The 144179-nt window shown below is 36.6% G+C and overlaps 6 protein-coding genes and 1 pseudogene across 6 annotated transcripts; 5 read left to right on the forward strand and 2 right to left on the reverse strand.

The window, feature by feature from the left end:
* Nucleotides 1-25407: 25407 nt before the first annotated feature.
* Nucleotides 25408-26338, reverse strand: LOC113909780 (olfactory receptor 4K14-like). Its single transcript, XM_027571329.2, is given in 2 exon segments — nt 25408-25681; nt 25683-26338. Coding segments are annotated over 2 exon segments (930 nt in total).
* A 22578-nt stretch (nt 26339-48916) lies between these two features.
* On the reverse strand, nt 48917-49858 carry LOC113909893 (olfactory receptor 4K13). Its single transcript, XM_027571536.2, has one exon. It carries the CDS (start codon nt 49853-49855, stop codon nt 48917-48919), a length of 939 nt encoding a protein of 312 aa, XP_027427337.2. The 5' UTR covers nt 49856-49858.
* A 16598-nt stretch (nt 49859-66456) lies between these two features.
* Nucleotides 66457-69482, forward strand: LOC113909765 (olfactory receptor 4K13-like). The gene is made up of 2 exons (XM_027571297.1): nt 66457-67367; nt 69461-69482. The coding sequence occupies exons 1-2, from the start codon at nt 66457-66459 to the stop codon at nt 69480-69482; spliced, it is 933 nt and encodes a 310-aa protein (XP_027427098.1).
* Nucleotides 69483-81043: 11561 nt separating this feature from the next.
* LOC113910088 lies at nt 81044-81885 on the forward strand (annotated as a pseudogene).
* Nucleotides 81886-108114: 26229 nt separating this feature from the next.
* Nucleotides 108115-109041, forward strand: LOC113910021 (olfactory receptor 4N5). Its single transcript, XM_035728192.1, has one exon. It carries the CDS (start codon nt 108115-108117, stop codon nt 109039-109041), a length of 927 nt encoding a protein of 308 aa, XP_035584085.1.
* Nucleotides 109042-117959: 8918 nt separating this feature from the next.
* LOC113909223 (olfactory receptor 4K13-like) lies at nt 117960-118901 on the forward strand. Its single transcript, XM_027570328.2, has one exon. It carries the CDS (start codon nt 117960-117962, stop codon nt 118899-118901), a length of 942 nt encoding a protein of 313 aa, XP_027426129.2.
* A 6960-nt stretch (nt 118902-125861) lies between these two features.
* On the forward strand, nt 125862-126800 carry LOC113909599 (olfactory receptor 4L1-like). The gene has a single exon (XM_027570947.1). It carries the CDS (start codon nt 125862-125864, stop codon nt 126798-126800), a length of 939 nt encoding a protein of 312 aa, XP_027426748.1.
* The last annotated feature ends 17379 nt before the right edge of the window (nt 126801-144179 follow it).

The following is a 144179-nucleotide window of genomic DNA, read 5'->3' on the forward strand; positions in this document are numbered from 1 at the left end:
AACAAAAATTTTTACCCAGTAGTGGAATTACTGGGTCACATGGTAATTCTATTTTTAATTTTTTGAGGAACCTCCACACTGTTCTCTCCAGTTACTGCACAATCTGCATTCCTACCAACAGTGCATGAGGGCTCCTTTTCTTCTACATCTTCATCAACACATGTTATTTCTTGTCTTTTGATTTTAGCCATTCTGACAGGTGTTAGGTGATATCTCATTGTGGTTTTGATCTGCATTTCCCCCAATGATGAGTGATTTTGAGCATTTTTTCATGTCACGGCTGTCCACCTGTATGTATTCTTTGGAAAAATGGTCCTCTGCCCATTTTTAATGGGATTATTTGTTGTTATTGTTGTTGTTTTGGTATTGAATTCAGTTCTTTATATTTTGGTAATTAACCCCTTATCAGATATATCATTCACAAATATCTTCTCCCATTGAGTAGCTTACCTTTTTTGTTTTGTTGATGGTTTCCTTCACTGTACAAAACCTTTTTGTTTTTGATGTAGTCCTACTAGTTTAATTTTGCTTTTGTTTCCCTTGCTTTGGAGACATATCTAGAAAAATTTTATAGTCAATGTCAAAGAAATTACTGCCTATGTTCTATTCTGGGATTTTTATGGTTTCAGGTCTCACATTTAGGTCTTTAATCCATTCTGAGTGTATTTTTGTGTATGGTGTGAGAAAGCGGTCTCATTTCATCCTTCTGCATGAAGCTCTTCAGTTTTCCCAGTACCATTTGTTGAAAAGATGGTCTTTTTCCCATTATGCATTATTGCCTCCTTTGTCCTAGATTAATTGACCATAAATGTGTGGGTTTTTTATTTCTGGACTCTTTATTATGTTCCATTGGTTTATGTGTCTATTTTTGTGCAAGTTCTATACTGTTTTGATTACTACACCTTTATGGTATGCCTTGAAATCTGGGATTGTGATAGGTCCAGCTTTGCTCTTTACTCTCCAAAATTGCTTTGGTGATTCAGGGTCTTTCCAGGTTACTCAAAGAAAACAAAACACTAATTTGAAAATATATACACACCCATATACTTATTGCAGCATTATTTACAATAGACAAGATATAGAAGCAACCTAAATATGTCCATCCATGGATGAATGGATAATGAAGATGTAGAGGGTGGGTGTGTGTGACACACACAATGGAATATTAGTCAGCGATAAAATAGAATGAGATTTTGTCATTTTCAACAACATGGATGTATCTAGAGGGTATAATGCTAAGTGAAGTGAGTCAGACAAAGACCAATACCACATTTCACTCATATGTGGGATTTAAAAAACGAAAGAAAGGTCAAAAAAGCAGGCTTTTAAATTCAGAAAACAGGTGGTTACCAGAGGGAGGATGGGTGGAAGATGGGTGAAATAGATAAAGAGAATTAAGAGTACACATATCCTGATGAGCAATGAGTAATGCATACAATTATAGAATTATTATATTGTAAACCTGAAACCAACACAACACTGTATGTTAATTATATTTCAATAGTAAAAATATTTCTAATGCATGTTGACCGTATTGTTGTTTATAATGAAATCAAAATGATCCCTAAAATTTCATTCTCTTAACAAAACAAAGATTTATTCTTCATTCCTACCAAACTACAAATATGGGTGCAGATCAGCAGTTGGTCTCTGCTCCATCTCTACTTGGGATTCTATTATTACTAGGGTAGGGAAAAGGCATGTGGAGAATCTCACACTACCTCTTGAATTTCCACCTACTACGCTGACCAATTCAATTATACCAATAAGTTCAATAATTTGAATAAAATTTCCTGAACATCACAACTATTCAAGGCAATAAGCTGAGATCTATTAAAAATATTAAATCTATTCTTAAAACCATTCCCACAAAGAAAATTCACATTAGTGAATTATTCAAACACATAAGGAGGAAACTCTACATGTGAAAAATGGAAAACAAATTTTAAGTATTTTCATGCCACCAGCTTGTCTTTAATTCCAAAATATGACAATGAGGTTATAATAAAATTAATTTCACCTATGAACATGAAAGTAATAATCCTTAATAAAATATTAGCAAAATGAATCTAACTTGTATTATTCCAGGTATGAAAGGCTGGTTTGATATTCAAAAATTAATTTATGTAATTAGCCATGTTTATATACTGATAGATGTAGTAAAACATCTGATAAAATTCAACACCAATTCCTTAAAAAATTGTAAACTACCAACATAGACTCTTATACTAGGAAATGTTTAATCTGATAAAGAGTATTTACACAAAATAAGTATTTAATTAAAATAAATACAGTGTTCACTTTTGAAATATTAAAAACTTGACAATGGAAAATCCATAAGAATGCTGGGTATTACCACTTTAACTGAACACAGTTTTCGAGAATCAGATGGTATAACGAGGCAAGAAAAAGAAATAAAATGGAATAAGAATTGGAAGGGAAAAAAACTAAATATTCACTATTCACAGATGACACAATGTATGTATAAGGGGAATTCAAAGGAATCTACAAAAACTCAAATTAATAAATCAGTTTAATACAATCACTGGATACAAAGTAAGTATTTTATTGTAAAATCAAATGTAGACTCCTGGATCTAAAACAAGATGGAATAAATGTGCTTTTCTGTATTCCATCCACTAAAAGCTGGTTTTTTAAAAAATATAACCAAACCAATAAAGTTTTAGCTAGACTAAGAAAATAAGACTCAAAATAAGAAATGAAAGCAGAGATATTACAATGGATACCAAAGAGGGAGGAGCAAGATGGCAGAGGAGTAGGAGACCTAAATTTCGTCTGGTCCCAAGAATTCAGCTAGATTGGGATCAAACCATTCTGAATACCTACCAACTCAACAGAAGATTGAAGAAAACAGTAACAGCAACTCTCTGAACAGAAAAGTGACCACTTTCTGGAAGGTAGGACGTGCGGAGAAGTGAATCTGAGGCAATATTTGTGAAGACAGAAGGCAGGGAAGGGGGCCTCTGTCAGCCGCTAAGGCAAGTGATAGAGCAGTGGAGCACAAAATCGGAACTTTTGGAAGTCGGCTCTGCTGAGGGACGTTGATCCAGTGGCTGGGGGTAGGGGTGGAACCCTCACTTGGGACAGTGTGGTCTCAGGACACTCGGGGTCAAAGGAAGGCTTGGGATCACAGGAAGACGGTGGGTGCCTCAGTGTGGCAGAGCTCCCAGGTATCGGAGCAGGGAAGCCGGCTGCAGAGACGGAGCTGAGGCATGGGCTTTCCGCTCAGAGTTGCCATAAACCGTGATCCGCGGCACAATTGGGCCACTGCTCTTCCAGCAGGGACCCGACAAGCGGCAGATACAGGGATACTCCCCTTCCTTCCCGGGGAGGAGTGGTGCAGAAGCACACCACAGGGATCTGCTGGGTTGGGAGACTCCACATGGGGTCGTGTGCCAAAGAGAGAAATGCTTGGTCACAGGCCAGGTGAGCACTGAGTGCGGACGGAGACCAGGGAGATGGGAGTGATTGACTGCTTTTCTCTGGGGGTGCACTGAGGAGTGGGGCCCCAAGTTCTCGGATCCTCTGGGGCGGAGACTGGGGGGCCGCCATTTTCCCTCTTGTCCTCCAAAGCTGTACAGAGGGCTTGCAGGGAACAAAAGCTCCCGAGAGCAAACCTGAGATTACTCAGCCGGGACCCACAAGGGCAGGGCAATTCAGCCTCCAGCAAAGACATTTGGGAACCACGGCAACAGGCCCCTCCCCCAGAAGATCAGCACGAACAGTCAGCAAGCCAAGACCAAGTTTACCGTTCAATGAGAATGGCAGAACTCCAGCGCTAGGGGAATACAGCATGGAATTCATGGCTTTTTTCCCAGGATTCTTTAGTCTTTCCAAGTTAATTTTTTTTTAACTTTTTTTTTTGAATTTTTCTTTTTCCCATTTTCAACCAACATCTTATCAATATCTTTTTAAAAAAATCTTTTTTATTTTTCATTTTTAGTCATATTCTATCCCTTCATAGTAGTTAACCTTATTTTTGGTATATATATATATATATATATATATATATATATATATATATATATATATATATATAAGTTGTTCTCTCTTTAAAATTTTGATATGCAGTTTCTTCTAACAGACCAAAATATACCCTAAATCTCTACTGTATGGCTTTGTTCTAGTCTCCTGCCTGATCATATTCTCTTCCTTTTTTTTTTTAATCCTCTTCTTCCTTTTTTTCAACCAACTTCTTATCTTATCAATTCCTTTTATAAAGCCTTTCATAATTTTCACCTTTACAGTCATAGTCCAACCCTTCGTCGTATTTACCCTTATTTTTGTACATATACAAGTTTTTCTTTCTTTAAAGTTTTGGGAGGCACTTCCTTCTAACAGACCAAATTACACCCAAATTCTAGTGTGTGGCAATGATCTATGCACCAGCCTTATTATATCTGATCATATTCTGGTTTTTTGTTTGTTTGTTTTTATCTTTTTTTAATCTTATTTTTTCTTTTTTTTTCTTTCCCTTTCTTTTATCCCAGTTTCAGGTCTCCTCTGATTTGTTTAGTGTATATTTTTCTGGGGACGTTGTCAGCCTGTTAGCATTTTGTTCTCTCATTCATCTATTCTCCTCTGGACAAAACGACAAGACGGAAAAAAAATCACCTCAAAAAAAAAAGAACAAGAGGCAGTACCGACTGCCAGGGACCTAATCAACACAGACATTAGTAAGATGTCAGAACTAGAGTTCAGACTGACAATTTTTAAGATACTAGCTGGCCTTGAAAAAAGCATGGAAGATATTAGAGAAACCCTTACTGGAGGAATAAAAGAACTAAAATCTAACCAAGTTGAAATCAAAAAGGCTATTAATGAGGTGTGATCAAAAACTGAGGCTCTAACTGCTAGGATAAATGAGGCAGAAGAGAGAATTAGTGATATAGAAGACCAAATGATGGAAAATCAAGAAGCTGAGAAAAGACAGATAACTTCTGGATCACAAGGGCAGAATTCAAGAGATAAGTGATACCATAAGATGAAACAATATTAGAATAATTGAGATCCCAGAAAAAGAAAAAAGAGAGAGAGGGGCAGAAGGTTTATAGGAGCAAATTATAGTAGAGAACTTCAATAATTTGGGGAAGGAAACAGGCATCAAAATCCAGGAGGCACAGAGAACCCCTCTCAAAATCAATATAAATAGGTCAACACTCCAACATCTAATAGTAAAACTTACGAGTTTCAGAGACAAAAGAGAAAATCCTGAAAGCAGCTGGGGAGAAGAGATCTTTAATCTACAATGGTAGAAACATTAGATTGGCAACAGACCTATCCACAGAGACCGGGCAGGCCAAGGACTCATATGATATATTCAGAGCACTAAATGAGAAAAATATGCAGCCAAGAATACTATATCCAGCTAGGCTGTCATTGAAAATAGAGGAGAGACAAAAAGCTTCCAGGAAGAACAAAAACTAAAGGAATTTGCAAACATGAAACCAGCCCTACAAGAAATATTGAAAGGGGTCCTCTAAGCAAAGAGAGAGCCTAAAAGTACCATAGACCAAAAAGGAATAGGAACAATATACAGTAAAAGCCTACAGGCAATACAATGTCACTAAATTCATATCTTTCAATAGTTACCCTTAATGTAAATGGGCTAAATGCCCCAAATAAAAGACACAGGTATCAGAATGGATAAAAAAAAAGAAGACCCATCGATATTCTGTCTGCAAGAGACAAATTTTACTCCCAAAGACACCCCCAGATTGAAAGTGAGGAGGTGGAAAACCATTTACCATGCTAATGGACACCTAAAGAAAGCAGGGGTGGCAATCCTTATAGCAGACAAATTAGATTTTAAACCAAAGACTATTAATAAGAGATGAGGAAGAACATTATATCATATTTAAAGGGTCTATCCAAAAAGAAGATCTAACAATTGGAAATATCTATGCCCCTAACATGGGAGCAGTCAATTATACAAGCCAATTAATAACAAAAGCAAAGAACCACATCGACAACAATACAATAATAGTGGGGGACTTTAACACACCCCTGACTGAAATGGACAGATCATCTAAGCAAAAGACCAATAAGGAAATAAGGGCTTTAAATGACACACTGGACCAAATGGACTTCACAGATATATTCAGAACATTCCATCCCAAACCAACAGATACACATTTTTCTCTAGTGCCTATGGAACATTGTCCAGAACAGATCACATCCTAGCTCACAAATCAGGTCTCAACCGGTACCAAAAGACTGGGATCATTCCCTGCATATTTTCAGACCACAATGCTTTGAAACTAGAACTCAATCACAAGAGGAAAGTCAGAAAGAACTCAAACACATAGAAGCTAAAGAGCATCCTACTAAAGAATGAATAGGTCAATCAGGAAATTAAAGAATTAAAACAAGTCATGGAAACTAATGAAAATGAAAACACAACTGTTCAAAACCTTTGGGAGGCAGCAAAGGCCGTCCTAAGAAGAAAGTAAAGCAATACAAGCCTTTCTCCAGAAACAAGGAAGTTCTCAAATACACAACCTAACTCTACACCTAAAGGAGCTGGACAAAGAACAGCAAATAAAGCCTAAACCCAGCAGGAGAAGAGAAATAATAAAGATCGGAACAGAAATCAATGAAATAGAAACCAAAAGAACAGCAGAACAGATCTATGAAACCTAGGAGCTGGTTCTTTGAAAGAATTAAAAGATTGATAAACCCCTGGCCAGACTTATCAAAAAGAAAAGAAAAATGACCCAAATAAATAAAATTATGAATGAAAGAGAAGAGATCACAACCAACACCAAAGAAATACAAAGAATTATAAGAACATATTATGAGCAACTCTATGCCAGCAAATTAGATAATCTGGAAGAAATGGATGCATTCCTAGAGATGTATCAACTACCGAAACGGAACCAGGAAGAAAGAGAAAACCTGAACAGACCTATAACCACTAAGGATTGAAGCAGTCATCAAAAATCTCCCAAAAAACAAAAGCCCCTGCAGGGCCAGACGGCTTCCAGGGGAATTCTACCAAACATTTAAAGAGGAATTAATACCTATTCTTCTGAAACTTTTCCAAAAACGAGAAATGGAAGGAAAACTTCCAAACTCGTTTTATGAGGTCACCATTACCTTGATCCCAAAACGAAAGACCCCATTAAAAACAAGAATTACATACCAATATCCTTGATGAACATGGATGCAAAAATTCTCACCAAAATACTACCCAAAAGGATTCAACAGTACATTAAGAGGATTATTCAGCACGATCAAGTGGGATTTATCCCTGGGCTGCAAGGTTGGTTCAACATCCACAAATCAGTCAATGTGATACAATACATTAATGAAAGAAAGAACAAGAACTATATGATCCTCTCAACAGATGCAGAAAAAGCATTTGACAAAATACAGCACACTTTCTTGATCAAAACTTTTCAGAGTATAGGGATAGAGGGTACATACCTCAATATCATGAAAGCCACCTATGAAAAACCCACAGTGAATATCATTCTTAATGGGGAAAAGGTGAGAGCTTTCCCCCTAAGGTCAGGAACACGGCAGGGATGTCCACTATCACTACTGCTATTCAACATAGTATTAGATGTCCTAGCCACAGCAATCAGACCACAGAAGGAAATAAAAGGCATCTGAATTGGCAAAGAAGAAGTCCAACTCTCACTCTTTGCAGATATGATACTTTATGTGGAAAACCCAAAAGACTCCACCCCAAAACTGCTAGAACTCATACAGGAATTCAGTAAAGTGGCAGGATATAAAAACAATGCACAGAAATCAGTGGCATTCCTATACACCAACAACAAGAGAGAAGAAAGAGGAATGAAGGAGTCGATCCCATTTACAATTGCACCCAAAACCATAAGATACCTAGGAATAAATCTAACCAAAGAGGCAAAGAATCTGTACTCAGAAAACTATAAAACACTCATGAAAGAAATTGAGGAAGGCCCAAAGAATTGGAGAAACATTCCATGCTCATGGATTGGAAGAACAAATATTGTGAAGATATCAATGCCACCTAGAGGAATTACACATTCAATACAATCCCCATCAAAATACCATCCACTTTTTTCAAAGAAATGGAGCAAACACACCTAAAATTTGTATGGAACCAGAAAAGACCCCGAGTAGCTAGAGGAATGTTGAAAAAGAAAAGCAAAGCTGGCGACATCACAATTCCGGACATCAAGCTCTATTACAAAGCTGTCATCATCAAGACAGTATGGTACTGGCACAAAAGCAGACACGTAGATCAATGGAACAGAATAGAGAGTCCAGAAATGGACCCTCAACTCTATGGTCAACTAATCTTCAACAAAGCAGGAAAGAATGTCCAATGGAAAAAAGACAGTCTCTTCAACAAATGGTGTTGGGAAAATTGGACAGCCACATGCAGAAGAATGAAACTGGACCATTTCCTTACACCACACACAAAAATAGACTCCACATGGTTGAAAGACCTAAACGTGAGACAGGAGTCCATCAAAATCCTAAAAGAGAACACAGGCAGCAACCTCTTCGACCTCAGCCGCAGCAACTTCTTCCTAGAAACATCACCAAAGGCAAGGGAAGCAAGGGCAAAAATGAACTATTGGGATTTCATCAAGATAAAAAGCTTTTGCACAGCAAAGGAAACAGTCCACAAAACCAAAAGACAACCGACAGAATAGGAGAAAATATTTGCAAATGACATATCAGATAAAGGGCTAGTATCCAAAATCTACAAAGAATTTATCAAACTCAACACCCAAAGAACATATGATCCAATCAAGAAATGGGCAGAAGACATGAACAGACATTTTTCCAAAGAAGACATCCAAATAGCCAACAGACACTTGAAAAAGTGCTCAACATCGCTTGGCATCAGGGAAATCCAAATCAAAACCTCAATGAGATACCACCTCACACCAGTCAGAATGGCTAAAATTAACAAGTCAGGAAATGACACATGTTGGAGGGGATGCGAAGAAAGGGGAACCCTCCTACACTGTTGGTGGGAATGCAAGCTGGTGCAGCCACTCTGGAAAACAGTATAGAGGTTCCTCCAAAAGTTGAAAATATAGCTACCGTACAACCCAGCAATTGCGCTACTGGGTATTTACCCCAAAGATACAAATGTAGGGATCCAAAGGGGTTTGTGGACCCCAATGTTTATAGCAGCAATGTCCACAATATCCAAACTATGGAAAGATCCAAGATGTCCATCGACAGATGAATGGATAAAGAAGAGGTCGTATATATATATAATGGAATATTATGCAGCCATCAAAAGGAATGAAATCTTTCCATTTGCAATGACATGGATGGAACTGGAGGGTGTTATGCTGAGGGAAATAAGTCAATCAGAGAAAGAATGTATCATATGACCTCACTGATATGAGTAATTCTTAATCTCAGGAAACAAACTGAGGGTTGCTGGAATGGTGGGGAGTGGGAGGGATGGGGTCGCTGGGTGATAGACATTGGGGAGGGTATGTGCTATGGTGAGCGCTGTGAATTGTGTAAGACTGTTGAATCACAGACCTGTACCTCTGAAACAAATAATACATTATATGTTTAAAAAAAAGAGAGAAGAATATAGCAGGAAGATAAGAATGAAGAGGGGGAAATCGGAGGTGGAGATGAACCGTGAGAGACTATGGACTCTGAGAAACAAAGTGAGGGTTCTAAAGGGGAGCGGGATGGGGCATGGGTTAGCCTGGTGATGAGTATTAAAGAGGGCACATACTGCATGGAGCACTGGGTGTTATACTCAAACAATGAATCATGGAACGCTACATCAAAAACTAATGATGTGCTGTATGGTGATTAATATAACATAATTAAAAAAAATGGATACCAAAGAAACAGAAAGAATCAAAAAGGGTTATTAACAATTATACACCAACAAATTGGATAACCTAGAACAAACGGATAAATTCCTAGAAACGTACAACCTACCAAGACTGAGTCATGAAGTCCAGCACCAGCTGGTGTCACTTCCAAATTCTACTAAACACTAAAAGATAAGTGATACCAATTCTTCTTAAAATTTCCAAAGGGGAAAAAATGAACAGGAAGGAACACTTCCACCCTATTTCACAAGGCCAGAATTCCTTGGTACTATAGCTAAATAAGTACACTGTAAGAAAAGTAGAGTACAGGCCTATATCCCTTAGGATATGCGAAAACTATCAACAAAATCTTAGCAAACCCAACTCAACTCCACATTATAAGGATCATATACCATGAGCAAACAGGACTCAATATAATAAAGGCTATCTATGACAATCCCATAGTTAACATCACACTCAAAAGTGAAAGGTTGAAAGCTTAACATCAAAGATAAGGAACAAGGCAAGAGTGCCCACTCTTGCTACTCCTACTCAACATAGGACTAGAAGGCCTAGCCAGATCAATCAGGCAAGAAAAAGAAAATAAAGGCACCTAAATCAGAAATGTAAAAGTAAAATTGTTTTTGCAAAATATACCATCCTATATTAAAAAAATCCTAAAGACACAAACAAAAAGGTTCTAGAACAAATCAACAAATTCAGAAATATCACAGGATACAAAATCAACACAGATAAATCAGTTGCTTTTCTATACACTAACAACCAAACATCTACAAAAGAAATAAAGAAAACAACCCCATTCACAGTAGCATAAAAGAGCAATATATTACTTAAAAATAAATTAGATCAAAGGAGATAAAAGAGCTAAACACTGAAAACTACAAGACTCTGATGAAAGAAATTGAAAAAGACACAAATGGGAAGACATCTTGTGTTCACAGAATGGAAGGATTAATATTGTTAAAATGTCCATACTATCCAAAGACTTCTAGATATTTAATGTAATTCCTATCAATATTACAAAAGTAAATTTTCAAGAATTGAGAAAACAATCATGGATTTGTGTGAAACCACAGAAGACTGTGAATACCCAGTATTTTTGAAATTCTGAAAAAGAAAAACAACATTGGAGGAATTGTACTTCCTGACTCAAAGTTATAGTAATCAAAACAGGTTATTGGCATAAAAACATATATAGAGGGGGGAAAGATGGCGGAGGAATAGGGGACCCTATTCCTGGGGGACCCTATATCTGGGACCCGGTCCCAGAATTTAGCTGGATATCTACCAGACCATTCTGAACACCCATGAAATCAGCCTGAGATGTAAGAAGATAGATCTGGATCTCTACAAACAGAATATCCCAGGCATTCGGTTTCGAGATACAAAGCGAGGAGCTGTGATTCCATGGGCAGATACTGGAGGATAAATGGCACGGGGAGGGAACCTGGCCATCGGGATCCTACACCCCCGGTGAGCGACAGCTGCCTGCTCTGGACACGGGGCACAGACACACAGACCAGTAGCAGCAGGGAAAGGACTTTAGGGCAGCCCCTGGACTGAAACTGGGAGCAGCAGGGCTGCGCAAGCAAACTGGGGGCGTGGCTGGCGGTTTTAGAAGCACAAAGGGCAGAGACATGCCCCAACCTGGAGGCGAGGACTGAGAACGCTGCTGAGGGGCACACAACCCGGGAGGCTGCATTTATAGCAGCACAGAAAGAAATGGAGATAGTGTGGCCTGGAGAGCTCAGTGAAGAATAGACTGGGATCTCTCTACTCTGAGGCAGAGGATTGGAAACAATCTCTTCTGTTCTGACTCTCGGAAGAGACACGAAAAGCCACCAGGGAAAACCACCAGGGAACAAAAGTCCCCCAAAACCAGTTTTCACTAAGCCCATCATCCCCCACAGGGGCAGGGCAATTCTGCCCAAACAGGGTTGCCTGAGTAACAGGGCAGCAGGCCCCTCCCACAGAAGACAGGCTGGGAGAACATAAGGCCACCTACCCTAAGGTCCCTAGAAAACAGGTGCATCTTGCTTGGGTTGTGGTCGGTAATTTGGACTCTATACATACCCTCAACCACCCATCAACAGAATCACTAGGAGGAGGAATCCACAAAATAGGAAAGACTCAGAGACTATGACTTATGTCACAGATTTACAAATGGATTCAGATATAACCAAGATGTTGGAGATGAAATTCAGGCTACCAATTGTGAAGACAATAGCTAGAATGGATAAATCGATTAATGGCAACATAGAGTCTCTAAGGGCAGAAATGAATGCTGAATTGGCAGAACTTAAAAATGCTATCAATGAGATCCAATCTAATGTAGATAATCTAACAGCTAGGGTAAGCGAGACAGAGGAATGAATTACCGACCTAGAAGACCAATTAATAAATAAAAAGGGAAAAGAGGAGGCCAGGGAAAAACAACTCAGAATCCATGAAAATAGAATCAGAGAAATAAGTGACACCATGAAACGTTCCAATGTCAGAATTATTGGAATCCCCGAGGGAGTGGAGAGAGAGAGAACTAGAAGATATATTTGAGCAAGTCCTGAGAACTTCCCTAATCTGGGGAATGAAAAAAAAATTCGTGTTCTAGATGCAGAGAGGACCCCTCCCAAGATCAAGGAAAACAGGCCAACACCCTGGCAAGTAATAAAACTCACAAATCTTAGAACCAAGGAAACCATCTTAAGGACATTTAGGGGGAAGAGATTCCTTACGTACAGAGGGAGGAACATCAGAATAACGTCAGACCTATCCACAGAGACCTGGCAAGCCAGAAAAGCCTGGCAAGACATATTCAGGGTACTAAATGAGAAGAACATGCAGCCAAGAACACTTTATCTGGCAAGGCTGTCATTTAGAATGGATGGAGAGATGCAAAGCTTCCAAGACCAGCAGAAACTGAAAGAATATGTGACCACTAAGCTGGCCCTGCAAGAAATATTAAGGGGGGGGGTTCTATAAAAGGAGAAAGACCCCAAGAGTGATATGGAACAGAAATTTACAGGATCTATAGAAACAAGATCTTCACAGGCAACATGATGACAATAAATTCATCTTTTAATAATCAATCTCAACGTGAATGGCCTAAATGCTCCCATAAAACAGAACAGTGTTGCAGATTGGATAAAGAAAGGACCCATCCATATGCTGCCTACAAGAGACTCATTTTGAACCTAAAGATACATTCAGACTGAAAGTGAAGGAATGGAGATCCATCTTCCATGTCAATGGGTTTCAAAATAAAGCTGGGGTAGCAATTCTTATATCAGACAAATTAGATTCTAAGCTAAAGACTGTAGTTAGAGACACAGAAGGACACTATGTCATTCTTAAAGGGTCTATCCAACAAGATCTAAAAATTGTAAATATCTATGCCCCCAACATGGGAGCAGCCAACTACATAAGCCAACTGTTAACCAAAATAAAGAGTCATACTGATAACAATACATTAATTGTAGGAGACCTCAATACTCCACTGTCAGCAATAGACAGATCATCTAAGCAGAAAATCAACAAAGAAACAAGAGCTTTGAATGACACACTGGACCAGATGGACCTCATAGATACATACAGAACATTCTACCCTAAAACAACAGAATACTCATTCTTCTCAAGCGCACATTGAACTTTCTCCAGAACAGACCACATACTGGGTCACAAATCAGGTCTCAACCGATACCAAAAGACTGAGATTATTCCCTGCATATTCTCAGACCATAATGCTTTAAAACTGGAACTCAATCACAAGAAAAAATTTGGAAGAAATTCACACACTTGGAAGCTAAAGATCACTCTGTTCAAGAAAGTTTGGGTCAACCAGGAAACCAAAGAAGAACTTAAACAATTCATGGAAACCAATAAGAACGAAAACACATTGGTCCCAAACCTATGGGATACTGCAAAGGCGGTCCGAAGGGAGAAATACATTGCCATCGAAACATCACTCAAAAAAAAAAAAAAATCCTGAATTCACCAACTAACTCTACACCTTAAAGAACTGGAGTAAAAGCAAGAAACAATACCTAAGTCATGCATTAGATGATAAATAATTAAGATCAGAGCAAAGATCAATGATTTAGAAACCAGAAACATAGTAGATCAGATCAACAAAACTAGAAGCTGGTTCTTTGAAAGAATTAATAAGATCGATAAACCACTGGCCAGACTTATCCAAAAGAAAAGAGAAAGGACCCAAATTAATAAAATTATGAATGAAAGGAGAAAGATCATGACTAACACCAAGGAAATACAAACAATTATTAGAAATTATTATCAACAACTATATGCCAATAAGCTGAGCAACTTGGGTGAAATGGATGCCTTCCTGAAAATCTATAAACTCCCAAGATGGAAACAGGAAAAAATTGATAACCTGAATAGGCCAATAACCAGTAATGTGATTGAAGCAGTGATCAAAAATCTCCCCCCCCCCCAAAAAAAAAGATTCCAGGGCATGATGGATTCCCTAGGGAATTCTACCAAACATTCAAAGAAGAAATAATACCTATTCTCCTGAACCTGTTTCAAAAAGTAGAAACTGAAGGAAAGCTTCCAGACTTATTCTATGAGGCCAGCATTACCTTGATCCCCAAATGAGGCAAAGACCCCATCAAAAAGGAGAATTTCAGACTGATATCCCTGATGAATATAGATTCCAAAATCCTCAACAAAATCTTAGCTAATAGGATCCAACAATACATTAAAAGGATCATCCACCACGACCAAGTGTGATTTATATCCAGGATGCAAGAGTGGTTCAACATTCACAAATCAATCAGTGTGATAGAACACATTAATAAGAGGAGAGAGAAGAACCATATGGTCCTCTCACTTGATGCAGAAAAAGCATTTGACAAAATATAGCATCCTTTCCTGATTAAAACTCTTCAGAGTATAGGCATAGAGGGAACATTCCTCAAGTTCATAAAATCCATCTATGAAAAACCCACTGCAAATATCATCCTCAATGGGGAAAAGCTGAGAGCCTTTCCCTTAAGACCAGGAACACGTCAAGGAAGCCCACTCTTCCCACTATCGTTCAACATAATACTAGAAGTCCTAGCAACAGCAATCAGACAACAAAAAGAAATAAAAGGTATTCAAATTGGCAAAGAAGAAGTCAAACTCTCTCTTTCCTAGATGACATGATACTTTATGTGAAAAACCCAAAAGACTCCACCCCCAAATTACTAGAACTCATACAGCAATTCAGTAATGCAGCAGGATACAAAATCAATGCACAGAAATCGGTTGCTTTCTTATATACTAATAATGCAACTGTAAAAAAAGAAATTAGAGAAACGATTCCATTTACAATAGCACCAAAAACCATAAGATACCTCAGAATAAACCTAACCAAAGAGGTAAAGGATCTATTCCCTAGGAACTACAGAACGCTCATGAAAGAAATTGAAGAAGACACAAAAAGATGGAGGAACATTCCATGCTCATGGATCAGAAGAATAAACATTGTTAAAATGTCTATGCTGCCCAGAGCAATCTATACCTTCAATACCATCCTGATCAAAATTCCAATGACATTTTTCAAAGTGCTAGAACAAACAATCCTAAAATTTGTCAGAAAAGATCCAGAATCGCCAAGGAAATGTTGAAAAAGAAAAACAAAGCTGGAGGCATTGCATTGCCCGATTTCAAGCTATATTACAAAGCTGTGATCACCAAGACAGCATGGTACTGGCACAAAAACAGACATATAGACCAATGGAGCAGAACAGAGAGCCCAGATATGGACTCTCAACTCTATGGTCAAATAATCTTCGACAAAGTAGGAAAAAATATCCTATGGAAAAAAGCCAGTCTCTTCAATAAATGGTGCTGGGAAAATTGGACAGCCACATGCAGAAGAATGAAACTCGACCTTCTCTAACACCATACACAAAGATAAACTCAAAATGGATGAAAAACCTCAATGGGAGACAGGAATCCATCAAAATCCTAGAGGAGAACATAGGCAGCAACCTCTTTGACATCAGCCACAGCAACTTCTTTCAAAATACATCTCCAAAAGCTAGTGAAACAAAAGCAAAAATGAACTTTTGGGACTTCATCAAGATAAAAAGCTTCTGCACAGGACAGTCAACAAAACAAAGAGGCAACCCACAGAATGGGAGAAGATATTTGCAAAAGACACTACAGATAAAGGGCTGGTATTCAAGACCTATAAAGAACTTCTCAAGCTCAACACCCAAAAGACAAATAACCCAGTCAAAAAATGGGCAGAAGACATGAACAGACAGTTCTCCGAAGAAGACATACCAATGCCTAACAGATGCACGAAAAAATGTTCATCATAGCCATCACGGAAATTCAAATCAAAACCACACTGAGATACCACCTTACACCAGTTAGAATGGCAAAAATTGACAAGACAAGAAACAACAAATGTTGGAGAGGTTGTGGAGAAAGGGGAACCCTCTCACACTGTTGGTGGGAATGCAAGTTGGTACAGCCACTTTGGAAAACAGTGTGGAGGTGCCTCAGAAAATTAAAAATAGTACTACCCTATGACCCAGCAATTGCACTACTGGGTATTTACCCCAAAGACAGAGATGTAGTGAAAAAAAGGGCCATAAGCACCCCAGTGTTCACAGCAGCAATGTCTGTAATAGCCAAACTGTGGAAAGAGCCAAGATGTCCTTCAACAGATGAGAGGATAAAGAAGACGCAGTCCATATATACAATGGAATATTACTCAGCCATCAGAAAGGATGAATGCCCAACTTTTACATCAACATGGATGGGAATGGAGGAGATTATGCTAAGTGAAATAAGTCAAGCAGAGAAAGTCATTTATCATATGGTTTCACTTATTTGTGGACCACAAGGAACAGCATGGAGGACATTAGGAGAAGGAAGGGAAAAATGAAGTGGGGGAAATTGGAGGGAGAGATGAACCATGAGAGACTTTGGACTCCAAGAAACAAACTGAGGGTTTTGGGGGGGGGGGATGGGTTAGCCCAGTGATGAGTATTAAGGAGGGCACATACTTCATGGAGCACTGAGTGTTATACGAAAACAATGAATCGTGGATCACTACATCAAAAACTAATGATGTATTGCATAGTGACTAACCTAATAAAATAAAATTTAAAAAAACCAGATATATATAGACCAATTGAAAGCCAAGAAATAAACCCTCACATATATAGTTGACTAGTATTTGACAAGAGAGTAAAGAATATTCAATGGGGAATGAACAGTCCCTTCAATAAGTGGTGCTGGAAAACTGGATAACTACTCACAGAAGAATGAAATTAGACCCCTGTCTTACAACACTCACAAAAAATTAACTTGAAATGGATTAAAGACTTAAACATAATGCCTGAATCCATAAAATTCCTAGAAGAAAACATAGGGAAAAATCCCTTGACATTGGTCTTAGCAACAAGTTTTTGGATAGGACACCAAAAGCATAAGCTACAAAAGTAAAAATCAAAATGCAGGACATTATCAAACAGCTTTTGCACAACAAAATGAAAAGGCAACCTACAGGATAGGACAAAATATTTGCAAATCATATATCTGTTAAGAAGTTAATATCCAAGGGGCACTTGGATGGCTCAGTCGGTTAAGCACCTGCCTTCGGCTCAGGTCGTGATCTCTGGTCTTGTCTTTGAGCCGTGCATCGGGCTGCCTGCTCAGCAGGGAATCTGCTTCTCCCTCTCCTTCTGCCATTCCCCTGCTCATGTGCATGCTCTCTCTCTATTTTTCTCTCTCTCCCTCTCAAATAAATAAGATCTTTAAAAAAAAAAGAAGTTAATATCCAAAACATATAAGGAACTCATATAACACAGTAGCAATGAATCCATTAATCAATAAACAATCTAACTTAGAAATAGGCAGAGAAACTGAAAATTCAACTGGCCAACAGGTACCTGAAATGGTTCCCCCATGTCACTAATAATCAGGGAAATGTAAATTAAAATCACAATGAGCTATCACCTCACACATGTTAGAATGATGGTCATCAAAAAGACAAGAGATAAGTATTGGTGACGATATAGAGAAAAGGGAATCCTTGTGCACTGTTGGTGGGAATATGAACTAGTGCAGCCACTAAGGAAAGGAGTAAAAAAATTAAAAATGGAACTACCAAATAATCCAGCAACCCCACTTCTTGATATATATAAAAAACAAATGAAAAAAGGATCTCAAAGAGATACCTGCACGCCCATGTTCTACACAGCATTGTTCACAATGTAGATATTAAACGTTCTAACCACAAAAAAGAATTATGTGATGTGATGAAGGTGTTAACACTATAGTGATAATCATTTTGAAAATTATGTGTATGAAATCAATACATCTTATACCTAAAATTTACACAACACTGTATGTCAACTATATCTCAATAAAGCTGGAAGAAAAAAGAGATACACTGAAGAGTCTACAGATAGATCACAATAAAATTCTAAATATTCAAGTAAGCCCAGGACAGCAGGGAAAAAGAGAGAAGTGAAAAACGAGGAAACAAACAAAATAAAAAATATATGGGGAGACTCAGACTTAACATATCAACATTTCATTAAAAAGTTCAAATTCACCAATTTAAGGAGAGAGGTTGGCAAAAATGGAAAAATGACCCTTTAATGCCATCTATAAGAAACTTAATTCAAACATAATGATACAGTAGTTGAAAATTAATTAGATATACCATGCAAACAACAGAAGAAGCTAGAATAACTGTATTAATATCAGATACTTTCAGAGCAAAAGAAAATTACCAGATATAGGAAAGGACATTACACAGTGAAAAAGGGGACAGTCCAATAAGAAGAGCAATCCTAAATGGTATATATGTGTGTGTGTGTGTGCGTATACATACACCAAACAAGAGAACTGCAAAATATATGACACAAAAACTGACTGGGCTGAAAGGAAAAATAGACAAATTCACAGTTATATTTAGAGACTTTAAAGCCCCTTTTCTCAACAACTGATAGAACTAGACAGAAATTCAGCAGGTATACAGAAGAATTTGACTCTACCACCAACTGACAGAACCTAATCAATGTTTATTGAATACACCATCGAACTACAAGAGAATACACAGCCTTTTCAAATACTCACAAAACAATTACCAAAACAGACTGTATCTTGGGCTATAAAATAACCTCAAAAAATTTTAAAACAATTAAAATTGTACAAAGGTTGTTCTCTAACTATGGTTCACTCAAACTGGAAAGCAAGAACAGAAAGAGAACTGGATATTTCCAAACAGTTGGAAACTAAACAAAATACATTTAAATAATCTATGAGTCACAGCAGGAATTTCAAGTACAATAAAAAATATATTGGACTGGAAAAAAACATAATGGATTGAATGAAGATGAAAATACAAAATATCAAAATTCATGGGACAAAGTTAAATGAACAATGAAAGGGATTTTTGTACCATGAAGTGCTTATATTAGGAAAAAGTAAGTCTCAAATCAATTATATAAGTTCCCACATCAAGAAGCTGGAAAAATAAGAGCAAAATAAACTCAAAGCAAGCAAAAGTACATTATAAGGAGAAGAGCAGGAAACAGAGAAAATCAGAATATAAAAACCTGACTTTTTGGCAAGATCAATAAAATAAATAAATCCCTAGCAAGACTGAGGAAAAAGCCCGGGTGGCTCACTCGGTTAAGTATCTGATTCTTGATTTCAGCTCAGGTCTCGATCTCAGGGTTTTAGGTTCAAGCCCCATTTTTGGCTCCACGCTGAGCATGAAGCCTACTTAAAAAAAAAAAAAATCTATGGTGGAATTTAAGACACAAGAGAGCAAAGGAGGGAAAAAGAGGGGGGGACAAATCAAGAAACACTCTCAAGTGTAACACTCTCTGTTACCAGAGGGGAGGTGGGTGGGGGGATGGGTTAAAAAGGTGATGGGGATTAAGCAGAGTACTTGTGATGAGCACCAGGTGTTGAAGGGAAGTGTTGAATCACCATATTGTACACCTGAAAATATCACACTGTATGTTAACAAACTGTAATTCTCTTAAGATTTTATTTATTTATTTGAGGGGGGGAAAGAGAGTCACAAAATAGGGGGGACAGGCAGAGGGAGAAAGAGCAGCAGACTCCATGCTGAGCTGGGGATCCAACCCAAAACCTGGGATCAGGACCTGAGCTGAAGGCAGATGAAAAACCCACTGAGCCATCCAGGCACCCTAGTAACCGGAATTTAAATAAAAACTTAAAAAAATACAACCTATGGTTCCCTGTGCGCTGACAATGACAAATTCCCTACAAAAGCCCATAGTTCGGGGAAAACTGGTGACTTTGCTCACTCAAGTTTCACTAACAATTCAAGCAGGCATGCTCCTCCAGTCCAGACAACTAAAATCCAGGGATTTCTGCATCTAAAGTGATGGTGCAATAGTCCACATCCATCTTCATGGATCAAGTCAAAGAAAGATGAAGTGCTGGACAGAGATTGCAGGTGAGACAAGAGCCACTTGATAGATCTACAAAATCACAAATACCTATGGGATCTAGTATCTATCAGCATTTACTATAGGACTGGTTCTATGTTAAGCACCCTATGTGTGTGTAGTAATAAGACAAAATACAAAATCCTTGGGAAATCACAGAAAAATTGCTTTAATAAGGGAAGTCTTTCCTAACCATGAGGACTGGACTAAGTTTCCCCCTCCTGCACTCAGATACCATGTTTATCTCTATCATAGACCTGACTTGACAGCATATTTTGTGACCGTTTCCTTGCTTTTATTCCACTACACAGAGAATGTGTGTTCTTAAACACTCTTATGTCCACTACTAGCTCTGTTCATCATGTCATCTGAAATACAGCAGGTGCTTGACATTTATTAATTGAATAAACAAATGTCTAAAGTCTACCAAGTCAAAAATCAGTATTACACCAATAAAAACTAAGGAAATTAATCCTAAGGCAGATAGATTTCCTTTTAAATTCTCTTTTCTTTCTTTCTATTTTTTTTCCCCATGTTACAGGCACCGTGGAAGCACTGCAGAATATAAAAGGGCTATGATGGGCTTCTCCTCCCAAAATAATGCAGGCTCAGATGAAATGGAAGACACTAACAGACTAGCCCCTTCTCTGAGTCTTGTTCTCATGAACTCTCTGGAAGCCCTCAATTTTGGCATTTTCATTAGGACGACCTGTAAAACAGTACTAATCACCCCCTCACTGAAACAACCACAGCTTCTTTTCCCATTTTTGGGACCAGACTGACCACAACTGCTGTCTGACCCACACAACTCTGAAATCACTGCCATGTCCCCGACAGATGGTTGCCCAAGGTTAGGACTCATTCCCTATTTGTATATACTGTGAAAAGATCACCACAATACAGGCCCCAACTACGTGGCCAGGAGGACGGAGGGCTATACCAGAAGCCTATCCAGAGAACACTCAAGATGGCCATTATGTGGGCCCATCAAGCACGTGACTTGCAGCAACATCACACAAAGTGGAGGCACTGCACCAGGAGAACACGTGGGGCATGATCTTCCACAGCGAGACCCTGAACTAAGACGCGATCCGGATCTTCTCCACGACCCAGCGCCTTCTCGACCCCCGCGTGCTGATGGCCCACCTACCTGATGGAGATCCAGTGTCCACAACAAGTGGCTGGTGACAGCTACGGAATCCTTAACCGGAAGCAGGGCATGCCTCACAGGAGTCCCCGCTGGCAAGCACACTCACGTTTGTCAGGAAGGCCTCTCTGCCCTTCAAGGAGTCCACGCCCACCTGCCGTCTCACACAGGCAGCCAGGCTTGCCCCCAGTGTGTTTGCCACCAGTGGCCGATCCTGTCCTGAGGCCCTCTGGACAACACCAGCCGGCCCGGCCAGGTGGCGCAGGAGACATGCAAGCACAGAGGCCCGAAGGCAGGCAAGCCAGCGCTGCACCACCTCCTGACCACTTTGTTGGCGGCTCTCCCAGCAGCCCCCGCGGCCCTGGCCACGACACCCTGCTGCGCCTGCGCATCGCCCACCCCAGGATCCACCACAGCCTGGAACACTTGCATGTTCAGCACGCCTGGGGCGGTGCCCACACAGTGATGCTCCCCCAGACAGGTTTCTGGGGCCCACTCCCTGCCTTAGCTCAACACTGACACTTGATGCTCTTTCTTTTGATGGTTAGTTCAAGATTTCAGAGGCAGCAGAAATGCCCTCCCAGCTGGGCCTTATTTGGCTGGAGGACGGGGGCAGGGGTCGGGATAACCGACACTTTTTTTTTCCCATTTCTTCAGAGGGAAACACAAATGTCCCCGCGAAGGTTTAAAATAAAGGCATTAAGAGGAAAACAGGAAATAGACTCCCATAGAAATGATGTTCATTTATAACAGGATTTAACCTATAAAGACACAATATATTTTCCTTCTTTTTTATTTCAATGTATTCTAGCATGTTTATAAATAAAACTTTTAACCCTCAGATTTTAAGCCTTTTTTTGCTCTCTTCAACAATTTAAGAGAACGGTAAGGTATCATGTTGCTAAAAGCTATTTTGGTATCCACTCTTTGTTTTAATTGAAGTATAATTGACATACACTATTCTATTAGTTTCAGGTATACATCAGAGTGATTCAATATTTTTATACATTATGAAATGATCACCTCAGGAAATCTAGTTACTGTCAACTTACAAAGTTATTACTATATTATTGACAATATTCCCTATGCATCACATCCCTGAATTATTTATGTTATAACTGGAAGTTTGTATCTCTAATACCCTTCAACTACTTTGCCCAGCCCCACCCTCCTCCCATCTGACAACCAAAGGTTTGTTCTCTGTAAGTCTGTTTCTCTTTAGTTTGTTTCCTTTGTTTTTTTAGACTCCACATATAAGTGAAATCATAAGGTATTTTTCTTTCTCTCTCTGACTTAGGTCACTTACCATGATAGCATCTAGGTCCAGCCATTTTGTCTAAAGGGTAACATTTCATTCTTTTATAATGGCTGGTTAATATTCTGTATTATCCATTCATCTCCCCTTAGACACAGGTTACTTCTATATATTGGCTATTGTAAATAATGCTGTAGTGAAAATAGAGTTTTTAAGCTCTTTAATTTTTCACATATGATATAATTGGTCATAAAATTTGACAAGTCCCATGTCTATAAAATCAAAACACAGTATTACTACAGTAGCAAGCAAGAAGATTCCTGAGAAATTTATCCCAAGGAAGTTTTCAATCTGTATTCTTTTAGTGTTTATGAAAATGTATGAGATTACAGTCATAAGAGAAGCCAAAGTACCCAGGAGCATGCTTCTCATTATTGAAAACATTGTCTAAAATTATTGGAAGTTTCATCCGTTACTCAAGTAATCCAATCATTGCCCAATTCTCTCCTTTTGTTTGATGTTTCAGAATCAACATATAAGAAAATTGATTGAATTCTTTGACCATTAGTTTAGTTAATACAAATGTTCCCTCTTGCATATGATTGTCTTTTTAGGATCCAAAGACATTTAAAAACTCAGCATAAGATCTGACTCTGTGGTACGCAAACACACTTCCTAATAGATTACTCCCCAAGGGACAGAATCAACTCAGTAAGATACAATGTAGATGTAGTGTTTATTTAAAGTCTGTGGGTTAGAGAAGTAAAGAATTTCTCAAACTCAACACCCAAAAAACAATCAAGTCAAAAAATGGGCAGAAGACATGAACAGACACTTCTCTGAAGAAGACATACAAATGGCTAACAGACACATGAAAAAATGTTCATCATCATAGCGATCGGGGAATTTCAATTCAAAACCACATTGAGATACCACCTTACACCAGTTAGAATGGCAAAAATGGACAGGGCAAGAAACAACAAATGTTGGAGAGGTTGTGGAGAAAGGGGAACCCTCTTACACTGTTGGTTGGAATGCAAGTTGGTACAGCCACTTTGGAAAACAGTGTGGAGGTTCCTCAAAAAAATTAAAAATAGAGCTACCCTATGACCCAGCAACTGCACTCCTGGCTATTTACCCCAAAGACACAGATGTAGTGAAAAGAAGGGCAATATGCACCGCAATGTTCATAGCAGCAATGTCTACAATAGCCAAACTGTGGAAAGAGCCGAGATGCCCTTCAACAGATGAATAGATAAAGGTGTGGTCCATATATACAATGGAATATTACTCAGCCATCAGAAAGGATGAATACCCAACTTTTACATCAACATGGATGGGACTGGAGGAGATTATGCTAAGTGAAATAAGTCAAGCAGAGAAAGTCAATTATCATATGGTTTCACTTATTTGTGGAACATAAGGAATAGCATGGAGGACATTAGGAGAAGGAAGGGAAAATGAAGAGGGGCAGAAATCAGAGGGAGAGATGAACCATGAGAGACTATGGACTCTGAGAAACAAACTGAGGGTTTTAGAGGGGAAGGGAGTGGGGGGATGGGTTAGCCCGGTGATGGATATTAAGGAGGGCATGTACTGCATGGAGCACTGAGTGTTATATGAAAACAATGAATGGTGGATCACCAGATCAGAAACTAATGATGTATTGTATAGTGACTAACATAACATAATAAAATAAAAAAATAAAATAAAATAATAAAATAAAATAAAAATAAAGTCTGCGGGTTAAAATTTATCAATTTCCTACTCCAATGCATTTTAAATAGTGACTCAATTTACACCATGAAATACTGAGCCATAAAATATTGATTTTCCCTGTGTGAAAATTAACTTCTGTAATTGAATTTCGCTGGCATATATTCATTTTCTCAATAAAAAGTTTAAGCATAATACACATTTCCAAGAAAAAGTATACTTTTTATATCAATAGGATTTTGAAATAGTGTTTGTTTTCCTCCTGTTAGGCTTTCAAAACCAGGAGAATGATTGATAGAGTATTTTATTCTCACACTAGCTTCCTTCTGCTGAATGTCTCATGTCTTGAATGCTTACGAACTGACAGCTCTTGCTGTATTGAACTATGATTAGGAAATTAAAATCACTCTCTATAAATATTGTAGAAAAAACAAAGTAGGAAGAGAAATCTGGTTTAACAAAGACAGAAAGAAAATTGCCAAGTCCATTCCAAAGTGAATGTGTGGGTTGAATATGTATGTACATGTTATGTCTGTTTACATAAAGTTCTATTACATAGTAATTACTATATGATTATACTAATATTACATTACAATGCAGTTATATTATACTTATAAATTACATTTATAATATAAAGTGATATAATAAAATGATAATTATTATAATGTAATATAAATCTTACATTATAAGGTAGTGATACTATAAAGTTATAAAATTTTATTTAAAGTATGAAATTATATAGAATAAAACTATATACATGGTTTTCATTGTAATCCACAACTATTTCTCTGTAATATAACACAAATGCAATAAAAATTATAAGGAATAAAACTATATACATGATTTTTGTTATAATCCACAACTATTTCTCTGCACTATAACACAATACAAATTATATCAATAAAACAGAATGAAATCTTTGAGCAGAGTCCTATTAAAGAAATCATATCCCCTGAATGAGTAAGAACATGTAGGTCTATGGAAAGCTGGAATTCAGTAAGAAGTCACATGTTGGTTACGCAGTTTCTTCATAGCTGTTTTCATCTCTTTATTTCTCAATGTGTAGATAAGGGGGTTCAAAAGTGGAGTAAAAATGGTATAAAACACAGACAGGAGCTTGTCCACAGAGAACCGAATGAAAGGCCGCACGTAAATGAAAATGCAGGGCCCAAAGAAGAGTGTGACTACCATGATGAGTGCAGAGCAAGTAGAGAGTGCTTTGGATACCCCACCAGCAGCACGCTGTTGGACAGTGATGAGGATAACTGTAAGAGACCAAGAAGAGCAGAAAACAGCTCAAGAAGAGCAACCCACTGTCTGAGATCATAAGTATACCTAAGACATAAGTGTCCATGCAGGCAAGCTTGATCACGAGAGGGAGGTCACAGAAGAAGCTGTCCACCTCATTGAGGCCACAGTAAGTTAAATTCACAGTAAAGGTTACTTGACTGATGGAGTGCACAAATCCAGTGACCCATGAAACAAACACCAGCCCCACGCAAGTCTACCGGCTCATCATGGTCATGTAATGCAAAGGTTTGCATATAGCCACATATCTGTCATAGGCCATGGAAACCAGAAGTACCATCTCAGCCACACCAATAAAGTGCAGGAAGAAGATCTGAGCCATACATCCTCCAAAGGAAATGAGCTTTCGATCACTAAGAAAGTCCCTGATCATCTTGGGGGTGGCACACGAGGCTAGCCATATGTCTAAGAAAGATAGATTTCCCAGCAGGAAGTACATAGGAGAGGAGGGCAAGTGGGGTTCAGAAATTACAGTGACCACAATGATGAGGTTACCCAGCATGGTGGCAACATATATCCCAGAGAAAAATATAAAGAAAAAATGCTGGAGTTGTTGTGAAGTGCAGAGTCCATACAACACAAATTCTGACACCAAGGAATAATTCTGCAGCTCCATTATCTCAAGTTTCAGATTGTGTTCTGAATCTATATAAAGAAAAGTGGACATGAAGGGTCTGTCAACTACCAGACATAGGAAAGTGATCACCTAAATTTTATCTGAATATAATTTTAATTTTAAGACATAATATAAAATACAATACAGGGATGATTAAAGCCAAGCCCAACAATAGAGTTTGCTTGTCTCCCGTGTTAAGGCTGCTTAGAATCTTCCTTTTTAATTTTTTTAAATCCACTTTATTAAGATAAAATGTACCTACCTGCCAAAATTCACCCATTTTAAGTGTAAAACACAATGATTTTTAAACAAATTTATGGAGTTATGCAGCCATCTCCACAACGCTTGCTTTGAAATATGGACAATCCAGACTTCTTCAGGGACTTCTCCTGATAGTAGTGGAACTATCTCTTCCTTCCATATTCATTTGCTCATTCACAAGCTCACTCAGTCAGACCATGGCTATGTAACACCAGCAGTTTCCCATTCTCACTTCAGTTAATAAAGCAATCAGGATAAAGGGAAATAAATCAATTAACCCAAGGTTCATACAGTTCCCCCAATCCCACATTTTATTATTGATCTTGTCATCTCTATTAATCAGTTGGGTTTGGGATTAAAAAGCCAATGATCCAATTCATTTGTATATTTATTGTGTATAAACTGACTACTTATGACAAGATTTTAGAATGGCTTCAGTGAAAGAAATATTTTTCAAGACCTCTCAACAAGAACCAGAGCATAAAACCTATGTAATAATTTGGGGGGAAAGGGTAGCTTTCACAGTATACATGAGTACTGATAACTTCAGCAGTTGAGTGAGAATGTAGTTCTGAACTTCCAGAAGAACTGGAATGGGATGGATAGTTCTCACTATCAGTTTATCACGAGAAATGAGGTGGTACCCCAGTCTTCTCACTAAGAGGAAGATATTGTTTAAACGTTTTTATAAAGACATTGAACAGAATTCTTCATGAGTAATTTCACAAAAGATGCAAACTTTCCTTTGTATGAACTTTTATTATGTTGGCCTTCTACAAAATTGAAGACTATAACATGAAATAATACTTTAGTAAGGCTTCTTACAGGGAGCTAAAGTTACATATTCCACATCTGAAATTTCTAATGATGTGAAGATGATACAGTGATAGAATTTAAAATTCTAGAGGAATTCATGGTTATTGTATCTGTTTTATTCCACACAAATAGCACCAGTCTCAACCAGGTTTTTGTAAGGATAACAGGGACTCAGATTCTTTTGATCCTCTTGAAGTTTTCTAAATGGATTATATTAAAAGATTTAATTGCAAGACTTTTTAGAAAAAGGTGCTACCCCTCTTTAGGATGGGATTATATATCTGAAGTTAAACACTGCTGTGGACATGATGGAAATAATCACAATTCAGGATTTCTTCACAAGTTTAGTTAGATGACACTGATATCAGCTAGGAGACATATTACAGACCATAATGACCGTTCTTTATTGATTTGTTTTTGCTCTATGGCCATGAGAATTTTCACATGTAAACCTAAACATAACTTGGTTTCATTTAGTGTTTTCTAGAGATTGTTTCCTAGATATTTCCCAAATGGAAAACTTGGGAAACAAAAATAAAGAAATGTTTAACTTGCTATTGAATTAAAGGTGCTCTGAAATTAGATATTGGTGATGGTTGCACAACTCTGTAAATATACTAAAAACCACTGAATTGTACCCTGGAAATTAGTGGACTTTGTGGTATGTAAATTATGTAACAATAAAACACTTTTGAAAATGGGTGCTAAAAAAAAGTGGAATAAATGAACTTAAATAGGGCTCTGATTTCAGAGAACAATTTATGATTTACAAAGGCATTTTAAAGATTATTAAATGTTAAGTTTATAATCAGAAACAAATGAGGTTGAATTTGTATACCTACAGATGCTACTTAGGAAACAAATACAACAATGACAAAATTTGATTTTAACTGACAAGTTAATATTATTTCCTCCAACAATTTTAATGTAAAAAGTGACGGAATGAATTAGTCTCTGGTTGAATTGTATGTTCAGACACATATTCACTAAATGTCTATCAAAGGCTGTTTACTAACCTGGAGTTAGATGCTCACTGCTATTGCTGTGGATCCCTCAACTTGCATTTCAAATCTACTATGCTTGAATAGAACTTTTGAAAACATACATATTTTACATATTTTTTATTCTGTAGATGATATAATAATCTCTTTCTCTTTCTCCTTCTCCTGGAAAATAATTCCAGAAAAGCATCACTTCAAGAAGCTAGAGAACTTCAGATTTGAGTCTTCTCATATAGATATAAATATCTATATCCTCTGTCCCATCAAATTAAAAACCTCTTAAAGATGGGACTTTGATGGCCAATTACAGGAATGGAGCTTGGGGAATATATTCAAGGGGAAATCTGTGCTAATAAGTCATGTTCATTTCCCCAAGTGACAAAGGACGAAAGATTTAAAGGCATCAGGTTCTAGAAACACAGGTACAGTTATTTTAATAGTTTAAGCAGGATAATATGCACCCTTATCCAGTTAATAGATAATAAAAGTAACAAGTTACATTTTAAAATATATTGAAAATCTGCCAAACTTGCACATTATTTTATGTAACTTTGATCAAGCACAATACTTTGGAGCATCAGATTTGTATGTGCTAAAATCTTTGATTTCTTCAGATTTATATGTTCATGAATAATGAAATCTCCTGGTATCTGGGTTATTCTGCGTACTATTTATAATTGTTACCCCACTTATCTCCCCAAGTCATTTAAGGTTAATTCAGGCTTCTTTTGCTAATAGTTGTATGCTGATTACAAATATCCTAGAATTTTCTGATGAATGATAATCACATTTACAACAATTCACATGACATTCAATTCCATATTAGGTGTATAAGCACAACCCAATTTATAAGGGATTTCACTGACAAGACAGCATCTAAGTATAGTAAAAAGACTCATGTTCTATATTGACTTCAGATAATTGTGTTTCACTTAAAAGGAATCAAAAAACTTTTCTAAGTTTGTTTCTCTTTTGAAAACACACAAATAATAATTGCTGAAGAAAAATTGTAGAAGTAACCTATATGCATCAACGTCATTTGTTTTTGATATACAGTTATTATTTAGGTACAAATATACTATGTAAAGCCAAGAATTGTTGAGAAGCTTCTAACAACAAACAGAGTCAATGTTTGATTTGGAGTTAGGAAAAGATTTCCTAAACATGATGATTAATATTATGTGTCAATTTGGGGGAATGTTGTTGAATGAAATTACCACTGAAATTGATGAACTCTGAGTAAAACAGATTTCCCTCCATGAGGTGGGTGGGCTTTCCCCAATCAGCTGAAGGCCTGAAGAGCAGAAAAAGACCAGCCTTCCCAAGCAAGAAAGAACTCTACGGCAGACTGTCTTTGGATTTCATCTGCACCATCAACCCTCCTGGGACTCCAGCCTTCCAGTCCACATCATAGATTTAGATTCTGAACTTGCCAGCTTCTGAAAAACACATGAGCCATTACTTGTAATAAATCTCTCCCTCTTTCCCTCTCTCTCTCATTCCTTCTCTCTCTGTCTCTTTATCTCTGTCACTGTCTACATCTCTGTCTCTCTCCCCTTCTCTTACCTGAAAACTCTGACCGATACCATAAAAATAAAGTCAGTAATAGAAGAATTCAGAAAGCAAAATATACAAAAATAAGTAAAATTTTTAAAAAATCTTTGTATTTTAGGAAGCATCCCAATAGAATTTAAATCCAACTACAAACTTGTTAACTCTATTTCCCAATCTTGTGACCCCCAAAGTCACTACATAGAGTTGTGTAGACTTTAAATGCTCAAGTCCTATTGGCCAGAGGGTCCATGGGGGCCGACATCCTCTGTGCTCCCACCCAGCCAACAAACAATATATCCTAACCAGGCCTGGGTTTTTCCCTTGGAAGCACTTTTTTTCTAATCCATACAAAGTTCCAGTGTGGTTATTTTAGCCCCGATGACAAAGCCCTAATATCTCCAACATAGAAAAAGTATTTATAAATCAATAAGTGAGAGAAACTTGAAGAGAAAGAAGAGGAAAGAACTTCAGAAAATTATTTTTTAAAAGGAAGAGGACTAATAGGCCAATAAACATTAAAATTGACCTCAATAAACAAAACTTAACAAGGCATACCTTTATTCACATATCAGATTTGGAATAAATACATCAAACTCATGGTCAGGTCTAATGAAAATGGATAATTTCACAATAAAAATAACAATATAAATTTAAATAACACTTGATATCTCTAGTGCTGATCTATGCCAGCACTATGTCAAGTTGATTCTTTCAATTAATAATCACAAAAGCCTTGAGAGAAACACCATCATTACCAGTTTATAAATGGGGAGACTGAGGCCAATGTGTTTGGACACACACACTGTCAGCAGCAGAGTTGATGTTCTAACCCAGGTGTGTGGGCACCAGAATCCATATTCTTAAACTGTGTAAGGCCACCTCCCTCACTGTTAAGAAGAATATAAATCAGTACAATTTTTGGACAGACACTTGGGTAATATAAATCAGGCTCCCTGAAAAATGCTGATAGACCTTCACCTAGTATTTCTATGATAAAAGATGTCTATTATAGAGTTGGATTAATATATCAAAAATATAACAATTTCATTTTGCCACAATACATAAAATGAATTAAAGATCAGTGTGATAGAATATAATAACAAGAAAAATAATATTTTCAATACATATTTCAACATATTAAGAAAAGTTCATGGTGTTTTGTTTTTTAAAAAAAACAAAACAAGTTATACATGTAGTATACATTCCCTGATGCATTGGTGAATGAAACTGACAATTGTCTCCCTCACGGTACTTACATTCTCACAGAAAATGCAGACACATAAACACAAACAAAATGGTAATTTACAATAAGTCTAAGGAAAAATCAAGCAGGGTCAGAGATAGTGGGAATGCCAGAGTTTTCATTTTAAATAGGATGTTAAGAATAGGCCTCATTGAGAAGGTGACTTTTGACCAAAGACTTAAAGGTGGATATGGGAGCATCCATGTGTACATCTGGGGAAAGCAAAACACAGAGAGAACAGCCAGTGCGGAGGCACTTAGGTGGCTCCTGCCTGACAATGTTCAAACAACCCCTGTGACCAAAGTGGAATAAGGTGGAAAGTGGCTGGGATGATAAGCAATTGTGGGTGGTGCATAAATCCTAAAGGGCCTTGTAAGACACTACCAGTACACGGCCTTCTCTTCTGAGTGAAGTGGTGAGTGTGAGTTTTGAGTAGAGGACGGGCATTAGAACGGCTCTACCTGCTCCTGTTGGAAAAGACAAGGATGGAAGCTAGGAGGCTAGATAAGCAGCAAGTTCACTAATTCAGGCCAGCTGTGGTGATGGCTCATTCCACAAATGTATATTGGAAGTGAGAAGTAGTCAGACTCCAGATATATTTTGAAATTGCAGCCAATAGGATTTCCTGAAAATTATTTTTTTCAAGTTTTTATTTAAATTCCAGTTACTTGGAGAGAGTCCCAGATGACAGGGGAGTAGGAGATCTTAATTTCGTCTGGTCTCAGGAATTCAGCTAGATAGCTATCAAACCATCCTGAACACCTGCTAACTCAAATGGAGATGGAAGAAAAGAATAGCGGCAACTCTGCTAATAGAAAAGCAACTACTTTCTGCAAGGTAGGAGGTGTGGAGAAGTGAATCCGAGGTGATTTATGGAAAGATAAGCCACAGGGGGAGGGAGCCTCTGTCAGCCAGCTACCAGCAAGTGATATAGCAATGGAGCACAAAATTGGAACTTTTAGAAGTCTGCTTCAGTGAGGGACGTTGCTCAGGCTCCTAAGCAGGGGTGGAACCCTAGCTGCAACAGTGTGGTCTCAGAATCCTCAGGGTCTCAGGAAGATCAGGGGTGCCTGAGTGCAGCAGAGCTCCTAGGCATTGGACTGAGAAGCCGGCTGCAAAGAGTGAGCCCAGGAGTGGGCTCTCAGATTAGGGTTGCCATAAATCAGGAACCAAGGCACTGCTCTCTGAGTACGGGCCCAACAAGTGGCAGAACTGACTAGAAGCCCCTTCCTCCCCTGGAAGGAGAGTCACAGGAGTGCACCACAGGAATCTGCAGGGTTTAGAGACTCGAAATGGGGTTGTGTGCCTGAGATAGAAATGCTAAGTCACAGACCAGGTGAGCACAGAATGTGGACAGAGACCAGGGAGACAAGAGTGAATGACTGCTTTTCCCTGAGGGTGCACTAAAGAGTGGGGCCCTGAGCTTTCAGTTCTGGGGACAGAGATTGGGAGGCTGCCATTTTCATTTTCATCCTCTAAAGCTGCGCAGAAAACCTTCAGGGAACAAAAGCCACAAGGAACAAACTGGAGCAGATTACTTAGCCCGGCCCCCTGGCAAGGACAGTGCAATTCCGCCTGGGGCAAAGACTCTTGAGAATCACTGCAACAGCCCCCCCCCCCCCGAAGATCAGCAAGAGCATCCAGCCAAGACCAAATTTACAAATCGAGAACTGCCAAACTCCAGGGCCAGGGGAATAATATAGCACATAGAATTCATGGCTCTTTTCCCATGATTCTTTAGTCTTTCAACCTTAACGTTTTAAAATTTTTTTTCTTTCCTTTTTCAACCAATTTCTTATTTTATCAACTCCTTTTTTAAATCTTCCTTATTTTTAATTTTTACACTTATACTCTCTCCCTTCATTGTAATTAATCTTATTTTTGTATATATATAAATTTTTCTTTCTTTACAATTTTGTGATGCAGTTTCTACTTATGGACTGAAATACTCCCCAAATCAAGTGTATGGCTCTGTTTTCTATTCAACTGTCCGATTATATTCTCTTTTTTGTTTTTGTTGTTTTTCATCTATTCTTCCCTGGACAGCATGACAAGATGGAAAACCCCCCTTCAAAAAAGAGAACAAGAGGCAGTACTGACTGCCAGGGACCTAATCAGTATGGATATAAGTAAGATGTTCAGAATAATGAGTATAAGATACTAGCTTATACTCATGTATAGCTGTTCAGAATAATGAGTATAAAGATACTAGCTGGGCTTCTAACTTGGGGAGGGAAACAAGCATCAAAATCCAGGAGGCACAGAGAACCCCCCTCAATATCAATAAAAATAGGTCAACACCCTGACATATAATAGCAAAACTTACAAATCTCAGAGACAAAGAGAAAATCCTGAAAGCAACTGGGGACAAGTGGTTGGTAACCTACAGGGATAGAAACATTAGATTGGCAGCAGACCTATCCACAGAGACCTGGAAGGCCTGTCATGATATATTTAGGGTTCTAAATGAGAAAAATATGCAGTCAAGAATACTTTATACATCTAGGCTGTCATTCAAAATAAGAGGAGAGATAGAAAGCTTCCAGGACAAACGGAAACTAAAAGAATTTGTAATCACTAAATCAACCCTACAAGAAATATTAAAGGGTATCCTGGAAGTGAAGAGAGAACCCAAAAGTAACATAGACCAGAAAGGAACAGAGACAATACACAGAAACAGTGATTTTACAGGCAATACAATGGCACCAAATTCACATCTTTTAAGAGTTACTCTGAACATAAAAGGGCTAAGTGTTCCAATAAAAAAACACAGGGTATCAGATTGGATAAAAAACAAGACCCTTTGATATGCTGTCTACAAGAGACTCATTTTAGACCTAAAGACACCTTCAGACTGAAAGTGAGGGTGTGGAGAGCCATTTATAATGCTAATGGACATCAGAAGAAAGCTGGGATAGCCATCCTTATTTCAGACAAATTAGATTTTAAACCAAAGACTGTAGTAAACTATGAAGAGGGACACTATATCATACTTAAGGGTCTATCCAACAAGAAGATCTAACAATTATAAATATTTATGCTTCTAACTTGGGAGCAGCCAATTATATAAACCAATTAATAAAACTAAAGAAACACATTGATAATAATACAATAATAGTAGGGGACTTTAATACCCGACGGATGCTTAGACTGATCATCTAAGCAGAAGATCAACAACGAAACAGGGCTTTGAATGACACAGTGGACCACATGGACTTCAAAGGCATATAAAGAGCATTCCATCCTAAATCAACAGAATACACATTCTTGAGGGCACATGGAGCATTCTCCAGAAGAGATCACACAGTGGGTCACAAATCAGGTGTCAACCACTACCAAAAGTTTGGGATTATTCCATGCCTATTTTCAGATCATAATGCCTTGAAATTGGAACACAATCACAACAGGAAATTTGGAAGGAACTCAAATACTTGGAGGTTAAAGAGCATCCTAATAAAGAATGAATGGGTCCACCAGGATATTAAAGAAGATTTAAAAAAAATAATGGAAACAATTGAAATTGAAAACATAACTGTTCAAAACATTTGGGATGCAGCAAAGGCAGTCCTAAGAGGGAAGTTCATAGCAATACGAGCCTTTCTCAAGAAACCAGAAAAGTCTCAAATACACAACCTAACCTTACACCCAAGGAGCATTAGAAAGAACAGCAAATAGAGCCTAAGCCAACTAGTAGAAGAGAAATAATAAAGATTAGAGCATAAATCAATGAAATAGAAACCAAAAGAACAGTACAACAGATCAATGAAACTAGAGCTGGTTCTTTAAAAGAATAATAAAATCAATAAACCCCAAGCCAGACTTTTCAAAATGAAAAGAGAAAGGACCCAAATTAATAAAAATCATGAATGAAGAAGGAGAGATCATGACCAACACCAAAGAAATACAAACAATTATAAGAACATATTATGAGCAAATATATGCCAACAAATTAGGCCATCTGGAACAAATGGATGCATTCCTAGAAAAGTATAAATTACCAGAACTGAAACAGGAAGAAATAAAAAACCTGAACAGACCCAAACCAGCAAGGAAATTGAAGCAGTAATCAAAAATCTCCCAACAAACAAGAGCCCAGGGCCAGGTGGCTTCCCAGGGGAATTCTATGAAACATTTAAGAACTACTACCTATTCTTCTGAACCTGTTTCAAGAAAATAGAAATGGAAGGAAAACTTGCAAACTCATTCTATAAGGCCAGCATTACCTTGATCCCAAAGCCAGAACAAGACCCCACAAAAATGGAGAATCACAGACCAATATCCCTGATGAACATGGATGCCAAAATTCTCACCAAGATACTAGCCAATAGGATCCAACAGTACGTTAAAAGGATTATTCACCATGACCAAGTGGGATTTATTCCTGGGCTGCAAGGGTGGTTCAACATTTGCAAATCAATCAACGTGGTACATTACATTAATAAAAGAAAGGGCAAGAAATATATAATCCTCTCAATTGATGCAGAAAAAGCATTTGACAAAGTACAGCAGTACTTTGTCAGTTTTAATTAAAACTTTTAATTAAAAAGTATAGTTTTAATTAAAACTCTCCAAAGTGCAGGGATAGAGGGAACATACCTCAACATCATAAAAGCCATCTATGAAAAGCCCATAGCAAATATCATTTGCTATGATCAGGAACACAACAGGGATGCCCACTCTCACTACTGTTATTCAACATGGTACTAGAAGTCCTAGCCTCAGCAGTCAGACAACAAAAAAGAAATAAAAGGCATTCAACTTGGCAAAAAAGAAGTCAAACTTTCACTCTTCACAGATGACATGATACTTTATGTGGAAAACCCAAAGACTCCACCCCAAAATTGCTAGAACTCAGACAGTAATTTAGTGAAGTGGCAGGATATAAAATCAATGCACAAAAATCAGTTGCATTTCTATACACTGACAATGAGACTGAAGAAAGAGAAATTAAGGAATTGATCCCATTTATAATTGCACCAAAAACCATAAGATATCTAAGAATAAACCTAACCAAAGAAGAAAAGGATCTGTACTCTATTGAATACTCATAAAAGAAATTGAGGAATACACAATGAAATGGAAAAATGTTCCATGATCATGGATTGGAAATACAATTATGGTTAAAATGTCTATGCTACCCAGAGCAATCTACACATTCAATGCAATCCCTATCAAAATACAATCAACATTTTTCACAGACCTGGAACAAACAATCCTAAAATTTGTATGGAAACAGAAAAGACCCCAAATATCCAGAGGAATATTAAAAAAGAAAGTCAAAGTTGGTGGGATCACAATGCCAGACGTTAAGCTCTGTTACAAAGCTGTACTCATCAAGACAGTATGGTACTGGCACAAAAACGGACACATAGATCAATGGAACAGAATAGAGAACCCAGAAATGGACCCTCAACTCTATGGTCAACTAATCTTCAACAAAGCAAGAAAGAATATCCAATAGAAAGGAGACAGTCTTTTCAACGAATGGTGCTGGGAAAATTGGACAGCCATATGTAGTAGAATGAAGTGGACGCTTTTCTTTTTTTTTTTTTTTTTTTTTTTAACTTTTTTTATTGTTATGTTAATCACCATATATTACATCATTAGTTTTTGGTGCAGTGTTCCATGCTTCATTGTTTGTTCATAACACCCAGTGCTCCATGCAGAACGTGCCCTCCTCAATACCCATCACCAGGCTAACCCATCCCCCTACCCCCCTCCCCTCTAGAACCCTCAGTTTGTTTTTCAGAGTCCATCATCTCTCATGGTTCGTCTCCCCCTCTGACATACTCCCCTTTTCTTCCTCTCCTGTTATCTTCTTCTTTTTCTTTTTTCTTAAAATATGTTGCGTTATTTGTTTCAGAAGTACAGAACTGTGATTCAACAGTCTTGCACAATTCACAGCGCTCACCGTAGCACATACCCTCCCCAAGGTCTATCACCCAGCCACCCCATCCCTCCCACCCCCAACCACTCCAGTAACACTCAGTTTGTTTCCTGAGATTAAGAATTCCTCATATCAGTGAGGTCATGTGATACATGTCTTTCTCTGATTGACTTATTTCACTCAGCATAACACCCTCCAGTTCCATCCATGTCGTTGCAAATGGCAAGATCTCATTCCTTTTGATGGTTGCATAATATTCCATTGTGTATATATACCACATCTTCTTTATCCATTCATCTGTCGATGGGCATCTTGGCTCTTTCCACAGTTTGGCTATGGTGGACATTGCTTAAAGCAGGTCATTCTCATTCCTGAGGATGCAATAGTCCTGGACTATGGAATATGAGATGGTACCCATGGCCCAGAGAATGTAAACAAAGCCTTTGCTTTTGGTTATATCAAGACTTACTGGTGGAAAAAAGGTTTGGCTAAAATTAGAATGACTTTTGCAGATAGCTCAAGGAAATAAGTGACTAAAGTCAAGACTGTGGTCTTTGGGCAGAGTCCAGAGGCACGATGGAGTCTGAGATCCAAAGCAAAAGAAATTGAAGCTCAAGTTCCTTCCCTAGGAAAGGACACAGTCTTTGTCTGAAGCCATAAATGCTGATGGGCCATCCACAGGAGACCTTCCTAGAAGTGTTTTATTCTCCCTTGCCATTTTAACATACTTCTTGAAGAGATCAGACACTTGAATAGACCAAACTGAAGTAGACATTATAGGCAAGTTCTGACCTTGGCAGCTGGGCCATGCAGTGTTTTACAAGTACATTGAAGTAAATGCCAAATGCTCTAATGCCAAGGAAATGCAAAGAAGTTTCCTTTGAGTCTAGAAAAGAGGGCTGAAGAAAGTAATCTGTTGCTTTCTAGGAGGCAGGGTATCTTACAGAAGTCTCTGGATGTCTGCCATGGTCGTGCAGAAGGCCTGGAGCTGAGTGTCTTGGTTCAAAGCCCAGCCTCTGGACTCCTATCAGGGGCAGATCCTGGCTGTATACCTGTGGGCAAGATGCTCCTTCTCTCTGTGACCCATTTCCTCATCTTCCAGAAAGTGGTCGCTTCTCTGTTCCGAGAGTTGTCGCTACTCTCCTCTTCGGTCTCCTGTTGAGTTCGTAGGTGTTCAGAATGGTTTGATCCCTATTCAGCTGAATTCCTGCGACCACACGAAATCCAGGTCTCCCACTCCGCCGCCATCTTGCTCCGCCCCCGAAGTGGACGCTTTTCTTACACCATACAGAAAGATAAAGTCAAAATGGAGGAAAAACTAAATGTGAGACAAGAATCTATCTAAATCCTAGAGGAAAACAAAGGCAGCAACCTCTTTGACCTTGGTCGCAGCAAATTCTTGCTAGACACATCTCCAAAGACAAGGGAAACAAAAGCAAAAATGAACCTTTGGGACTTCATCAAGATAAAACCTTCTGCAAAGCAAAGAAAACAGTCAATGAAGGTAAAAGGCAACCTACAGAATGGGAGAAGATATTTACAAATGACATATCAGATAAAGGGCGAGTATCCAAGATCTATAAAAACTTCTCAAACTCAATACCAAAAGAACAAATACTCCAGTCAAGAAATGGGCAGAAGACATGACTAGACATTTCTCAAAAGAAGATAGACAAATGGCCACCAGACACACAAAAAATTATGCAACATCACTTAGCATCAGGGAAATACAAATCAAAACCTCAATGAGATACCACCTTACACCAGTCAGAATGGCTAAAATTAATAAATCAGGAAACAACAAATGTTGACTAGTATGTGGAGAAAGGGGAACCCTTTTACACTGTTGGTGGGTATGCAAGCTAGTGCAGCCACTCTGGAAAACAGTATGGAGGTTCCTCAAGAAGTTAAAAATAGAGCTACTCTATGACCCAACAATTGCACTACTAGGTATTCAGCCCAAAGAAAAGAATGTAGTGATCCAAAAGGGCACCTGCACCCCAATGTTCATAGCAGCAATGTCCACAATAGCCATTGACAGATGAATGGATAAAGAAGATGTGATATATACAATGGAATATTACTCAGCCATCAGAAAGGATGAATTCTTACCATTTACATTGACATGGATGGAACTGGAGGGTATTATGCTGAGCGAAATAAGTCAATTAGAGAAAGACAGTTATCATATGGTTTCACTCATATGTGGAATACAAGAAACAAGGCAGAGGATTATAGGGTAAGGGAGAGAAAACTGAATGGGAAGTCATCAGAGAGGGAAACAAACCATGAGAGACTCTTAACTATAGGAAAAAAACTGAGGGTTGCTGGAGGGGAGAAGGGTAGGGGGATGGGGTAATTAAGTGATGGGCATTAAGGAGGGTACGTGTTGTGATGAGCACTGGGTGTTAAACGCAACTGATTAATTATTGAACTCTACATATGAAAATAATGATGTACTACATGTTGGCTAATAAAAAAAAAGTTTTGTCTGTTGTATTAGTTTCCTAGGGTTACCATAACAAATTACAACAAATGATACAGTTTAAAACTACAAAAATTTATTCTTTCACATTCTGTATGCAGAAGTATGAAATCAAGGTGTCAGCAGGGTATGCTCCCTCAGGAGGCTCTAGGGAAGAATCCTTCCTTGGCTCCTCCAGCTTCTGACAGCCCCAAATGTTTCTTGGTTTTTCCTGCATAACTCTAAACTCTGCCTATCTGTGTCTTCATGTGGCTTTTTCTCTGTGTATCTGTATGTCCTTTTCTGTCTCTTAAGGGCACTCTCACTGCATTTAAGGACCACCCTCATCCAGTCAAATCTCATTTAGATCCTTACCTTAATTAGCACTGCGAATACCCTCACCAAATAAAATCACATTCTGAAGTTTCAAGTAGACATAAATTTTGGGGGACACTATTCTACACACAATGAGGCCAGACACTTGTCTCCTGGGCTGTTTTCGAGGCATAGCAGAGTTATTATTTTATTAATTGCTTTGTTAACTTAGCATCACATTCTGTTTTGTTCCCTACCTAATTATGATTTATGCATCTCTTAACCTCATGCACCATCAATCATTAACTTTGCCTTTTTTACCCCTATTCTCTGTTTACTCACTGATTGTAGAAACACTGATTGTTGCAAGCACTGTTCTTTACACTGCCCCACCCCATCCCCTTCAAGGTTTTAAGAAACCCATTACCCTCCTCTCATGTATTTAAGCTGTTCCTAGGCTCAACAGGGCAAAAAGCTTTGGGAATGATCCTGGGCTTTCTCATTGGGCTGCCCTTCTGATAATAAAGCTGTCTTTGCTTCAGAACCAAGGTCTCAGACACTGGCTTAATGCAAATTGGGTGCACGGACAAGTCTGAGTTCGCTAACAAATTTGGTGAGCTAGCCAGGAGGCTCATGCCTGAGGAAGGCAAGTGTTGGCCACAGGGGTGACTTCGTGGGAATTTTCCACAGTTGCTTGGGTCACCAGTGAATCCAAGGAAATTCCCTTGGCTGCCCTCCAGACCTACCCTGGCCTCTTCTCAAGGCCAAGCCTCAATTAAAGGAACAACTCCTTCCATGAGCTCTGGGAGAACTTCTGTTGTTGAAGGGTGAGTTTGTGTGCATACAATCAGCAACTGCATTTCCTCTCTTAGGAATCTTTCCTAAGAAGACCTTTAAAGACTAATGATGTACTGTAAGAAAATAGTTCTTAACATAAATACATTTTATGCCATTTAATTAAAGGAAGAACATGAACAAATAAAAAAAAGACCTTTAAAGAAGGGCTCTCACATTTTGCAAGATAAAATAGTCATATAACCATCCTGAATTTCTTTTGTTGATGGATCATTTGCTTTTGTTTTTCTCCCATGGCACTCATATTGTTAGTCCTGTCTGTCTTGTCTGTCTGTCTTACCTGTATATAGGAAACACCAATTCAATCTAGAACGTAGCGCTTTGGGTTGCATTATGAAAATCTGGTCTTCTTTTAGTTATGCTTCTATGAACAAAAAGAAAAAATGATATTCTTTTGTAATGTAGCTTGGCCACAATAAAAGTGGAACAGTGTTTTTGCAAAAGTAGCAATACTGTTCCAGAAACAATTCAAAGTCCTTCAACCTCTCTGGGAACAACTTCTCGAAATCATTCCCCATTCCTAAGACTGAAGAAAGAAAAGGGAGGAGAACAGAGGCCTTTTAAAAGTACAAACAGATAGAAAAACACCCTTGCTCAAAATCTAGCCCATAGGGTGCTGGGTAGCTCAGTCGGTTAAGCATCTGACACTTGATCTCAGGTCAGGTCTTGACCTTAAGGTCGTGGGTTCAAGCTCTACATAAAAAAAAAAAAAATCTAGCTCACAATTTCCACAAGGTTATTTATCAAGGATAAATACAAATCTTTACTGTAAAGTCTTTTATTTGTGTCTCCTAATATGGCATTAACTACCTCTGGATGGTATTACTAATGTTAATTATAAAAGAGCCCTATTTAGTTGAAGACAAGCACTTATTAGAATGGAGCATCCTAACACTCAAAGATAGAAACTAATTCAAATGCTTCCCTGGTTCATATAATCTGGGATAATCTCTGTTAAATTAAAGCTTGAGTTTGTTGGTTTAATGAAAATGGACATGTCTTTTGGAGTTATGGTTTTTATGAGTCTTGTTTGAAACATTGCTCTTTCTCTACTATTTGCTCTTCCAGATTTAAGAAAACTTGTTCTCCTAAGAGATCTATGACTTACAGAGATTTGATAAAATATGCCTTTGTGAACAAATTGATTTTTTCTTCCTACCTTGAACATTCCAAAAATCAGAAACTCATAGTCAGTATTCTTTCTTTTATGACAATTATACTTATTTCCATAAATTCAATAAGTTCTGTTCTCCCTGTAACAAAACATTATTGGAAACATTGGTTATTTTATGAAGGCTTTGACTAGAATGCCATATTTGAGAGAGACATGCATAACCTCAGATATGACCAGACAGCTTTAAGGAACTAAGGTTGACTTTATAGTGCCAATGAAGCCCCTTGGAAATGTAAGCCTGGTGGTGTCTTCCTTATGGAGTTCCCAGGAGCCTTACCAGGAGAGTAGAGAATGTTATTTGCTAGTAGATGCAGGAAGCTCAGGATATTTGGGGGACCTTGAGAAGAGAGAAAATAACGCAAGTCTACAGGTATTGCAGACAAATCAAATGGCAAGTATTTGACTTGGCTTCTGGCCTCAAAAGATTATTAGAAGTTCAATCTGATATTCCTTATGAATAGATCTAGCAAAGCAAATTTAAAAGAATCTATGTGGCTGATCACTATTCTTGTTGTGCTTATGTAAGTAATTAGGCCAAGTTTGTTAAAACTGGATTTATTTTTTGTTTCAGAGGTACAGGTCTGTGATTCAACAGTCTCACACAATTCACAGAGCTCACCATAGCCCCCCCCGCAAAAAAACTGGACTTATTTTGCAAACAAATTGGTCTTAATCTAGTACCTTCAATAAAAATGAGGGTAAATTTAGAGAGAAAAATTATATTCCAATAACACAACTTTATGCATGTTAAATTCTAATTCTGATTGTCTTTGCATGTTTGTTGTTTGCCTATACAACTGACTAGATCCTAAATTCTCCCGGTTTCTTCGAATATCTGTCTATGACTCTCCCAGCTAAGGTTTCCCATTTTTCCCCATTCTTTTAACTTGAACAAACCTGGGTTTCATCTACTTGCTCCAAACAATCCTGCCAGGGCATAGGCTTTAGGGCCAACAGAGAAGGTGCTATCCTGTGACCCCAATCAAGATATAAATGCAGGAGGACTCCCCAGACTTCAAAAGTACTGAGAATTTATCCCGGTAGGAATAAAAACAGGAGTACCAGACAAAAGAATCTAAATAAGTTTCAACAAGTTAATCAGATGCGTCAAGAAGACTCCTCATCTTTTCTTGAATGATTCCAACAAGCATATCATCAATATGCTGATATTGATCCTGAAGCACCTGAAAACTTAAAAGTGATAAATATGACTCTTATTAGCAAAGTGCCCCAGATATTCAAAGGAAACTACAAAAAGTAGAGGTAGCTTTAGAGATGGTTACCCGGGCATTGGTAGGGAATGCTTTTAAGTTTTCTACTAAATGGGATCAAGTCCAGAAAACAGAGAAACAAACAAAGAAGTCAAAATAAGACAGCATGCTACTCTGCTAGCTGCTGCCACCTCGGGAAAGTCTCCCAGAGAATAACATTCAAAAGCAAGGTCCAAGCCCCGTGCCCAGACACTCCAGAATATTTCTGAGGGCATGTTTTCCACTTCCACTCCCCTGGCTATCGCTCTTTGCCCCTTATTAGCAGGAAGCAGCCAGAGCAGTCATTATCCCTATTCCCCACGATTGAGGAATTATTAAATAAGAATGGCGATTTGAGGCAGGTCCTTGGTTTCTGGACCTGTTTTGAAAGCATAAGCAGAACTATAGTTGTATTAGTTGCATTATTAACTTGGCTCTATGTTCTGTTTTGTTCCCTACTTAATTGTGGTTTATGCGCCTCTTAACATCATGCATGATCAATCATTAGCTTTGCCTTTTTTACCACTACTCCCTGTTTACCCACTGATTGTAGAAACTTATGGGGGCTGGACAGTAACAACTGTCTTGACATATCTGATCATACCAGGTCCCGATAAAATCACATTGTCCAGAAGAATGTTTACCTCCACATTGTTTCAATGTCCTGTTTCAAGGACACCCCACCAACTTTTCAAGAAACCCATTACCTTCCTCTCATGTATATAAGCTGTGCCTAGGCCCAACAGGGCAAGGCAGCTTTGAGAATGATTCCCTGTCTTCTCCTTGGGCTGCCTTCTCATTAATAAAGCTTTCTTTCCTTCAAAACCAGTGTCTCAGAATTTGACTTACAGCACATTGGGAGCAGGACAAGTTTGAGTTTGGTAAAGACTACACCACTATTTAGACTTTCTGTGGGCAGAAATATAAACCATTTACTATTTTGAGTTTGCCTTTTTTCAATCAACACTATTTATAAATTTCATCCTCTTTATTATATGCCGTCATTTTTAAAATCGAATTCCTTTGAGTGACTCTTAGAGTTGAAAGTTTCTACATCACTCTTCGATTCAAGTATATGAGAGCAATAAATTAGCCTTTGCATTATTTGTCCATGGAGTCAGCATCCCAGCCCTCTGTTATATTTTAAACAATTTCTGGATTTGGAAAGGAGGTAATTTGCAAATGTGTTTCCAGAATTTGGTTAATACTGTTAGAGGTAGCATAGAATTATAAAGATATGCACAGCTTCTAAAAACAGACTAGTTGGAATCTGGTCCTTTCCCCTCTAGCTGTGGAAAGTTAGATATGTTATGAAAGCCTTCTGCCTCCATTTCTTCAGAAAATGGGGATGAAAAGAGCACCTCACTTATAAGACTGAGAAACTCAAAGCCTTCCCTAGACAGTCTAATTATTTACTTAATTAATTTTTCAAATACTGTCTTTTAGATACAGACAGAAGAATTGCTTTTGGCCACTCTCTCTTTAGTAGCCTCAAACAAGTCCTACTTTCCTTTATACACACCAACTATCTGACCAATTATGCTCAAAGTAAAATCATTTGGCAGAACAATTCTGAGCAAAGGGTTCAGCCTTGCAAATTCAAATGATGAGATGTATATATATTTCTAGTTCTTTTTGAAATTTGGAAGGATCATCCATATTTTTAGGGAAGTTAAAGACAACTAAGTCTTGTAAATTTAGGGCAGGCAATACATTTAAAAATCATGAACCACGATTTTGACACACATAATTTCTAGGTACTTGTCTGCCTTGCCTTTTTCAGAATACTCTAACTCCTAATGGTGACTTAATGAGTTGTGATGTCCCCTGGAATTCTAGACTTAGCTGATGGGTACTAGTGGATGGGAAGCCCTTAAAATAACATTAAAATTTGTCCGTGAAAATGGCTATTTTGGGTAATGCTGAGATGGTAATCAGCTTGACTGCCTCTTTGGAAGGTATAGGCTGCATTTCGATTACCTATTGGGGGACTGCAAAGACTCCAGACCATTCTTATAAATCCTCCTTCCTAATTCTTGGTTTTTGTTAAAACATGAAAGAGAAACACAGGAGATTGCAGCCACTAGGTGGCAAGCAAGCTGCTTGTAAACTTCTTCCAGCCTTTGCTTAGTTTTAACACCCAACTTTAGATTTCATTTTCTTAGATTTCTTCTACAGTTATAAAAGATTTACCTCAACCCATTGGAAATGTTCATAATCTTGCCAATGAAATTAGCAAATTTTTCCATGTCAAATAAGCCAAGTGTGATTGGTAGTTGTTATCCTCCCAAATATGTGTCATTTTTATAAAAATGTGTAAAATACTCACCATATTGTAGAAACATATTAAAATCAGTAATTCTCTTTATTAGTGCACAGATGTGTCAGACCTTCTATGACATATATCTATTTTGTTCTTTAGTATCCAGGAAAAATTTCAAAACGGTATTAAGTCCTAGACATGTCATGAGCTAAAATATGAAATAAGATGTTGAAAAATAACAGGAGAACATAAGATTTTCATAGTTGAAACATTATATTCTGAGCCTGAAAAACTGACTAAAAATTTCAGTGAATTACAGTGTTCAGATCAGTGACTAATTTCAAGTAAATATATATATATAAATATATCTCTTTCCTTCATTACAGAAATATCAAAATGTTATGACTAAAAATGACCTCATAAAAATTAAAATAAAATTAAATAATTCATAAGTTTAATAGTTTCAGTATTTAATGAAGAAAGCTATAAAACATTACTGGGGGATCCAAAAGAAGGCCTGAATAAGTGCAGAATTTTAGGTTCTAGGATTAAAAAGACCAATATTGTCAATATCATATTTCTCCCATATCAATGTATAAAATTAATGCATATATAATTACTTAGTATTCATGTTATTTGATAAAAACATTCTAGTTAATATCAATGAATAACTGAACTGGTTTCAAGACAATTTGAGGAAGAATAGCAATGAGGATAATTAATAGACATTAAAATGTAACATAGATTTATAATGATAAACACAACTTGCTATTGAATGAATCTCAAAGGCATTATGCTGAGTGAAAGAAACCATGCTCAAAAGGCTACTTACTCTACACAGCAAAGAAAACAATAAACAAGCTAAAGGGCAACTTGTGAAATGGGAGAGGATATTTGCAAATGACATGACTGTGAAAGAGTTAGTATCCAAAATATATAAAGAACTTATACAATTCAACAATAAAAATCCCCAAATAATCCAATTACAAAAAGGGCAGAATAGAGGCGCCTGGGTGGCTCAGTCGTTAAGTGTCTGCCTTCGGCTCGGGTCATGGTCCCAGGGTCCTGGGATCGAGCCCTGAGTCGGGGAAGCCTGCTTCTCCCTCTCCCACTCCCCCTGCTTGTGTTCCCTCTCTTGCTGTGTCTCTCTCTGTCAAATAAATAAAAATACAATTTAAAAAAAAAGGCAGAATAGACATTTTCCCAAAGAAGACAGCCAGGTGGCAACAGACACATGAAAAGATGCTCAATATCACTCATCATCAGGAGAATGCAAATCAAAACTACAGAGATACCACCTCACACCTGTCGGAATGGCTAAAATTAACAACACAAGAAATAATAGGTGCATGTGAGGATGTAGAGAAAGGGGAATCCTCTTGCACTGTTTGTGGGAATGCAAACTAATGCAGCTACTCTGGAAAACAGTATGGAGGTTCCTCAAATAATCAAAAATAGAACTACCCTATGATCCAGCAATCGCACTACTAGGTATTTACCCAGAGAATACAAAATTACTTAATACACTATTTATATCACCATTATCTACAATAGCCAAATTATGTAAACAGTCCAAGTGTCCATTGACTGTTGAATGGATAGGACGAAGGAGATATATTATATCTTTCTCTCTCTATATATAATGGAATATTATTCAGCCATAAAAAAGAATCAAATGTCACCATTGGCAATGACATGAATGGAGATAGAGAGTATTATGCTAAGCAAAATAAGTCAGTCAGAGAAAGACAAATACCATGATTTCACTCATATGTGGAATTTAAGAAACAAAACAAATGAGCAAAGGGCAAAAAAAGAGAAAGAGAAGCAAACCAAGAAACAGATTATTATCTTATAGAGAACAAACTGATGGTTACTAGGGGGGAGGTGAGGGGGTGGGTTAAATAGTGATAGGGATTGTGGAGGGCACTTGTGGTGGTGAGTACTGGGTGTTATATGGAAGTGCTGAATCACTGTTTTACACCTGGAACTAATACACTGTATGTTAACTAACTGGAATTTAAAGAAAAACTTTTTAAAAAGGTTACTTACTATATGATTTACTTATGTGACAGTCTAGGAAAGGCAAACTAGGTATAAATAACAGATCACTTTTTTCAGGACCAGAAGACAGGAGCGAGAGAGGTGGACCACAAAGGAGCACAGGGGAATTTGAGGGTTGATGAAATTCTCCTATATTCTCATTGTGATAGTTACATGACTCTGCATTTTTCAATACTCACAGAATTCTACACTAAACAGTGATTCTTGGGGTACCCGTGTGGCTCAGTCAGCTAAATGTCCGACTCTTGATTTCAGCTCAGGTCATGATCTCAGGGTCATGAGATAGAGCCTGCATCAGGCTTGCACTGGATGTGGAGCCTGTTAAAGTTTCTCTCTCTCCCTCTCTCTCTCTGCCCCTCCCCATTCACACCTGCACGCACTCTCTCTCCCTCAAAAAAATAAGTAAATAATAAAGAAAGTGATTATTTTCTATTTGTAAACTGTATTTTGAAAATGAAAATAAAAGCTTGATACTGCTACTAAGAATTGATTGCAGACTTTTCAGGAGTATTGATCACCTCTTACGCCCCTGTGGGCTCTGAATCAATTTACCCATGGATTCAGAAAAAAAGGAAGAGACAAATATTAGTGTTATTACTGATAAAGTTGTGTTGGACTTTCAACCATGTAATATAATACTGTCCATGCCACAACATGTTTACAAATTTAGTTCACTCTTTTCATCCAAGGACTATAAGCTTCCTGAAAGCCTGGATATACCTCCTGGCACATTGTGGTCTCACAAAATATGTGAAGCATGGTTGGAGGTGCTGTATCTGGGGCAAAAGAGTAACTAAAAGTTAATACACATCATCTAGGGATCATCTACAAAATGTGTTTTTCTAGCACCAAATAGTACCAGGCACTCAGCTACATGGCTATGTGAGGCATCATCTGTGTGCATTTTCTACATATAGATTCCCAATATTAACTATAACTATAATAGCAGCAGTAATAACTACAAGCATAATAGAAGTAGTAATAATAATTGTGAAGATTAAAAACATGTCAAAATAATAAAAGAAACATATAAAGAAGTTTTGTAGATAAACTAAGTAGATAAAGAGAATTTATTCATTTTTTCAAATTTGCATAAGAAGTAGTGAAGAAAGGATTTAAATGCATGTCTTCCAGACTGTACATGTCATGTGTTTAATCACTGACAGTGACAAGAAAAGGGGTTTGCTCTTTTTTTATTATTATTATGTTATATTAATCACCATACATTACGTCATTAGTTTTTCATGTAGAGTTCCATGATTCATTGTTTGCGTATAACACCCAGTGCTCCATGCAGAACGTGCCCTCTTTAATACAAGGGGTTTGCTCTTTAAAAGTTATACCTACTGGTTCCTTTTACAGAACTTGAAATAGCTTAAATTTCATTCCTTAAAATGTCCACACAAGAGATTATTTCTTCAGAAGCATCATCTACAAAGTGTGTTTTGAATTTATATGTCGAGTCCTTATCTTCTTCATGGCTGCTTTTACTTCTTGATTCCTTACTGTATAAATAATAGGATTTAAGAGAGGAGTGAAAATTGTGTAAAACACAGAGAGAATTTTATAGACAGAATATCTGCTGAAAGGCCATACATAGATAAAGATACATGGGGCAAAGAAGAGAGTCACAACTGTGATGTGTGCTGACAGAGTGGAGAAGGCCTTGGCCAAACCACTGGCAGCACGGTACCTGACTGAGTATATGATGACCGTGTAGGAGACAAGCAAGAGGAGGAAGCAGACCAGGGACAGAAGGCCACTGTCAGCAATGACCAGCAATTGCAGCAGGTAGGTGTCCTTGCAGGCAAGTTTGATCACAAGGGGAAGGTCACAGAAAAAGCTGTCCACCACATTGGGACCACAGAAGGGCAAATTCAACATGAAAGCCATCTGACTAGATGAGTGCACAAATCCAACTGTATAGGAGGATAACAGCAGCCAAATGAGGACTCGTGGACTCATGATGGTCATGTAATGGAGGGGTTTGCATATGGCAACATACCTGTCTATTGCCATGGCTACAAGCAACATCATCTCACTCCCACCTAGGAGGTGCATGAAGAACATCTGAGAATAACATCCCCACCAAGAGATGGTCTTCTGTTTTCGGAGGAAATCCACAATCATCTTAGGGGTAGCAAAAGAAGCCAGGCTCATATCAACACAAGAGAGATTGATAAGCAGAAAATACATTGGTGTATGAAGGCGTGAGTCAAAGATCACGGTGACCAAGACGAGGAGGTTTCCTAACACTATCCCAGCATAGACCATAGAGAATCCTAGGAAGAATAGAATCTGAAGAGTCTGAGATTTGGAAAGTCCCAGCAGAATGAACTCAGACACCACCGAATGGTTTGCCCTTTCCATGTTGTCAACTTTATCCTATCATAATCAAAATGAATGACAGTTGTGGGCAGACAAGTCGTGGTTACAGAAAGGATGGTTCATGTTGGTATTTAATTTTGATACTTAGACTGGGTACCTGAACTTAAAGCACTTCCCACTTTTGGGGGGTGATTTTGTTAGTCATTGATTTCTGAAATGTTCCAGAGTAGTGTACCAAATAGCAAGGAGAATTCAGAATATACATTTCTGAAAGACAAAAATAAAAACAGCACATGAAATCACCATTGTACTGTGAACTTGGAATCCAAAGACCTCAATATGACACCTAGCTGAGCTACTCATTGGGGGCAACATAGGACAAGTATCTCCTTTCCAGGGTTAAGTTTCCTCCTCAGTAAAATAATATTAAAACAATCAAACGACATGATATTGAATGCCTCTTTGTGCTATAAAGATGTTCATAAATATGATAATGATTGTGGTGGGTTCTACATTCACAGAATAATATTGTTTCTTAACCTGGAAATGATAAATGTAGAAAATACAGCAAGGATTCTAAAGACCCATATTTTGAAAGAGATTCTGGTAAAGAACTATTAATTAAACCTTAAATTATGTCTTACTTGTAAGTTTTTGGGTCCTGAGAAATGTATTGCCTCTTCCCTGCTCCATTCTTGCATGAAACCCTCCGAGCTCATGCTAGTATCAGTGATGGTCATTGCACACTTTGTAAGAGTGAAACCATATAATTATATATATGACATATATTATTATATATATTAACCACGTAAAAATTATTCACTCAACATTTAACATCATTCACATCAAACGACTCTTCTAGGATTTTAAGTAGAAAGTACCAAGGGTGCACAGGTCCACAGAGAAATGGAACTGAATTTATTTCATTTTCAGTTGGTATTCATTCATTTACTTGTTGATGGCTATAAAAAGGATTGCTGTTTGGACTGTGCATTTTTATTTATCACAAGCTTCAAAATGACAAAATGAGGTGGCTTGAGGTAACTGATTTATATGGATAATAGAAATACAGTTCTTTCAGTACAGTCATCTAAATTTATGGTATAACTTTCCTATTAGCCCATGCTTATAACAACACTGGTTTTACTGGTTTTGCTCTAAAAAATTATTTTCATCATTAATGGTTTCTCAATTATCTAGAGTCTTATAAATCTCCTTCAGTAAATAAAGTATAGCCTTCCTTTTGTGTCGTTATTTCTCACCAGAATGGAGAAAATACTTCCAGGGGAATGTGCTTCATGTGAATCCTGGGAATAGCCTTGCATCTCCTTATTCTGTAATCCCATCAATTTCCTGCAATTTACGTTCCCAATCATCAGAAACAGAAGGAAGAAGCATCATGATGCTGTACGCTCTGTTTCTCTGAGACACCCCATGGGTACATTTATCCAACAGAGGATGTATTTTTCCCCCATATACACATATCCTCAAGTCAATTTCCTACTCTGAGAACCTTGGATTGATGCAAAGTGCTAAGTCTTATTTTGTATGTAAAGTTATTCCTTTCTGTGTCTAGAAAGGTTATATCTCCTTTCAGTTTTATGGATAATCCTTTAAAGACTCATACTAATGTTTTTTGAAATCTCATTTTTGAAACTGCATTTCAAGAGAACAGGACACATTCTAGCATCTGTAATACTGTATGACTACTCAAATATCTATTGAAGGAGTGAATGAATGAATGAAATATATAATGAATATTCAGGATCTAGATTAAAAACAGTGTTAAAGCAAAATCCATGTAAATTAGGAACTTCAAGCGTATTTTTAACTGTCAAATTGAATGTGAGCATTTTTAAACAGAAACAGAATAACTATTCTAAAAAAATTATTAGAAGTATGTATTTTTCCCTAATTTGCTTTAGAAAAAGATCAAAGTAGCTTATACTAATGGAAAAGAAAACATGCCACACATAGCAGGATGATAACTCTTAACAGTTTGTTTCCTGGATAGCCTTTGAGAAAAGTAATATACACATTAGCACAGTGTGTGTGTGTGGGGGGGATATTAGTATATATTTACATTTATATGCTATTTATTAAGACAACAGTGTTCAATACTATTTAATGAGAGAATGGTGTTCATATGCATAGTTATTTTCCTTGGGTTTGTCAATACAATAAAAATATATTCCTATGAACACATGAAAATCTACAGCATTTTACAACTATATAGAATTCAGTATTGATGATGCACAATGTAATTACCCACAAATACAGTTTTCTTTAAGGAATTGAACATTACTCACAAAATTCTGTTTTCATCCTATTATTGTCTTCTTTAAAAACCTACAATTAAATAACTCCATCATCAATCCCCAAGTTCGCCAAGGCCTTCACAGTCAGCCTCTCAACCACTCTAAATATCCAATACTGTTTTCTAATAGTGCAAAAATACAACTTCTGTTTTGGTAAAAACAAATTCATGGTTTTCTGCATTCCCCATCCATTTTTTCTTATCTCTGCATGTTTTCTTCTTTTTAGGTAGACAAATTCCTCTGTCTATATAACCATATTCTTAGGGACACTTTGAGGCTTCTCTTCTAAATAATAAAACTTTCCCTAGTGCAAAACCCATAACAATTTCCACTATACTTATGGTCTATTTCATGTGCTCTACCATTTACTTATTCTCTAGGTATACCATGTCCATTAGGTATTAATATTCTGAAATTGAAGTAACACTAGAACAAGAGCTAGGCAAATCTGTTCTAATCTGAGTTCTCTCATTTGTAGTGTTGTGATTCTTCTTTCCCCAGATCATTTTTAAGCTCCTTGAAAATAGACAAATTACTCATATTCTCCATAATACATGTTATAAAGGCCATCAATAGAGATGTTGATGAGGTGAGTGAAAACAGATATTTAACAAGAAAAACTTAAGACTTATGTCTCATTAATCAGCCCATTTTGTTGATATTCTCAAAGAGTGATCCCTTGCTTATTTGGGCAGAATGGACAATATTTTTCCCTTTCTTTCAATGGGTTAGCCTTACACAATTTGCTCAATTTTATATAATCTAATCATGAATTAAGAGCTTCAAAAATATTGATGCTATTATTGGACTCTGCTCAACTTCTAGAAATCTTAAATATGTAAAAGTGCTTAACCTGTAGCCTCACACACACTCTTTTCATCACTATTTATAATTAAGAAATATCAAAACTCTCTAAATAGCTAGTTTATTCAGTCCCTGTGTAAAGACCTGCTATGCATCATTATGCAATACACCGACGATATTTATGGGCTAATTTTAATCAATTAAAAGGAAAGGTTAATTGATCTATATAGAACATTTTAAGTGATATATATTAATGAGGCAGGAAAATTTTCATAATATATTGTTAAATAGAAATAACCCAAATATGAAATTATTTACAAAGAATGATTAGACCTATTTTTAAAGAAAAAGAAATGGTGAAAGTGTGCAAAGTCAGAAAAAAGAAGACACTTCAAGAGAACACACTCGAGTAATAAAGACTGAATTGTACTTTTTTCTACTTTTATCTTTCAATTTTCATTATTGTCTATTACTTTAATAATGGAAAAGAGAAATGCTCATAGAATAATGGAGCTAAATGCTATTAGACTTACTACCCTAGACTGAACAAAATCCATTGAAAAGCAAATAGGTTGCTTAAAAAAAAAAACCTGAGAGTTATGGGGACATGTCAAAGGGACACAGGAGCCAACTGAAAGAGCTCCCAAGGGCCAAAGCTGGAACAATTTGAGTAACCAAATAAATAAAGTAGTACTGGATTATAACCAATACTGGATTATAACCCAGAGTGTAAAATAAAAATTCATGAATCTACACTGGTATAAATAAATAATTCAACAAATAAATAAGTGGAGAAGAGAAAATTTTCCCATGCAGAAGAATTCCAAATAAGTTATGTAAATATTTCATTTTCAAGAGGTGAAGCATAGCACCCCACTCCTTAAGTGGTCAGTGTGCATAACGACTTCCTTCCAAAGAGGACAGTATGAGAAGTGAGGGAAAAGGTAACTTGAGAGTGAAGAAACCTGACAAAGACTACCTCAGCCAGGTGATAAAAGTCAACATTAGCAACAGTAATTAGTCTCAACATTATGTATACTTGATAGGATAAAATGGCCCTTACCTCTGTGGACTTCCTCCCCCAAATCTATAACCCCAGTATAATCATTAGGAAACATCGGACACATTCCAATGCAGGGGCATCTTATAAGATACCCAACCAGTAACACTCAAAACCTTGATGGTCATCAAAAATGAAGACAGTCCAGGGGCACCTGGGTGACTCAGGCAGTTAGTGTCTGCCTTCAGCTCAGGTCATGGTCCCAGGGTCCTGGGATCGAGCCCCATGTCAGGCTCTCTGCTCAACAGGGAGCTTGCTTCTCCCTCTCCCTCTGCCTGCCACTGCCCCTGCTTGTGCTCTTTCTCTCTCCCTGTGAAATAAATAAATAAAATTTTTAAAAAAAAGTGAAGACAGTCTGAGAAAGTGTCACAGCCAAGAGGAGCCTAAAGAGACATGAGGACTAAATCTAATGTGCTATCCTGGATAGGATCCTGGAACAGAAAAAGGACATTAGGTAAAAACTAAGGAAATCTGAATAAAGTGTGGACTTTAGTTAATAATAATGCATCAATATCAATTCATTAGTTAGGACAAGTGCACCGCAATAGGGGAAACTGGATGCAAGGAATACGGGAACTCGATATACTAGCTATGAAATTTTTCTGTAAATCTAAAAATAAAGTTTGTTAACAACAACAGAAAAGTAAAAAAAAAAAGAAAAACTTTTTGTAATAATGCACTAATGATATATAACTGTGGAATATATAGGTTTATTGAAAGTCAAAGAATTTTTCTGCTTTTTTTGTTTCTGTTTTGATAGTTCAACTTGCACTGATTTATAATTTTCCTTTAAAACACATTTTCTTTTTTTAAGATTTTATTTATTTATTTGAGAGAGAGAGCAAGAGAGAGAGCATGAATGGGGGAGGGGCAGAGGGAGAGGGATAAATAGGCTCTCGATGAGGAAGGGGCAAGAGAGAAAAGAGAAAAAGTTTATGTTTTCAAAGCCATCAAAAGGAATGAGATCTTGCCATTTGCAACGACGTGGATGGAACTGGAGGGTGTTATGCTGAGTGAAATAAGTCAATCAGAGAAAGACATGTATCACATGACCTCACTGATATGAGGAATTCTTAATCTCAGGAAACAAACTGAGTGTTACTGGAGTGGTTGGGGGTGGGAGGGATGGGGTGGCTGGGTGATAGACATTGGGGAGGGTTTGTGCTACGGTGAGCGCTGTGAATTGTGCAAGACTGTTGAATCACAGATCTGTACTTCTGAAACAAATAACGCAACATATTTTAAGAAAAAAGAAAAAGAAGAAGATAACAGGAGAGGAAGAAAAGGGGAGTATGTCAGAGGGGGAGACGAACCATGAGAGATGATGGACTCTGAAAAACAAACTGAGGGTTCTAGAGGGGAGGGGGGTAGGGGGATGGGTTAGCCTGGTGATGGGTATTGAGGAGGGCACGTTCTGCATGGAGCACTGGGTGTTATGAACAAACAATGAATCATGGAACACTGCACCAAAAACTAATGATGTAATATATGGTGATTAACATAACAATAAAAAAATTAAAAAAAAGTCTTCAAAGCAATCATTTTGATTATCTGACCAGCATCATCGTTTCCCACAGGAACAAAGTTCCTTAGCTTTCTTCTTACTATGAACAATTTTCTGGCTATTCTAAAATGGCTGAGGAGAAAGATATATAAACTTTGAAATCAACATTTTAATTCTAACGTATAGACTCATGTGCAGTTAAACTGAGAATTAGAAGTAGAAATTTATTCACAGGAGATCATATGCATCAAATTATGAAGAGAAAAGACATACTGTGATTGATCTACTAGTTTACAGAGAGCAGTCTGTCCAATTATTTGAGAATATAGGAATGATTTATTCTATTAAAATGTGTTTTTTAAAAAAGTACTTGTAATCTTAAAACAGAAGAACGTGAAATAAAAGCAATTATGGCTTAGGTCAGAATTGCCAAAAATCATGTTCTTGTCCACATGATACTAGTCAATTTAGTTGACTTTTATTTGTCTGCTTGTTGACCAGAATAGGATAAATTGAAGTATTAGGTCTAGTAGGTTTATAAGCACAAGGAATAACATTTCTTTGAAAACAAATGCAAAATTTCATTCAGCCACTTACTTCCTGAGGAGGCACTCTTTGACATGGATTGGAAATATTCTCAAATGTTTATTGGTAATGATGTTGACATCTTGAAGTTTGACATGGAAATTCTTTAGCAGATGGACAGTAAAATCACTTGAAGTGTATCCAAGTGTACTCAATTATTTAATTTGCCCGATGTTGTCACACTTATAATGAGAATATGCTGTTTGTCTGTATGACAACTAGAATGATAATGCCTTCTAGAACTCTCTAATGTTGTCACAGTGTTTAGTTCCTAAAGGGCTTTCAACATTTTATTCTACCTCTGAACAATGGGATTAAAAACCAATATCTAGAAATGGTTCTATATTGTTTTAATGTATGTTAAAGCTTCCCCTATGACTTACCAGTTCTACAGTGTTTCAGAACATTACTTGAGTCAGACACACTGAAACCTAGAGAGCTTCTCTTTCCCAAAAAAATGTCATTTCCCTAAAATAAGGACAAATATGAATATTTTCTCTAAAAAGAGTCATATAGATTGAGAGAGTGGTGATAAAGAAATGACGTATTTTGAGACCTAACAATACCCAACTGATGCTCAAATACCAATGGGAATTATTAAAGATGCCATGTTGTTTTCCCTGAGTTACAACAGAGAAAACTTTTTCTGGTATTGCATACTTACCAAAATTGATATGTTTTACCAAGGAAATATAAAACCACTATCAGGTCTGGAGTGTTCTAATATGAAAACTTACTCAAAGAATATTAAAAAAGGATCATAAACATATACCTACCATTTACTGTATACTAATCTTAGGCCTGGCACTATTGTAAGCATAACTGGGCCTATCAAAACAGAAGATATAAAGATAGAAAGCTGGGGAATTGTAGTCCCACCATTTCCTTATTCCCACCTCCAGTTATAGGAAATGTTTCCTGTGGAGTATCCCCTTGTCTTTCTTCCATATCCAATTGAAAAATACATTTACCCAGTACAACCAGCCAGACCTTCATGCCTCTCCACTCCTGTTTGAAGTAACTTTGAATTGCCTATTTCCATTTTCAATGAGATCACTGCTCCAAGAGTGATAGGACAAGTGATATAGGAGTGCCTGGGTGTCTCAGTCAGTTGAGGGCTGACTCTTGATTTCCTCTCTTGATTGTGGCTCCAGTCATGGTCTCGGATAGTGGGATCGAGCCCTGCTGACTGACTCCACACTCAGAGCAGAAGTCAGATTGAGGTTCTCTCTCTCTCTCCCTATGCTCCTCCCCCAACTCGCAATCTCTCTCTCTCTCTCTCTCTCTCTCTCTCTCTCACTTTCTCTCTCTCAATAGATAAATAAAATCTTAAAAAAATAAAAAAGAAATGTGATATAGCCTTGTAATCTAATGTTTCTTGGGTCCTTTTTGTTGATTAGTAACAGTCAAGTGCCTTTCTTATCAGAGGAATTGCTCCACATGAAATACACTGATAGATTCTCCAATATTATAAGCCTTCCATTGTATTCTTGGTGGCTGCTTCTGTAAGACTATTATGGAACCATGTATCAGAGCCCTTAACTCAGGAGATGAGTGGGTGAGCACTGGAATGTTGCTGGGGCCAACTGCACTGTCCCAGGGAACCCTGACAGGGCTGTGCAAATTGAGAGCATAGCTCCTGGCTGGGTTTGCCAACACTTGCCAAACAAACCCGAATAAACTCATGGCAAGAGAAGCCAAAAACTCAAGAGACAAGGGTTTGGAAAAGAAGGAAAATTTAGTTTGGGTGCCTGTAGTGGGTGAGGTGGCAAGCTCAAGCCTTACAACAGACCTCTCTGACTGCAAAATGGACACCTAGAGTTTTCTAGGAGAGGTTTAGGGGAGTACCTGCAAGAGAGCAGGCAAGGATTGTGTGATCACGGTGCAGGTCGGTATGTGTTTGGCCCCTGATCATGCCAGGGAAGAGGACCTGTGGGGAGTGGTCTTCTAGGCATCCCATTGCTATGAGATAGGGCTTTTTTGGTCTGGAGGTTGGAACGGTTCAGTCATTGTCAATGTCTCAAGGTAGCGCAATAAGAGAGAACTGTTGAGGTCTAGAGTTGAGCAAGAAGGCTTGCTAACAAGAGGATTAGCAAATCCTAGCGCTGAATAGGTGTTAGTTCCATTGAATTCCCATTTTTAGACCACTGGGGCTTCTGGAAGAAGTCCAGTATAATCCATTTGCTGCTTCTGTGCAGGCCCTTGTCTTCAGAAAAATCTGCTTAATATCATCATCAGATGATTTCTCCCTATGGACTCTAAATCCACAGTGTTCAGACTAATGGCTTTAGTGGGTAAGAGAGAAGTATGCCCACCCTTTCTCTGTTTGGATGTTTCCATGTCATTTTATTTCTTTATCCCCAATAGCTGGTTCAGCAATCCCTAAAGCATCTGACAAAAACCTTAACATTCCAAACTCCTACCTCAGTACCACGTCTTTTTTGGGTGGTTTCTACATGACTTGTTTTAATCTTCCTCTAAGTTCCCATAAATGTGTGCATGACTAAATACTTGAAATGAGAGTGGTTTTATTTTCCAGTTACTTACAGCCAATTTACTTGCCTTAAGTTTACTTTATTTAAATTTACTTAAATTATCACATTCTAGTGCCTTTATAGTATTATACCATTTCACAAATAACATACTGAACTTCTCTACCCTCTTATATCTGTACCGTATTGTCATGTCATACTTTTATTTTAACATATTATAAATGTAATAAATTGTCATTACAGCTTCATTTGACATTTCTTTTTTTTTTAAGATTTATTTATTTATTTGAGAGAGCGAGAATGAGAAAGAGAGTACATGAATGGGGGGAGAGTTAAAGGGAGAAGAAGCAGGCTCCTCGCCAAGCAGGGAGCCCGATGCGGGACTTGATCCCGAGACTCCGGATCATGACCCGAGCCGAAGGCAATCGCTTAACCAACTGAGCCACCCAGGCGCCCCTCATTTGACATTTCTGATGGCCATGAAATATTTAATCTTTTATTTGCTCAAAATGTCTTTATTTCACCTTAAAGTTCAAGAAGATAATTTTGGTATAGAATTCTACTTTGAGACGGTGTTTTTCTTTTCATATTTTATAGATAGTGCGCATAGTTTCTGAAAAAAATTCTAGAATTGTTAATTTCTTGTTCTTCTGTTTATAATGTATCTTTTTTCCTCTAAAAGATTTTAAATTTTATAAACTGCTCATTTTCAGCATTTATTGTATGTCTTGAAGTGATTTTCTTTCTTTTTTCCTGATGCATTCAAACCTAATTTTAGTCTGTTAATTTGTACTTTTCATTAGAATGTTTTAAACATTATTTCTTCAAATATTTTTTTCTGTCATCCCTGAATCCAGTACCAGATGTGTTAGATCATTTGATATTTTTTATAGGTCACTGAGGTTCTGTTAATATGTTCCACAATTTTTTTTGGCTTTTGCTTTAGCTTTAGCTTAAATGGTTTCTATTTTCTATCTAGGGATTTTTTGTTTTGATATTCTTTTGTCTTTGAAATGGAATTTCTCAGTTTCTATATTGTATTTTACAGCCCTAAAAATGCCATTTGACTCTTTTTTTAATATCTTTTATTTTTTCTCTCATGTTTATGTTTTCCTATAATTTCCTGATCATTTAAAAAAACCTGTTTTTAGAATCTTTAAAATTCCATCATCTAAGTATTTTTGAATATGGTTTTCTTGGTTATTTTTTTCTCTTAGTTATCTTAACTCTTCTTGCAATTTTTATTAATACTTTAAAATTTTACATTTAAATTTTTATATTTAATATTTATATATTTATGGTTGTATTTATTATTACTCAAATGGGATATATCAGTGGTTCTCAACCAAGAGGTATTAGGTAATATCTGGGGATATTTTGGGGTATCCCATGTGGGAACTACTACTGGCATGTAATGGATAGAGGCTAGGAATGCACCTAAATATCATACAGTGCTCAAGGCAGTCTCCCACAAAAGAGAATCCTCAAGCCTAAAATGTCAATAATGCCAATATTGAGAAACCCTACCAATACACTACGAATATTACATTATTGCATTTTTTGTATATTTTCAAAATAAGAACATTGTTGGAAATATGTATTTCAAATGTCTTCTCTGGTATAAGTCAACTTTTAATTTTCTTTTTTTAAGTTTTTATTTAAATTCCAATTAGTTAATATACAGTGTAATACTAGTTTCAGGTGTACAGTATAGTGATTCAACACTTCCATACAACACCTATTGCTCATCACAACAAGTGCACTCCTTCATACCCATCATCTATTTCACCCATCCCCCCACCCACCTATCCTCTGGTGACTATCAGTTTGTTCTCTATGGTGAAGAGTGTTTCTTGGTTTGCCCCTCTCTCTTGGCAAGTACTCATAAGCTTTGGACACAAAGAGGTAAGTAGATACTTCACAACAGGAAATATTCAAAAAGTTAATAACCATATGAAGAAATATTCTACACCATGAATAATCAGGGAAATAATAATTAAGCCACAAAGAGGATTCCAATGTATCTTAAAAAATTGCTAAAATTAAAAAGGCTTCAGAATACCAAAGTCTTGTTAGGATATAGAACAACCGGAACTCTTTACACTGTGGGTGGAAGTGTAAATCAGTACAATCACATTGCAACTCTTTGGCACTTTCTCAAAGACATGCCTACCCCATGATCCAGTAATCCTACTCCGAAGTATATCTAAGACAAATGAGTGATTATGCCCATTGGAAATACACAAGAATGACTATAGCAGCTCTGGAAATAATACATGAACCCCATTAATAAATATGTTATTTTCTTAAGTGTCTGAGCTACAAATGTATGAAGTAATCAATGGGTGAAGTAATCAATTCAGAGATGACAAAAGCAAAGTATTTTTAGGTATTGTTGACCAAGCTGTTCACTGAAATAATAGCATAATTAGACAAAGTGGTTATATAGGCCATAGGCCATTTGTTGACTTCATAAACACAGGCAGTCCAATGTGAGAAAGAATAAATTAGTCAGCTATTGCTTAACAAAGAAGAGATCAAATAAAGAATGGCAATTTGCTTTCATTTTAACCATGAAGTATTCTGGCACAATGCAGTACCAACAGAGTTTACATATCTAAAAGAAACTAATTATAGAGGAAAATTAGAAAGGTATCAGAGAGATGTGACTCATAGGAACTAGTTATTTTCATTAAATGGTACTCTTCTCTTCACCTTTATCCAGATGATAGGATTAATGAAAGAGATTTTTGTGACCATCAAAGTTTTATAACAAGTTTTCTATTTATCTCATGTTTCTAAATTCTTCTTACTTTGGACTTTGGAAATTTCAAAGTTTTCCACATTTTAAAGAGACACTCAGTTTGTATGTCTGTGTCTGCTCATAGAAACATGGTTATATTATTTGGTTGATAATGCCTTCTTTCTGTCTCTTTTTTTAATGTTCAATTAGCCAACATATAGTACAGCATTAGTTTTTAATGTGGTGTTCAACAATTCATTAGTTGTGTATAACACCCAGTGCTCATTGCAACACCTGCCTTCCTTAATACCCAGTTAATATTGCATCCCCCCCACCCCCCTCCCTTCTGTAACCTTCAGTTTGTTTCCGGGAGTCCAGAGTCTCTCATGATTTGTCTCCCTCTGTGATTTCTTCACATTCAGTTTTCTGTCTCTTTTTTATGGGGAAAAGCTACACACTAATGAGAGATTCTGAATAATCTAGCTTGCCAAATGTATGGCTTTTAATAGCTGAGGGAATTCATTTTTTTCTTTAAGATTTTATTTATTTATTTGACAGAGAGAGAGAGCACAAGCAGGGGGAGTGGCAGGCAGAGGCAGAGGGAGAAGCAGTCTCCCTGCAGAGCAGGGGGAGCCCGATGTGGGACTCGATCCCAGGACCCTGGGATCATGACCTGAGCCGAAGGCAGTCGCTTAACCAACTGAGTCACCCAGGGGATTTCATTTATGAAATCATGAGGGAGTTCATTTATAAGATGCAAGGTTTTCCCAGGGTCATTAACTGACAAATTCCTCATGTTGTTTTCTGCAGTTTCAAAATAAAAGGGAGTTCTCCTTCATTAGAATGGGGACACACAAAAGGAACATGGAAGAAAGTGGGGGCAAGTGAAAAACTCTTAAGTCTCAGTGTCTGAGAGTCACAACTCCCAAAGCAAGAATAAGGTATGGAGAAGAAAAGTTAAAGATTTTTCTATGTTTCCATTTCATTAAATAAATTATTTACTTAAAAAACTTCCAATTTCAAATATAGAACATGTTTAATACATAATATTTGTGATAAATCAAGAAATATAGAAAAATACATACCAGATATATAATTATACCACCCAAAGTAAAGCACTAAAACACTTTGATGTCTGTGACCTCGATGTATATTTTACTGAATTTTCATATATTCAACCATTATTTATATATTTTCTTAAACATTTTGTATTTTACCTAGGCTTATTTTTATATAGGGCTCTTGAAATTTTCAATATCAACTTATAAGGATTTGATATTAAGGACATATATATTTGGCTACTTTTCTCTAGTTCAGCTTTGCCTTTTAGAATTTTGAATATGTTTTTGAGGTAATAGGGAGCTTGCCCATCTTCACTGAATAAAATCTATTAACCTTAATTTCTGTGGCTTCTGCCTTTGTCATGATCCTAAGCCAATTATAAATTGTAATTATAAAATACAACAAAGCATGTTATTCACTAATATATTTCTTTCTATCCTTTATTGCTTGAACTATTATTCATATATTTAAAGTATCTGAATTCATTTTTATTTAAGACTGTGTAGTTTACCAGCCTATTTATTCCCAAGTAACTGCAACTTTATCCTAAACACTGTATTTTTAATATAGGACTCTTCTACTCAAGTCTCAGTTTTCTTACAATTGTTTATTATTCTATTCTTAGGAAGGTAAAGTATCAATCATTTCATTACTCTAGCTTTCTAACACATTTTAAAATCAAAAGATTTGGGACGCCTGGGTGGCTCAGTCATTAAGCATCTGCCTTCCCCTCAGGTCATGATCCCAGGGTCCTGGGATGCAGCCCCTCATCGGGCTCCCTGCTCGGCGGGAAGCCTGCTCCTCCCTCTCCCACTCCCCCTGCTTGTGTTCCTTCTTTCGCTGTGTCTCTCTCTGTCAAGTAAATAAATAAGATCTTTAAAAAAAAATAAAATCAAAAGATTTGTTTCCCTCATTGTTGTTTTCAAGAATTGTCCTGGAAATTCTCAGAGGACACTTTGGAAGGGCTGGTGGGAAAAGAGGGCAGAAGATATCTTCTCGCCTTTTTTAGTGAGTTGCTTTGTCACAAGTGGATATATGACATAGAATGTATTTCCAATCCTGGCTATCTGTAATAGATCGCCAAATCCATAATATCACCTTTAGTGCTGCCACAACTATAATGTTTTAGGAAGTAGATGATAAACCAGCACAAGCTACAAGTTACAATTATTTTTTAGGTTTCTTTACAGCTATATGTAACATAAATGATTTTCTGATTTGAAGTCCCTAAATACCAACTACATTTTGGGGAGCATTTATCCAGGGCTAGAATCTAATTCAACTTTATTAAATTTTACAGAACTTGACTTATAAAAATTGGAATCTGCATTAACCCTATAAGCTAATACACCCAGAGGTAAGCACTCTTGATATATTAATGAATCTATGTTTCTCTGAGATTTGTATGAAATTTGTATGTGGGTACATAATTTTCCATAAAATGTTATAATAATCTCTTTAAAATATAATGGCATTTTAAAATTTAATAATACATCTTAAAAATATCTCCATATGAGCACATATAAGTTTCCATTTTAAATCATTTCATTAAGACAGACTTTGGAGGAGTTTTCCAATTTTTGGTTATTAAAGATAATAGTACCAAGAGCACTTTGACTATATTTATTTGACAAATGTGTTTTACTGTTATTTGTTGCTGTCATCATCAAGTAGAGCTTTTCTGATATTTTCAAATTGGTTTATTTTTAGGTTCTTGAGCCAATATCAAACACTCTTGTTATATAGCTTTATAGGAGGTCTTGATATATTATAGTATAAATCCTCTAGCTTTGTTCTTCAAAATTGCCTTGGCCCACCTTGGCCTTTTGCATTTTGATATACATTTTAGAATAAACTTGATTTCCAAAAGTCACCTTGGATTCACATAGGGAATATGTTGAATATATACATCAATTTAAAGAAAACTGACGTATTCACAATTCATCAACCTAATATATCTCTTCATTTATTAGATGTCTATTTTGATGTCATATTTAAATTATTATGTTGTTTACCTATATATTTAAATCATTAATTAGAGATTTCCTAATATTGAACCATTTTTGCACTCCTACAATAATAGTGGTTAGAATAAGAGCTAAGAAAACACCAAGATTTGTAAGGAAGTGGTTGTGTAAATTTGTACAACCCTTTGTTGAGAATTTGACATTATTAGGTTAGTTGAAAATGACTTAGTAATTCTACTTCTAATTATATAATCTTCAAAAATTCTTTCACATAAACATGTAGCTATACATTAAATGCACCATTTTTTAAAAATTGGAGTATACTTGACACACAATAGTATATTAGTTTCAGATATTCAACACAGTGATTCCACAAATCTATGTCATGCTATGCTTGCCTCAAGTGTAGCTACCATCTGTCACCATTCAACCCTATTACAGTACCATTGACTACAGGCCCTGTATTGTACCTTTTATTCCCCCATGACTTATTCATTCCATAGCTAGAATCTTGTGTCTCTCACTCCCCTTTACCCATTTTGCTCAATCTCCCACCCCTCTCCCCTCTGGCAACCATCAGTGTGTTCTTTTATGTATGGAGTCTAAAAAACAAAACAAATGAATAAAGAAACAAAAAGCAGAATCCGACCTATAATTACAGAAAACAAACTGATGGTTGCACCATTTTTATAATAGCAATTCCTCAGTAAAAATAAAATTTTTTCCTCAGAATTTTGTTATGATAGGATATCATTTATTCATTTTTTATAAGCCACACACAAAATAGTAAGATAAGTGAAATTTTCCTATGCCAGTAGTTTTTATTTTATTTAAAATTGTGCAAATGATAGATAATACAAATATTTATTAATTCTAAATAATAGTATGAATATTTCAATTATTTTATTCTTATATTCTCCAAATTCTTAAAACATTTCAAAATATTTTAAAACTACATTGTATCTATTTCTATGAATGAGGTCTTCAGTCAGATATAAACTCGTGGTTTTTTTCCAATTTTTTCATTTTTTTTTCCAGACATCACTTTTTTTTTAAGTCTCAAAAAATTTGTTCTGTTACTACTATCTCTTCGTGGATATCTATGATATCTTCCTTGGTACTTTGCATCAAAATTTCTGGCTGGCATCATTCATGCTTAAATGGATATCATTCTACATGGGTATGCCTTAGTCATCTAGAAGCACATAGATGTGTTCCCTATAGAACCTCCTTTGTTTATCAAAACTCTACAGTTATACTCTCTTGCAAGTGACATGGATGTTATACCAAATCCACTAGGATGTTCAGCCACCTGACAAAGAAACTAACTTAAGTGAGGGAGTAGGAAGCCAGCATCCATTTATGCTATACCTGATCATTGTACCTTCCTATCTACTAAATTCGTAAGCATGGAAGTAAAGTCAGAGCCCATAGGAGAAGACCCAAACATCTGAGCCTTTCTTCCACCTTATGGAAAAAGAAGTTGAGAAGCCATTTCAATTTGGCCAACCATATATTCAAGTTTCTCAAAACTCATAGTGTGTATTATCGCTGCTCATCTGACTTTCAGCAGCCACTACAGAACTGACTCCTAGATTCTCCATGTTCTATATTCCATCTACTTAATTTCATTTCTCTTGGTCCTACTTTTCAGTTAGAAAAGCACTTTGGCCTCTCCTTCATTGATATGCAGTGTAGAAATAGATTTCAAAATGGAAGGGTCCTCTTCTTTGCCCATGGACTACCAATAAATCTATACCTTATCCTCGAAAATGGTGGCAAAGAACTTCTAAATTCTTTCACCAACTCAGATACTCACTTTTCTCGAGATTAGTGCAGATATGAGTTAAGTAGTGCCAACTATAATTTTCTTCAAATGTCTTAGTTTATGGCAGAAATTCCTCATAAGCTTTGCTAAGAAATTTTGTCTATTCTTTCAAAAATTTTTGGATTCAATGTTGTTCAATACTTTTGATTCTTTTTGCACATTTCAGTGGATTTTTAGGGAGCAAAGTTAAGTGTATATGTATTTCATCTCTCAACTTTAATTCATAGATTTTAATCTATTTTGATTTTGTTTTAGGTAACATATGCCAACACCCAAACAAATGGAGAAAAAAAATCACTCCATGGTGTCTGAGTTTATTTTGCTGGGCCTCACAGATTTTTGTGAGTTACAGATTTGCTTTTTCTTGTTTTTTTCCATTATCTACATAGCCATTGTATTAGGTAACCTCATTATTATCTTGGTAGTAAAACTGGACCCTCACCTACACTCTCCCATGTACTTCTTACTGGCCAACCTCTCCTTTATTGATATGTCCCTGGCCTCCCTTGCTACTCCTAAAATGATCTGTGCCCTAATTAGTGAATATAAGGCTATCTCCTATGAAGGCTGCATGGCCCAGATGTTCTTCCTTTACCTTTTAGGTGGAAGTGAGATGATGCTGCTTGTAGCCATGGCAGTTGATAGATTCATTGCCATATGCAAACCCCTCCATTACAAAACTATCATGAGTCATCATGTTTGCATAGGACTTGCATTTCTGTCCTGGACCACTGGTTTTGTGTACACTATGAGCCAAATGGTGTTCACAGTGACTTTACCATTCTGTGGCCCCAATGTTGTGGATAGCTTTTTTTGTGATCTGCCTCAGGTCATCAGACTTGCTTGTACTGACACTTACATCTTGGAAGTATTAGTCATTGCATTAAGTGGACTACTTTCTTTGTTCTGTTTCATCTTCCTGTTTATCTCCTATAGCATCATTCTAATTACTGTCCGGCATTGCTCATCCAGTGGGTCTTCCAAGGCTTTGTCCACTCTTTCAGCCCACATTACAGTGGTGGTACTGTTCTTTGGACCCTACATCTTTATCTATATATGGCCATTCAACAGGGTATCCATAGATAAGATCCTCTCTGTGTTTTACACAATTTTCACTCCCCTTTTAAATCCAATCATCTACACATTCAGGAATAAAGACATGAGGAAAGCAATAAGAAAAATAAAGACCAAGCAAGTGAGTTCCAGATCAGCCTTTTAACTGACACATTACAATCATCAAAGTCATCATCATCATCATTGTTGCCATTATCATCATCATCCAAAGATAAGGAGGTATTTGATTTTGTAACAACCATAAGTCATATTTTTGGGAAATGGTAATCCTTCCCTACACAAGTATATATGTGCGATAAAACATCCAGAATCATGCATTAAAATACAAACCATACTAATATAATCCCATTCATATATGTTGTAATTTTCAGTTTTTTATAGACTAAATGAGATTCTAAATAAGTATTTATTGAGTTCTAACCGTGGATGAGGCACTTTGCATGTTTTCTCTTCCCAATGATGAAAATAGAGCATATTATTAACATATTCTCAGTAGAAAATTGATAATTATAAAATTTAATGAACTTGCCACAGAAATTTTAAGTACTAGACCAAGAATCAGATCCTCCCTCTAACTTCAAAATATATGCTTTTATGATAGATTTTCTATCTAAATTTTAACATTCATAAATTTGTTTCCCATCCCCTCCTTTACATGTTTTCAATAAATAGCTCTTTCCAACAAGGATAAAACAATCTCCCATTGATCTGAAGGTCAAAGTCACCAGCCATTTCAGTCTCTTTACACCTCTGATTTAACAGAAGAACTTATTAAGCCAGCTGAAAAGACTGATCCCAATTATCAAGGTATACTAGGATTAGTGTTACTCAATAGGGTGGGTAAATCATGTATGAGACTCAAGTGATTCTTTGTGGTGTCTCATAATATTTGCATATCAAGTAATAACAGTAAATGAAAATGTTTTCCACAGTGGCTACATCAATTTACATTCCCGGGATAATATTAATGGTGACTAGGGGTGACTACATATATTGTGTGAGCACTGAGTAATGTAAAGAACTGCTGAATCAATATATTGTACACCTGAAATGAATATAATATTGTATGTTTAGGGTATTTCAATAAGAAAAGTAAATGAGAAGGGCATGAGCCAATAAAATTTTAAATTTAATTCACTCTACCAAGTAAGGAATCATCATTATTGGAGATATTAGATGTAGACAAAAGAAGAAAACAGTTGGAAGTAAAAGAAAACAACCAAGGACAACTGAGTCTCGTGACCCATTAGTAGGAAAACGATGATTATAGTAATTAAGGATATTTTCCTCCTGAATTGTGTATTATGGTAAAATTGTGTATTTATGGTATTTATTAAGAAATTTCAAATTCTTTTTTTTCTTTTATTTTTCCTCACCAAGGAGATGTTGGTGATTAATTTTACCATTTAATCTCTAGGTTATAGAATATTCCTGTGGGATTATGACTAAACTAGAGGAGATCCCAACACTACACTGAGATGGATATAGTAATTTATGAGAATATTTAGCTTTACGCTTGGAGGAAAAAGGGGAGAATGTCTTAAATTTATGTAGGATAAATGAATCTTTAGGTTGAAGCAACTGTCATTGACTGGAAGTTTAAGTAAAGGTGGATTGATGTGCATGGATGCTGAGCAACCAAATGGGAAGATGATTCTGAATATTTCTCTTTTGACTCTCAGCCCCTTATTAGCTCCTCTATAGTCCTCTCTCTATAGGAGATAGCTACAAGCCTCAAAATTACATTTCCTGAACTCCCTTGCAAACTTATTCCTATCAGGTTTTATCGGTGGGAGATATTAACATGATACTGGACAGCAGGAAAAAGGGAGAAACTTTACATTCCTCTGCTTTGGGCTCAGGCAGCAGCAGTATTGGGCAACTGTGGACTCCAGAATTATTTTGGGGGGTTCAGCAGCATCAGTACGGTTGAAGGATCCAAGGCTCCTAAAGCTTCATCAAGTGCATAGCTCTTGTCTTCTTAGTCAGTAATAGGATAGAGGTTTCAACATCACTAATGGTGACACTGATCCAGCAGCATTTATGGATTCTGGGTAATGTCTCTTCCTCTTTTGCTCATCCAGCCTTCAAGGTGGTAGTTGTTTATACTTACCTTCAGTAATATCATTTTCTCCTTTCTGCTCCTCATTTCTGAGCTGCAAATTTTTATTTTCAACTTTCTACTGAGTCATTCCCTGGGTATCTTGAAGAAATATCAAGTCCAAAATGTAAAAACTAAATAAGTTACCTACCTTCCCAAACCTGTTATTTTTCCTGCATTCCCTATTTGAATTAATAAGATCTCGATCAGATTAATGGTCCAATCTAGAAGCCAAAATTTACATCTGATTACATATATATATTGGTGCACTTAGTGGTGTCATCATTCTTCTGAGGCTCTGTTCACTTTTCCTCATTTTCTGTTTTACATCTGTTCTTGAGATTGCATAATTGCTACAGATATATCTTCAAGTTCACTGGTTCTTTCTTCTGACTGCTCACATCAAATGGTGAGCTCCTCTAGTGACTTCTACATTTGAGTGAGTTATTGTACTTTTCAACTCCAGAATCTCCACTTCAAAAAAAATAATTATTGGCGCACCTGGATGGCTCAGTCATTAAGCATCTGCCTTCAGCTCAGATCATGATCCCAGCGTCCTGGGATCGAGCCCCGCATGGGGCTCCCTGCTCGGTGGGGAGCCTGCTTCTCCCTCTCCCTCTGCCCTGCTTGTGTTCCATCTCTCACTGTCTTTCTCTCAAATAAATAAATAAAATCTTTAAAAAAATAAAAAAATAATTTCTATCTATTTTGATACTCTATTTAGTGAGATATTGTCATACCTTCCTCTACCTCTCTAGGCATGCTTTCCTTTAGTTCTCAGGATATATTTATAATAGCTACTTTGAAGTTTTCTTTTTCTGCTAAGTGCAACATTGGAGTCCCCAAAAAAGCAGTTTCTATCGACCTTTTATTTCATGTATGAGATATAGTTTTGTGTTTCTTCACATGTCTCATCAGCTTTTGTTAAAACTGGACTATTTTTAATTTCTTAATTTTTAAAGATTTTGTTTATTTTTGAGAGAAAGAGAGAGAACGCACGAGCAGGGGGGAGCAGCAGAGGGAGAAGGACAAGCAAACTTCCCACTGAGCAGGGAGCCCTACACAGTGTTCAATCCCAGGTCCCTGGAATCATGACCTGAGCTGAAGGAAGACACTTAATTGACTGAGCCACCCAAGCACCCCAAAACTGGAAATTTTTTATAATGTATTGTAGCAACTCTGGTTACTGATTTCTCTCCTCTCCAATACTGATGTTACTGGAATTGTTTGATTGGTTGGTTGTTTAGTTCCTTGGCTGAATTAACTCTGAAGTATATTGACTCTGCAGTGTGTAGCCTATGTCCCTGCTCAGAATTTTTTCTTGTTTTTAATCTTCAGCTTGGTTACCTTTGGGGCATCATAAGACACTTATTGGTCAGTGGTTTTGCTTAAGTCTCCTAGGTCAGGTAGAATTTTATCCTTAACTAGTAGATATGTGTGTGGCTTAGAGGCTGCTATCACAGTTCAGAGTTTACATTTTTGCCTCACATTTATTCAGAGACTAATAGCTGGATGCTCTGTCTGCAGTGTTTCCTGCAAAGTGTACAGACTTGGGCACTCACACTGTCTTCCAGACTAACAGGAATTTGTGTGGCTTTTTTTTTAAGCTTGGCTTCCTAGGAGTTGCTCTTGGTTTGGTGTTGCTTATTTTTCAGACAGTATTTAGTTAGAGGGTGTCCTTAATATTTTTGTGTCACTGAGGCTTCCACCTTTGTTGGTAAAACTATGTGTGGCTTGGAGAATCTTTTCATTTCTGCCCCTTGCATTTGTCTGATTTCTCTTAAGTGGGTACAGTCACTGAATGCACACAGTCTCCCTTATCCCCAGGGTTGATTGTGATCCCAGTAGGGTTTCTCTTATACCTGTCACTGTTTCTATCTTTTAAACTTCAGTTTGCTATACAATTTGGTTTGTTGATATCAGTGCTTTCTTAACTGCTCTTCACCAAGAGCTCCACTGTTTCTGACATTGCATTGTTACATGGAACTCTCCAAGTTCTGTTCCAAATAAAGCCAGGCCCCCTCAGATAGAGCTATGGAGTTTTTCATCCTTATGGTATGCCTGTCCTTCTGTGCAGAACCTGAGTACCACTGCACAGGAGCTGAGGGCAGGGGTAGCAGCCCAATACTCCCTAAGTGACATCCTCCTGTGTGAATGGGCACTAGGGGATCAAAGATCCTGGTCACCTCAACTTGCCCCTTCTGGCCTGAACTTCCACTCTAAGTAAGCTGGAGGGTAGGGGTACTAAGGGGGGCCCTGGTGTTCTTAGTATGCCATGTCTAGAATAGAATTGTTTTTGTTATTATTATTTATTGCTGTACTAAGAACATTTTTTTTAAATGATTGGTATTTTTACATTTTATTTTATTTTTTAAATATTTTATTTATTTATTTGAGAGAGAGAGAGCAAAAGCATGAGAAGGGGGGAGGGGCAGAGGGAGAGGGAGAAGCAGACTCCCTGCTGAACAGGGAGCCTGATGTGGGACTCGATCCCAGGACCCTGGGATCATGACCTGAACCGAAGGCAGATGCTTAACCAACTGAGCCACGCAGGTGCCCCTCTGCTAAGAATATTTAACATGAGAACCACCCTCTTACAAATTTTTAAGTGCACAATATAGTATTGTTACCTTTAGGGACATGTTGTACAACAGAAATTCCAGAAATAATTGATCTTGCATAGCTGAAACTATACCCATTGAACAGCAACTCCCCATTTACTCCTCTGTCCAGCCTCTGGCCACTACCATACTACTTTCGGGTTCCATGAGTTTGACTGCTTTAAATACCTTATATAAGTGCAATCTCTGTTGTACAAGTAGGTGCAGAATGGGGAAAGATAGCCTCATCATGTCCTTGGTACTCACCTGGAATAGAATATCTTCAACACTTAAGTCCTTACCATTCCAGGGTAAAACCTAAGAACACAATGCTAGCCTGGATTGTGCAGAGAGGGAATCCCTATTTTCTTCACCACACCTGCCTAGAGCAGAGTACCCAGAGTAGAGCAGAAAAGGGCTTCTACAATATGGAGCTTGGAAAGGAGACATGACATGGGGGGAGGCTTAAATGCTAGACTGCTATTCTTAAGATTTAGTAGATTTTCTTATATGATCATTTATCTATTTTATATGATTTGGACAATTTCTGGAGACTATACAGTATTGTTCTCTGTAAGTTTCACGAGTGAAGTGTTTGTTTTATTGGAGAGAAAGTCCACTAGGCTCCTCACTCTGCTGGTCCAAAATTTCCTAATTTATTTGATTCTGATGTAGAACATCTGCAGACAGATTATGGAACTCACCACTTACTCTTCAATGTTTCATCATTTGTGTACACTCCGTTACCAAATTTTCACGATTCCACCTGATACTTTAATCAGAACCTCTTCTCCATTACCCTCCATGGCCTTATGTCAGACTTTCATCATTTTTTACCTAGATTATTAAAATAACACAGTAATTACTCCACAGTGCTACTACCACACCTTGTGAAAGCTCAATTCTTTTCAGTCTCTATTTTACCATTTCAAGCACTCCTCACTAATTACAGAATATATTCCAAACTACTTTGATTGATATTTAAGACCCTTCAAAGTTCTTTTTCTAACCTAACTTTCTGTCCTTATCAAAAACTCCCCCTTCTTCACCACCCAAGTTATCACATACTTTAAACATACTATTTTCTCTTCATTCAATATGTCAGAATACTCTATGCTTCCATACCTCCCTACATATAATTATCTCTGCCTAGAATTTTCTTCTTGCTTCTCTGTGCAGCCAATCAATGCCTATCATTAAAAACAAAGTTGTCTTTTTGGGGAAAGATAGCCTCTTTTAGGAAAAATTTGCAAACTCCATAAAACAAGGTTTGCCTTTTGCATGCCTGTATCATCACATTTAGCAATGGGTTATTTGGGTTCGGTATTGAATAATAAGATTCTGAGATCCTTGAGGACAGATTCCTGACATACAGTATAGGCCCAAGAAAGTTTGAGACTTGCTGAGTTCAATACCTATTTCAAGGCCTCACTTTAGCCACTTGAGAACTAGTTGTAAAGAGTTTCTTTATATCTTAGATATCTGCACTATAAAAATTTATACTGCTAGAAAACAAATTTAAAGTTAGAGCACTGAAATTTTGTCCCCAGAATTTTCTTTAGAGGAAATCAAAGGACAGTATATTCAACACTAGAGAGCTGAAGGATATTAGAGAACAGAAAGCAAATTCACTCAATAAATTAGCCAAAAGAAATTAAATGAAAGGTGAATGCTAAATACAATCCCTACCACCAAGGAATATACAGTAATGCAATAGAAGTTGGGACTATTAAACATTTGAGGACAGGAAAGGAATACTTGAGGAATCACAGAATTTTACCCTGGCCAATAATAGAGGGTGAATATTCATTCAAGAAGTGAAGAACTATTACTGTGGAAAGTATGGGACCTGGAGGAGTATTAATTAGGTCAATATCCACTGTTGAACCAAAAGAGAAGATTGAATTAAACAGTCATTACAATTTATTTAAACCCATTGTCCCAAAGGAGGGTGAATACATTTTTAGCTGGCTGTAACCAATTCATCAAGTATACGGAAAAAATGTGAACATCTATGATGTATCTTAACTTGAAAAGATAAGCTTCATTAATATTTAATATTCAGATTATTTTTGGTACACAAAATTAATCTGTATAATACCTGGTCACATTACTTATTATACTTGTTTGTTTGGAAAAGAATTAGTTAACCAAAAGACAGAGGGACTTAGAGCAGTTCTCTCTGCAGTTATTTCCTTTGAACATATTTCTATCTCTTATAGATTAGGTGCGCCAAAACTGGGAGAAGGGGATACTGAAGGATTATGTTATTTTATTTTAATTTGATTTGCTCTCCAAAACTTTATAAGGAGCTTAAATAGATCTGTGTCAATAAGCCTTGCATTGAAGATAATTCTAGTAATCAAAACTCACATAAATAATTATAAAATGATAGGGTTGACAATTTCACCCATAATATGAACTCTTTGTCAGCTAAATCACAAAGTAAAAGAACAAGAAGCTATGAGAACTGACAATAAGCTGGCTAAAAACATTCCAAATTATTAAGAAACATTAATTTACAATATGGATTTACTTCCATTATTATTAATAATGAACTTGACAATCTATACTGTACCTTGATATATTAGCTAGTGATCATGATAAGCACATTTAAAAAGTAAATATAAAATACATAAAATTCTATAAATTTTTTGCAGTATTAATACTCACCAACTAATAAATGAAGGGTTTAATTTTTCACTAAAAGTGTTCTTGAATGTTTCTTACTAATAGCAAAAGGACAAAAGCCACATTCTACTGAGAAAATACTTCTGTTTTCAGCTACTGTAAAAATGGCTTATGTAAGCAGTATGACAATAAATAAAATGCATTTCTTATCAGCAAAGAGTATCAAAAAGTAAACAGAAAACTACTTCTAATGATTTCAAATTAAATGATCTTTTAAATGATTAAATGTGGTAGAATCAGATTTGTCTTATGGGAAGGAGTTTTGCGTTATACAAAAGTATGGATGATTTTAACATCTGTATCTAAAAATCTTTCATGAACTGTAATGACTCCTATAATAAACACAATGTCTCTGACAAAAACCAATTAAGCCATGGGTTAAGTGGTGAATTTGGCTGGAATTAAATAAGAACTTCCATAGAAGTGACAGCAATATCAACCAATTTGAAGGTTATTCATGACAATCTTTGTTGGCAAGTTATTGAAACAAACATGGAAGCCTGTGGTACAAAGTACACCAAGACCATCAATTATGATTTATTTTATAAAAACAATACCTCATAGAACAAGATTTTATGGTAATATTTTATAGTAAAAGGGGCAATGATTATGAAACTATTTTGTGCCACATAGATATTCTTTGAAAATCATATAAATAATTATTAAATTTTAATGAGCATAAAACAGTTGTATCATTTCAAATTTTAAATTAGCATAATTTATTTTAACTTTATCTTTTAAAATTTCTACTTCCTGAATATATTAATATTGTACATAATATATGCTGCCAGTAAATCTATAACATGTAGAGATCTATTTTTATGTTGAGGATGCTATGTTCAGAGAAGCACTGAGATTATTCAACTAAAAATTTACCCAAAGTTGTTAGAAGAAGGTAAGAGGATAGCTTGGAGTAATATGAGGGAAAACAAGCATCCATTAATTCAAAGATGTCTAGAATTCCTATAGTACAACCAATCAACCAACACTCTCCCACCCAGTGTAATCAAGCCAATGCAGAACCACAGCATACTGCAGGGCCAGAAATTAAGTGTAAACATCTCTCCTGGTCTTGCTCGGACAGTAGCCTCAGTGCCCTAACAACTCCCACTGAAATATAGATTCCCCGAGCCCCAACACATCTGCCTCCAAAGTGATTCACATCTTTATAAAAGAAGTAGAAGATAGTATATACATTCATATACAGAGCATCGCAGAGAGTGAAAAGCAGATTTATAATTTTGATCATCCCCTTGAACATATTATTCTTCATACTGTGTCTTTAGAACAGGTAAGTGGAAACATCATAGAGAGCTAATTTGTTAGAGGTTTAATATACTGAAGATGGTATTTTAATTAATTTTGTGTTGGCTGGGAGGAAAATGCTGTGGCTTTTGAGACAGGAAATCCTCTCTCACTGGAAGATCACATTACTATTTCACAGTGACCTACAGCCACGAATTTTTATACAAATTTAAAGAATATATGGTCTCAACATGATATTGATGAGTAAAACTTGGCAGTAGATGGTTAGTGATTAAAAATGATGATGAAAATTAAGAAAAGCAAATTGTGAGCATCTAGCTAACTCATACTGGCATTGAAAACAATGTAATAGTTAGAAACTCATTTTTTTCTTTTAATCATTTCAGATGCTGATAGGACATGTAATGAGAGCTGGAGAAGGAGCAGGTGAGGGAGAATTAATGACCAGAACTAGATAGGTAGAAAATCTCTGTATAAAACTGACCATTACACCACAAATACAAATGAAATCTTAAAGAAATAAAAAGAGAGAAGTCCTGGGGCACCTGGATGGCTTAGTTGGTTAAGCATCCAATTCTTGATTTCAGCTCAGGATCTCCAGGTTGTGAGATTGAGCCCCACATTAAGCCCCACATTGGGCTCCGTGCTGGGTGGGGAGTCTGCTTTGGACTCTCCCTCTGCCCCCCCCCACCCCCTGCTCTTTCTCTCTCACAAATAAATAAAAATAAATAAATAATTTTTTTTAAAAAAGAAAGACATCCCTACAAAATGTTCATATGCAAGGGAATGAACAAAAATGTGAATTATTCAGGAAACTCAATTATGAGTACTTAAAATAGTATGGAAAATACCAATAAACTTCTTTAACAAAATCAGAGAATGGCAAGCTTCCAAACACATAAGATAGTCAAAAATATAAATCGAACCGGTGACATTAAGAAATTTAAACCTGGGGTACCTGGATGGCTCAGTTGGTTAAGAGTCTGCCTTCGGCTCAGATCATGATTCTGGGGTCCTGGGATTGTGCTCTGTCGGGGGCCTACTTCTCCCTCTCCCTCTCCCTCTGCCTCCCACTCTCCCTGATTGTGCTCACTCTCTCTGTCAAATAAATAAATAAATTCTTAAAAACAATAAATTTAAAACTAAGTTGGATCAGATATATATGTCATCAACTATCTGGTAGTGAAATATATTTGAGTAAAAGCAGCTGAATAGTACTAGAAAACTGTTTTAAAAAATGAAACTAACATATTAACAATAATTTTAACTGAATAATAAAAGCAAAAAATGTATAATAGTTTGAGTTTCATTGAATATAATTCATATACTCTGAAATTTACCAATTTTAAATATACATTTCAGTGATTATTATTATATTCACATAGTTATGCATCCATCACCGTAATCTTATTATAGGACACTTCATCACCACGGAAAGAAAACTCTGCCCACTTACACTCAATCCCCAGTTCAAGGTGACCACTAATGTACATTCTGTCTCTATAGATTTGTGTTCACCAGACATTTCATATAAATAAAATCATACATGCGGCCTTTTGAGTCTTGCTTCTTTTACTTAGCATAATGTTTTTGAGATCCTTCAGTACTTTAGCATAAGTATGCATAAATTTTGAAAAACATAAAACCAGTCAAAATTGAAGTTTTTTTTCTTAAAGTGCCAACAATGAAAGAGAAAATATTTACTTGATTCAGTTATATATTTTTTATGTTTTTATTTAAATTCCAGTTAGTTAACATACAGTGTAATATTAGTCTCAGGTGTAAATATAGCAATTCCAACACTTCCACACATCAGGTACTCATCAAGACAAGTGTATGCCTTAATCCCCATCACCAATTTAACTAATCCCCCCACCCACCACCTCTTTGGTAACCCTCAGTTTGCTATACTTAAATGACTCAGTTATTTTTAGATTAAGTAATATATATTATATACACATGAGCAAGAGCAGAAATGCTCATATGCAACTACTTAATAAAATAAGTTTTGGCTTGTTCCTTTCCTAATGGGGATTTATATGGAAAATTCTCTGGATTGTAATCTTGGATTTACATGAATGACTCAGATTCAGTGCATGCCATCTTGGTACTCATTCTGTGCATGGCCAGAATCTTACACATACACCCTCTCACCTAATACCACATCTCTTTAGGGTGGTTCTACATCTAATATATGGGAAATTTACTTAATTATGTGGACCTAGACTTTTCATTTGCTAAAAAAGATGTAAGAAATAAATGACTACAAAGTCCCTCCTAATCTAATATATAATTATTTTTCCTTCAATTTCCTCAAAAGCACATCATAAATTGAGTAAAAGTATAATAAAATGTGCAATTGCTTATTGAAGAGGAAGAAAATTTTCTTCATTAATAGAATTTTTGTCTAAACTATATCATTTCTTTCCTTTCATTTATGTTGCTTTTATTCACTCATCATATAAGAACAGGTATATTAAGTGTAGAACTAAAGGAATAGTTTTAGAAATTTGCTTGGGAAAGGAAAGAGAGGAGTAAGAGAAAAAAATGCTGGGAAAACTATCAACATAAATGAATGCCAGTTTTCTCTCTAAAATAAAATGAAAAGGCAAAATAAAGCTCTAAAGTAGGTTTTATTCATATTAATTGCATTACACTTAACTGTATTCATTTTTTTAAGATTTTATTTATTTGACAGAGAGAGACACAGTGAGAGAGGGAACACAAGCAGGGGGAGTGGGAGAGGGAGAAGCAGGCTTCCCGCAGAGCAGGGAGCCCGATGCGGGGCTCAATCCCAGGACCCTGGGATCATGACCTGAGCCGAAGGCAGGCGCTTAACGACTGAGCCACCCAAGCGCCCCAACTGTATTAATTTTATATCCAAGTTTTTCTGTTGTCATTATTTCATAGGGCATGAAATTCCATGTATCAAATATATTCATTCCCAAATTGTAGCTGGCATATTCATTTCATCTAATAATCATCAAGACTTGCACTTCTTCAAAGTGCACCTAACTATTAAAATTACTGTCACAAAGGTCTCCAAAGCAAAATTCCTGCTCACTTACCCAATAATCATGCAACACAGCCCTTCGAAGAGGGTGTGCTGAGTAGCTGTCCTCTGTGTGCTCTTCCAGACCCACTGTCATAATTCAACATCTACTCTGTCTACTCCTGGAGGTTGTCTGACAAGAACATCACTTTCATCTTTAGTTTTCTTAATTTGTACGCATTATCCAGTTCTTAATAATATCTCAGATAGGAAAGCAGTGGAGGGAATTAAGGCTGGAAAATGGTGGTAGGACATTTTGACAAGGGCCTGAGTAGAAATAAAAAGAAGGATAAAGTTACAGTTCATTGGAGAAAAGAGAACAGACACTTCCCATGCACCTTCCTATCTGCATTCGGTCCCTTTTCTAAATGTACCACTCCTCCTACCCACAGCTCTTAATGCTTTCTTCTTATAAATCCTCACATATGCCCTAAGCCTTGTCCTTTTTGTTTACTGACCATTAGGATGTTTATTTTTTAGGTGTTTTGAAGACAACAACAAGTGAGCCTGAAGCCATAGCTGGAAGTGTCACTTGGAATTGGTCTCCATTGTTTTAAAATTCTTATGATATGTCACATACACCATGTACTCACTTAAATATTTTTATTTGGTTTATTGCTATTTTTTGTCTGATAATTATGTGTCTCTAGAGGTGGAACAGTGATTCATTCTGTATAAGAAAATACAGTATAATTAACTGTAACATAGAAGGATTCCAACATACCTGTTGAAGCATATCTCCTAAGGAATTCACATGGAACATATGAATTCAATCAATACTTGATAACTTGACCATAAATATATATTCCTTTAATTGTGGAGGCAATATGTATATTAGTATGGACCCAATTCATGACTAGACTGACAGGGCTTGAATATCAGCTGACCCTTATTAGCTGTGTTTCTGTAAGTCATTAAAGACTTCTATACTATAGTTTCCTTATATGCAAAATGAGGATGATAATAATGCTGCCCTCATGGGATTGTTATGAGCATTGAATGCGTTAATGTATGTGAAACACTTAGAACAGAATTTAGCACATAGTCATCACTTAATAGTTATTGATCATTTAATCACTCTAGATCCAATGAACAATGTCTAAAAAGCCGAGTAAAGACACTTTAGTATATGTTACAACCAAAGTAAAATCTATATGTTAGGGTTGAATCATTTCACTATTTACTTCTTAACCACCACATACATACATTTACACACAATGCACACACTTCTCACTGTGAACAATAGTAATAATGGAATTGAGAAGATAAGTTTATAAAGATCTGAGGATGAGTCCATATTTTGTGAAATTCTCAGTACACTATAACACAGAAACTAAAAAGCCAATTATTTTTAATGAATTAAAAGACTTTCTTTCAGATACAAATTAGCCCTTACGTTTTGTGTGTGTGTGTGTGTGTGTATGTATGTGCATGTACATTTTCTTTATTTTAGAAACATTGAATAATCTTAATAAATGACTTCAGTGATGCAGGACAATACAATTTCCTAATCTTCCAAATTCTATATTCTTTATATATTGTTGTAAAATGATCTCAAGAGGTGACAGCAATTGTGATAATTAAAGGGAAAAATACTAATGTAACTACTTATCTAATTTTTCTACATGAACAAATTAGTGACAGTCAAGACCAACTGATAAAAGTATCATTTGATAGAATAAAACAATAGAAAAATAAAACCTCCACTCCATCAAATGCTTTTTAATTGCTGCATAACTATAAGAACATTGTTTCAAAGTGATGTGACTCATAGAATAATTTCAAATTATAGATGGTGCTGCTGATATATTTAAAATTATATGTTCTCATATCATCAACTATTATCATCAAATAGAAATAGAAACATCCGTGCTAATTGTGGCTTTATTTTTTTTTCATTTCATTTTTTTTCCTTAAATGGAGCCTAACACGGGGATTGAACTCACAACCCTGAGACCAAGACCTGAACTGAGATCAAGACTTGAGATGAAATCAAGAGTCGATGTTTAACCAACTGAGCCACCCAGGCACCTCTTTATTTTCTTTGTATAAAGAACTTCTGGAGCCTTTCTGAATCAAGTAAATGTATCTTAAAAATGGATCTGTAGTGACTGAGTTTATTTTACTAGGATTTTCTGGACAATGGGAACTTCAGATTTTCTTCTTTGTAACATTCTCCTTGATCTACAGTGCTACTGTGTTGGGAAACATTCTCATTATGGTCATAGTGACATTTAGTTCCACCTCTCTTTTCTGGATATGAGTCTCTCCACTGTCACCACACCCAAAATGATCACAGACTTGCTCAATGAACGCAAGACCATCTTCATATGGGGCTGCATGACCCAGATGTTCTTTATGCACTTCTTCGGGGGTGCTGAGGCGACACTTTTGATAGCCACAGGCTGCTGAGTGGGTTTGTGATATTTTCATGGACAACTGTTTGTACACACCATGAGCCAGATGGTATTAACAGTAAACTTGCCTTTCTGTGGTCCCAATGTCATAGACAATATATTTTGTGACCTTCCCCTTGTGATTAAGCTTGCTTGCATGGACACATATACCCTGGAATTCTTTGTCATTGCTGACAGTGGGCTGCTCTCATTCATCTGTCTCATCCTACTGCTTGTCTCCTACACTGTCATCCTGATCACTGTACAACAAAGATCATCCAGAGGGCTCTCCAAGGCTCTGTCCACATTGTCTGCACACATCATTGTGGTCACTCTGTTCTTTGGACCTTGTATCTTTATCTATGCCTGGCCCTTCAGTAGTTTTGCAGGCAATAAATTCCTTGCTGTATTTTACACTGTTATCACACCCTTACTGAATCCCATTATTTACACCCTGAGAAATCAGAAAATGCAAGGGGCCATGAGAAAATTACGGTTCCAACATGTTATCTCTACACAGAACTTTTAGATTTGAGCACTATATAATTAACACAACTTTCAAATACTGTGCTAATAGAAGAATAGATTATATATAATACATGGTTTCACTCTTCTTATGTTAGAGTGACCAGTGCAGAACCATAACCTGTGCAGAAAACCATAAAATATTTTAATTCACATTTACTGCTGCTAAAGCACATAATGATAATGAGTGACCTACAGCAAAATAGACATTTGAAATCATTGAGCACTTTTCCATAGATATTCAATATATATTTATTAGTGAAGCAATAAATATTAAAAAATATGGAATACTAATAGGGATAATTTCAATAGATATGAATTGTTAATGACATTCATAAATTTATATATCTTTAAATGAGGTACCAGTACAAATCATGAGTGAAATAATATGAACAACAATGAGAAAGATATCATTCTAATCTCTTGATCCAATGAGACAAAAATAAGAATTAATTAAATTTGAGAGTAGAGTGAATATAAAATGCCAGAGATAATGTTAAGATACCAGAGGGAAGGAACCAATGCAAAAAAAATTTCAGTAGAACTACAAAAAGTAGCCTTGAAACCAAATGCTCCAAGAAATATCATAAGGATGCACAGTTGCCTTTCAAACCTCAATAAATAAACGTAGAAGCATATTTCTTAATTTTAGGTACTATATCATGTAACTTTCTCTTTCTGAATGCTTTACATAAAACTACACTTAAATTTGCCTCTGGTAAGCTTGTAATGCTTACTTTAATTATCAGCTAAATTTGATTTGTTTACGAGTGTTGAAGAGGGAGCAGTGCATGCTAAATTGGGAATCCCATACTCATTGATGGTAATCTTAAGTATTCTTTCCTAATTCAAGAAACCAACATTTCTTGTTTCCTCTAGGCCACAGCTTTCTAACTGTTCCTTACGCACTGTATAAATTCTTTCCTCCACTGAATGCATTCTCTACAAGCACCCAGAGTGATGTGATTAAAATGTAATTCTCAATGTTTCTTCCCTGGCTAAAACCATTTTGTGGCATTAAGACACAGGTTCATATCCTTCACTGGCTGTCAAAATCCATCCTCCCTCTGAAATTTAGCTCTAATGTAATTTTTTTCCATAATGTTACATCACACTGACTTTCTTTCAAATTCTCCGAAGTATCAGGCATCTTAATTTAGGACTATTTCCAGGCTGTTCCCTTCACATGGAATGACTTTCCTTCACTTCTACACCCAGCTAGCTTCCTCCTAGAGTATAGAACCTGGACAAAGTACTACATTTAAAAAAATATATTTTTTAAAGATTTATTTATTTATTTGAGCAGGTGAAGGGTAAAGGGAGAGGAAGAGAGAGAATCCCAAGCAGATTCCCTGATGAGCACAGAGCCCAATGCAGGGTTCAATCCCATGACCCTGAGATCATGACCTGAGCCAAAATCAAGAGTCGGAAGCTTAATGACAGACCCAGCCACGTGCCCTTCACAATATTACATTTTAGAACACTCTTCCTGTATGTTCTTGGCCAGTTCAGATTTCTTTATTTTACTCATTTATAGCATGCTGTGATTTCCATCCTTTGCATAAATTATTACAATAATTATTTATATACTTATAGGTTAATGTCAGTTTTGTCTTTAGGCTATAAATTCTACGTATCTCCAGTATCTAGCTACATATTGGCACCCCCAGCAGTTCACAATATGGTATTTGTTCACAATATTACATTTTAGAACATTTTTCCTGTATGTTCTTGGCCAGTTTAGATTTCTTTATTTTACTCATTTATAGCATGCTGTGATTTCCATCCTTTGCATAAATTATTACAATAATTATTTATATATTTATAGGTTAATGTCAGTTTTGTCTTTAGGCTATAAATTCTATGTATCTCCAGTATCTAGCTACATATTGGCACCCCCAGCAGTTCATACATATTTACTGAATGAAGAAAGAAAAATGAAATAACTATATTCTAGCAGAATATTATTTAATTTGACCTACACCTAAGGAATACATGCACTTTACTGTGAGATATTATCTATTAAAAGATTAGAATACATAAGGGCATATATTGCTCATATATTTTAGTAATTGAATTACTAAAAGAAAAATTTGTTCCTTAAAGAAAAGGAACAAATACCATATGATTTCACTCATATGTGGAATTTAAGAAACAAAATGGATGAACATAGCAGAAGGAAAATAAAAAGAGAAGGAAGCAAACCATAAGAGACTCTTAACTACAGAAAACAAACTGAGGGCTGATGAAGGGAGGTGGGTGAGATATGGGCTAAATGTGTGATGGGTGTTAAGGAAGGCACTGGGTGCTATATGTAAGTGATGAATCACTAAATTCTACACCTGAAACCAATTTTGCCATTTTTGTTAGCTAACTAGAATTTAAATAAAAACTTGAAAAGAAAAAAATATAGAAAAAAGGAAGATGGAATACATGAAAAATTTCAGGAAAATGGAAGAGAAAAATAAAGCAAGTTCAGAATATTTGCTTTGAAAATTGTATTCAGCTCTAACACAGTAAACTCAAAATTCAGTCTTACATTATAGAATACCCTATATTAAATAAATCATAACCATTTATGAGGGAAAATATACATCCAGTGGTGGATGGGATTATACTCCAACTGATAAAATATTACATAAGATTTTTGTGTCTGTAGTATAGTACCCTCAAAACTCTGAACCCCTCTGGTTACAAAACATCTAAGACTGCTAAAATCATCTAAAATAAACATTAAAATCAATTAAACATTTTAAAAGAAAGTAAAAAAAAAAAATCACATTTGAGTCCAATATGAAGCTTCAGCTCCATTCCAGGAGGGTAAACCAGCACTGAAACAGTACCCACTCTAAGAACATCTACAGAACACTGTTGCCTAGAGATCCTACAAATTTGAAAGTACTGTAGTTTGGGCTCTGTGCCCTAACAGGGATGGAGATTGACTGGAGGCCATGCTGAGTGCACAGATTCTGAGAAAAAAAAAGAGAGAAGGAGAGAGATTATTAGAAGAAAGCCTGCCTAGCAGAAGCAGACAGCAAGAAAAAAAAAATGTTATCCAAACTTGATTCTGGATATAGATGAAAATAAATGGGTCCTTCACAAAGGTTGGGCTTATCATCATATTCTTTGTATGTTCCCACACATTAGTGTGAGAATTTTTTTTTAACTTGCTACTTAAGGGTATAGGCTCAGGCATTTGGCAAAAGTAAACACAAATACTCAGTGAAAAAAAAAATGTTCCTTGAAAACAAGTTACACTGAACTCTCAGAGAAAGGTTTTGCAAATAAAAACTCCCACAATCAAAAATCACAAGACAAACAAAAACATCCCAGCAAATTTGACAGTCAGGAGAAAGTGAAAAGACAATGCATGAAATGGGAGAAAAATATTTATAAGTCATAGATCTCATAAAGGACATGGGTCCAGAATATGTACAGAACTATTACAATTCCAGAATTAAAAGACAAATAATTAGAAAATAGGCAAAGGATCTAAATAAAAAAAGTCTCCAGAGAAGATATACAAATGTGCAATAAGCACATGAAAAGATGCTCACATCATTAGTCAATAGGGCTATACAAATGAAAATCACAGTAAGATACCACTTCATATCCACTAGGATGGCTATAATCAAAAACGATAGACAAGAACACAGAGCAGTTGGAATCCTCATACATTGCTGGTGGAATATGAAAATGGTGCAACAATTTTGGAGAAAATTCTAGCAGTTCCTCAAAATGTTAAACATACAGTTACCATGTGACCTAGCAATTTCACTCCAAATATGTATGCAACAGAAACGAAAACACATGCCCACACAAAAGACTGAACGTGAATGATTATAGCAGCTCTATTCACAAAAGTAAAAAACTTAAAAAACCCAGCATTCATCAGTCGATGAATGGATAAACCAAAGGTGGTCTATCTATACAATGGAATATTTGGCAATAAAAAGGAATCAAGTACTGACAGATGCTATAACATTCATGACTCGTGAAAAATTAGGCAATGTACAAGAAAGGAGGCACAAAAGACCACATAGTGCATGAGTCCATTTGTATAAAGTGTCCACAATAAGCAAATCTTTAGAGGCACAAAGTAGATTAATGGTTACCTAGGTGTGGGGGGAGAGGAACAAGTATGTGGCCTTTTGTGAGGCTTCTCTCATTTAGCCTAATGTTTTCAAGATTCAACCACATGGCAGCATGCATCAATATTTAATGCTAGGAGCCACATCAGCAAACATGGCAGAGTAGGAAATCCCCCTTACCCCCACAAGCATACCAATTCATCCATAATTCATGGGAAAATTCCTTTTGAGAAAAATGAAAAACCAATTGAATGTCTCCTGCACCCGTGGAGAATGCTAAACCAGGCCCACTGAAGCATTTAAGGAAATTTAGGACACCCTCTCACTGGAGATCCTGCCCGATTTTAGAGTTCTAGATATTTCCCTACAGTGCCTTGACCTTACCATAACACACATGCCTTGCCTGAGTGTTCATATTTTGTTGGAGCTGTGTAACTCTGTGAGATCTTCAGTCTACTCCTGTCTATAGTACTTCTACTATAGGAGATAAGGACATCTTTGTAAACTATAAAAGAGTTCCTCAGGTCCCTACACTTAGCCTATAACTGTTTGTTATAGTCTTCTGCTTCTTATTCCAAGGCATCAATACAACTTAGCAATAAGCAAACAACTCCACTATTTATAAGAATTTTTCTCCCTTTATCTTTCAAATATTGGACCGTTCACTTACAATAGCATTCCTTTTCCCCAAGATGTTTCCCCAGGTCACCACCACTGAAATCTTTAGGGTTTTTGTTTTTTGTTTATAAGCAGGTTCCATTCCTAATGTGGGGCTTGAACTCATGACCCTAAGATCAAGAGTCACATGCTCCACTGACTGAGCCAGCCGGCACCCCACCATCACCGAAGTCTTAAGCAATCAGGCATTTATATTATGGCAGGACTTGTCTGTGTCCCATCTACCACTTCTAATGGAGTCCTATTCCCACACCAGGTAGTGAGTAAACCAACCACAACCCCATTTATCACCTGTTTTCTCAGATCACTCCCAGTACCACTTATGTTAGTTTAGGTCATCTGAGAAGACACATAGACAGGATTAGAGTACATTCACAGCGGAATACTACTCAGTAATAAAATTTAAAAACATTTTTTAAACTAGTACATGCAACAACATAGATCCATCTCTAAAATATTTTATTAGAAGACACTCAAAACAAAAGAATATATATTGTGACATATTATTTAAATGGAATTAAAAATAGCCAAACTGATAGTAATAGAAATGAAAATAGTCATTAGCCCTGATGGTGATTATTTACTGAGAAGGGGCCCAAGGGAAATTTTTGTGTGATAAATGTTTTGTAATTTGATAAGTGTAGTAGTTTCATAGATGCATGTATAGGGAAAAATTTCAATCTATACATTAAGATTAGTTCATCTTGATATCTATAAGATATTTCTCATCATAAAGGAAATTGAAAACAGGTTAGTAAAAAAAAGAACAACAAAAGCAATAAATAAAGTGGTTTAAAGTAGGATTTGGGTTGATATCATTTCAACAGTACTGGCAATAAAAGAAAATATTTTGATACATCGTGGAAATAATATTAATTATTTTAGAACAATATCTTGCTTTGTTTCTTTACCAGAAACCTCTTTTTTTTTTTTCTCCCTTGAGCGGTATCTAGCCAGCTGTAAGTTCTTATAGCCAATTTCTAATTACATGCTCCAAGGTAAAAGTAGGCCCGGGGGAAAGGAATTCTAGGTTGGCTGGGCTTAATAGATACCTTGCTTTTTGTTTGCTTTTTTAATTTCAAATTTGTTTGTCTTTTGAATTTTTGTAGCTTTACTTATTTCTAATTTTACCTCATGTGTTAAAATTAAACTGGCAGTACACTATAATTAATAGTATCTTCCAATTTGTATGTTCCTTCCAGCAAAATAATCTGATTTATTAATAAATTATTTATTACCTAATCTCTTTTTCCCCTAGCAGTAACACCTGAATAGGCAATTATGTTTTACCAACTAAAATGTAATTTAGAACATTTGACTTTTAGTTCACATTTTTTTATAAGTGTATATATCAACTTCTCAGTTCAAACTGAGAAACACAGTCATCAAAGTTATAGATCATTTCACATGACTAGATAGAGCTTTAGTCTTCTTATTTGACAAGGTAATGTGTCAAAATTTTGAGGAAAATGGATTCTTGTCACAATTTCATTATAAACAAAAATGGATGACTGAAAAGAATCTCAGAGGTTCTACTCATCTAAAAACATTCTAATTTTTAATTGAGAAGTTAGTTTGCCTCTCAAGGTGCAATGTGGAATGCAAAGCGTTCTTCCTTTTATATTGAATTATCTCCTATGATGATCTGTTCCTTTTCTTAATAGTAATGTGCTTTTGTTTCAAGAACTTGAAGGCTGATTTTATGACTTCTGAATTTTGAATTGACTCCTCTTTGCCCAGAAATAATAAAACAATTGACTTCTCCATAGGATCAAATATCCATCTAAAAGGAAGGAAAGAAAGAAGAGTGAGAGGGAGAAAGAAGAAAAAAATATATATATACATAAATAATAAAATGGTGGTATCTGTTTTTGTCCTGTTATCTTAACATCAAATCTCTGTATCAAAGCAAGCTTGACTTCTACTTACTTTGTCACCCTATATTTCATATAACTAGGGTTGTTACTAGAAAGAGACCACTATCTGATATGATCTTCAAAAGCAGTGCACTGCTATTACACAGGGATATTTTTTTTTAATTTTTCATCGTGGACAAGAACAAACATAATTGTAGAGTTATGAAGCATTAAGTTCAAAATAACATGGATTTAGGGCCTAAAATAGAGGAAAGAGAAGAAAACTTCTGCAATGGTAGAAAGTAGAAAGCAAGCTTGAATCATGGAGACATGGCTGGAGTAGAAGTATTGATAAGCAGGGTAGTCTATGGGAAATAGGTATCAGAGAACAACCTCACAGCTATTCTTGTAATTGGTACTCTGCTGCCTCCAACTCAGCCACTAAGCCTACGAGGGAAACACCAAACTTACCACACAACTCACCCGTCTCCTCTGTCACCTCTTTAAATCTTTTTGGATTTCTTCTCTCCCTCTCTCTTTCTCTTTTTTCCAAGCTATTGATTTCTTCTGCTTTCAATATCAGCAATTTATGATTAAAGAAAAAAAGACTGTAAGTCACAGGTTGTGTTACACTAGCAAGACCTCTATGACTTGCCTAAAATGTTAAAATCTCATTGTTACCTAGTCATCCCTTCTTTGTTAATCTGAATATAAAAGATAGACTGTTTGCTATTACATCTTGTAAAAATGGAGATCGTTTATTTTTCAAAATTGAGATACCGTTTTTTTTATTTCAAACTAAAATAACTCATTTTATTAAAGTTGAACACATGAAAAAAGGTAAAGAAGAAAAAAACCATCCTAGAGGAAGGGGTTTTTCATTATTAGGATTTGGAGAGGCGTAACCTATACAGTTTCCAGTGGGTAGCAATCTAGTTGGTCACTTACGCATTGCTCCAGAAGCGTTGGAGGATGGAAAAGAGAAGGGCCTCGCATATCATAGTGACTTGTTTGGTGAAGTGTCTTCAGAATAAATACAGAATACGGAAAATGTATAAATTTCCTTAAAGATATGGCTCAAGAATGTTGTAGACAGGATGTTGACAGCGCTAGATGATTATTTTAATCCTGTGTGTGATAAAGTACAGGAACAGAGAGATCCTAAGAAGAAATACTTATATCAGTTTTCAAAAGATTTTAGAGAAAATATGGAAGGCCCAGGACAGTCTCTCCAACTGGCAAAAACAGGAAAAAAACTTCATGAAAGAAATAACTTCAGAATAAAGAATAAATCAATGATGTGGCTCTGAGTCCCTTCAGAAGCTTCAGAAACACTAGAGACAGTGCCTAGCAGAATCTTAGCTGGAAAATAGGATCTCCAAGAATCTTACAAGTTTTGTCCACATTAGCTAAGAATACTTAAAGTAGAAAAACATCTGTCTCAGAAAGAATTATGGATGTGGCTTTTGGAGCATGAAGTATACACAAAAACAATTCCTAAGATATGCACAAGGCTTTTAGACAAATATTCTGGCAAAGCAAAAGCCAAATTGGATTAAAAAGGACAGAGGGTGCAAAACAGAGTCCTCTTGGCAGAAGGCTAGAAAGGACACTACAAAGAAGATGACATCCAAGTAGCAAACTTTGACAAGTTGCTCACTCTCATTCCTCATCAAAGATATGTAGATCAAAACTACAAGGAGATGCCACTACATGCTAACTTGAACTGCTAAATTTAGAAGACTAAAAATACAAATTGTTGTGAAGATCAAAAAAAAAAAACCAAAAAAACACAGTTGTTTCTCTCATATATTGTAACTAGGGGTGTAAAATGTTATAGCCACTATAGAAAGCAGAGTCTTTTCTCAAGCATTAAAAATATCCTGACCCTATGTTCTAGCAACCCAACTCATAAGTATACACACAAGAGAAATGAGAGCAAATGTCCAGGAAAGATTTATCCAAGAATGCTCTTGTTAGCTTTATTTATGTTTCTCCCAAATTCAGGGAAAAAAGACTTCTTCAGTTGTTATATATTTAGAAAATGGAATATTTATCAGCAATAAACATGGATCAATCTCAAAAGAAATATATTGAATTTAAAAAGCCAGACACAGGGGGCGGAGCAAGGTGGCAGAGGAGTAGGAGACCTAGATTTCGTCTGGTCTCAGGAATTCAGCTGAATAGGGATCAAACCATTCTGAACACTTATGAACTCAACAGGAGATCGAACAGGAGAGTAGCAACAACTCTCTGAACAGAGAAGCGACCACTTACTGGAAGGTAGGGCGTGCGGAGAAGTGAATCCGAGGCGATATTCGGGAGGATAGACGGCGGGGGAGGGGCCTCCGCCGGCCGCTTCTGGCAAGTGATAGAGCCGCGGAGCACAAAATCGGACCTTTTAGAAGTTGGCTTGGCGGAGGGTCGTCGCTGCAGTGGCTAAGCGGGGGGTGGAATCCTCCCGGGACAGTGGGGTCTCAGGACCCTTGGGGTCACAGAGAGACCGGGGGTGCCTGAGTGCGCCAGAGCTCCCAGGTATCAGAGCGGGGAAGCCGGCTGCAGAGACGGAGCAGAGTCGCGGGCTCTCAGCTCGGGGTTGCCATAAACTGTGATCTGCGGCCCAGTCGGGGAACGGCTCCTCCAGCAGGGACCCAGCAGGCAACAAATCCAGGGAGACTCCCCTTCCTTCCCAGGTGGAGCGGTGCGGGAACGCACTGCAGGGATCTGCTGGGTTTGGAGACTCCGCGCGGGGTCGGGTGCCAGAGATAGCAACGCTCGATCACAGGTCGGGTGAGCACGGAGTGCGGCCGGAGACCGGGGACACGGAAGTGACTGCTTTTCTCTGGGGGCACACTGAGGAGCGGGGCCCCGAGTTCTCAGCTCCTCCGGGTGCAGATTGGGAGGCCACCATTTCTGCCCTGGTCCTCCAAGGCTGTACCGAGAGCTTGCAGGGAACAAAAGCTCCTGAGAGCAAACCGGAGCAGCTTCCCTAGCCCGGACCGACAAGGGCGGGGCAATTCCGCCTCCGGCAAAGACATTTGGAAACCACAGCAACAGGCCCCTCCCCCAGAAGATCAGCATAAACAGCCAGCAAGCCAAGACGAAGTTGATCGATCAAGGAGAATGGGAGAACTCCAGCGCTAGGGGAATACTGCACATAGATTCATGGCTTTTTTTTTTTTACCATGATTCATTATTTCATCAAAGTTAATTTTTGATGACTGTTTTTTTTTATTTTTCTTTTTCCCTTTTTCAACCAACATCTTATCAATCCCTTTTTAAAAAAAAAAAAACATTTTTTATTTTTCATTTTTAGAGTCATATTTTATCCCTTCATAGTAGTTACCCTTATTTTTGGCATATATATATATAAGTTGTTCTCTCTTTAAAATTTTGAGGTACAGTTTCTTCTAACAGATCAAAATATACCCTAAATCACTAGTGTATGGCTTTGTTCTAGTCTCCTGCCTGATCACATTCTCTCCCTTTTTCCTTTTTTTTTTCTTAAATCTTCTTTCTTTTTTCAAACAACTTATCTTACCAAGTCCTTTTATAAAATCTTTTATAATTTTCATCTTTACAGTCATCTTCCATCCCTTCATTGTATCAACCCTTATTTTGTACATATATGTCTTTCTTCCTTTAAAATTTTAGGAGGCACTTTTTTCTAACAGACCAAAATACGCCCAAAATCTAGTGTGTGGCACTGATCTATGCACTAGCCTGATCATATTTGATCATATTCTGCTTTTTTTGTATTGTTTTGTTTTTATCTTTTTTTTTCTTTTTTTTCTCTTTCTTTTTTCTTTCTTTCCCTTTCTTTTCCCCTGGTTTCAGGTCTTTTCTGATTTGTATACAGTATATTTGCTGGGGACGTTGTAAACCTGTTAGCATTTTGTTCTCTCATTCATCTATTCTCCTCTGGACAAAATGACAAGACGAAAGAAATCACCTCAGCAAAAAGAACAAGAGATAGTACCGTCAGCCAGGACCTACTCAATAGGATATTAGTACGATGTCGGACCTAGAGTTCAGAATCATGACTTTAAAGATACTAGCTGGGCTTGAAAAAAGCGTGGAAGTTATTAGAGAAACCCTTTCTGGAGAAATAAAACAACTAAAATCTAACCAAATCGAAATCAAAAAGGCTATTGATGAGGTGCAATAAAAAATGGGGACCCTAAATGCTAGGATAAATGAGGCAGAAGAGAGAATCAGCGATATAGAAGACCAAATGATGGAAAATAAAGAGGTTGAGAAAAAGAGAGAGAAACAACTACAGGATCACGAGGGCAGAATTCGAGAGATAAGTGATACGATAAGATGAAACAACATTAGAATCATTGGGATCCCAGAAGAAGAAGAGAGAGAGAGAGGGGCAGAAGGTATATTGGAGCAAATTATAGCAGAGAACTTCCCTAATGTGAGGAAGGAAACAGGCATTAAAATCCAGGAGGCACAGAGAACCCCTCTCAAAATCAATAATAATAGGTCAACACCCCGACATCTAATAGTAAAACTTACGAGTCTCAGAGACAAAGAGAAAATCCTGAAAGCAGCTCAGGAGAAGAGATATGTAACCTACAATGGTAGAAACATTAGATTGGCAACAGACCTATCCACAGAGACCTGGCAGGCCAGAAAGGACTGGCAAGATATCTTCAGAGCACTAAATGAGAAAAATATGCAGCCAAGAATACTATATCCAGCTAGGCTATCATTGAAAATAGAAGGAGAGATAAAAAGCTTCCATGACAAACAAAAACTAAAGGAATTTGCAAACACGAAACCAGCCCTCCAAGAAATATTGAGAGGGGTCCTCTAAGCAAAGAGAGAACCTAAAAGCAGCAAAGAGCAGAAACGAACACAGACAACAGACAGTTAACAGTCACCTTACAGTTAATACAATGGCACTAAATTCCTAACTTTCAATAGTTACCCTGAATTTAAATGGGCTCAATGCCCCAATCAAAAGACACAGGCTATCTGATTGGATTAAAAAATAAGACCCATCAATATCCTGTCTGCAAGAGACTCATTTTAGACCCAAAGACACCCCCACATTGAAAGTGAGGGGGTGGAAAACCATTTACCATGCTAATGGACACCAAAAGAAAGCTGGGGTGGCAATCCTTATATCAGACAAACTAGATTTTAAAACAAAGACTGTAATAAGAGATGAGGAAGGACACTATATCCTACTGAAAGGGTCTCTCCAACAAGAAGATCTAACAATTGTAAATATCTATGCCCCAAACATGGGAGCAGCCAATTATATAAGGCAATTAATAACGAAAGCAAAGAAACACATTGACAACAATACAATAATAGTGGGGGACTTTAACACCCCCCTGACTGAAATGGACAGATCATCTAAGCAAAAGATCAACAAGGAAATAAAGACTTTAAATGACACACTGGACCAAATGGACTTCACAGACATATTCAGAACATTCCATCCCAAAGCAACGGAATACACATTCTTCTCTAGTGCCCATGGAACATTCTCCAGAATTGATCACATCCTAGGTCACAAATCAGGTCTCAATCGGTACCAAAAGATTGGGATCATTCCCTGCATATTTTCAGACCACAATGCTTTGAAACTAGAACTCAACCACAAGAGGAAAGTTGGAAAGAACTCAAATACATGGAGGCTAAAGAGCATCCTACTAAAGAATGAATGGGTCAACCAAGAAATTAAAGAAGAATTAAAAAAATTCATGGAAACCAATGAAAATGAAAACACAACTGTTCAAAATCTTTGGGATACATTAAAGGCAGTCCTGAGAGGAAAGTATATAGCAATACAAGCCTTTCTCAAGAAACAAGAAAGGTCTCAAATACACAACCTAACCCTACACCTAAAGGGGCTGGAGAAAGAACAGCAAATAAAGCCTAAACCCAGCAGGAGAAGAGAAATCATAAAGATCAGAGCAGAAATCAATGAACTAGAAACCAAAAGAACAGTAGAACAGATCAACGAAACTAGGAGCTGGTTCTTTGAAAGAATTAAACAAGATTGATAAACCCCTGGCCAGACTGATCAAAAAGAAAAGAGAAATGACCCAAATCAACAAAATCATGAATGAAAGAGGAGAGATCACAACCAACACCAAAGACATACAAACAATTATAAGAACATATTATGAGCAACTCTATGCCAGCAAATTAGATAACCTGGAAGAAATGGGTGCATTCCTAGAGATGTATCAACTACCAAAATTGAACCAGGAAGAAATAGAAAACCTGAACAGACCTATAACCACTAAGGAAATTGAACAGTCATCAAAAATCTCCCAACAAACAAAAGCCCAGGGCCAGATGGCTTCCCAGGGGAATTCTATCAGACATTTCAAGAAGAATTAATACCTATTCTCCTGAAACTGTTCCAAAAAATAGAAATGGAAGGGAAACTTCCAAACTCATTTTATGAGGCCAGCATTACCTTGATCCCAAAACCAGACAAAGACCCCATCAAAAAAGAGAATTACAGACCAATATCCTTGATGAACATGGATGCAAAAATTCTTACCAAAATACTAGCCAATAGGATCCAACAGTACATTAAAAGGATTATTCACCACCACCAAGTGGGTTTTATTCCTGGGCTGCAAGGCTGGTTCAACATCTGTAAATCAATCAACGTGATACAATACATTAACAAAAGAAAGAACAAGAATCATATGATCCTCTCAATAGATGCAGAAAAAGCATTTGACAAAGTACAACATCCTTTCTTGTTCAAAACTCTTCAGAGTATAGGGATAGAGGGTACATACCTCAATATCATAAAAGCCACCTATGAAAAACCTACAGCGAATATCATTCTCAATGGGGAAAGGCTGAGAGCCTTTCCCCTAAGGTCAGGAACGCAGCAGGGATGTCCACTATCACCACTGCTATTCAACATAGTATTAGAAGTCCTAGCCACAGCAATCAGACAACAAAAAGAAATCAAAGGCATCCAAATCGGCAAAGAGGAAGTCAAACTCTCACTCTTTGCAGATGATATGATACTGTATGTGGAAAACCCAAAAGACTCCACCCCAAAACTGCTAGAACTCATACAGGAATTCAGTAAAGTAGCAGGATATAAAATCAATGCACAGAAATCAGTGACATTCCTATACACCAACAACAAGACAGAAGAGAGACAAATCAAGGAGTCTATCCCATTTACAATTGCACCCAAAACCATTAGATACCTAGGAATAAATCTAACCAAAGAGGCAAAGGATCTGTACTCAGAAAACTATAAAATACTCAGGAAAGAAATTGAAGAAGACACAAAGAAATGGAAAAACGTTCCATGCTCATGGATTGGGAGAATCAACATTGTGAAGATGTCAATGCTACCAAGAGCAATCTACACATTCAATGCAATCCCCATCAAAATACCATCCACTTTTTTCAAAGAAATGGAACAAATAATCCTAAAATTTGTATGGAACCAGAAGAGACCCAGAATAGCCAGAGGAATACTGAAAAAGAAAAGCAAAGCTGGCGGCATCACAATTCCGGACTTCCAGCTCTATTACAAAGCTGTCATCATAAAGACAGTATGGTACTGGCACAAAAACAGACACATAGATCAATGGAACAGAATCGAGAGCCCAGAAGTGGACCCTCATCTCTATGGTCAACTTATTTTTGACAAAGCAGGAAAGAATGTCCAATGGCAAAAAGACAGTCTCTTCAACAAATGGTGTTGGGAAAATTGGACAGCCACATGCAGAAGAATGACACTGGACCATTTCCTTACACCACACACAAAAATAGACTCCAAATGGTTGAAAGGCCTAAACGTGAGACAGGAGTCCATCCAAATCCTAAAGGAGAACACAGGTAGCAACCTTTCCGACCTTAGCCGCAGCAACTTCTTCCTAGAAACATCGCCAAAGGCACGGGAAGCCAGGGCAAAAATGAACTATTGGGATTTCATCAAGATAAAAAGCTTTTGCACAGCCAAAGAAACAGTCCACAAAACCAAAAGACAACCGACAGAATGGGAGAAAATATTTGCAAATGACATATCAGATAAAGGGCTAGCATCCAAAATCTATAAAGAACTTATCAAACTCAACACCCAAAGAACAAATCATCCAATCAAGAAATGGGCAGAAGACATGAACAGACATTTCTCCAAAGAAGACATCCAAATGGCCAACGGGCACATGAAAAAGTGCTCAACATCGCTCGGCATCAGGGAAATCCAAATCAAAACCTCAATGAGATACCACCTCACACCCGTCCGAATGGCTAAAATTAACAAGTCAGGGAACGACAGATGTTGGCGGGGATGTGGAGAAAGGGGAACCCTCCTACACTGTTGGTGGGAATGCAAGCTGGTGCAACCACTCTGGAAAACAGTATGGAGGTTCCTCAAACAGTTGAAATTAGAGCTACCGTTCGATCCAGCAATTGCACTACTGGGTATTTACCACAAAGATACAAATGTAGGGACCCGAAAGGGTATGTGTACCCCAATGTTTATAGCAGCAATGTCCACAATAGCCAAACTGTGGAAAGAGCCAAGATGCCCATCGACAGATGAATGGATAAAGAAGAAGTGGTATATATACACAATGGAATATTATGCAGCCATCAAAAGGAATGAGATCTTGCCATTTGCAACGACGTGGATGGAACTGGAGGGTGTTATGCTGAGTGAAATAAGTCAATCAGAGAAAGACATGTATCACATGACCTCACTGATATGAGGAATTCTTAATCTCAGGAAACAAACTGAGTGTTACTGGAGTGGTTGGGGGTGGGAGGGATGGGGTTGTTGGGTGATAGACATTGGGGAGGGTATGTGCTACGGTGAGCGCTGTGAATTGTGCAAGACTGTTGAATCACAGATCTGTACTTCTGAAACAAATAACGCAACATATTTTAAGAAAAAAGAAAAAGAAGAAGATAACAGGAGAGGAAGAAAAGGGGAGTATGTCAGAGGGGGAGATGAACCATGAGAGATGATGGACTCTGAAAAACAAACTGAGGGTTCTAGAGGGGAGGGGGGTAGGGGGATGGGTTAGCCTGGTGATGGGTATTGAGGAGGGCACGTTCTGCATGGAGCACTGGGTGTTATAAACAAACAATGAATCATGGAACACTGCATCAAAAACTAATGGTGTAATATATGGTGATTAACATAACAATAAAAAAATTAAAAAAGAAAAGCCAGACACAAAATGATACATATTCTATGGTTCTATTTATATTATTTTCAAATAAAACTAACCCATGTTGATAAAAATAAGAATAGTGGTTTTTTCCGGGATGTCATTGGCTGAAAAGGATCTCAAGGGAATTTCCTGATGTGTTGGAAAGACTCTATATCTTATTCTTTGTAATGGTCAGAAGGTACATACATGCTCAAAAACTCATCTAACTGTATACTGAAGGTTTGTTCATTTTATTGTACATAAATTACAATTCAGTAAACTACAGAAAAAAACAGCATGTACATGCGTGCACACACTAATATTAACCCTCTACTTATATTTTTGAGACTTTTTCCTTTATGTATTAAAAAAATGACACATTTAGGTTTAATTATTACAGAACACATTGGGATAGCCAAAAAATTTATAAATACCTTATATTTTCCTCATTAGGGAAAAAATTAATGTTATAAATTAATGAACTGAATAATAATAGGCAGCCATATAAAGAGTTTGGAAACTCTTGAAGCATTAACAGGAAAACTTCCCCAAGATATATTTTAAGTGAAAAGTAAGGTACAAGATATTGTGTGATATGTTTCAAATATATGTTCAAAAAAGGGAAAAAAATGTACATAAATATTACTTACACAGTTAGAATTTTGACAATTTACACAAGAAATTGATCATTTCCTCACTTGTAGCATGGGTTATGGATGGGGGACTGTGATGGGAAGATTTCTCACCGAACATATTTTTTTATTTTAAAAACGTGTAACTATGCAAACATATTTCCCACGCAAAAAATTAATGTATGTTTAAAACAGCATGGTTTTTCCTATTACTAAGCTCATCTTGTCTGAGTCATTTCCATGTTGTTAAATTGCAATGCTATTCATGGTTAATCCACCTAAATCCTTCAGTTATTCCTGATTCCTCTTTTCAGATAGCATTTCTATCGGCAAGTCCAAATGACCGTACCTTAAAAATATAAGTTGAGTTCTCTTTATTCTTTCTGCTACCTACTTCCTTCTTCCATCTTTCCCCAGGCTAAGTCCCCAAACTCTCCTGTGTATAGCACTGCAAAATCTTCAAACCGTTCTCCTTACTTTTACACTTGCCTCCTTCAGATCTGTTTTCCACAGTAGCCAGAGTGGCCTTGAGATTACAAACGCCCTATTGTAATTACACAGATAGAATAATGACTAAATGCCACATCCTGTGCAACTGCTGCCTACCTCTCAGACATGACCTTACACTTTTCTCCCATTTGCCCATCATTTAGTCACCACTATGGTCTCCTTTTTGTTCCTCAATGCACCAGCTTTTTTCTCCTTCATGGTCTTTGTTCTTGCTCTTTCCATTGCCTGTTATGCCCTTCTCTCAGACCTCCTCAGAGCTAGATTTAGCTAGTTATTCAGCTTAAATGTCACCTCCTCAAAAAAGACTTTCCTAAAACCTAACTAAAAGAACATCCTACTTGTCTGCATTCGTTCTCCAACATATCACTCTCTTATATTCTTTCATTTTTGACATTTTTAAAATTTAAATTCAATTAGCCAACATATAGAACATCATTAGTTTTTGATGCAGTGTTCGGTGATTCATTAGTTGTATGTAACACCCAGTGCTCATCACATCACATGCCTTCCTTAATGCCCGTCACCCAGCTACCCCATCCCCCCACCCCCCTCCCTTCTGCAACCCTCAGTTTGTTTCCCAGAGTCCAGAGTCTCATGGTTTGTCTCCCTCTCTGATTTCTTCCCATTCAGTTTTCCCTCCCTCCCCTATCATCCTCTGTGCTATTTTTTATATTCCACACATTTTTTAAACCTATCTTCTTTGCTCTTTGACTCCCTCCACTGGCATGTTAAATGCCTGACACCAAGGCCCTTGGGTACCAGAACCACTGCTGAACTGCGGACCCGCCCATACAATAAGCCTTCCATATGATAGATACTCAAAACATTTTGTGAAAGAAAGAAATGCCCTTCCACAGTTTCTGATTGGGAAATATCTGAGGAATCTTTGAGTTTCCCAAGAACAGCCATCATGGGTGGAGCCAGGACTACAATCTTATCTTCTGAATTCCAGTCTTGTATTTTTATCACTGCTGGATGCCTTGTGTAGTAAACTACTTCAGGTCATCATGAGATACACCTCTTAAAACACATACATGGACACACACACACACACACACACACACACACACACACACATCTTTCTTTTGATACTAAAAAATTGCCAAAGATGAAAAAGCTTTCCCAGCTGAGAGGAGAGGCCTACTGTAGAATAGTTAAGATTGCCACATTACTTTTTTTTATTATTATGTTATGTTAATCACCATACATTACATCATTAGTTTTTGATGTAGTGTTCCATGATTCATTGTTTGCATATAACACCCAGTGCTCCATGCAGTACATGCCCTTTTTAATACACATCATCAGGCTAACCCATCCCCCCACCCTCCTCTCCTCTAGAACCCTCAGTTTGTTTCTCAGAGTCCCTCGTCTCTCGTGGTTTGTCTCCACCTTCAATCCCCCCCTTCATTCTTCCCCTCCTGCTATATATATATTTTTAACATATAATGTATTATTTGTTTCAGAGGTACAGGTCTGTGATTCAACAGTCTTGCACAATTCACAGCGCTCACCATAGCACATACCCTCCCCAGTGTCTATCACCCAACCACCCCATCCCTCCCACCCCCCACTAGGCCAGCAACCCTCAGTTTGTTTCCTGAGATTAAGAATTCCTCATATCAGTGAAGTCATATGATACATGTCTTTCTCTGACTGACTTATTTCGCTCAGCCATATTACTTTTAATTACTTCTAAAGCATTGTGGTAAATTCTGAGAAGTGAGATCCTGGGAAGTCTATAATTACATGAAACCACCACAACAGCAAAAAACAAAAACAAAAACAAAAGACTTTGTGTTTCCAAAGATATCTCCTTCCTCCGCCCTCTAGCTCTCTACTCCCCCCACCCCCGACCCCTGTTTTGGTATCTGCACATGTGGCTTTGTGGTATAGCATCTCTGTAGGCATGGTTTCTCTGTCCTTTCATCTTTCTCCCTGTTTTTTTTTCATATGTGTCTTGTCATTTCTTTCCTTCTGCTCTTCTCTTTTCCAATTATCTTATATTTCTAGCTTTCTAACCTTTCAAGAAGGAAAATTACTTATTTGCAGCACAAATTTAATAGGAAAAAATTGCAAACAATATTATCTCCATCTCTTTATCTGTTTTCTCCACTTTTCATCATCTCCCACTGCACCTCTGGCTGAACTGGACATAAATTTGAATGGAAGTATACTTGACTGTATATTGTATTTATTTTATAAAAGTTAAGTTTGTTGCTAATTTTAATGACTCAGATTTATCGCATATTCCCTTTTAATGTATAACAAAGAAACTAAAATAACGGATTTTTGTATGATTAAATATTTTTTCTTTAGGTAATATTCTTTAGTTGAAAAAGACAAAGACCTTCATTTGCTATGGCAGAACATAGGAACTACATATTCAAAAAAGTGAATAACTATAAATACCAAGATCACAATAGAGTAATTCTTCTTTGGGAGGGCATATTCCTAGAAGGACTAGTGTATAAGGATGCCTGGGTGCCTCAGTCAGTTAAGCATCTGCCTTCAGCTCAGGTCATGATCCTGGAGCCCCGCGATGGAGCCCTATGATGGAGCCCAGTGTGGAGTTTCCGGCTCTGTAGGGAGTCTGCTTCTCCCTCTCCTTCTGCCCCTCCCCCTGCTCCTGCTCTCTCTCATTCACTCTCTGTCTCAAATAAATAAAATAATTAAATAAATTTGAAAAAAAAAAACTAGTGTATAAGACACCATCGAGTTCTCTTATTTAAGTGGAATTAGTCCTGAAAAATCTTTTTGGAGCATAATATACTCTCTCTCTACCTAACTTTTTTGCACCCGAAATATGCAGATACTAACATACTTACCATTAACTTAGTGTCACTACTAACCTCTTATTAAACATTATTGCCTTCTCATCACTTATATGAATTATATAAAAAGATCTAAAATAACCTCCCCAGGCTTGCTACTTTTCATTATGCTTAATAAACACGTGTGCCATTCCATTATCACTGTCACTATTAAAACGTCAATTTTTTTTCAAAGATTTTACTTATTTATTTGACAGAGAGAGACACAGCAAAAGAGGGAACACAAGCAGGGTGAGTGGGAGAGGGAGAAGCAGGCCTTCCGCTGAGCAAGGAGCCCGATGTGGGGCTCAATCCCAGGACCCTGGGATCATGACCTGAACCAACGGCAGACGCTTAATGACTGAGCCACCCAGGTGCCCCAAAACGTCAAATTTAAAATGTTGACATGATCCAGTGGGGTCTTAGCTGGCACGTGATTTGAATATTTTTAATCCTTAAAATATTCTGGTCTTTTTTTTCTTCAAATTCTATTTGACATTCTAATAATTCCCATTGGAAGCACTCTGTATGCTTCTTAAGGTAGCTGTAAAACCCCAAAGCATATTCCCTATTGCATCACAAATTAGACAGCAGATTTCAGAATGTACAGTGTCCCACCATGAGGACATATATTTGATGCAAATTTCAGAAATGATCAGGTAATCTCCTTTGCATCAGCAGGAAGAGGACAGCCCCTTGTTTGAGAGTAGCACTGGAGCCCTAACGAGGTGAAATTTTTGGTCATTCTTCACATTTAAAAGAAATTGAGAGGAAGAATAGAAAGAAAGTCATACTATTTGTCTGAGATATTTGCTGCCTTAAAATGCACGAGAATGGAATAATCCTGCAGAAACAGGAAAAGGGTAAGTTCTAAATTCAGACATATAGCATTTTCTACCTTGTCCCTCAAATATACATCCTGCATTTCCTCCTGCTGCTTAGTATTATATTAAAGGGGTTAAAAATCTTTAATTGCACTATTATAAAGAATTGAAAATGCCAATAGCCTTGGGAGATTCACCACTTGGATTTACATTTGAGTATCACACAAATGACTAGGTTTTTCCTATTGTAAATCAGAGATAAGGAGGAGGAGAAAATTGGGAATCACAAGTTATAAGGGGTAGGCTGAGTCCAGAGACAAACTTCACTGATTTCACAAGTTTATAAATCTCTGGGCTACCATACTCAGCTGACCTGAGTTTCTTCTCTTGCATATGGCCCTAACATATATAAATATAAGGCTCAGAGTTAGGGATCTTAAAACAAGAAAAACTTGATTCACAAATCCTAGCTGAATTATATAAAAAGATCTAAAATAACCTCCTCAGGGCACCTGGGTGGCTCAGTTCCTTAAATTACTGCCTTTGGCTCAGGTCATGATACTGGAGTCCCGGGATCAAGCCCCGCATCAGGCTCCCTGCTCAGCAGGGAGTTTATCCCTCTGACAGTCCCCCCCTCATGTGCTCTCTCTCTTTCTTGCTCTCTCAAATAAATAAATAAATAAATAAATAAATAAATAAATAAATAAATCTTTAAAAAAAATAAAATAAAATAACCCCCTCAGGCTTACTACATTCATTATGCTTAAAAAACGATACAAATAAACAATTTACAGTCTTCCTTGAAACAACAGAAGTTTTTACCTTGAAATGACTCAGATTTAAGTAGTCACCATCTCTGGGATTAACTCCAGCACAATGACAAAAAAATCTACTGACACAGGGTCCATTTAGCATTTTTTACTAGAATTTGTCTAATCACTGAGTGCTTTCTTAGTTCAGTTTGTGTAGATGTGATGTGGCTACTAACCCTCTCATTTGATTTTCATGTCAACCCTATGCAGTAGAAAGAGTAGAAATATTATTTCTCCCTTATAGATTAAAAAAATTCAGATTTTAAAAGACTAAATGATTGGCTAATGTTATATGCTTACCAAATTGCAGAAATAGTAACTTAAATAAGATAGAATAATTCCCAGAGTTCTTCCTGCAACATTTAGGATACTGTCTAAAACCACAAAATATTAAAGGATGATAGAGGTTTCCATCATCCAATTTAGCTATCCCATTGAATTGATAAGTAGTTGTCTGGGTGAAGATTTATAGAATTGAATAAACTTTTATATAATCCCCAAGTTTAGTATCAATTAAATATTTTTGATGTTCTTCAGCTTGATCCACATTTTTCAAAACTCGTAGAAATGGGTAAGAGTGTATTTTAATAATTTAAAAAAGGGTATGAAGGGATGCCGGGTGGCTCAGTCAGTTAAGCCGACTGCCTTTGGCTCAGGTCATGATCCCAGGGTCCTGGAATCGAGTCCTACATTGGGCTCCTTGCTTCTCCCTTTTCCTGCTGCTCCCCCCTGCTTGTGCTCTCTCTCTGACAAATAAATAAAATATTTAAAAAAATAAAAAAGGAAAAAAATTAAAAAGGGAATAAATACAGAGTCAGAAAACACACTGTCATTTTCTTTTATTTTTTGAAAGGAGTTATTTATTTATTTTAGAGTGAGAGAACACTCGCCCAGGGGAGGGGCAGAGGAAGAGGGAGAGAATCTCAAGCAGACTCTCTGCTGAGCCCGGAGCCCCATGTCCCTGAGATAATGACCTGAGCTGAAATCAAGAACCTGCCACTCAACCAACTGAGCCACCCAGATGCCCCAGGAACCACCCTGTCATTTTCAAACATTCATTAAATGGATTCATGTTGGCAGGGGTGGTTCTAAGGAGATCTACTTCAGAGCACAAAAATAAATCAATTTATTTTTGTCAGAATGAGTTAGACAAAATATTTGAGAGAATGTGAAGTAACTAATGAGTGGGTGAGACTAAGTAAATTTCAAAAAGGATAATGTTCAGGAACAAAGTCGTAGCAGTGAAGAGCAAGTCAAGCTTTCTTAAGTATAGAAAAATCTACTGGAATGGAAGACTTAGGAAACATGTAGCATGCTCCTTTTACCTTGGAGAAAAATAATTTCTTGTCTCAGAATTAGTGGGAAGACAGGCATTGAATATAATGAAGTAGAATACAAGCACAAAACAGAGTGAAAGTGAATTAAGACTCAAAGAATCTGGGCAAATGAGAGAAAGAAAGAGAATGACAAGCAAGAAAGCAATGAGGAAGGAAAAGCAAAATGTCAATGTAGAGAAATTGCAAGAAAAATAAAGAAATAAAAGAAGGTAAGGCAAATGTAAAAAGAATAACTGAGGGGCGTCTGGGTGGCTCAGTCAATATATGTCTGCCTTCCGCTCAAGTCATGATCCCAGGGTCCTGGGATCGAACCCTGCATCAGGCTCCCTGCTCCAAGGGAAGCGTGCTTCTCCCTCTCCCACTCCCCCTGCTTGTGTTCCCTCTCTTGCTGTGTCTCTCTCTGTCAAATAAATAAATAAAACCTTTTAAAAAAAAGAATAACTGAGAAAATGAGTGCGTAAAATAGAATTAGCAGGAAGAGAATAGGCAAATAGGAAAAATAAAAAAAGGAGCAAGAGAAAATGAATGGGGAGAGATGAAGGAGATGTTAGGAAGGTGATCAGTCCCCAAACACCTGGTTCCAGGAGCTGATCTGATAGCAGTTGGAATCTAGGCATGCTCAGGGTGGCCTGGGGATGCTGTGTGTCTGCACTCTAAAAAGAGGGGAGGATTATGAGCATCTTCAATGCCAGATGTGTTTTTGTATCAGTTGAAATGACAAGGAGGGTTAGGGATGATGAAAACATTCATACACTAGCCTACACTGACAATACTTCTTTGCTCTATTTGACTACAGCAAAACACTGGTCTCTGTGAGAATCATTGTTTTGGGCTTCTTTTCCCCAGGAATTCATTTTATGCAGAGTAATGTTCATCTGATGCATGTCTGTCCTCAGTCTCTGTGATGAGCACAATTTGAAAATCGCAGGAACAGAGGTATGTAAATGGGAGGGAGAAGAAAGTGGATTAACGAGGGGAAGTGGTATGCAATTCCCTCCATTAGTAACAGGGAATAGAGGTGGATCTGGAAAAACAAAGCAGAGGAAGAGTGGGAGACTGTAACTCAGAATGCTTCCTGTGCCTTGGAATTGTCAACCCAGAGAAGCATGAAATAACTGTCAGTGAGCACCTGGAAAGCACAAAACCTAAGAATAGGTAGAAGGAGCTATTGACTTACTTTCCTAAGAGCAGGTTTCTATAGACAGAATAAGAAATGAATGTGGAGGCATTCTGTGTAAAAGACAGAAGGAAGCTCCTAAACTAATTTCAAAGACACCAAAGATATTTTTTTCATATCTTTTGTTTTTAGGGTTTTTTTTTTAATTCCAGTTAGTTAACATACAGTGTGGTATTAGTTTCAGATGTACAATATAATGATTGAACACTTCCATACAAGGGCTGGTGCTCATCACAACAAGAGCACACCTAAATCCCCATCATCTATTTAACTCATCCGCTACCCACTTCCCCTGTGGTAAACATCAGTTTCTTCTCTATAGTTAAGAGTTTGTTTCTTGGTTTGCCTCTCTTTTTTTTTTTTTCCTTTGCTCATTTGTTTCTTAGACTCACTATGTGTGTGTTTATACATATGTAAATAAGTATCTCTATTCACAGATATGTGCCCATGTGTTATAAATGCATTTTCTATAACATTTAGCTGCTAGTTACAAATGTTACTAATCACATAGAACATATGTTTTGATGTTTCCTAGTACATGTGCCCTAAAATACCAGCATATTGCCTAAATTTCCCATGAATTTTTTAATGGACTTTTTAAGGTTGATTTTTCCTTAGTCTTTTTCTTTTTTCCTCTCTTCCTACATTTTCTTTCTAGGAATGCTATCAAAAATTTCTGTCAAATTTCAAGTGAGACTTTTTCCTTCTCCAGTTTTCCCTTCCACACATAATGGCACTTAAAAAAAAAAGATTTATTGAGGGCCACCTGGGTGATGTAGTCGGTTAAGTGTCCAACTCTTGGTTTCAGCTCAGGTTGTGATCTCGGGCTCCTGGGACAGAGCCCTGAGTCCAGCTCCATGCTCAGCAGGGAGTCTGCTTAAAGATTCTCTCTCCGTCTCCGTCTGCCCCTCCCACCCTGGTACGTTTTCTCTCTCTTTCAAATAATTCTTTAAAAAAAAGATTTATTGAGATATATGAACATAGCATAAAATTTACCATTTAAGGTGTATAATTCAATCGTTTTAAGTTATTTACAGAGTTATGCAAGTAACACCATGATAAATTTTAGAGCATTATAATCACCCCAAAAAGAAAACTCATATTAGCAGTCACTCCTCATTCCACCCATAGCCCTAGGTAACCACTCTTGTACTTCCTATCTCTATTAATTTGCCTTGTCTACAGATTTTCAAAAAATGAATTGAACAATATGTGGTCCTTTTTGACTGGTTCCTTTCACATAGCATAATGTTTTTTAGTTCATCCATGTTGTAGCATACTACAATATGTCATTCCTCTTTATTGCCAAACTGTATTCCATTGTACTCATAGTACTTTTGAAAAACAACTATTGCATGTAATTCAAATTCAAGAGAAATATATTTATATGTCACATTACAGTATTGTGTTGCAATTAGCAATCTTTCATTTTTTAAATCATTCATGCCAATAAACACATACAGATATCACAATATATGAGTATTTATTTACAAAATGTTTCTACAATTATAGTAATATACAAATTAGAAAATAACCACAAATATAATTCTAAATAGAATTCTTATTTCTGAGATCTGAGGGTAAAGTAGGTTATGGATACATAGTGAGAAATAAAACTGGATTAATATTCATTAGGATTTAAGAACAAGGTATGTAGCAGACTCAGAATTGGGATCCAACCAAGAGTGTACCTAAGGGAATACTTCTATGTTAGGAGAATGTAGGATTCTTGTTTGAGACCCTAAACCAGCTTAGAACAAAGGTGCACAAGGGCACCAAAGCAGAACAGTGTAATAGGAACAAGTAAGACACACATTTAGAAAACAAGACATAGAGTTATCAACCAAGAACTAGGGATTCTACAGGAGCCAAAGGAAAGAAGCACTAGCAAAAGCACTTTGCTCTGTGGGAATGAAGAGAAACAATGAAAACCCAGCAAAAAATCTAAACATTAGAGACAGTGCACCACAGCTTTATGAGAAAACAACACACCTGACAAATTAAATAATGGTTAAGTTTTGTTTTAATCAGGAAATTTTGACTATTCTTCAAGCAAAGTAGCCCAGATTCCTAGGGGAGCACAAGTATATAGAAGCACATGGTAAAATGGGAATGAGAGTGTGGTTATGAGAACAATGTCTTAGGGAGGGATCAAGAAATGGAGGGTAGAAAGGTCAGCTCAAAACATAAGACACTTACGGGACATGCATTTTTTTTTTTCAGCTAGGCAAGTTCTGGATGTGGTAAATGTATTTATCTGGAGAAGAGCTATGGAGTAGATGAAAAGGTGGTTATAACAGATAATACTTTGTTATTCTGCAGACAGAGGAGAGATGGAGAGGGAGAACAGCACAGTGGTGACAGAATTCATCCTCCTTGGTCTGACCCAGTCTCGACATGCTCAGCTCCTGGTCTTTGTGCTAGTCTTAGTTTTCTACCTCATCATCCTCCCTGGAAATTTCCTCATCATCCTCACCATCAGATCAGACCCTGGCCTCACAGCCCCCCTCTACTTCTTTCTGGGCAACTTGGCCTTCCTGGATGCATCCTATTCCTTCATTGTGGCTCCCAGGATGCTGGCGGACTTCCTCTCTGAGAAGAAAATAATCTCTTACGGAGGCTGCATCACTCAGCTCTTTTTCTTGCACTTCCTGGGGGCAGGGGAGATGTTTCTTCTTGTTGTGATGGCCTTTGACCGCTACATCGCCATCTGTCATCCTTTGCACTATTCTACTGTCATGAACCCTAGAGTCTGCTATGCCTTGCTGTTGGCTCTGTGGCTTGGGGGCTTTACTCATTCCATTGTACAAGCAGCCCTTATTCTCCGCTTGCCCTTCTGTGGCCCAAACCAGCTAGATAACTTCTTCTGTGATGTGCCGCAGGTCATCAAGCTGGCCTGCACAGACACTTTTGTGGTGGAGCTCCTGATGGTCTCCAACAGTGGCCTGCTCACCCTACTGTGCTTCCTGGGACTTCTGGCCTCCTATGCGGTCATTCTCTGCCATGTGAAGGGACATTCCTCTGAAGGGAAGAATAAGGCTCTTTCCACATGTACCACACACATTATCATTGTGTTTCTGATGTTTGGACCTGCCATCTTCATTTATACTCGCCCATTCAGAGCCTTCCCAGCTGACAAAGTGGTTTCTCTCTTTCACACAGTCATCTTTCCTTTGATGAACCCTGTGATTTATACCCTTCGCAACCAGGAAGTGAAAGCTTCCATGAAGAAGTTACTGAGTCGTCGCACGGTTTGCTGAATGAAATAGAATGAGACAAGCAACAAAGGAGAAAATACAGTTGGAATTAATTAAACCACTTATTCATTAATGCACCAAATCATTCAGTCATTTTAGCAAATACTACATTTATTAAGTACTTGCAATTTTCAGGCACTATTCTAGCTATGTGAATAAGGCAGGTAAGATTCCAGGTCTCTTGGGGTTATATTCAGGTAGATAAACACAGATTAAACTATTAAATTGAAAACAACCCATAATATCCAAAAGAGATAGTGTTCTAAAGCAAATAAAAAATAGTGTTATGATAGAGTTTGACTGGGAGATGGTAGTTACTTTGCTTTTGTTTGTTAAGCAAGGTTTTTTAGAGTGGTGGTTAGCTGATATCCAGACAACCTGAAAGAAACACCCATGGAATTACACGGAGACAGAAAATTCTAGAAAGAGAGGATGACCAGTACAAAGGTACAAAGATCTTATGAATTGGTACATTTCAAGACCACAAAAAGGAATGTAGTAGCCTGTCAAAATGTTGATATATGTAAATAAGTATGTACAAAATACTGTATAAAAAAATAGTATGATGTATTGTTGAGGTTGTGTGTGTATATATATGTGTGTGTATACATATATATATGTATATGTATATATATGTAAATGCATGACAATAGTCCTGTAAAATGAATGACATGTAATAGGATTATTATTAATATGATTGGATTAAAATTTGATTTTTTTTAAAGATTTTATTTATTTATTTGACAGAGAGAGAGCACAAGTAGGCAGAGCAGTAGACAGAGGAAGAGGGAAAAGCAGACTCCCCACCGAGCAGGGAGCCTGATGTGGGGCTTGATCCCAGGACTCCAGGATCATGACCTCAGCTAAAGGCAGACACTTAACCAACTGAGCCACCCAGGCACCCTAAAATTTGCTTTCTTGTCAGATGTTTTATATTTATATTTTTTCACATTTTCTGCTTCATTTTGGTTAATTGGAAAAGGCAAGGAAACAGATTCTTTCATAGAGTCTCCAGAAAGAAATGCAACTCTACCAACACTCTGAGTGTAGCCCAGTGAGACCTGGATCAGACTTCTGACTTAAAGAATTGTAAGATAATACATTTTTGCTGGGGCAACTGGGTGGCTCAGTTGTTAAGCGTCTGCCTTCAGCTCAGGTCATGATCCCAGGGTCCTGGGATCAAGCCCCACATCGGGCTCCCTGCTCTGCGGGAAGCCTGGTTCTCCCTCTCCCACTCCCCCTGCTTGTGTTCCCTCTCTCTCTCGCTATGTCTCTCTCTGTCAAATAAATAAATAAAATCTTTAAAAAAAATTTTGCCATTTTAAGTCACTAAGTTTGTGGTAATTTGTTACAGTTAAAGAGTAAATTGATACAACACAGTCTGGTTAAATAGGAACATAGTAAAGTAGTTTTTCTTTCACTATCCTTTTACTTTTCATCTATATAGGCCTTTATTATTAATAATGGTTTCTTGTATGCAACATATATCTATTTAATACAATAATCTCTGCCTTTAAATAGGTTATTAGTTCCTTTATATATATCATAGACATGTTTCAGTTAAAATTGACAATGTTTTTATTTTATATTTGTTTCATTTGTTCTTTGTTCAGTTTTGTCTTTTTTATGTATTTTCTTGGATACTTGAATGTTACTTATATTTTCTTTCTACTTATTATTTAGTTAAATTTTTTCATATTAATAATCTTGACCTCTTATCTATCTTTTTCTTGAGGTTTTTAGTGTTTATTTTAGGGTTACAAATACATACTGAACATTTTACTGTATCACAGTCTAACATCAATATTATATCTTTCCAGGTATCATATAAGAAAGTTACAACAGTGTATTTCCATTCACTTTCTCTTGGCCCTGGTGTTTGTGTTGTTTTATATTAATGTCTACTATTATCTATTGAGATAATATATTCAACAATATATTGTTATTACTTTTGCTGTGTATGGTCATTTACCTTTTAAAGAGATGTATATAATAAAAATTATTTTTATTCTCCTCATGCTTCATTTTGTATAGTGCTATTGCTATGTCTTCACGTTCACTAATCTTTTCTTCTTCAATGTCATCTCTGTAATACCATCCAGTGGATTTTTTTCACCTCAGAAATAGGATAGTTCAACTCCACATTACAATTTGCATTAAAAAAACAATCTTCCATGATCCTACTTAATCACTGTATAGTAGTAGTACTACCTCTTCAGGTGATCAAGGTAAATTACCCTTTACAAGATGGTAACACCTTTCTTTGCTTTTATGTCTCTGGGAAAGAAAATTGAAAAGTGATTGAGCTTGAGGTGAATAGAAATTTTACTGCATCACTGGTGAAAACATATTCCAGAATTTCTGGAAATAAAGAGCCTGAAGCTGTGGAAAAAGAAAGCATAAATTCTACACGTGTTTTACAGGGAATGAAGAATGGGGAATATCCTATAAAAACCTGCAGATTGTTCTTATTGGGAACAAATTACATACAATTCATTAAATAAGAGTGTACACTACATCCTAGAGGATGCCATCCCAAGATAGCAGGATACAATTTTAAAATTGTGCTGCTCTCTAGTCAGTCTTAGTATAAAAGAACACAAACATGAAGAACAGCTCCATCTCGACAGTCAGTTGAAGTTCTATGGTCACATGATCCATATCCTATGTGGGCACAGCAGAATGGCAGGAGCTGATTTCCAGCTCATGTATAGCTCTCTGCTGCACATGGCATAGCCATGCTACATAATCTTATGAAACTACATTATGATTCTCCTATTAGGATATGGAAAACCTTATAAATGGCCTATTTCCCAGATTAGGTAACTTTAATACTGTAAAGTTTGCCTGGACATATGGCCCTAGTGGTAAGGCTCCTTACACTCTGTACTGTATCTGCTAACATGCCTTTCCTGAACTAAGTTCACAAAAACTAGAACCCTCATGTCAATCAATAAATAAGTAATATATACACGTTGGAATATACTGCCTCTAGAACCTGGAGAGGACTACCAGACATTATGCTTTCTTCTTAGTGGTATAGTGACTGAGGTACAAGATGCAATACTTTAACTTTTAAGCTGATATCTCAGCATACTTGCCCTATATAAAAATTCACAAATGTGGCAGGACCCTGCCATCTTCAATGAATGAGGTTTTGGTCCTCACACTTTATCCTTCACAGTACTTAATCTGGGAGGAAAAAATGTTGTTTTCTTTATGCCCTATCTTAGGAATATTGAAAATTTCACTTAACGTCCCTATAAGTAACTGTATATCATATGTCCTTGACTAAAATTGTTGGTCTGCTAGTAATCAACCATGATTACAGTGTTATAGTTAAATTAGATAGAGGTTTATTTTCTAGTGTAAAATAAATCATAGTACCTTAGTCCAATGTTTGTATAGTAGTATCACAGTATCACCAGAGACTCCAAAACCTCCTGTGTGTGTGGTCTTTTTAAAATAATTTGTCACAAAATGTCTGTAAAAATTCCACACACCACACTTGTATTCCAGAAAGACTGAGTAATAAAAGGATGTGTGCCATTATAGGTCCATTTTCCTTCCAATCCATTCTTTTTATTTCTATAAATTTGCTTTGTATTATAGGCAGCCCTTATCCATGAAGACTGCATTTCCAGGACTCTAGGTCACTTGACCTCCAGACAGTTACAAATGAGTGTCACTGTTAGATTAACATAGGGTAGGAGGAAAGGACAACAAAGAACACACACACACACACACACACACACACACACACACACTCACATTGCCTTAGCCCAAACATCTGCAGTACTTCTGTGGCTCACTCTGGAACTCAGCAACACTTCCATGGCTCTAGCTCTCCTAGTGAAAAGGGCCACAACACTTCTGACTTGTATATAAGCCATTATAACCAGAATAATGGTCTCCCAAAGAATTCCACACCCTAACCAGAGAACTTGTGAATATGTTACCTTACATGGCAAAAAGAACTTTGCAGATATGATTGTTTATAAACATTGAGATGGGGAGATTATCCTGGATAATCTGGGTGGACTCAATCCAATGCATGAGTATTTAAAAGCATTGAGCCTTTCATGGATCCAGAGAAAGAAAAAAGAATCCAGGAAGGATGAGACTTGAGGAGGCTTCAATGCACTCTTTCTGGCTTTGAAGAGGAAGAAGACATGACCAAGGAATATAGGCAATGCCTAACTAAAAATCAGCAAGGAAATGGAGATGATATTCTACAACCACCTGGAACTAAAGTTGGCCCATAGCCAGCATGACTTTGGAAGCAGTTTCACCCTCAAAGCTTCCAGTAAGGAATATTGTCCTGCCAACAACTTGATTGTATTTCTGTAAGACCAGTGTTGGATTTTGGACATACACAGCTATGAGATAATGAATTTGGTTGGCCTTCATGTTTATGGAAGTTTTTCAAGGGAGAAGAAGAAAATGAATACATGATCACACCCTTGGGCTATGGTATGACTGCATTTTCTTTTACCCCTCCAGCTTAGATGTGGTGGTAACTTCCAGCTGATGCTCATCTTTGCTTTCCCTGAACATCTCCTGTTAGCAACTCAGATATTTTGTCACTTGAGTAATTGCTTAACATCCTTCTGTTTGTACAATATTTAACTGATAGCATTAAACTATAAGCATTTACAGTACTTAATATTAATATAAACACTCACACTTTTCCAATTAGACCTGAAAAAATATGGAGCTGGGGAGAGGGAAAGAGCATAACCCTCCCAGGAGTCAGCACCTATAAAGAATTTTCACCAAGTAGCTGCCTGATAATACTGTTTACTTTCATGGTATTGGCCATTTTTACTTGCAAGGAAGGCTGCACAATGTCATTTAATGAATTCAGGTGTCTGTTACTAATGAAGAATGGGAGAAGGCTACTCAGTAGTCTCTGGTACATGGTCTGGACTCATTGCTAAACTGGTGAGGAAAATGAAGAACTGTGATTGGCTCAGGGTAGCGAGATGCAGCTCTTTGCATGGCTTGGAGACTCCATGGAAGTGCACAGAAACCTGATCCCGAGAAAATGAGCTTTCTTTTTCAAGAAAGAAGGAAAGGTCATGGTTGGGAAACTAACAAGTTCTGCCATAGCCAGTTATCATCACTGTTATGCAACATTGCTCTAAAATTCTAGTTAATGCAATAAAGCACAAGAAATGTATTAGAAAAAATATGTTATTAATGTTTGTAAATTATTTTATAAGTAACCTAAAACAAAGAAGACAATGAACTGGGAAAAAATTACAAATGATACCATTTACCACTTAAATATGTAAAAAATGGAAACAAGAGCATTAAAATCAATTATGATAAAGAAAAAGATCACATTAAGTAAAGCATCAAGGTAGAAAATAGGCAAAATTACTTATAACAAAAAATGAGTTACAAAAAAATGTGTTGATAATGAAGATGAGAAAATTTTATTGTGTCGTAAGTAGGCAGACAAATATTTAGAGGGACATAAAATCTTTTTGGATGAAAGACTCAATTTTGTAATTCTGTTCATTTTTTCTACATTTCTTATAAGTTTAATACTGTGATATTGAAATGTCAGTGGAACTTGCTTTAACTTTAGAAAATAAATCTAATTTAGAATAAAAGCATATGAAACTAGCCAAGAAAACTGAATGAATAAAGCAGTGAGGGCAGACTTGCCCTTCCATACATTAAATATACTGTAAACATAATGAGTAGTAAAATACATAATACCTCCTCAAAAATTATCAGGGAAGAAAAAGAGTAAATGAGCACACCTGAAGAAGAGCCTGATCTATCAGCAAATTTAAAAGGTTACAAAGAAAGCATAACAAATTCTTAGTGGAATGAATTATTATTTAATTGCAAAGATGAAAAATGATCTCACATTATCAATAAATTCTAGACAGGTTAGAGTTTAAATGTGAAAATTTCAGCCTTAATAAAATTTAGAATTAAAATAACCTAGAATATTTATATTTTCCTACATATCATATTTATCAATGCTTACTGTAGAAAACAAACTACAACAAAAGAATGAACATCATACAAAATTCTCATAATTCAACTCTAGTCCTCTTTCCACTGCCCACCTGAGTACTGAAAATTGTCTTTAAAGTATTATCAATATTATGGATGAAAAATGGTGTCTCGTTTCTGTAAAGTCAAAAGTGTATTTTAACATCCTAATTACTTTTTTACTACTAGTCTCTCAGGAATTTAAGACAATCAAATGAGTTTCCTCCTTTGTGCTTTCTACCAAGGGATACATTGATATACTGCTGTCTCTTGAAGTTCAGAGCAGAAAATAAAATCACTGGATGATGAAGATTAAGCATCCATTTCATACTGATGTGACTTCTGAAGTCCAAGTGCAAACCGGTAGGTTACATAATCCTGACCTGTCACTCTACCCTACATACCACATCTATCTCATTATTGTCATTAATAACCTTAAATGTGTACATAAGTGATAAGTACAAATGCCAAAAAGATAACTAAAGGGAGGGCTGAAAGGGGAAAATTAAACTGGAATATACCTGATTTTGTCACAACTGGAAAAAAATACAAAAATCAGAAACACTATACAAATGATTACTAAAAATTAAGATAATAGTGCAGCAAACCAGGCCAAGTAAATTATTCTCACAGAAAAGAAATCTAGGTATGTTCAAATTGTTTGGCTATCCTTATCAGGTTGAATGATTTTATTCTTTGAATTCTATGTAACAGAAAGATAGAGAAAATTCCTTTGTTATTTTTAGAAATGTAATATTTTAAGAGAAATAAATGACAGAAATGCAAGGATAAAGTGCCTGATTCATGACTTTGAAAATCATAGACTATCACCACTCATAAAATATTGATGCTATCATTATATTTGTTAATTATTAGAAAAACACATGAGAAAATTCAACTTTCCTATGGCAACAGTCTGAAAATGGCCAAGTAGTTAAACACTTTTAAGCTGAAAACAAATATAGAGATAGCATCTTGTCTAGGACTCTATCTCTGCCAGACCCATGTGCACCTGCAAATGTACTTATGCATACTTCAGACAAATACAGAAGGTCCAGGAGCTATATCTCAGGTAAAATCATTGTCTTATAGCAAGGGTATGAAGCACAAAGAAGAAATATACGTTCACATCTGTGAATGAGAACTAACAAAGATTTCCATTTTCAGTTCTATTTCCTTGTGAAAGAAGGAAGTTTTTATGCTACTCTGAATGATGATATCAAACATAATGGGAGATTCTGGGCCATTTACAATAACTGTGTGTCTTAGTGATAATAACTATATATAGAAAAGAGAATATGACTAAATGCTTATTATAGTTATCAAAATATACTATATTTTAAAAAAAAATTCGAACTGTGTAACTAGAAGTTTAAAATGTACCCTGAAACCACGTATATTCTATTTTCTTTTCTGACAATCTGCATTAGGCCTGGGTCTAGGCTCTCATAAAAGCAAGGAAAGGACTGGAGATGAACAAGAAGCCTGGAATAAGACTGGAATAATAGCTAAAATCAGACAAATAATGAATGGCTTAAATAGGTGAATTTATATAGATTGAGCACTGACCTATTCCCTTTAAATGTGTACGTTTTTTTAATAGTCCATTTCACTTAGCAGAATCCACCTAAGGCAGTAACAGAATATCCATGACTTTTTTCCATCCTTGACAAAGTTAAAGGTTAAAGGAACTTTAAGGAAAATAATTGTGAGGGTGGATAGGCCCAAGGAAGCTAAGTAACCCAACATGGTACTCTGCTCAAACAATACATCATATTTAAAAATTTTTTAAGTCATGTTTACAAAGGTAAATGATTCACCTTACTCTTTACCCCTCACTAATGGAGGAAAGTGGAACAAGACTACAATGGTAAACTTCACTAGTCTTAATAATAGTGGTTTAGGTGTTTCTATATATTCATGTATATGAAAACATACAACTTAAAAACAAATAGATAAAAATGTTTTTTTGATCCAATTTTGCAACAACTGGATAAGAATGCACAGATGGGATACACTTGATGTCTGACCAAATGAACTGAAGGGATAAACAATATGTAGATGAGCATCTATGTAGTTTTGAGAATCAATCTGGGTCATTCAATTCTAAAAACCTTAATCTTTCCTCAGTAATAGGCTTTAATCTCAGTTAATAATATAACAGTCTCCATACTCAACCTTCTAACAACAATATGCTCATGGTCTGTAATCAGTTCTATTTAAGAAGCATAATGCAGATTATGTGATTTCAGCAATATTTAATATGGAAAACTTTTTTAAGATTTTATTTATTTGAGAGAGAGGGGATAAGCAGAGGGAGAGGGAGAAAGAATTGGAAGATGCCTCCATGGGCTCAGTGCAAGCCTCCAAGGGGCTCAAACCCACCATTCATGAGATCATGACCTGAGCTGAAACCAAGAGCAAGATGCTTAACTGACTGAGCCACCCAGATGCCCCTAATATGGCAAGCTTTTTACTGCATACTGAGAATGTCATAAAAATGTGTCAGTAAATGCACTTCATGAAAAAGATAAAAATCTATTTTGCTGATGCCTTCCAAAACTCTTTTCTATCTTTCTAATAAGTTATGTGTTCACACACAATCTGATCTGCAGCTGAACAAGAAGGGAGAGGTTTTCTCAAATGTCCAACTGAACTTGCCCCTACTAACCAACACACACATTTCATTTAGTTGGCTCCATTCCCTCCACACTTTCTACTGCCATGTGGTCCTGTGAAATATCTCCTGCAAAATACCTACAAACAGTCATATTACCAACAGAGTTGTTGCCTGCATATGAGACAGGTTGTAAGTAAAGATCAGGTTTACTGATTTGTCAGTCCCTATGACATCCTGTTTCTTCCCTCTTCTAGGCAACCTCTGACAAACTCATACAAAAGGATGAATGGATCTCCTGGACAACAGATCAAGTGTTTCTGAGTTCATCTTGCTGGGACTTTCCAATTCTCAAGAAATTCAAATATTCTTTTTTGCAATCTTCCTTCTTGTCTATGTAGCCATCATAGTAGGAAACCTCCTCATTGTGATCTCTGTGATAGTTGACAACCATCTTCACTCCCCCATGTATTTCTTTCTGGCAAATTTATCATTTTTTGACTTATGTCTTTCTTCTGCTGCAACTCCCAAAGTGATTGCAGACTTCCTTAGAAAACGCAAGACCATCTCCTTGTGGGGCTGCATGGCCCAGATGTTTTTTATGCACTTCTTTGGGGGTGGAGAGATGTCTCTTCTGATAGCTATGGCCATGGATAGGTATGTTGCCATATGCAAACCCTTGCAATATAAGACCATCATGAATTGCAGGGCACTCATTGTGTTTCTTCTGCTCTCGTGGGCAACTGGGTTCATACATACCACCAGCCAGATGGTTTTCACTGTAGGTTTATCTTTCTGTGGTCCGAATGTTGTGGACAGCATTTTCTGTGACCTTCCCCTGATCATCAAGCTTGCCTGCACTGACACCTATATCCTAGAACTGTTCATAATTGCAAACAGTGGACTCCTGTCCCTAGTCTGCTTCATTCTCTTGCTCATATCCTACATTATTATGCTGGTCACCATCTGGCAGCACTCCTCCGGTGCATCCTCCAAGGCAATGTCCACACTATCTGCTCACATCACTGTGGTCACTCTCTTCTTTGGCCCTGCTATCTTCATCTATGCTTTCCCATTCAATAGTTACTCTGTAGATAAGTTTCTTTCTGTGTTTTACTCTATAATCACCCCCCTCCTTAATCCAATTATTTATACTCTGAGGAATCAGGAAATGAAAGCAGCCATTAAGAGACTCAGCAGCCAGCATCTTGGTTCCTGGCTCACTTCCTAAGTAATGTCTATAACAACTGATTTTTTTGTGTTCTCTGCCTTTTGGGGATTTTGAGTCTTACATATTTATTGGAATAATTAAAATGAAAATATTAATACTATCTATTTGCTTCTCTCAAAATTCATGCAATTATTAAGGTCAGTTTTATTAAAAATCTAATGGAAAATGTTCATAGCACAGATCCAATATGTAAATAAGTGTGTATTCATTCCTTCCTTGTCTTAGAATTTAGAGAAAAAGGGGTGCCTGGTGGCTCAGATGGTTTAGTATCTGCCTTTGTCTCAGGTCATGATCCCAGGGTCCTGGGATTGAGCCCCACATCAGGCTCCCTGCTCAGTGGGGAGTCTGCTTCTCCCTCTGCCTCTGCTGCTCCCCTCTGTCACCCCTCCACTTGTGCTCTCTCTCTCTCAAATGAATAAATAAAATCTTTAAAAAAAAGAATTCAGAGAAACAATCCTGATGAATGTTTAAAATACATAAGCATATGTCTTCTTACAAAAATTTTATAAAGTTTTAATGACTCAATATGTAAAAATAGGTAATTTTAGGAAGATAGCACACTATATGGTATTTAGTATCAATTTTTATTTCTGAAGTTATATTAAGTAACTTAATAGGTGTTCAAATATCTATCAATATTTGTCAACCATATGGGTCTTCACAGAGGGGTTGTGATTTGATTAAGGATAAGAATACTTTCTCACTATATAGCCTCAATACATTAATTATCTTTAGTAGAATGTAAAAATATGCCTAAAAATAAATATTTCCAACATATCTTTGTGTACTCAAATAGTTTTCTAAGAATCAATATCAACTGAAATATTAAAGATTAAAACCATGAACTGCTTAGTGTAGCTTGCTCTATCAGATTGCATGAACACTCAATGCTTTTTCAACTGAATTTCATCATTCATGAAACATTAAAAAAATATTACTGAATGGAGCACTGGGTGTTATACGCAAACAATGAATCATGGAACACTACATCAAAAACTAATGATGTAATGTATGGTGATTAACATAACATAATAAAAAAAAAGAAAAAATATTACTAGGTACCAATCATTTCCAAATCAATACAGACACGGTTATGGATACAGACCTGGTCCCTGTTCCAGAGAGAGTAACCAGGGGTCTCTATGTTAGGCGTGGTGGTCTAGAAGACTACGTTAAGGGGAGACATTTATATGAACACATTAAGAAAGCTCTAGAATTAGACATTTAAGCAGGGAAAAGAGCATTCCAGGCAAAAGGCCAGTGTACCTAGACATTGTTAAGTGAGAAAGATTTTGTATAAGTATTAAAAAGAGACCTTGGTGAAGGAGATTGATGAATAAAAGGGAGAAGATCTATGGTGAGATTTTACAGAAAGGAAAAGACCAGAGTTTTCAGGCTAGTGGATTCCTTTTTATTATCAATACAAAGCTATTAATGTATTTTGATAAAGGGAAAGATGGGATCCCATATATATTACAGTTTGGTATATCTCTGTCCTTTTAAGTAGAGAATATAATGTAGCAAAAGTAAAAGTAGAGGGAATAGTTAGTGGACTACTTCAGATAGTAAGCCTGAGTTTATTAAATAATACAATAATATTACATAAAATAATATATAATACATGCGTTTGTGGAAACTGTAAAGACTTCCAAAGGCAAATAGAAAACCTAAAATTATTTGAACATCTTGGGGACCATCTCTTTTGATGTCTTTAAAAAATTTTTTAAATGTCTCAGTTTTAAAAGCATTTTAATATTTTTTGTTTTTTTTTTATGAAACTTTGTATTTGAGCATAGTTGAAATACATATTATATTAGTTTCAGGTGTACAACATTGTGATTTGATAAATTTATATATTAGGCTATGCTCACCAGAAGTGTAGCTCCATCTGTCACCATACAACAGTATTATATTACTGACTATATTCCTGATGCTGTGCCTCTTACTCCTGTGACTTGTTCCTTCCCTAACTATATGCCTGTATCTCCCATTCACCTTCACCTATTTTGCCCATCTCCCCACCTGCTTCACCTCTGGCAACCATCAGTTTGTTCTCTGTATTTATATGTCTAATTCTGCTTTTTATTTTTTAAATTCATTTGTTTTGTTTTTTAGATTCCACATATGAGTGAAATTATATGTATTTGTCTCTCTCTGACTCATTTCACTTAACATAATACCCTCTAGGTCCATCCATGCTTTTGCAAACGGCAAGACTTTATTCTCTTTTATGGCTGAGTAATATTCCATTGTGTATATATACCATATCTTCCTTATCCATTCATCTAGCGATGGACACTTTGTTTGCTTCCATATCTTGACTGTTGTAAATAATGTTGCAATAAATGTAGTGGCGCATATATCTTCTCAAATTAGTGTTTTCGTTTTCTTTGGTTAAATACTCAGCAGGGGAATTACTGGATCATATTGTAATTCTTTTTTTAATTTTTTGAGGAATCTCCATACTGTTTTCCTCAGTGGCTGTACCAATAGCATTTTCACCAACAGAGCACAACTTTATCTTTAAGTCCTCACCAACACTTGCTATGTCTTGTCTTTTTGATTCTAGCCATTCTGACAAGTGCAAGGTTAAGATATGTCATTTTGGTTTTGATTTGCATTTCCCTGGTGATTAGTCATTTCAGGCATCTTTGCATGAGTCTGTTGACCATCTGTATGGCTTCTTTGGAAAAATGTCTATTCAGGTCCTCTGCCTATTTTTAATTCAATTGTTTTTTTGATGTTGAGCTGTATAAATTTTTATATATTTTGGATATTAACCCCTTCTTGGGTATATCACTCCCAAATATTCAATCGGCTACCTTTTTGTATTGCTGATGGTGTCCTTTGCTGTGCAAAAGCTTTACAATGTACCTTGAATATCAAACTTACATATTTCCCCTCCTTATCCCCTTCTTTATCCTTTTTAAGTATATTTGTCCTACTTTGATTTGGCCCTAGACCATGTGTTCCTAACAGTTCAACTTTCTGGGGCACCTAGGTGACTTAGTCGTTTCGTGTCTGCCTTCGGCTCAGGTCATGATCCCAGGGTCCTAGGATTGAGCCCCGCATCGGGCTCCCTGCTCCATGGGGAGCCTGCTTCTCCCTCTCCCACTCCCCCTGCTTGTGTTCCTGCTCTTGCTATCTCTCTCTCTCTGTCAAATAAGTAAATAAAATCTTTAAAAAAAAAAAACAGTTCAACTTTCTTCCGAAAAATTCTATGTGTACATTCCTCACCAACTGGTTTGGGTAATCGAGTCAGAGCACCCAATATTGTTCTAATATTATCCTTCTGATTTCTATATTTAAGAATCTTCTTCTTGCAAACACCTCCTTAAATGCCACATTAAACCATGGCATATATTTCCTCACCATAAATATTTTTTTAAAGATTTTATTTATTTTTTTATTTGACGGAGAGAGTGTGCAGGAGAGGGGCAGCAGGAGAGGAAAAAGCAGACTCCCTGCTGAGTGGGGAGCCCAAGGCGGGGCTGGCTCCTAGGACCCTGGGATCATGACCTGAGTTGAAGATAGACACTTAACTGCCTGAGCCACCCAAGCACCTCATCCATATATATTTTTTAAAGGTTTATTTTTCATGGCAATTCTAATTGCTAGTGGCTATATAAGGAACTAAATTTTTAAAAAATTCTGGGGTTCAATTAAAAAGTATGAGAACTCTATTAACAATGTCTGCTATGGGCTTTGGAAATGAATGTGGCACCACATTTATCATATATCTACTACCCTCACTTTCTTGTAACCTTTTCATGAAGATTTTAATCAGAGCAACATGGAATATTTATATATAAGAATAAATACAAAAAAATTTCTGTAACATATGAACTCATCTGCAATCATATATTGTTATGGCTGTTAGCCTTTAGAATTTTACTTGCTTAACTGAATTGTTTTATAAAGGTTTTGCTACAGATCTTTCTTAATACTTTTGAGTCATCATGAAGTCCTATATAATTATAAAGGGCTAGCAAAATTCTGTATCTTTAGAATGGTTGATTGCAAAAATCCACTAAGTAATCATTTATTGATTACCATGGTGAAAGAATCCTCTGCTTGCTTGCTCAAGCTCTCTCCTCTCTCTCCCTTTACATGGTAAAAGGAGATCTGTCTCTGTTAAGAACTGTTCTATGCCATGAATTTCCTTACATGCCTTGTTCAATGTGGGCACTATTCTAATTTTACTTGAAAGCATTCAATTACCAAATTAATCATAAATATTCAGACTGATGTAATCAAAATGATAGAATTATAATTTCCTCAAGTCTATCATCTATAATAGATCCATTTTCTATAAATGTGCTCATCCTGGCCCAACCAAAACACTTGAGTTAGTGCAAAGCACTTACTAGAGAAAGTTCACATGGCTGATAGACTTGGTGAATTCATAATCCACTTAAATAATGAGAGTAAGTCCTTGTTCTGAACTCTAGGGAACACTAGAATGTTTATTTTATTAATTCCCTTTGGGGGTGGATCACCAGTCAGCACCTTATGTATATGATTTTGTCTTTTTTTTTTACCTGCAAATAACTGTCATATATATTCATGGGGTAAAAAAGATAAACAATATACATACAGGATCTCACATTGTCTGCATGTCTTTGAAGAGGTCACTCCTCAGCTAGAACTGGTAGGTTTAAATATCAGTATTAATAACAAACTGCAACTGTACACTTTAATAAAAGAAATGTCAAGTTGTCATAATACATGATTTCACCTATCATAACAGAATTGTATCCATCTATATGCTGGATATATTTTATGAAAGGGCTTATAAATCTTCAAAAAAAGGCTAAATTAATAAATATAAATGTTTGCTTTTAATTTTCCAATTTTCCAAATTAAACTAAAAAATTACTTTTCTAATTCTGATCTTCTTCTGTTAGTATTTTGAGACTGAGGACTGCATAGTTTCAAAGCTATGCATAACTAGTATGTAGGCTCAATTACTGCATGAAATATGTACCAATGATATTAAATCTTTATAATGAAGACAACTAGGTAATTATATCATTTATATTTCATAGAGAAAAATGCTTTCATTAACACTGTCTTGTTTACCAAGTCTTCCATAGTAAAATTCTTCTGTGGTTCTCACTGATTTGAGTATCCTTACATCAACAGAAAATGAGATAATGCTAAAGATAGAATTATGTGAATGCACATACATAAGACCTATATGTATTCAATGAAATATACAAATATATTCCATATATGTTACCCTGGGGTCTCATAACAATCTGTGAGGTAGTAGTGTAGGTATCATTTCATTTTTATGGAAAAAAAATCAATGTTCAAAAGTTAAGAGTATATTCCTCCAGTAAATGCTGAGGCCAGGACTAGTATTTAAATCTTCATTCTTGATTCAGTGTTTTTTTTTTTTTAATTCTGATAGTTAAGCTAAATATTTCATGAACTATTAAGCCAAAAAAAATGGAAATTCAGAGTAGATTTTCCGCATTCTGTTTTGGTGCTCCAGGACTAGAACGTGGTGTAAGTATGTGCTTTTATGACTGTATGTATGAGTCTAGTTCTGTGTGTTTGGTGTACATAACTAACAGTTTGGTTTTTTTTTTAAGGAAGAAAAGAAACGGGGAAAAAAGCTAGGAGCAAAAGATCTGAATCATAATGAAAAGTAGATAAACGTGAGCCAACAGTATCAGGTCAATCTGGAAATATATACAGAGTTCAAGTGTATAAGCCAAGGTAAGAGTCAAGTCAGTCTGCACACAAGTATGATACTGTGTCAGAGGAAAGCACTAGGTACAAAGATGATAAGCATTTAGGAGCCAAGGAAACATAAAAACTATTTGTCAAACGTTTGTTGGTTGTTCAGAGACCAACTATACACACAGTGTAAAGGGACAAGAAAGAAAACTCCAGTCAAGAACCCAGCAACAATAGATTCAGAAGAACGGGCAAAAAGGCTCAGCAATGGAGGTCATGAGTTTTGTTCAGAAATCAAAGTATTAGATACACAGCACTATTCAGAAGAAGGAGGAAGAGGAGGAGGGCAACAATGATGGGACAAAGGATGATGAGGGGAGGAAGGAAGAAAGAAGAATAAAAGAAATAAGGAAGGAAGAAAGAATAAAAGAAAGAAGGGAAGGAGTGAGGAAGGAAAGAAGGGAGGGGGAGAGAAAAAGAAAGAAAGAAGTAAAGAAAGAAACTGGGACACTGAGAAACATTTACGGTCTTGTCCTGAAACTTCCTAGGAAGGTTGTTTTATTATAATTTTGGGGACAATAAGAAATAAGTGAAATCATTGGTACAACTCTTTAGGATAAAAGAGAGGGGAGGGACACCTGGGTGGCTCAGTTGGTTAAGCATCTGCCTTCTCAGGGTCCTGGGATCAAGTCCCGCATCAGGCTCCTTGCTGAGCAGGGAGCCCACTTCTCCCTCTCTTTCTCCCTCTGACTAATAAAAAATAAAATCTTAAAGGGGGGGGTGATAATACAGTATAGCTGATAGAGAAATTACCCTAAAGTAATTTGCTGAAAAGTATACCAACTTCCATGCACCTGAGTATTTTAAATTAGGGAGGGGGAAAGAGGCAAAAGATCAAATCATTTGACTAATGGTCATTTGGCTCTTCTACTCATTGGCCTATTGAATTCGTGGTTCATAAACTCATAAACTCATGATAGAAATGAGAAATCACTGTGGAGATGCACTCTATGCCTACAAACTCTGCTTACAAATTTGTACAATGAATTTCTTTTCTTTTGTGCCTTTCTGGCTGAAAATAAACTTGTTAATGTGAATGTTGCTTTAATTAATAAATTAAATGTATTTTTCAGAAATGTTCATCTTTTCTCTTTCTATAGGAATAAAATACTTTCATATGTCTATATCTTCAAAACTCTCACAGTTTAAGTTATCACTTTTTCCAGATTTTCTACATTTTAATGACTTTCTGAAAACCCCTACATAGACTAGATGGATATGATGAATAACTCAATATCTGAGTTTGTATTGTTAGGACTCACCAACACTTGGGAACTTGAGATTTTCTTTTTTTTCGTATTTTCATTGGCCTATGCAGTGACTGTGGCAGGAAACCTTCTCATCGTGGCCACCATAGCCTTTGACTCACTTCTGTACTCCACACCAATGTACTTCCTCCTTGGAAATCTCTCCTTCCTGGATATGTCTATTTCCACAATCACAACCCCTAAGATGGTCACAGATTTCCTCAGGGAGAATAAAACTATATCTTTGTGGGGCTGTATGGCTCAGATGTTCTTCCTCCACTTTTTAGGCGGCAGTGAGATGACTCTTCTCATAGTTATGGCTGTTGATCGGTATATTGCAATATGCAAACCTCTTCACTACACATCCATCATGAATCGCCGGGTCCTCGTGGGCTCTGTGCTGCTATCATGGGTTGTTGGTTTTGTGCATACGATAAGCCAGATGGTTTTTACTATCACCTTGCCCTTCTGTGGCCCCAATGTAGTGGACAATATTTTTTGTGACCTTCCTCTAGTTCTAAAACTTGCCTGCACTGAGACCTATGTTCTGGAGTTACTGGTAATTGCTGACAGTGGTCTGTTGTCTTTCATCTGCTTCACACTCCTGCTCATTTCCTATACTGTCATTCTGGTAACCGTCCAACATCAATCCTCTGGTGGACTCTCCAAGGCTCTGTCCACATTGTCTGCTCACATTACTGTGGTCACTCTGTTTTTTGGGCCATGTATCTTCATTTATACTTGGCCATTCAGTAGTTTTTCAGGGGATAAATTTCTTTCTGTGTTTTATTCAGTTATCACACCCTTACTGAACCCCATTATTTACACTCTGAGGAACCAGGAAATGAAAGCAGCCATGAGTAGACTGAGGACCCAACACATCAGATCCAGACAGGCCTTCTAGGAAACAATCATGATGATGAAGCTTTTTAGTGCAAAACCCATGTACAATACATCTCAGAATAAGTTGATATTAATTCATTTTGTTTGTAAATTTTTTTAAATATTCATAATATATATTGAAATTATCAAATGTTCCATCATTACATTTCTATAACATGTTTGGTGTTATTGGAAGAATGATTATTTTAATTAACATTCAATTCAGTTAGGGTTAATACTTTTTAATGTAATAAAGAATTAAACAGAAAAAAACTGACTCACAAACTATAGCTGGAAACCGAGAAAGTTCCAAGACTAAATTTCATTAAATAAAGAGGAATCAAAAAGGAATTTATTTATCTATTTTTAATTCAGAATTAGGGGACTTTCAACTAAATTATCTAGCTGACTAAGTGTGCATGTAATTATATGAACTCTTATAAATTCCTAAACACACACACATAAATTCACAGTTTTGTGGATCCTAATATGTGTAAGGATTATTTTTTAACAAGGCAAACAGACTAGTTTATATGAGTAGATAGATCTAAGTGTCATTTACTCAAAAGAAACACATATTTCTTTCTTAAAAAAATAAAAATTCCACCTAACATATATATTACACACAGCTCATTTTACCTTATTCCTTCCTTCATGTTTGTATACATATTTGTTCTCATGTATCTCTCAAGAATCAAGTAAGAGCATTACTATTATGTTAATCCCCATGGAAAAGGGAAAATGAAGAAGCCCCTATATATTCCAGGCAATCACATCACAACAAAACAGGAAGTATTCAAGCTGCCTACCTTGTGTAAAGTGTATTAAGTTAAAATGTTTCATCTATGGTTCATGGGTATTAGAATAAAAAGACATTGTATGGCCTCTTAGATATCAAATTCAAATGCCCTGTTCTCTCCCAAACACTCAGGAACCTTTTTATAGGCTTTTATTCAATACTTTTTCATCATTGCCTCTTAAGCGATATGTGTAATATAGTAATTATAGACTAAAGGATACTTTAAAGATGTATTCGTAGCCATATGTGCATCATATATCTTAGTCTAAAATTTTATTTTAAAAAACACATTGAAGAGGATAGGAACTGGGTCCCTAAGGATCATTGGGCATATATATATTTGTATCTATTTCTTATGAATTAATTCAATCATAGAATTAAGTGTAGACATTGATATAACATGTAGCTTTATCAAATTTAACACTTTGCCACATTTATTTCAGATTATTTTACTACAAAATGGATTATTAGTGATAATAAAGACTCCTAAGCAACCATCTACACCTAGTTATTTTATTGTAGCAAAGATCAACTCCAGTATCATTCCTTTGTATGTTTTTAAAAATTATTTCCCTCATTTTTCATATATTGTATATAAAAACATCTTGTGTGTTTTTAACTTGTGTGTTTTTACATGGAATCCATGTAAATGTTATTATTCTAAAATATATTTTTTTACTCAGTTTAATGTTTTAATGACTTATCTGTTTAAATATGTGCTTCTCTGGTTCATTTTTTATTGTGGTTAAAAGCATATAACATTTTAAATATTTTTAAGTGTACAGTATTGTTAAGTGTACAGCTTATTGTGCAACAGATTTCTAGAATTTTTCATCTTGCAAAACTAAAACTCTATCCTCATTTACAAAAAACTCCCCCTTCCACCTATTGTTAGTTCCTGCCAATCACCATTCCACCTTCTAAGAGTTTGACTACTTTAGATTTATATAACTGAATCATGCAGTATTTGTCATTATGTGACTGGTTTATTTCACTTAGCATAATGTCTTCAAATTTTAACCATATGGTAGCATGTAACAGGATTTTTTTCTTTTTTAAGGCTGAATACTGGTCCATTGTAGGTATATGCCACATTTTCTTTATCCATTCATCCACTGATGGACATTTAGGTTGCTTCCTCCTCTTAGCTGTTGTGAATAATGCTGCAACAAACATGAGTATGTAATATGTCTTCAAGATCCTGTTTTCAATTCTTTTAGATATATACCCAGAAGCCAGATTGCTATATCATATGGCAATTCTGTTTTTAATTTTTTGAGGAACCTCCATAATTTTCCAGAGCAGCTCCACCATTTACATTCCTACCTACAGTGCAAAAGTTTCCAGTTCTTCCACATCTCCATATCCCTGCCAGCACTTGTTATTTTCTGGATTCTTTTTGTTTTTGTTTTGATAGTGGCCACCCTAACAGGTGTGGTTTTGAGTTGCATTTCCCTGATAATGAGTGATGTTGGGCATTTTTTCATATGCTTGTGGGTCATTTGTGTATTTTCCTTGGATAAATGTCTATTCAAGTCCTTTGCCCATTAAACTGTTTGGTTTTTGTTGTTAAATTGTAGAAGTTCTTTATACATTCTGGATATTAACTCTTCTTATTATAATTTATTTGAATACAGTTGACACTCAGTGTTAAATTAATTTCAGGTGTACAATATAGTAATTCAACAAGTCTATACTATGCTCACCACTGTGTAGCTGCTATCTGTCACCACACAGCACTATCATAATACCACTGACTATATTCCCTATGCTGTACCTTTCATTCTTGTGACTTACTCATTCCATAACTGAAGGCCTGTATCTCCCACTCCCCTTCATCCATTTTGCCCAACCCTCCAATACCCTTCCCTCTGGCAAATATTGGTTTGTTCTCTGGATTTATAGGTCTAATTCTGCTTTTTGTTTGTTTATTCATTTATTTTTCAATATTAACTGTTCATCAGATGATTCGCAAATACTTTCTTCCATTCTATAGCTTGCCTTTTCACTATATTTATTATATGAATTGAAAATATCTTCACTCTTATAGATTATATTAATCTTTGTGCAGTTTATAAATACACAAAATTTAAAATAGTTACATTTAATTACCTTTTCTTTAGGTTTGTGATTTTGTCTCTTATGTAATACATCTTTACAACTGATTGCCCAAAATATTGTCTTCTCTTTTTTATAATTTTAAACCTTTTCTTTTATCACATTTAGTTATTTAATCCAACTGGAAGTTAAATTTTGTATTGGTATCTGATAGGAATCTAACTCATTTTTATACAGCTATAAACAGACATCCAAATACCATCTACTGAAAAGCTTTTCCCTACTGATTGAAATGTCACCTTTGCCATATATCAAGAATCCATTGTATGCCTGGGTCTGTTTCTGGCCTCTGTCTATACTTTCATTGGTCATTTTGTTTGTCAGTGACAACACTACACTATCTTAAACATAGTTGTTCTTTGTCATAGTGAATCTGCACTCTCAAATGCTGTAATTTAAATATATCCCAGTTCCTGCCAACCAACACTTCCAGATGATTTTAGGATAATTTGTCAAATTCTACAAAAACGATTTTAGAACAGCAATTTAAATCAGAATTTATAGATTAATTTATAAATGAAAAACTTTATGATTTTGATTATTCTAATTCATCAATGTAGCATATCTTTTTATTTTGTTACATTTTATTTTATAATATTTGGTGATTTTTAGTAGGTTGTATTGCTTTTGGCTGAAACGACCAGTACAATGCTGAAGGGAAGGCATTTTTCCCCTGAATTTATAGTGTTTGTTTCTAAAATAATATCATTTAAAATTAAGATATGTTTATTAATTTCTAATTTTTTTAGTTTTTATTTTATTATGTTATGTTAATCACCATTCATCATTAGTTTTTGATGTAGTGTTCCATGATTCATTGCGTGTAACACCCAGTGCTCCATTCAATATATGTCCTCTTTAATACTCATCATCTAATCTTTTTTATGCACAGTTTGAGATGATTTTATCTTTTTTTATTTAATCCGTTATACTAGTGGATTGACTTAATATTGCCAACATCTCCTTGAATTTGTAGTTTAAATTCCAGTTTGTAATAATATGGTTTTTCTTTTGCCTTTCATCTTTCCGATTTACTAGTTGTTTTCGCTTTGGTTTGTTTTAGAGTTGTTCATTGTATAACTTTCTCTCTTTTTCTATTTTCTAAAGCAGTTTAAAATGCAGTAATGATAGCTTATTTTTAAAAATTGAGTATCCACCTATCACCATCTTTTCTACACTGAAGACTGTTCACTTTTTTTTAGAGGTTTTCTCCCCTAAGTTTTCTTTTTTTTTAATTTTTTATTGTTATGTTAATCACCATACATTATATCATTAGTTTTGGATGTAGTGTTCCATGATTCATTGTTTGTGCATAACACCCAGTGCTCCACGCAGAACGTGCCCTCTTTAATACCCATCACCAGGCTAACCCATCCCCCCACCCGCCTCCCCTCTAGAACCCTCAGTTTGTTTTTCAGAGTCCATTGTCTCTCATGGTTGGTCTCCCCCTCCGATTTCCCCCCTTCATTTTTCCCCTCCTGCTATCTTCTTCTTTTTTTTTTTCTTAACATATATTGCATTATTTGCTTCAGAGGTACAGATCTGTGAAGGCTGTTCACTTTTCAGGGAAAGCTCTAACATCATCTACTGAGAGAAGACTTCCCTAACCCTCCAAACTTGACTAGGACTCTCTGTTGTATGATTCCAAAGCAGCCTAGCTTGCTGTTTCGTAGTGGTTTTCAGTCCATAAATTATTTAATCAAATGCTTGCATCTATCTATATGTCCCATTAAGACATAAAGAAATCATGAAGTCAGGGTCCATGTCTATCTTATTCACTGGAATATCCCTAGTGGGTATCTGCCATAAAGTAGTTACTTAATAAACACTGCTTGATTGAGTGACTGATTAGAGTCAGGCATCACTGACGTATCCTGTCAGATACATAAGCTCATTCTTCTCTGTAATTTTTAAGAGAAATTATTAGCCAAAAATTTGAGAGACACTCTTCTTCATGACAGGACTTAATTAAGTAATCGTTTCTTTATATCATGCAGGCAAGAAAAGATTTAGAACACCACACAACATATATCAGTCATTTTCCCCCTATCTTTTCTATTGTAACTGTTTTTAGCATAGAGATAAAAACAATGCCTCAGTTTATTGAACATTAGAGTCTATTTATTTTCATCTCTTCTTCCTAAATTAATTCTTGACTGCAGTTCTCTCATTCTAAATGTATTTATCTCCCTTTAAATATGCCAATTTCTTTATAAAATAGGAACTGTTATTTTATGAATCTATGCACCTTAATTTACAAAAATGCCATTTTAATTTCTTTTCCTCTGAATACAATTCATATTATTTTATACAAAGAGAGCTCATTACTTCAAAGCATTGCTATTATTCAATAGTATGAATAAACTCACTTCACTACCTATTCACCAAGTGATGGACAGCTAAACTGCTTATGATTTATTACCATAAATGATTTCATGATTACTATTTATCCAACAGCTCTATGTAGGTATAAGAATTTCTCTAAGATAAACACCCAGAAGAAAAAAAAACTGGATAATAAAGCATTTACCCACATAATTTCACTAAATATTACAGACTGCTTTCCAGAATGACTCTAACTCCAACTACACAGCAAGAGTTCCTATTGCTCATGTCTCCACTACAAAATTTAATATAATTTGCCTTTCTAAATTTTTGTTTCCACATAAAATAATATCTTTTTGCTTTAATTTACCATTTTTTTCTGATTATCAGTGAATTTGGTGCCTCTCTCATACCTACTAGCTATTCAAGCTTTTCTATGAACTACTCTTTTAAGACTTGGCCCACTTAAAATAAGTTTTCTGTGCTTTTCTTGGTGATTTTCATGCTGTACTTCTGTTCAATACAGTAGTTAGTAACATATACCTCTGTTTAAATGCTAGTTTGAATAAATTAAATAAATAAAATTAAAATAAAATTGAAGACTCACTCAGATTCAGGTTTTTAATAGCTCTCTATATATATAGTGGCTACCATATGGGACCAGATATAAACCATTTTCATCATCATAGAAAGTTCTATCGGGCAGCAGTGATCTAGATATTAATCCTTGTCAATTTAATATATTACAAATATTTCTTTTGAATTTGGTATTTATTACTTCTGTCTTAGTTCCCATGACTGAACAAAAATTTGTGTTCTGAAATTTATTAAAGGTTTGCCTTTTTATTCTTTTTAAAAGATCAGATTATAAAATATTCTTCTTCAACCATATGCTATACAGATGTCCCTCAATATTTTCTTCTATTATTATCATACCATATTTTTCATATTTTGTGGTTTAATATTCCTGGAGTCCACCTTTGTATATTTGAAAGGTAGGGACCCAACTTTATTCTTCTTCTCTTAGTTAATCACTAGTCTCAGCAGCAACTACAAATTAATCTGTCTTTTCTCCACTGTTCTGCTTGGTTATCACATAAGTGTGTTTGTATAGATGTATAAAAATTTACATATGTATATCATATATATATTCACATATAAATATCTCGTATAAGCATATACTTACATGTGTGCATGTATTTCAGAACATATATGTATGCATATACACATACATGATCAGAGTTTTCTACTCAGTTCTATTTATTTCTTTTTTATTTTACCATTACCTTATTATTTTTCATGCTACCACTTCATATATGGTTAATACCTAGTTGATGTGTTCACCTGTTTTGTTATTCTATTGTAAGTTCACTTAGCAAAACATGCACCTTTACTCATGTATGTTTCACTGTCAGTTTTTTTAAAAAGCAGCCAAATTTTTAGTAGAATACATATATTTAGGACAACATTGATGTCTTTGCTATGTTATGTCATTTCATTCATAAGCATGATATGTACTTCCATTTAATCAAATTGTAATTCGTATCTTCTAACACAGGTTTTAAATTTTCTCCATAATATCATTATTTTCTTTTTTTTTTTTTTTTAAACTTTTTTTTTAATTTTTTTTATTTTTTAAGATTTTATTTATTTATTTGAGAGGGAGAGAATGAGAGATAGAGAGCACAAGAGGGAAGAGGGTTAGAGGGAGAAGCAGACTCCCTGCCGAGCAGGGAGCCTGATGTGGGACTCGATCCCGGGACTCCAGGATCATGACCTGAGCCGAAGGCAGTTGCTTAACCAACTGAGCCACCCAGGCGCCCAATATCATTATTTTCAACTGGCAAATATCACTTTGTTTCATTTACTTGTTGTAGCTAAACTTGTTTGTGCTATAATATTAATAATATTTAGTACTGGTCTTATATGTAGATATAAAGATAATAATACAGGTATGCAAAATAATAAATATATTTGTGTAAATACATGTACACATAAAGCATATAGATATGTCCATATATTAAATTATATGTGTGTTATAGATATAATTATATATGCATACATATTCATATGTATATAATATATAGGTGATATATGTATTATATATATATATACACATAAAATTTTATTTCTGAACTTTGAGTAAGTTATAGACATAATGCTCTTCTATGTCAGTGTGTATTTTCTAAAACAATGTAATTTTTAAATTTGGAAATCATTAATTAATAAAATTAATAAAAATGGAAAACATTAATATAATATGGATATCTAATCTATCAACCTTATCAATTGTTTGCCAATTATGTGAATAATATCCCTTTAGAAAAGAAAGTCTCTTGTCCAGGACCAATCCAGGATCACAAGTTGTATTTCATTACCATGACTCTTTTTATTTTTTATTTAATCTTCAACAATTCTTCAATCTTTAATTTTCATGCCACTCACTTCTTATAGGTAACCAATCTCATTGTTTAGTGATTTGTTTCCTATGTTTCATTTTGCACAAATGTGCAGATATGTGCTTCCCGCCTCTCTTATTTTCCTTTTTGCTTGCTTCCTGTAGACATTATTCTGGATTTTTCATTTAATAATGTATCCTGGAAATATCAGATCATATGACTGCCATATACAGTCATAAAGATCTTTCCCATTCTTCATCAAAGCTGTGTGTCTCAAATGTTCTAATAAGTATATGAAAAAAGTAGAAAAGGAACACAATTCAAATGCTCTCTGACAGCTTATCATACACCCTAACAAACCCTTATCTGCCTGGGACTAAAGTATTCATTTCAGATCAGTGCTACCATATGCTTGACCAGAATTGTCTCATAAATTTTATTCTAGTTTCTCAGATCATTCACTTTCTTCCCATATCTATGTCACCACTGAGTTGGACCTCAATTAGAGAATCTATATTGCCTAACAGCTGCCTGCCAACATGACAAGAATGTCATTTTGTTTTCATAGTTATGTTATAACAATATTTTATATGAATTAATTCCTCATTTTCTGCTGGTGCGGTTTCATTCTATAATTGATTCAAAGTTCAAACACTGAAAAACTACTTTACACCTCTCTCATCCCTTTGTAGGATGCTTAGACAAAGAAGGATTGAACCACATTTAAATTATATGGAATTAATATGATCATAGCTTCCCTGGGGTAAGGAGGTGACATATTTCTGCTTTTATATCTGAGGTCATTGCAAATGATTTATATGTAGAGACTTCTATGTTTTGTGGCTTCTTAAAAAGCTTTGAACACCTTCACATTTTGGTAATCTCATTAGAGTAACAGTGCCTTGCTAATAAGGGTTTTCTAAAAAAAGGTACATTTTCAAACCACACTCACTGCCAAGGTGCAGATGCAGGGCTTACATTCCATCCATCTGGTATCTCCATCTGTTGGAGAGTTTTATTTGAAAATGAGTCATATAAATAATAAGGCTGGAAATAGTCATTTTGCTGGCCCTGGTAGCAAAAAAATTTGCTTATCTGATTATTTTAAAACACAAATAAAACAATTACTGGTCTCACAGCCACCTGAAGAAAAAAGCTACCAGCTCTAAAAATCTCTCTAATCTCCCTAGTGGATCTCACCTCATCGATCTTATTCAAACTATCATTGATTGTAAAAGATGAAACCATTACAAGACTTTGTGAAGCATTATGCCCTCAACAGAAAGAATTCCCATTAAAATCACTTATTGAGGATTTCTGGAATTTTCCAGCACTTATTGGCACTACCTGTACTAACAGAAACTATATTAGGAAGTCCCTAGGTTGGAGTTTATACATCTTAATGATCTATTCCTTCTTACCTATGAATTCAGAAGACCCCTGGCCATCCTTCCCACCTGAATACACTGCCTGTAGCTGCTTCTGAACCGGTAAGCAGAAGAGATATTGCAAACATAATAAAGTCAATGTATTTGCCTGTTAAAGCTTACAAGAAATAGCAAATATTAGCTGAGCTTGTTATAATCAGTCGTGGAAGGCACAGTCTCAGGTTTGGGGAAATGTGTCACAGATTCTGGAAAATGAGCCAGAGAGAAAATTTCACTCAGAGATATGAAAATTAAGTGAGATGATTTATGTGAAGTTCCTAAAAACAGAATCTGGCAAAAGTCAGAACCTCAATAAATTGCCGCATTTATTGTCACTGAGGGAAGAAATATGAGCCTCCATTGTTTGTCAGTCAATGTGGCAGGTGCTAAAATGACAATAAATAAATTTTAAAAATTCATAATCTTGGATGAATGACAGAAATATATATACATAAATAATTACATCATTAGGTACAAAGGCAGTACCATGAGGGCACAGAGAAGAGAAGCATTAATTCTGACTCAGCTTATTAGGTAAAGATCCACTGAGAATCTATTATTTGATGTAGGCATTAAGAACAAATAGAAAGAAGAGAGAAAATCAAGAGGATTCATAATATGTAGATGGATTTATTTCTTCTTGATATGGATTTCAATTTCATGACATCATCCTTTCTAGAAGCCTTTGCAAAGAGAGTGAAGCTGCATCTGAATAAACTATTAAAACATATAGCCAACTCTCAATAACCCAAGCTAATTTAAGAAAATCTAAGCATTTTCCACCCAAACAGGTAGCTGTAAGCGGGGCTTTCTTTCAGTGTAGTTGCTTCAGTTCCACCAGTTCCAATAAAGAAATTGCCAGAGCTATATTGCTGATCTTCTGAAACTGGGAAGAATAAAGAAGGGCTAAGAAAGTATGAGAACATGTTAGACAAGAAATACAGACCTGCCCTGAACTACTCTTAGAACCTGCATGAACACCAGAAATGAGATCACTTGGGATCAGCTTTATTCCAGTGACCTCACCCATAATTACTTCTACTTCTCTAAGCCTGGGCTCCCTTTTTTTGTGTAATCTGCTCAACAGCCCTATCCAATTCCTCTCCCCAATGGAAAGAGCAAAAAATTCATTACCCATTTTCTCTTCATTGTATACTGGGCTAGAAAACAAAGAAAAAAAATGGGGCTCTGGAAAGACTGGTTAGGTCAAAGTAAGGAAAAGAAATTGGACCTTACCCTTTATCTGAGGAGTGAGGAAAAGAAGGCAAATCAATAAAAGAGCACCATAATATAGTTGGGTGGGTTTGGGGGGAGGCAGAGAGGGAGCAGTTACTGGGAATGGAGAAGTCCTAGTGAAGAAAAGGGTTGAGGAATCCTGAAAGCCGACAAGTGTTAGTTCCTTCTCATGAAACTATTAATTCAGAAATAAAGTGTTAGTTCCCACATATAAAAACAAAACACTATAGAACACTTAGAAGCACACCTTAGAGATATTGGGATGGTTCTAGACCACCAAAATACAGCAAACACTGCAATAAAGTGAGTCACATGAATACGGTGGTTTCCCAATGACTATGACAGTTATGTTCACAATATGCTATAGTCTATTCAGTGTGCAATAGTATTATATATAAAGAAAAAATGTATATATCGAGGAGCAAGATGGTGGAGGAGTAGGAGACCTAAATTTCGTCTGGTCCCAGGAATTCAGCTAGATAAGGATCAAAACATTCTGAACACCTACGAACTCAACAGGAGGTCAAAGAAAAGAATAGCAGCAACTCTCTGAACAGAAAAGCGACCACTTTCTGGAAGGTAGGGTATGCGGAGAAGTGAATCTGAGGCTATATCCGGGAGGACAGACGGCAGGGGAGGGGGCCTCCGTCAGCCATTACTGGCAAGTGGTAGAGCAGCGGAGCACAAAATCAAAACTTTTAGAAGTCTGCTGCACTGAGGGACGTCACTCCAGGGGCTAAGCGGGGGTGGGGCGCACTTGCTGGGACAATGTGGTCTCAGGACCCTCGGGGTCACAGAAAGACTGGGGGTGCCTGAGTGCAGCAGAGCTCCCAGTTATCAGCGGAGCAGGGAAGCCGGCTGCAGAGACAGGGCCGAGGAGCGGGCTCTCAGCTCGGTGTTGCCATAAACCATGATCAACGGCACAGTCAGGCCACTGCTCTTCCAGTAGGGACCCAACAAGCGGCAGATCTGGGGAGATTCCCTTTCCACCCCCGGGAGGAGCAGCGTGGGAGCACACCGCAGGGATCTTCTGGGTTTGGAGACTCCACACGGGGTCATGTGCCAGAGATAGAAATGCTAGGTCACAGGCCGGGTAAGCATGGAGTGCGGACGGAGACCGGGGAGATGGGAGTGATTGACTGCTTTTCTCTGGAGGTGCACTGAGGAGTGGGGCCCAAGTTATTCACTCCTCCGGGTGGAGATTGGGAGGCTGCCATTTTCACTCTCATCCTCCAAAGCTATACGGAAAGCTTGCAGGGAACAAAAGCTCCCAGGAGAAAACCCGAGCAGATTACTCAGTCCCGACCCGCAAGGGCGGGGCAATTCTGCCTCCAGCAAAGATATTTGGGAACCACGGCAACAGGCCACTCCCTCAGAAGATCAGCAAAAACAGCCAGTAAAGACCAAGTTTACCGATCAATGAGAATGGCAGAACTCCAGCGCTAGGGGAATACTGCAGACAGGATTCATGGCTTTTTCCCCCTTGATTCTTCAGCCTTTCAAAGTTAATTTTTTTAATATTCTTTTTCTTTTTTTGAATTTTTCTTTTACCCTTTTTCAACCAACAGCTTATCAATCCCTTTTTAAAAATCTTTTTTCTTTTTCATTTTTAGAGTCATATTCTATCCCTTCATTGTAGTTAACATTTTTTGTATATATATAAGTTGTTCCCTCTTTAAAATTTTGGGATACAGTTTCTTCTCACAGACCAAAATATACCCTAAATCACTAGTGTATGGCTTTGTCCTAGTCCCCTGCCTGATCATATTCTCTCCCCCCTTTTTTTAAATTCCTCTTCTTTCTTTTTTCAATTAACTTCTTATCTTATCAATTCCTTTTATAAAAACTTTTATAATTTTTGGGCGCCTGGGTGGCTCAGATGGTTAAGTGTCTGCCTTCGGCTCAGGTCATGATCCCAGGGTCCTGGGATCGAGTCCTGCATCGGGCTCCCTGCTCCTTGGGAGCCTGCTTCTCCCTCTGCTTCTCTCTCTCTCTCTGTCTCTCATGAATAAATAAATGAAATCTTTAAAAAAAACTTTTATAATTTTCATCTTTAGAGTCATATTCCATCCCTTCATTTTATTTACCCTTATTTTTGTAAATATATATGTTTTTCTTTCTTTAAAATTTTAGAGGGCACTTTCTTCTAACAGATCAAAATATGCCCAGAATCTACTGTGTGGCACTAATCTATGCACCAGCCTGATCATATTTGATCATATTCCTTTTTTTTTAAATCTTTTTCTTTTTCTTTTTTCTTTCTTTCCCTTTCTTTTCCCTTGGTTTCAGGTCCTTTCTGATTTGTTTAGTGTATATTTTTCTGGGGTTGTTTTTACCCTGTTAGCATTTTGTTCTCTCATTCATCTATTGTCCTCTGGATAAAATGACAAGAGAGAAAAACTCACCTCAAAAAAAAGAACAAGAGGCAGTAATGAATGCCAGGGACCTAATCAATACAGACATTAGTACGATGTCAGAACTAGAGTTCAGATGATGATTTTAAAGATACTAACTGGGCTTGAAAAAACCATGGAAGATATTAGAGAAACCCGCTCTGGAGAAATAAAAGAGCTAAAATCTAACCAATTGAAATCAAAAAGGCTATTAAGGAGGTGCAATCAATAATGGAGGTTCTAACTCCTAGGATAAGTGAGGCAGAAGAAAATTAGTGATAGAGAAGACCAAATGATGGAAAATAAAGAAGCTGAGAAAAAGAGAGATAAACGACTACTGGATCATGAGGGCTGAATTCAAGAGATAAGTGATACCGAAAGATGAAACAACATTAGAATAATTGGGATCCCAGAAGAAGAAACAGAGAGAGGGACAGAAGTTATATTGGACCAAATTATAGCAGAGAACTTCCCTAATTTGGGGAGGGAAACAGGCATCAAAACCCAGGAGGCACAGAGAACCCCCTCAAAATCAATAAAAATAGGTCTACACCACAACATCTAATAGTAAAACTTACGAGTCTCAGAGACAAAGAGAAAATCCTGAAAGCAGCTAGGGACAAGAGATCTGTAACCTACAATGATAAAAACATTAGATTGTCAACAGACCTATCCAGAGACACCTGGCAGGCCAGAAAGGACTGGCATGATATCTTGATATCATGGCATGATATAGAAAAAATAGACATTTTTCTCTAGTACGCATGGATCATTCTCCAGAATAGATCACATTCTAGGTCACAAATCAGGTCTCAACCGGTACCTAAAGATTAGGATCATTCCCTGCATATTTTCAGACCACAATGCTTTGAAACTAGAACTCAATTACAAGAGGAAATCAGAAAGAACTCAAATACATGGAGGCTAAAGAGCATCCTACTAAAGAATGAATGGGTCAACCAGGAAATTAAAGAAGAATTTAAAAAAATTCATGGAAACCAATGAAAATGAAAACACAACAGTTCAAAATCTTTTGGATGAAGCAAAGGCAGTCCTGAGAGGAAAGTATATAGCAATACAAGCCTTTCTCAAGAAACAAGAAAGATCTCAAATACACACTCTAATGCTACACCTACAGGAGCTGGAGAAAGAACAGCAAATAAAGCCTAAACCCAGCAGGAGAAGAGAAATAATAAAGGTCAGATAAAAAATCAATGAAATAGAAACCAAAAGAACAGTAGAACAGATCAACGAAACTAGAAGCTGGTTCTTTGAAAAAATTAACAAGATCGATAAACCCCTGGCCATACTTATCAAAAAGAAAAGACAAATGACCCAAATCAAAAAAATCATAAATGAAAGAGGAGAGATCAAAACCAACACCAAAGAAATACAAACAATTATAAGAACATATTATGAGCAACTGTATGCCAGCAAATTAGATAACCTGGAAGAAATGGATGCATTCCTAGAGATGTATCAACTACCAAAATTGAACCAGGAAGAAATAGAAAACCTGAACAAACCTATAACCGCTAAGGAAATTGAAGCAGTAATCCAAAATGTCCCAACAAACAAAATCCCAGGACCAGATGATTTCCCAAGGGTATTCTACCATTTAAAGAAGAATTAATACCAATTCTTCTGAAACTGTTCCAAAAAATAGAAATGGAAGGAAAACTTCCAAACTTGTTTTAGGAGGCCACCATTACCTTGATCCCAAAACCAGACAAAGACCCCATCAAAAAGGAGAATTACAGACCAATATCCCTGATGAACATGGATGCAAAAATTCTCACCAAAATACTAGCCAATAGGATCCAACAGTACATTAAGAGGATTATTTACCACGACCAAGTGGGATTTATCCCTGGGCTGCAAGGTTGGTTCAACATCCACAAATCAGTCAATGTGATACAATACATTAATAAAAGAAAGAACAAGAACCATATGATCCTCTCAATAGACGCAGAAAAAGCATTTGTCAAAGGACAGCATCCTTTCTTGATGAAAACTCTTCAGAGTATAGGAATAGAGGGTACATACCTCAATATCATAAAAGCCCTCTATGAAAAACCCATACCCAATATCATTCTCAATGGGGAAAAACTGAGAGCTTTCTCCCAAAGGTCAGGAACACAGCAGGAATGTCCACTATCACCACTGCTATTTAACATAGTATTAGAAGTCCTAGCCACAGCAATCAGACAACAAAAAGAAATCAAAGGCTCCCAAATCGGCAAAGAAGAAGTCCAACTCTCACTCTTTGCAGATGATATGATACTTTATGTGGAAAACCCAAGAGACTCCACCCCAAAACTGCAAGAACTCATAAAGGAATTCAGTACAGTGGTAGGATATAAAATCAAGGCAGAGAAATCAGTGGCATTTCTATACACCAACAACAAGACAGAAGAAAGAGAAATTAAGGATTCGATCCCATTTACAACTGCACCCAAAACCATAAGATACCTAGGAATAAATCTAATCAAAGAGGCACAGAATCTGTACTCAGAAAACTATAAAATACTCATGAAAGAAATTGAGGAAGACACAAAGAAAGTGAAAAATGTTCCATGCTCATGGATTGGAAGAACCAACATTGTGAAGATGTCCATGCTACCTAGAGCAATCTACACATTCAATGCAATCCCCAACAAAATACCATCTACTTTTTTCAAAGAAATGGAACAAATAATCCTAAAATTTGTATGGAACCAGAAAAGACCCTGAATAGCCAGAGGGATGTTGAAAAAGAAAAGCAAAGCTGGTGGCATCACAATTACCAACTTCAAGCTCTATTACAAAACTGTCATCATCAAGATAGTATGGTACTGGCACAAAAACAGATACATAGTTCAATGGAACAGAATAGAGAGCCCCAAAATGGACCCTCAACTCTATGGTCAACTCATCTTTGACAAAGCAGGAAAGAATGCCCAATGGAAAAAAGATAGTCTCTTCAACAAATGGTGTTGGGAGAATTGGACAGCCACATGCAGAAGAATGAAACTGGACCATTTCCTTACACTACACACAAAAATACTCAAAATGGTTGAAAGACCTAAATGTGAGACAGGAGTCCATCAAAATTCTAGAGGAGAACACAGGCAGCAACCTCTTTGACCTCAACCGCAGCAACTTCTTCCTAGAAACATCACCAAAGGCAAGGGAAGCAAGGGCAAAAATGAGCTATTGGACTTCATCAAGATAAAAAGCTTTTGCACAGCAAAAGAAAGAGTCCACAAAACCAAAAGACAACCAACAGAATGGGAGAAGATACTTGCAAATGACATATCAGATAAAGGGCTAGTATCCTTATCAAACTTATCAAACTCAAAACCCAAAGAACACATGATCCAATCAAGAAATGGGGAGAAGACATCAACAGACATTTTTCCAAAGAAGACATTCCAGTGGCCACCAGACACCTGAAAAAGTGCTCAACATCGCTGGGCATCAGGGAAATCCAAATCAAAACCTCAATGAGATACCACCTCACACCAGTCAGAATGGCTAAAATTAACAGGTCAGGAAACGACAGATGTTGGCGGGGATGCGGAGAAAGGGGAACCCTCCTACACTGTTGGTGGGAATGCAAGCTGGTGCAGCCACTCCGGAAAACAGTATGGAGGTTCCTCAAAAAATTGAAAATAGAACTACCCTATGACCCAGCAATTGAACTACTGGGTATTTACCCCAAAGTTACAAATGTAGGGATCTGAAGGGGTACGTGCACCCCAATGTTTATAGCAGCAATGTCCACAATAGCCAAACTATGGAAAGAGCCATGATGTCCATTGACAGATGAATGGATAAAGAAGAGATGGTATACACACACACACACACACACACACACACACACACACACACAATGGAATATTATGCAGCCACATCAAAAGGAATGAGATCTTGCCATTTGCAACATGGATGGAACTGGAGGGTATTGTGCTGAGCGAAATAAGTCAATTAGAGAAAGACATGTATCATATGATCTCACTGATATGAGAAATTCTTAATCTCAGGAAAAAAACTCAGGGTTGCTGGAGTGGTGCGGGGGTGGGAGGGATGGGGTGGCTGGGTGATAGACATTGGGGAGGGTATGTGCTATGGTGAGCACCTTGAACTGTGTAAGACTATTGAATCACAGAACTGTACCTCTGAAACAAATAATGCATATATGTTAAAAAAAAAATAAGATAGTCGGTAGGGAGAAATGAAGGGAGGGAAATCGGAGGGGGAGATGAACCATGACAGACTATGGACTGAAAAACAAACTGAGGGTTCTAGAGGGGAGGGGGTGGGGGGATGGGTTAGCCTGGTGATGGGCATTAAAGAGGGCACGTACTAAATGGAGCACCGGGTGTTATATGCAAACAATGAATCATGGAACACTACATCAAAAACTAATGATGTAATGTACGGAGATTAACATAACATAATAAAAGAAAAAAAAAGAAAAAAGAAAAGAAAACAATGTATATACCTTAAGTGAAAAAAAAACTTTTTTGCTAAAAAATGCTAACTGTCATTTGAGCTTTTATTAAGTTATAATCTTTGTGCTGGTGGAGGATCTTGCCTCCATATTGATGGCTGCTGACTAATCAAGGTGGTGATTGTTGAAGGATGGGGTTGCTGTGGCAATTTCTTAAAATAATACAATGAAGTTGCCACATTATTGATTCTTCCTTTCACAAAAATTTC

Source organism: Zalophus californianus, chromosome 6 (genome assembly GCF_009762305.2).
Source record: "Zalophus californianus isolate mZalCal1 chromosome 6, mZalCal1.pri.v2, whole genome shotgun sequence".
NCBI lineage: Eukaryota > Metazoa > Chordata > Mammalia > Carnivora > Otariidae > Zalophus > Zalophus californianus.

Bases quoted from the DNA above. Each gene is read 5' to 3' on its own strand.
- LOC113909599 (XM_027570947.1), top strand. From the start codon at position 125,862: ATGGATATGATGAATAACTCAATATCTGAGTTTGTATTGTTAGGACTC.
- LOC113909893 (XM_027571536.2), bottom strand. From the start codon at position 49,855: ATGGAAAGGGCAAACCATTCGGTGGTGTCTGAGTTCATTCTGCTGGGA.
- LOC113909223 (XM_027570328.2), top strand. From the start codon at position 117,960: ATGGATCTCCTGGACAACAGATCAAGTGTTTCTGAGTTCATCTTGCTG.
- LOC113909765 (XM_027571297.1), top strand. From the start codon at position 66,457: ATGGAGAAAAAAAATCACTCCATGGTGTCTGAGTTTATTTTGCTGGGC. The intron at 67,368-69,460 runs GCAAGTGAGTTC...GGTATCTTGAAG, and splicing joins ATAAGAAAAATAAAGACCAA to AAATATCAAGTCCAAAATGT.
- LOC113910021 (XM_035728192.1), top strand. From the start codon at position 108,115: ATGGAGAGGGAGAACAGCACAGTGGTGACAGAATTCATCCTCCTTGGT.